The 121,896-nt window shown below is 43.1% G+C and overlaps 2 protein-coding genes across 4 annotated transcripts; one reads left to right on the forward strand and one right to left on the reverse strand.

Annotated features, from left to right (window-relative positions):
* Window positions 1-13,419: 13,419 nt before the first annotated feature.
* On the forward strand, window positions 13,420-55,353 carry LOC133345093 (POU domain, class 6, transcription factor 2-like). The gene is made up of 12 exons (XM_061555567.1): window positions 13,420-13,550; window positions 19,548-19,727; window positions 27,102-27,642; window positions 30,585-30,688; window positions 31,519-31,711; window positions 37,302-37,558; window positions 42,919-43,059; window positions 43,892-43,954; window positions 44,511-44,729; window positions 51,062-51,188; window positions 51,932-52,100; window positions 52,502-55,353. The coding sequence occupies exons 2-12, from the start codon at window positions 19,665-19,667 to the stop codon at window positions 52,971-52,973; spliced, it is 2,349 nt and encodes a 782-aa protein (XP_061411551.1). The 5' UTR covers window positions 13,420-13,550; window positions 19,548-19,664; the 3' UTR covers window positions 52,974-55,353.
* Window positions 55,354-58,147: 2,794 nt separating this feature from the next.
* On the reverse strand, window positions 58,148-112,333 carry LOC133345094 (collagen alpha-1(XVIII) chain-like). Of its 3 annotated transcripts, XM_061555570.1 has the most exons (45): window positions 112,211-112,333; window positions 111,949-112,095; window positions 111,632-111,708; window positions 85,495-85,847; window positions 83,957-84,145; window positions 82,280-82,357; window positions 81,664-81,768; window positions 80,019-80,214; window positions 79,725-79,787; window positions 78,536-78,678; window positions 77,709-77,735; window positions 76,812-77,018; window positions 76,431-76,457; window positions 76,254-76,316; window positions 75,981-76,076; window positions 75,416-75,475; window positions 74,898-75,035; window positions 74,698-74,751; window positions 74,537-74,581; window positions 74,120-74,248; window positions 73,302-73,364; window positions 73,154-73,189; window positions 72,666-72,737; window positions 72,534-72,569; window positions 71,994-72,080; window positions 71,815-71,868; window positions 71,437-71,472; window positions 70,022-70,084; window positions 69,522-69,611; window positions 68,646-68,681; window positions 68,465-68,518; window positions 68,202-68,255; window positions 67,993-68,082; window positions 67,791-67,827; window positions 67,589-67,678; window positions 67,369-67,418; window positions 67,136-67,273; window positions 66,605-66,743; window positions 66,406-66,476; window positions 65,100-65,228; window positions 64,578-64,619; window positions 64,011-64,373; window positions 63,028-63,225; window positions 62,045-62,160; window positions 58,148-61,814 (listed from the first exon to the last, which is right to left on the reverse strand). In XM_061555570.1, exons 2-45 carry the CDS (start codon window positions 111,957-111,959, stop codon window positions 61,595-61,597), a joined length of 4,425 nt encoding a protein of 1,474 aa, XP_061411554.1. In that variant the 5' UTR covers window positions 111,960-112,095; window positions 112,211-112,333; the 3' UTR covers window positions 58,148-61,594. The 3 variants fall into 3 exon arrangements, with proteins under 3 accessions (XP_061411554.1, XP_061411553.1, XP_061411555.1); XM_061555569.1 differs by lacking the exon at window positions 112,211-112,333 and having other exon boundaries at window positions 111,949-112,110; XM_061555571.1 differs by lacking the exons at window positions 111,632-111,708; window positions 111,949-112,095; window positions 112,211-112,333 and adding an exon at window positions 88,074-88,731.
* Window positions 112,334-121,896: the final 9,563 nt, after the last annotated feature.

The raw sequence follows: 121,896 nt of genomic DNA on the forward strand, positions 1-121,896 counted from the left end.
TTCCTGCTGGATTTAGCTATTTGAAGCACATGCACCGAAGGCTTTCCAGCTACGTCGTCGGGTTAGACAGTCATCTAGTTCCTAAGTGCCATACACAGTCTCTTTGATCTCAGGATTTAATTAGCAGAAGCCATGCATTTGATAAAATTGGTTTGACGAGACCCTCCTGGGGTCTTGATTAGTGTTGACCCCAAAGGCGCCACAACAAAGGGGTGCTCTTTGGTGAAATACAAAAACAAGGTCTTAATTCGAGGAATTCGTGCTTTGGAAGCACGTCGACAGGAAGTGTACACCCCCAGTAGGTTTTGGAGTTGAGCATGATAAAAAAAAATACTTTATATAGAAGGCTATATGAAGTATTAGCTTTACTACCCGGCTTCACCCGGGACTTGGATTCACTACGCCCGGCCGCCTTTGTCTCCCCAGTGGCAATGTTCACACACCACACCAGTTACTTGTTTGAGGCTGAGTCGACCGAGGGGAGGCCCAGGACCGGTTCAAATAATCGTCACCGGTGGTGGCCGTGAGCAGGAATCGAACTCGGGTCGCTGGATTTGTAGCGCAGCGCGATAACCACTGCACTACCGCTCCCCCCACACACATACACGCGCGCGTCCATAGGTACACATACACGCGCTTGCTGCAGACACACGCAACTTTCAGGGTGCGTACGGCAGTAAACGACTCAAATAATAAACCAATGCCGTGCGAAGAATGCCTTAGACCTGCATAACATTTGTATGGCACTTTACTCGTGAGGGTTGGGGGGGGGGATGCATGACATCAGCATACAACACTGCGTAACGCTTCTGCATGCGGCTGACATCACAGATGTGACGTCACAGCTCACTTGCCGTGCAAAATAGATCGCCATCTCCTGTATTATTGTGGGGCGTACATTGTTTATAAAGTTACGGTTTATCTACAGTAGGGATTATATCTGGGGTAAAAGTGATGGGGCGGATCCACCAGGGAAGCTTCCTGAACGTTCCTGAAGGTTCCAGGAGGGGCGTGGCCAGAGGCGGGGCTTTGTCGCCAGGGAGCGAATATAAGCCGGGGGCACAGCAACGTGCGGGGTCGGTGTGTGAAGATCAAGTGGAGCTCCCCGTCGCTGCTGCCCCGTCACCTCCACCTGCCACGTGGCGGCTCGACCTCCAGCCGCTCAGCCGCTCCCTAGCGTAGCGTGGGGCAGCGCATCCACCCGAGTGGTCAACATCCGCAGAGAGAGGAACCGAAGCTGTACCGAATAATTTATTAATAAATAAATGGAAGTTTTACCTGTCAGAGCCACTCATTACACATTATCCCCCCCCCCCCCCAAAAATACAAAAGTCTATATTTATACTTTTTGCATGGTGTACAGTCTGTAAACTACCCACATGCTCCCCCTTCTCACTAGTGATAGCCGACATGTTCATGGAAAAGTTTGAATCAGACGCCATCCAGACATCCACCCTGCATCCTTCCCTGTGGAAGAGGTATGTGGATGACACTTTCGTCATTTGGCCACATGGCCTCCCAGCATTGAACCACTTCTTGGACCACATCAATTCCAGACATCCATCCATCAGATTCACCATGGAAGTGGAGAAAGATGGTAAACTACCATTCTTAGATATTCTTGGATATTCTGTTTGAGAGGAGACCTGACGGATCCTTGGGACATTCTGTCTACAGGAAAGCCACCCACATAGATTCCTACTTGAAACCCGATTCCCACCACCACCCATCTCAAAATAATTATCTCATCAAAACGCTATACCACAGAGCTCATGGCATTTCTGACCAACACCACCTGGCCAGTGAATTAAGACATGTACATCGGGCCCTCAGGATGAACGGATACTCTGACCGCACCATCCGCCAAGCTGTTTCTCCCACCATACAGAAACAGCCACATGAAACTCCGATCAAAACTATCACGTTACCATACATAGCAGGCGTGACCAAAAAGATCTCCAAAATTCTAAACAAACATAAGATTCAAGTCCGATTCAGCACAGTACTTCAAATCCGTGATCTAATTCCATCTGTGAAAGATGTCATTCCTGACTTACAATACCCTGGAGTCTACAAACTGAGTTGCAGTTGTGGTGATTGCTACATTGGAGAAACGAAACGTCATATCTCTGATCGTGTCCGTGAGCACAAGTCAGATCTGAAACACGGTAAAACTGATTCTTCCGCCGTTGCCGATCATTGCTACAACGCTGTGGGCTCTCATGAAATTGTCTTTTCCGAGACTAAGGTGCTCTGCAAGCCTCCTGGCTACCATCAAAGGTTTGTACACGAGGCCATCCAAATATACAAACACAGACATAATTTCAACCGTGATGATGGGTACAAACTTAGTAATCATTGTAAAGATGTTATTAACCATGCAAAAAATATTTAACTACACATATTTGGAGCATTCCTGGCAGCGATTTCAGCCGCACCACCTCTACATAACAAGAGGCTCAGTCAACCATTTTACACAACAAAGACTCATTTCCTGGCAGCGATTTAAGCCGCACCACCTCTACATAATAATAGGCTCAACCAACCATTCTACACAACAAAGACTCATTTACTGGCAGCGATTTCAGCCGCATCATCTCTACATAACAAAAACGCTCAGTCCCCTTTACACACACCTTTACATCATCCGCACCTAGTTTACACAACAAAGGCTCATTCCTAACAGCGTGCTTCAGCCGCACCGAACCTCACAAAAATAATATTCAGGGCCTACCTTGGCTCCTCCCACCCTCAACCAGTATATATACAAATACTGTTTCTTGGAATTTCTCTCACTTGATACAGCTATCGTGCTGTGACGGTTCCACCTGAAGACGGAAGCTTGTGTTGCCTCCGAAACGTCGTGATTTTTATTTTATTTTTATTTTACTTTTATTAATTTAAATTTTTTACCTACGTGACTTTACCGAAAAAAATCTAAGAATATGAATCCTTGCAGTCACGAAAGCTTCAAATCTAGAGCCAAATTTCAAGTTTGTTGCATGTCGGGAAGTATGCTAAACATTTCGAACAGTCACACATATTTACAAATTTCCCTTTTATATATGTAGGGGTGTTAGAGAGAGGGCCGTTATGTATGGCAGTCTATGGGAAACAAACACAGTGGGCGGGGCTACGTGTGTGCACAGGGAGATGCCCTCTGCGACGTCCGAGCCAGACACCCTGGGGGGGGCTGGTTTGGCGTTATGATCCCCCGGGGCCCCACCCCTCAAGGAGGGTTGGGTATAAGAGGGGACGTTATATGGGCTCGAGTCAGTTATGTTATAGTTAACCAAGAAGGCTGAAGACGTCTTAGATAGAGCCCTGGACTCCCCTCGTTCGATGTCCTTATCAGGGCCGAACAGGACTGAGCCAGCGGCGTGGTCCCGAAAGCCAGAGCCGGTGCTCTTCTAAGAGCTGGTCTGGGACTCCGGGTACCGGCCCGACTTACCAGTGTCGGGCCAAGTAGCCTCCCCTAGCCCAGTAGTGGAGGACTGTGAGGCAGGCTAGGACTTAGCTAGGAAGTGTATCCTTAGCTAGTCGGGTGAGGTGGCCGATACCCCCTCCAGTGCTGTATGTCACATACGAGCTGTGTTGAATAAATATCCGTGTGCCTCCACCTCGGCGTCAAGTGTCTTCACCGGTACTTCAACTGGTGTCAGAAGTAAAACTCGAACATGGACACACGGAAGACAGCGCGGACCAAAGTACCGCAAGAGGAAGATACTGCCGAGATCGTCGAGCCCGAGACGGCTACACAAGCCATGGTGCAGCCGGGGCCTGATGTCTCCTTACCGGGGCATCTGAGTCAAGAAGGACCACAGTCAGACGCGTTGCGGCTGGCTCACGGGAGGCTGGCGGAGCTGTTATATGCCGCTGCCGCCACGCTGGAGACCATCACGCGGCTGGGGGCCGGTGATTCAGCACGGGGCGAGGCGGGCCAACGACCAGGGCGCCTTCCCGCCATTTCGGAGCAGCCCGAGTTTGAATCTCCCGCCATCGACGCTGCAGCTGTTCGGGGCGTGGCCAGCCTACACATCCACTCCGGCATCGCCGTCGCTGAAGCCGCGACGTCATCACCACCGCGACAGGCGATCCCATCGGCCGCTCGTACCGACGCACAGCCGAGTGGAGGTGACATCCGCCCGCGGGAATCAACAACGACAGCTGCACTCCATCAGAGGCTGCCCCCGCTGAAAGAGTTCGTCGGCGCGGAGGGGGACTGGGCCGGGTTCCGCAGACGATTCCTCGCCCATCAAGAGATGGCGAGGTGGACAGACGAGGAGGCTCTCTGCGCGCTGCCGGCGCTCCTCGACAGCGACGCGCTCGCAGCCCTCACATCGGCACCAAAAGAGAGGCGGGCGACGTTACCGATGGCGCTGCAGCTGCTGGGAGGGGTCTACGGACCATCGGCGGAATGCAGACAGGAGTTCTACGACCGCAAGCGGGGTGAAAAGGAGTCGCCCCTGGCGTACCGAACGAGCCTCCTGGCGATGGCCAAGTCGGCCTTCCCCCGTATGGATGACGACGGCATCGACGCTATGGTGACGGAGAAAATACTCCTCCTGGCTGACGACCTTGACATCGCTGTGGTCGCGCAGGAGGATGCAGAGATGACGTCGCTCCAGGCGGCAAGGCTCCTCCACGCCAACCTCCTGTCGCTCCGACGAAAAGCCAGCAGGGCGTCGGCGGGGCGTGCGGTGGCTGCAGCCACCCTTCCGACGGAGGAACTCTACGCCGTCGACCACCGACGGCAACAGGCGACGAGTGCACGGCCGGGCCAGGACGGGTCGGGCCGTTCCGACCATTCGTCACCTCCGACGCCGCTCCCACGGTGTTTTAACTGCGGCGTCCGGGGCCACGTCGCCTCGGGGTGCCGCTCTCCTCGTCAGCGCGGGACGACACCTCACCGGGACGACGGGCCTCATCCCAAGCTCCACCATCAAAAACCGGCGAGTCGCGGCACCCCACACGTTTGGCCCACACACACACCCGTCACGCACTCAAACACCGCAACGAGAGGGGGGCCGGTATCACGCACCATCGCACCATCACGCACCACTCCGGGTACCCATATCGAACCCGGCCAGTGGTCCGTGCTGGCCGATCGTGTGGTAGCCGCATCGTCGGGGTCGTCGGCCGTTGTGGGGTATATCGACGGGGTTGAAGTGCGCATCCTGGTCGATACGGGAGCATCGGCGACTATTATTTCGGAATTGATTTATAATATTCTCCCTGTCCGGAGTCGTCCCTTGATGCCTGTTGACATACCATTCTATGCGGCTAACGGGGGCTCACTTGGCATCATCGGACAAATTCGTGCCCAAATTTGTATCGGGGAAATAAAATTGTCTGGGCCGATTTTTGTTTCTTCCTCGCTGGCGGTTCCGTGCCTGCTGGGGACGGACTTCCTGGCCAAAATGCCGATTGTAATTTTGATCGACCAGGGTTGTATAGAGCTTCCGTCGGGCAGACGCATGGCGTTTCTGCCATCACCGGTTGCGACTCGGACGGCGTTCGCGACGGTGCCGGCGTTCGTGGAGAGAACGGTACGCGTCCCTCCGGGGACGCAAATGTTGGTACCCTTGAAACTTCGGCGGCCCCTCGTTAAGGGTACTGGGGCACAAGGGGTACTGTTGGGACCGTCTAGGGCCGGGGTTAGTGGACCTGACTTACTTCCGGCCCAGACCATAGTGAGAGGGGATGGTGAACCCTTCATCGCGGTCCTAAATGTGGGCTCGCGGACGGTGGTGGTCCCACAGGGGACCGTGCTTGCTCACGCAACGCCGGTGCCGTGTGAGGAACCCGCCGTAAATCGCGTCAAAACTGTCCCTGCGTCGCGACCGCATTCGGACAGCGATGAAGGGTGGCTCGAGGCGCTTTGTGCGGGATCGACGGACCTGTCCGATTCAGAGCGTCAACAACTTAAAACACTACTGCGAGAATTTTCCGACGTTTTTAGTCGAAATAAATATGATTTGGGTTGTACTCACTTGCTGCGTCACCATATTGACACGGGTGACAGCGCGCCAATTCGCCAAAATCCGTTTCGGTTGAGTCCCGCCGAAAAGGACCATGTCAAATCGGCTGTTGATGACATGTTGGCCGCAGACATCATTTCTCCTTCCACCAGCCCTTGGGGAGCGCCGATCGTCCTGGTTAAAAAGCAGGACGGTTCGTTGCGGTTTTGCGTTGACTTCCGGCGTCTTAACAAAATTTCGGTTGCCGACGCATACCCGCTCCCTCGGATGGATGAATCGCTTGACGCCTTGGCGGGAGCGCGATTCTTTTCCACACTCGATTTACTTTCGGGATTCTGGCAGCTTCCTCTGGACGATGAGTCAAAGCCTAAAACTGCTTTCCGTACACCGCACGGCTTGTTTCAATTCAACCGGTTGCCGATGGGCTTACACTCAGCGCCGGCAACTTTCCAGCGTTTAATGGAATTGGTTTTGGCTGGACTGCAATGGGAGTCGTGCCTCATTTATTTGGATGACATTATCGTCTTTGGTAAAACTTTTGATGAACATCTCCAGAGGTTGCGGGCGGTTTTCCTAAAGATGCGGGCTGCTAATTTGAAATTCAAGCCCCAAAAATGCCATTTGTTGCGTGATTCGGTGCGTTATTTGGGGCACATCGTGGGACGCTCAGGTATTGCTACCGATCCCGCCAAAACGCAGTGTGTCAGCTCCTGGCCGACTCCCACCTCGGTGGGAGAGGTCAGGAGTTTCATTGGGTTCGCGTCGTATTATCGACGGTTTGTTGCTGATTTTGCGACAATTGCTAAACCCCTGCACGCTTTAACATCTAAAGGGGTTCGGTTCCACTGGGGTCAAGAGGAGGAGGCTGCGTTCCGCTCCCTTCGGGACGCCCTGGTAAAAGCCCCTCCCTTGATTTACCCTGATTTTTCGAAGCCCTTTTTGCTCGACACCGATGCGAGCAACACAGGTATTGGGGGTGTGCTTTCCCAGGTGGTTGATGGCGTTGAACGGGTGGTCGCGTACGGTAGTCGGGTGTTGTCTCCTGCGGAGCAAAGATATTGTGTCACCCGTAGAGAACTGTTGGCAATTGTTTTTTTCATCCAACAGTATCGCCCATATCTGTACGGTCGGCATTTCACCGTCCGCACAGATCATGCGGCACTACAGTATGCCCTGCGAGTTCAACAACCATCGGGACAGTTGTCTCGATGGTTGGAGGTTCTCCAGGACTTTGATTTTGAGACCACCTACCGTAAGGGCGTTCGCCATACCAACGCGGACGCTCTGTCACGCATGCCAACCACCTCGGAATGTGCATGCCTCCTGGGGTCGGGACGTTGCAGACCTTCAGGGGACGCATCGGTTCCGATCCTGGCAGCCACCGACGACGACAAACCACTGCCTGATAATTCGATCGAACAACAGGGAAGAGATTCCCTGTTGGGGTTGCCCGTCACTGAGTGGGGGCGCCTCCAAATGGAGGATACCTCCCTCCTAGGGTGGCGTCGTCGCGTCGGGGGTGCTGGGCGGGTGAAAGGTGATTCAGGTGCATGGGAAATGGTGCAGGGTCTGCTCATGCATTGGGACGGCAAATCACAGCGACATCGGCTGGTCGTCCCTTCTGAGTTGCGAGGCAAGGTGGTGTGGGCCGCGCATGAGCGCCTGTTACACCTGGGGACCCTAAAGACCCTTGCACTGATACAACTGGATTTTTTCTGGCCTGGTATGACAAGGGATGTTGGGGATCTATTGAGTTCATGCCCGCGGTGTGCGCAACGGAAACCGCCGGCACGGGAGTCTAACCCGCCTTTACAATCGATCAAGGTGTCCAGAATAAATGAGCTTGTCGCGCTGGACATCTTGGGCCCATTTCCCGCCACCCCCAGGGGCAATAGGTATTTGTTGACAGGGGTCGAGTATTTTACGCGCTGGCCCATGGCCTGGCCCCTTGCCAACCAGTCGGCAGCAGCCATCGTGGACGCCTTTGTTCAGGGATACGTCCTGGACAAAGGTGCTCCGGAACGGCTGCTGACCGACCAGGGCAAAAATTTTTCCAGCAAATTACTTAAACAAGTCTGTGACCTCTTAGGCACAAAGAAAATTCGGACCTCCCCGTATCACCCGCAGACTGACGGAATGGTCGAGCGCCTGCATCGCACCATTTCGTCAATGATGGCACAGCAGGTCTCAGATTCACAGACTGATTGGGACCTGCATATTCAGGGGGTCTTGGTGGCATACCGGATGGCACCCCATGCAGCTACGGGATTTTCCCCCTTTTACCTTATGTACGGTCGCGAACCCGACCCGCCTGTTCGCGCCCAGCTGCAGATCCCCGACCCGCAAGGAAAAACTAAATTGGCTGACCACGTCAAATTTAATCTGGCTAAATTAACAGAGGCGCGGGATGCTGCGAGGTTGAACTCGGACCTCCGTCAAAAGGCGAACGAGCGCCTCAGGCTGGGTCGGGCGCATGTGATACAGTGGAAGCCGGGGGACAGGGCATGGTTGCACTGTCCCCAAGTGCCCCTGGCTACCTCCCCTAAGCTGGCGCGGCCGTGGCGGGGCCCTGTGGAAGTGGTCGAGGTCTTGCGACCACAGTGCGTGCGCATTCGATGGGGGAAGCGGCGATGGTTCGTGCACCCCTCTCGGTTGAAACCCTTCGTCGCGGTACACAAACCCACTTCACACATGCGTGGCCAGACGTGTGGGGGGTCGACCGACTCACTAGGTCCGTCTCCGCCGCGCTCACCTAATGCCTTGCCGGCCGTGCCACCTCCAGGTGCATCGAGACTGACGGGCTCACGCCCGACCACCCCTTCTGGGGATACCAACGGTCACGCGGCATCAGAGGAGGTCTCACTCCGGGACGGACGATTACCACCTGACGGTCCGCCACCCGGGGTTTCCCCGTGTGAGGGGCCCGCCGCAAGGACACGCGCAAAAATGCGCAGACTGTTGTGAGACCGCAAGATGTGTATATATGTTGTGTTCATTGTGTGTTGTGTGGGGGGGTGTGTTCCCTGTCCATTGAATTTACATACGTTGTGCTCACCTGCTGTTGTGTGTATGGTGGCTTCCCTGCAAATTGTATATAGCTTGTTTCTTACGGAATTCGTATTTATTCAAGGGGGGGTGCGTCGGGTTGTTTTCTCTTCTTGCTGTGCATTTTTTTGTTGCCGTTCTTGTTATTGTTGAAAATTAGTGAGGCACACGCGCGGTTACGGTAAAAATTCATTTTTATTGTCATTCTGTATGTTGGCAGCCGGGACGGCTGCAAGCTATGCGGGGGGGGGGTGATGTAGGGGTGTTAGAGAGAGGGCCGTTATGTATGGCAGTCTATGGGAAACAAACACAGTGGGCGGGGCTACGTGTGTGCACAGGGAGATGCCCTCTGCGACGTCCGAGCCAGACACCCTGGGGGGGGCTGGTTTGGCGTTATGATCCCCCGGGGCCCCACCCCTCAAGGAGGGTTGGGTATAAGAGGGGACGTTATATGGGCTCGAGTCAGTTATGTTATAGTTAACCAAGAAGGCTGAAGACGTCTTAGATAGAGCCCTGGACTCCCCTCGTTCGATGTCCTTATCAGGGCCGAACAGGACTGAGCCAGCGGCGTGGTCCCGAAAGCCAGAGCCGGTGCTCTTCTAAGAGCTGGTCTGGGACTCCGGGTACCGGCCCGACTTACCAGTGTCGGGCCAAGTAGCCTCCCCTAGCCCAGTAGTGGAGGACTGTGAGGCAGGCTAGGACTTAGCTAGGAAGTGTATCCTTAGCTAGTCGGGTGAGGTGGCCGATACCCCCTCCAGTGCTGTATGTCACATACGAGCTGTGTTGAATAAATATCCGTGTGCCTCCACCTCGGCGTCAAGTGTCTTCACCGGTACTTCATATATAGAGATTTATGAAGAAGCCACTAATTTTGTTATATTCTCCACAATGACTACATTATAATTTTGTCTTTATACATATTCATTTCATTGCTTATTTTTCCTTTAGAATCCCAGCGAAAATGTGATCTCTAGAATAACCCATAGGTGCCAGTGAAGAGTTTACTGAGTATGTAATGCGCGCTCGCGGCACGTGGCAGGCAGTGGCGCGTCAACCGGGTTTCCATGGGCACAGGTATGTTTGTGTAACTGGGGTGCTGTGTTGATTTGAAGCTTTCGTGACTGCAGAAATCCATACTCTTTGGTTCTTTTGGTAAAGTCACGTAGGTATAAAATACAATTAAAATAAATCACGACGTTTCGGGCGCAACACAAGCATCCATCATCAGGTGGGAAAGCATGGTCTGCTGCTGAGGCAGACTGTTTTAAAAGGTTTGAAATGGGTGTAGCTCAAGGGTCATAAAGAAGTGGTCGGGGCCAGTGATGTTAATGTGTGAAATTAGCATGTACAGTAACTGTAAGATAAGGGAGCGGCCTCCTCGACGAGGTGCACGGAAGTGGCCCTGTTATTAACCAGGTAAAGTCTTAACTGACTGTGTTTCCATCCAACCTGCCTATGTCAGCTGTTATTTCGACTCTCTGTCTCTCTCTCTATGCCTCTCTCTTAGACCTCTCATGCTCACATGTCCGTTGCATTGCACTCTCATGCATTTGGATTGCACTTTCATGCTCATGTCTTTTGGATTGCACTCTCAAACTCACAGGCCCTTTGGATTACACCACAGGTGTGGACTCGAGTCATGTGACTTGGACTCGAGTCAGACTCGAGTCATGAATTTGATGACTTCAGACTCGACTTGGACTTGCATAACAATGACTTTGTCCCACCTCTGAGGTGTGGACTCGAGTCATGTGACTTGGACTCGAGTCAGACTCGAGTCATGAATTTGATGACTTCAGACTCGACTTGGACTTGCATAACAATGACTTTGTCCCACCTCTGGATTACACCTGTTGGGTTGCACTCCCTCGTCGAGGAGGCCGCTCTTTATCTCCTTCTTTTCTACAGTTACATGCTAATCCCTCACATTAACATAGCCACTTCCGTGCCCTCGTCTAGGAGGCCGCTCTCCTATCTTACAGTTACATGCTAATTTCACACATTAACATCACTGGCCCCGACCACATATTTTTGACCCTTGAGCTACACCCATTTCAAACCTTTTAAAAGTCTGCCTCAGCAGCAGACCATGCTTTCCCACCTGATGTTGGACGCTTGTGTTGCGCCCGAAACGTCGTGATTTATTTGTATTTTATTTTATACCTACGTGACTTTACCAAAAAGAACCAAAGAGTATGAAGTTCAGTGGTTATGGTCACGATTGGAAAACAGCACAGACTGTTACATGTAAGTATTGTTTGAGATACATAGATACGCAATCAAAAATATACGTTTGCCAATACAGTATATATAGTATAACGCTATATTGTACTTATGCGCGGCAGGTTGACTGATGTTAATGTAACAATGTTCCCGATGGGTTGGAGCCATGAAATGTCCATTCGAGCGGTTTCGTGCTCTCTGAGAATAAAAATAAACCTGACATCTGAACCGCATCTCCTGGGTAAAATAAACGGTAACCAAAAGGTCATATCCTAAATATATACAATTCGGTTCCCTCAAGTTATTATAACCCCCGAAAAAACACCACTTGAAAATAACTTCATTGGGGTCAAATGCATGGTATGTTTTCGCTATTTCCGGAATGTGAAGTCTTAAACACGTTTTTAAACAACTGTCCGATCGGCTGGAATCGCAACAACGGCAAAGAATTTGGTCCGTGAAAACATCACGCATTTGTGATAGCTTTGCGCTATATAATATCACGAATACAGTACCAATAGTACACCTTATTATATTGTACTGCACCTCTGATTAGCACAGTTGGCTGCGTACGGTGCGAAAGAAGTTAAAAAGATACATTACTGTTTAACACGAAGGCTTTCGCGACCAATATCATCCATAATAGAGGGGGTTTTTTGGGTAAGATCGCGTAAATATGTCGTTAAAACCCGCCACAGCCAACTAGTAAGGGTTGTCACGTAAACAGAACATGCCAATTCGTCAATAGTACCGGTGTGTTGGAGAGCCAAGCCACAACATTTACAAACTGAGTACGACGTTTCGCCAGTAATTACAACTAGCTTCATCAGGCGACAGCCAGATTTGTGGAGAAGTCCACCTGTTTCGTTCCTTATATAGAGGCGTAGATATGTGAGTAAACGTACATTATGCATGCGCATTATGCGAGCCCTTTGATCTTGTCCTTCCTGTCTATTGTGTGTATTAAAATATCCGTACCAACGGTAATCCCTATTGCATCATCAAGACAGGAAGGACAAGATCAAAGGGCGCATAATGCGCATGCATAATGTACGTTGACTCATTAATCCCCCCTTCCCTCCACTTTGTGCAAGAGCGCAGAAGTGTGGTCATCACATCGACGCCTATATACTGTATAAGGAACGAAACAGGTGGACTTCTCCACAAATCTGGCTGTCGCCTGATGAGCTAGTTGTAATTACTGGCGAAACGTCGTGACAACCCTTACTAGTTGGCTGTGTCGGGTGGTGGCGGGTTTTAACGACACGTATATATTTACGTGATCTAACCCAAAAACCTCTATAATGGAGATACATTACTAACACCGGTTTTGAGTTCCAAGTATTTTGGCACGCAAAACTGTTTTTATGTGTCCGTTCTCTTAGAATTTAGAGTAGATAACATCCAAGTTTATGTGAGGAAAGAACATCGGGGTATCTATCATCTATCTTCATACTCTGGGAGACCTTGCGCGGTGCTCGTCTCGGTGGTTTTGATTTAGGCAGGACATGTCATGTCTGGGTTCCAATGCCGGGGTCTTGACCCTTTATTAACACAACCCACCTTTTGGCCAAGCGACGTAAGTCGAACCAAGTGGTGCTTATTTTATCTGCCGCAAACGGGACTATGATGACAATAAACTGTAATTGAACTGTCGGGATTTGAAATTACCACCTTGATTTTGATCATGGATTCCCACAATGTGCACCTGTATACATATACAGTCTACAATAGCTTTGTTTGTATTATACTGCATCGCCTACACACTATGACATACAATACCTATGTATGCTTCGAGGATGCCGACTTCATATAACGTCCGATTGCATGAAAAATTTGATGCCAGCGTTAATTAAGTCATTGTTAAAATATATATATACTGTTGGATATATACTGTGAAAGTAGGAAAGTAGTTTCTCCAGCGTAACCAGCCCGTGCATGGGCGCTGCGCGTCGAGGCGGATGAGCACGGGCCGGGATGAATCATGATGCCCGTGCGCGGTACAGAATGATGTGCTGATATAATTTAAAAGCGGGGGGGGGGGGGGGGCAGCCGTGGGAGGTAGTGGGGGGTGTGAATGCAGCACCGCCTTGAGCACCAGTAAAACCGAGCCATTGTGAAGTACTTTAATAGGCTGCCGAGGTTACGGTGGGGGCGAGCATTAAACTGTTTTCGCTTGAGCCGTCCGGGACGTTTGGTGCTGGGCGCGCATGTGGTCATGTCCGTGGGAGGATTCGTGCCGAGTTCTGCCCCACAAACACAAAAGTTAATCTTCTGCAGCACCGGACGTGCCAAAGAAGGGTGAGTTGAGGTTGGAGCCCAGGTTCTGCTGTTTGGGGAAGGTGAGGTCTGCTGTGTACGCACGCATGGACCTCTCATTGTGCTCCAGTGTGACTCGACGATTAATTCTGCTTGCGACGTGTGCAATAATATAATTGTCCACTCATTGAATACATTTCCCGTCTACGGTGTTATCATTATCTCGATACTACTGCGTAGGCTTTTATCGCGGGGTGTGCTGTATAGCTTATCCGATGCATTTTCGAGTTGTACCGCCTGTTGTTCGTCGGGATGTCCGATGTTTCGTTCCACGTGCTGGGGGGGGGGGGGGGCTTCTTCAGGAACTTGATAAACCGAACCAATTCATTTGCTAAAGAAGTTCCCACTAGCACGTGCAGAGAAACGTCGGATATCACGCTGATAAGAACACGCGGTACAATGCGAAAATAAATCGTAGAGTTTCTACTCCGTCGTCTTTAAACATCGCAGCGTCGTGCGCTATAGGGCTGTGCAACGAGACGCGGAAGAGATGCCCTGCTGTCTGACAACTCGACGTGAGAGAGTTGCCGAGTGAATCTCTCTCTCGTGTGAGACACGAATCGCCCTCGTACAAGCTCTGCTGGTGCGCATTTTTACAAGTCAAGGTTTTTGTCCCACTGCGGAAGTTTTTGTGGGGTTTCTATGCTGCACTTTGATGTGCTTTCACGTTGTTCCGTATGTTGTTTGGCACAGTGGACGACGTTTCGCTGCACATGCTGGGGAGATTCAACCTGAATAATAAATCAGGATAACTACATTTATCTTGTAGCCTAATGGTAGCATTTGCATACAATCCACAAATTGCACTGAAAGTAACTAATCAGATATTAGGTTTAAGTCGTCTTACAAAGTAGGGTCGCGTGGCAGGTAGGTGGTCAAGTCGTGTCGTCACTGATAATGTCGGCGGGTTAACGGAGATTATCCGCTCCTCATTCGGGGAATATATATGTTGAACTTAATTTCGCACCGTACGTAGCCAACCGTGCTAATCGGAGGTGCTGGGGAAGGGCAGCAAACTAAACACATATGCTGTGTGAACACCGAACCTTGTGTAATAAACGACTCTGTCAGGCTCTCTTGGTCTCCGTTGTCGTTTATTTAGGTTCTTCGTATCGCACCCTGCTGGTCCTCGGCCGGACCCGCGCCGCCTCCGCCGCGCGCCCCGCGCACGCTCCGTGTGGCCCGCACTCGCCACCAGCCACACCGCTCGCTCCGTGTGCCCCGCACACTCCGCTAGTCACTCACTAGCCACGTGTGCCCCGCACACTCTGCTAGCCCCTCACACACCGTTAGCCCCGTCTACCCCACGCACACCGCTGGCCGACGGTGTGCGTAGGTCTACGACCACGTGGCAGATGGCGCCGCTCCACCACGTGGCAGAAGGCGCCATCTTCCGCACTGCCCAGCGTGGCTTCCCCTATTCTCGCTCCGTTCCAACTCCTCGATCTCTTCCGGCTCTCTCCCTATATCCTCCCCCTCACGTGACCTTGACTCCTCCTTCCCGTACTGCCCCCGTCTCCGCCCCGCCGTTCACCTCGTCTCCCATTGGAGCCGAGGTGAGCAGTGGCTCCTCCCACACGCTCCGCCGACCAGGCTCCGCCCCCCAATGCTCCGGGCCGTGTGATTGGCGTGGAGGCCAGCAACTACCCCGTTAATGTTCGCATTACACTTGGAACACCAATACTTTAGTCGACCCCCACTTATTTCACCAGTACACCACTGCTGGTAGTAAGTCTAATTATACACAATTTTTATTCCTGGGTACTAAGTGTTATTTTTTTATTTCTTATGCCTAAAAAGTATAGAACATGTCTTATTATTCCCCACAAACTTTGCTTTTGTGACTAGGACTTTATGTGAGCGAAAGACAAATGCACACGTTTTCTCATTGAAAATAGGTATATTTCAAAATATCACTGTCCTAGTCACAAAAGCAAAGTTTGTGGGGAATAATAGCCATTTTCTGTACTTTTGAGGCATAAGCGATTAGGAAATAACACTTACTACCCAAGAACAATTTTTTTTTTACACTGTTATATACGGAGATGTGGTGCCAATGCTAGTCCACGCTGCGCTGCTGGGCGCGGATACATATGAGACTCCACTGGAGTAGTCACTATGGTGCGTGTTTCCCGGTTGTGCTGTACAACTCCCCGATGTGTTTTCGGGTTGTATCGCGAATTGTTTGACATGATGTCCGACGTTTTGTTCCGCATGCCGGGAGCTTCGAGAAGTGCAGAAGCGAAGAAGGCCCCAGTCGCCTGCGAAAGTCGTCTGGCAAATCGGATGCTTTCCGTGACAACTTTGTTCCTTTCCTTGACTAATTATATGACTAATTATTCGTCTCTGTCCCTGTGAGAGTCTGCGTGTCCGTGTCTACTCAGGCATGCCCACGCAGCGCTGATGTAAAGACAGTACAGGGCGATAGAGGGACAGTGGCTCCCCAGGACCATAGTTACTAGTTAACGTGCTAATGAGGATTGATGGGACGAACGTTGACAGGGTCACGTGAGGGGGAAGCGCGGGACCCAACGTCCGTGAAGTGTAATCAGGGCGGAGATTGACAGGGCCACGTGCGGTGAGCGAGAGTTCGGGAATAGGGGCGTGGCCGGGGCGTGCGAGGGATAAAAGCCGGCGCGAGCCGGAACTGGTGGCTGTTGTTGTGGAGAATCGCCGTCGTCTTTGAGTAGTCTTGATGGCTAGAGTTACATTGTCTCAGAATAGAGTCGTCTAATTACCCAAGTGTATATAGTCACTCGCGGTTACGTGTTAAGTTGTCAGCAGACTTTATTCATAATAAATATAAAATAAAGAACAAGACAATGTCTCTGAGAGCTACATTACACTACCATTAATCACGCCGAGTGGCTATTGAGAACAAAGGGGATCTGTGATAATGCGTGGGAAGTTGGGCACAAGGACAAAAAAACTAAAACTCACCATTCGATAACGCCCATCATTGTTTTTTCTGTAAAGGACCATTTCCTAAACTGTCGCACATTATTACTATTATCATTTCTTCGGGGAAGTGTTATTGACGGTTGTGTGGAGTGCATTTTTTAAACGGATGTTGTTGGTTTACGAGAACTTCGGGGGACTCTCCGTGTACTGCGACTGTTGCCCTTCCTCTGAGGTGGTGGATCTGTTAGCCGTGGATCCGGCTTGGACACCGTGCGCCGGGGCTATCGTTTCCGCGTGTGAACGCCGTTCTTAAACGTCTGCTATTTTAAATTATTTTCAAAATCATCAACGCTTGTGATCTATATACTGCTCAATGGATTGCCTTCCTACATTGTCGCTTAAGCATAACTTCTTGGAACGGGTGCTTGACCATACTTCATCACAATAGTCACTGTCGGTTTGAAGTCGCGCTACCTGACGATGGAACCCGGAATGAGATGTTAAACGATTACACATTTATTTCAACATTTGAATCGACGTATACCTACACACAAAACTAAATAAAAAGTACGTTGAATATAGCACTGCTTGTTTGACGCATGAGTAACAACACCTAGAAGTCCAAAACAGTATACACAGATGTATTTATTTAGGATATTTTTTTTATAAGTGCATTAATTAAGAGTGGCAACCATCGTGTGATATAAAAGTACTGTTACTTTTCAAATATCTATTCACATCGGCACAGACGCATACTCCAGCTGAATGATATAAAAGCGAATCGGCACCTTCGGAGACAACCCCTTCAGAGCATAGAGAAGTCTGGCTGAATGTTGCCAATTGGAGATATTATTTGTTCAAAGCGGTAAATTGGAAATAGATGACATTTCTAGGCAGTTGCTCAGCACACCACTTGTGTCTTAGCTGTCTCACATGATTTCCCAAACTGCAGTCCTTGCGACAAAGCACACCGCCACGTCTTTTTGCATTCACCAATTTACTTCCATTCAAATACAAGTTCAGCCGTTCCACGCTGCACTCGCCAGATGATTGTTAAGCACGTCCCACGTGACGCGCACAGCAATTGACGCTGTCTTTGTCGCAAACGCGCGTGCATACACACGGACACTGAGATTTCAATCTCAATTTGAATCGTCTCTCGATTTTAATTCTCAATTTTAATTCTTAAAATTTGTATTCTTAAAATGTATATCTGGGCGTCTGTGTACATGATTCCACGTTACACAGACAGCATTGAATGGCTAGGAATGTCACGTGTTAACAATTATTGGGTGCGTGGAAGTACGGAATATTTGGCGTAAATTTATAAACACAGGAAATCAGTGGCGTGATGGGTCTCCATGACCGCTTTATGCCAGTTCTTGGTATTTACTGTATAGGTGAAACGTGTGCTGCTGTTTCTTTGCTGCACCTTGACGTGCATCCCGCACGTGTAACAACATGCAGTATTGCTATCACTGTGAATGTTAAAGCATGGACTTTTAATTGCATAATGTATCGAGTTCCCACACTCACTCTGCCCCGCGCTGTGAGTTTACTTAAGTACTGATGTAACCTGTATGGAATAACCAGCATCGACAACAAGGGACATAACTATATAATAATACCATGATATTTAACAAAGTAATAATGTTGAATTGGACATGCTTTGATGTTAAACCATGATTAGATATGTGCTTTGTAAAATGTGGATGTGACAAGCATTAGATTTGGTCAAGTGAAAATGTTAGACGTTTATATTTTATATGTGGTTCAGCACTTGCCTAGATTTTATCATGTTGAAATGTTACATGAATTAGGTTAATGATCATAATTGCAATCCAAATTTAAATATTCATACCCAATGATCACATCTATGAAACCTACTTAAATCAGGAACAAACTTTTATTACGAGGAAAATGGCTAAATGTATCTGTAAATATTTCCATTCATCCCGTTCATCATAGTTATTTTCAATGTGCTCATCTCTTGTACACACCTTTTTATATGTGTAGAGTAATAGCGCTGGCTGCTGACAGAAAGTGGTACTGACAGCATAGGGCAGTATACACGTCAGCAGGGACAGTATATACGGGGGAGAAGATAACTAAGGGAAAGCTCAGGAAGGGGTCCATCTGGAAGCCCCGGGAACCTGCTAGTAGGTTCCAGAAGGGGGGCGTGGCAAGGGTGGAGCGAGGCCACGACGGGAAGATAAAAGGAAACCCTCGGCGAGAGCTCGGGGCTGTTGCTGGAAGTGGATCCCCTTGCTGTGTTGCTGTTCGTCACCTTCGTTGCCGTCGTCTTGACCATCACTGGGCACCGCTAGCTAGACAGCCTGTCAACTGTACTAGCTAGATAGTGCCGTCGAAATAGACGGATGTGCGATATATATATAATTCGTGTGTAACTACGTAGGGCGTTTGTAGTCCCCTTTGCATGCAAGAATAAAGAAGGTGCCTTAAACTATCACTGTCTCCGAACTGCATCATTACATAGGTTTAACCATTTAGTAATTCAGAATTAGATCAATAATTTATACAACAGTATGCCGACGTGTAATTCAAAGAAACCTTTTTATTAAAGACACGCTACAATAATCGTCAATATTTATATCAGCATTCCAGAATCAGAATTCAGCTGTTTATAAAAAAGAAAATGATCGACTTTATTGATTCATAATGATATTATATACATGGCATATTATAGTTTTTTTTTATTGTCAATTATTGAAATATTCATTTTAGGTACCATAACAATTCTTTAGATTCACCATACTATTGCTTTTCACCAAAATTTGGAGAAGATCAAGATACCATAGTGGCCAAAGCTGTTGATGCCACCAAACCTTGCGAACTCTTCCCACCCTCCGCTGGATCTCGCAGCAGCTGTATGATCCAGCGCGACCTCCATCGTAGACACGCGACCTCGCCAAAACACGTTAATTTAAACCCACGTAATTTGTCACGGCCCCTTTATATTTCCCCCATATTCCGCAGCCCACGTTTCTGTTAATGCGTGATATTTAAAAGTCCACGGCTGACAAAACTGTAATACCCATCCGGCATTCTCTCTGGCAGCACGGCGCACCGTGAAGGTCTGACCTCTCCCTTGACCACCGTGACTGATGGGGTTGGGGAAGTGTGGCAAGCCCCATGGAGCCGGGGCGGCCATTCCTCTGGTGACGTGATGCGAAGATGGACGCTCGCTGGCTGAGAGGTCCGCGGTTCGTGGGGACGCTGATGACATCCAATGGACAGGTAAGGCTGGTGGTGTCTCCAAGGCCGCCTCTATACTCCCTTCACCCTGCACGCAGCTCATTACTGACAGCGCCGTGCAGCTGAGGTATGCGGCAGCGCAACCAAAGCGTGATGCTCATGGTTCAAGGAGCTTCTCTTTGGGAGATGCTAACTCTCTACACCTCTTGTATGTATGCTCTCTGTGCTCCCATGTCAACGCCGCATTCATTTAAAGTGAATGCCATTATTACAAATGAGCTTTATTTATTAAAAGTGTTCAATGAACATCATTGTCATGGTATAAAATTATCAGCTCGTTTAGGAAGTTATGTCAATGATAGTACATTCGAAACCCAACTTGCTACTTGGATATAAGTTAAGGGTGGTGGTGGGGGGGTTAAGTAAGTATTTGGTAATTGTGTGATAAGATAAACAACTATTTCCCTGACTATTTTTAACGTTGTGTTTCTGGTGATAAATTATATATATAAAATGTAAGAGCCTTAAGCAATTACCGTATCCATACGGGTTGTAAATCAAGATCTTTCCCAAAGTCACCTTGTATCCAACCATTCGGAGTTTAAATGTTTAACGCATTCGTTTTATTGGGCCATACTGAATAACTATATCTGCAGAGGTGTTGTATTTTCCATCATCCGATACAATAGTCATATGCTTTCAGACTTTTTACTCCAGAAAAAAATATGAGGTATGAAGAACGGTCAAACTATGTAACATTCCATCTCATTAATTATGTTCTAAAATTGGAAACATTTGAACAATGTAAAAAATCATGAGCTAGCCTGCGTTGTTTTTTGTTCTTTTATTTTAGATTTATCTTGATGTGTCTTTGATTAATCCGACGAGAGCAGGTTGTGGGTTAGACTTGTGGGCTGGCTGACAAATCAGTGGCGGCAGAGCTGTCAGACAGGATCAGAGCGAGCTTTCATCAGTGAGATTCGATCCACCCGATTCCCTGTACGAGCTTGCTCCTGTGACCAACTGCAAGATCAGAGCATCATAATATTTTTCAACAAATCTTTAATTTCTTAGTCACCAGCTTGCGTCGTTATGTTTCATCAATGCGTTGCATTAAAGTAAGACACTATTAACCTTTTACTTTTATTATAAAAACATTTTCTTGTAAAAATATTCTATTAAACCTGATATTCGAAATTGTCTTTATGATCGCTGAAATTACATGGAGGGGAGTAGGGGTGTAATTTCGAGAGAAGAGAGGCAGCGAGTAATGCTACACTAGGTCAAAGGTCGCCCAGTGCCAGACCTCATCTGACATATGTCACATGTTTCCATGATAACGCTCTAAAAAGTGCCCCGTTTGCTGATATTGCTAGGACAACTGGACCTGATAGGTTGCGGCTATGATGGATGTCCTACACTGGAGGACTGACCAGCATGCATTAAAAGCAGGTGTTTTATTAAATCTATTTTGATCAAATATGCAAATGTAGTAGCGTAATGCACAGTTTCCATGCATGTTTGCATATTTTTATTCATTTATTTGCCAAATAAATATTTTAACCCTTGAGTATTTCACGAAATATCCTTTTCAATTGTAACGTCCACTGCAATGAAGTGTAATGTTTAATATGTTCCAATACTCGCATTATGTTTTCTACAATGGAATAAATACAATTAAGTATTATACTTTTAAAAATCTAGACGTGTTTCTATATACATCACAAAGTGCCGTAATCAGATGTGTGATGCTGTGTAAAAATAAATGCCCTTTGTTGACATATATCCATTGAAATACAGATTTACACAATCGGCTCACGGTCTGGTTTCTTCGTTCATAACTAGAATTTCAAGCCTAACATAAATGTAACTACGCTGTAATAATCACAAATGACAGATACTCAGTTAAATAGTGTACTGAGGTAATTTCTACGATATGTAACGCAAAATGGCTTCTGCTGTGAATTCAAGAGGCTTATGACTGGTAGCATAAGGTATGCAAAGAATGTAGTGGTTTTCATTAGAACCTGTTGTGCTTTGTGCTCTTTACCATAATAATAATAGTAATTGTCTTTAGTGAAGTCTCATTAAATATAATGTCCTTTATTTTGTGGTGTTATTAATACATTTTAAGAATACAAGTTGTGAAGAAGCAAAGTTTCCTCTTGTAATAAAGGTATGCTGGACAAATAATACAATTTCTAAAATAACCAGAAACATAATAACTATCTTAGACAGACATATCTCTTGACGATAATTACGGGCAGCTCCTTGTGGCATTGCGCTACGTTATCACTCTGATTGTCGATCGTATACAGAGAGCATCGTATATTTTGTTACGGCTTTTAATGTGAATTTAAAGGACTCGCATAATGCACATGCATAATGTACGTTGACTCAGTAATCCCTCCCCCACTTTACGCCACTTCCACGCCTATATATATACATCTGGATGTCGCCTGATGAAGCTAATTGTAATTACTGGCGAAACGTCGTACTCAGATTGTAAATGTTGTGGCTTGTCTTTCCAACACACCGGTGTGCTGTACTAGTGATGAATTGGCATGTTCTGATTACGTGACAACCCTTACTAGTTGGCTGTGTCGGGTGGTGGCAGGTTTTAACGACACATTTATATATTTACGCAATCTAACCCCCAAAAACTCTATTATGGATTAATTTTAACTGTGCACATCGAAAGGGATGTTTAAGAAAAGATGCATGTGCGATTGTAATTCGCAAAATTGTATTTCTCTGTTCCTCATTATACTGCCGCATTTGTGTGAAACATTTAATGTAGTAAATACATCAAAATGGTTGTGAAGTTAAGTGCCTCGCAAGCACACATCCCATAAATACATATGAATAATAAATAATGGATGAGTATTGATTTATTTTTTTATGACAAAAGGTGATATTAAGTATTAATTAGCTATCAGCAAGCGTTTCGGAAGGGCCATTTCCACGGATACCTTTTCTGTGCTTTTAAATTACCCCCAGCACAAAAGCTGTGCACACAATGTTCTCTTTAAAGAGAGGCATTTTGGCTGCATACAGCAATTGAATGGCGATACCTTTTGTCACTTCACAACAGTTGTTATTTTATTTCGACAGTCGTTCTCGGCAGAGTGCTGTCACAAACGAGTCCCTGATGGCCCGGGACATTGTTCATCACAAAAATTGCTATCGACTTTTCTGAGGCACATTTAACGACAGCTTAAACTATTTTTTATTGATTAACATTTTCATAGATTATATTCTGTCATGTCAAGTGGAGAATATGAGGTAGTAGGCTCTGTGTGAGCGCCCCCAGCACACGCGCCCTGCTTGTAATCCGAGGCTTGAGTTACCGTCGGGGTTCGCTCTGGTTGCGTGTGAACACGGTGGCACTCTGTGTGTGTGTGAACACGGTGGCACTCTGTGTGCGTATGCCTACACGGTGGCACTCTGTGTGCATGTGCACACGGTGGCACTCTGTGCGTGTGTATGTAATGACAGTAGATTCAGCCTGCAGTGCGAATAGACTAGTGGCCACGGGAGGTAATGACAGGGGAGTCAACTTGCAGTACCAGTGGACTGCTGGCTGCTGGAATGATCGAGAATAGGAGCGTGGCCAGGTGACGAAAGAGGACGGTAGAGTCTGCTGGTAGAGCGAGCGTCTAGAATCAGCGAGAAGGTTCGGGAATGGGGGCGTGGCCTTGGACCGTATATAAGGGAGATGCGCTGGAGACTCTGGGCTGTTGCAGTGTGGTCTCCGCCTGTTCGAGTGTGAGCATGTGGCGCCTTAATAAAAGAAACCATCTGAAGACAAGTGCGTCGAAGTAGTCTTTACATGTACATGGTGACACTCTGTGTGTGTGTGTCGCAGCGTGGTTCTCTATTATCCAAGAACCTTGATGCAGGATACATGTTAAACTGTGTGTACCTTTGGGGTGTGGTAAGGTAGCATTTAGTGCACTGCACTACGAACCCGGTTACTCGAGTTCAATTCCCACTCACGGCCAACACCAGTGACGAACTAGGTAAATATCACCACTGGGTAGACAAAGGTGGCCGGGCGTGGTGTTGGCCACTCACCCCTCATGTGCTGTGCCGGCTTTCATCGGTGTTCGCTAATAGCACTTTTTCTAAAACTTTGTCTTTGTACCCATGTCACAAATAAGAAACACATTCCTGCGGAAGGAGCTGGTCGGAATGTTGGGTTGCTCGGTCAATGGCCAGGGTCAACGGCGGCGTGGTGTATTTCGCAAATATGCCCGACTGTGGGGCAGGCACAAGCCGGCGTGAGTAGGTTAAATGTTGAGTTTTATAAGGGCACCACGGGGTGACCAGCCCCTCCCCACCCAGCCCCACCCCTCCCACCCCCCACCCAGCCCCTCCCCACCCAGCCCCTCCCCACCCTCCCCTCCCCACCCAGCCCCACCCTCCCCACCCAGCCCCTCCCCACCCTCCCCTCCCCACCCAGCCCCTTTCTCCCCACCCAGCCCCTCCCTGCATGACGGACGGACGGACACAATAATCCCCTGTGAGCTGGTGTAACCAGGAGGTTCCTATCAGTAAAAGCGAATTAAGCTTAAGCTTAAACAGTGAGTAAAAGTGTTATGTGCACGTTTATCAAATGTACGTATTTTTTTATTTTTCTATCTACGGGGCTTTACTGAAAGACCCAAAGAATATGACAATGTACGTTTTATTAACATATATTCTAAACAATTTAAACCAGATGTTTGAGTCAACCAGTCTAGACAGCAAATAAAACAATGTAAATTTAAAATTTTCATATTCTTTGGGTCTTTCGGTAAAGCCACGTAGATATAACAAATAATAAAATAATAAAAATAATAACAATATCACGACGTTTTGATCGCAACACAAGCAATTGTCATCAGGTGAAAAATATAGCGGGAGAGCTGCTGAGAATATATGGTGGGAGCGCTGCTAAGGAAGGGAGTTATGAAGGTTTGAGATTGGTGTAGCCCAAGGGTCAGTGGGCGGGTCTAGAGATAAAATTTGCATGTAAATGTAAAATCAGAGAAATCTTGACAAACGAAGCTGTGGGGGTGGCCATTGTATTGTGAGAGATTAGCATGTCAATGTAAGAAATTTGCTAGTAAATGTAAGCTCGGAGACAGCTCGGAAAGAGCCATCGCCACAAGCAAATTTCTTACATTGACATGCTAATCTCTCACAATACAATGGCCACCCCCATAGCTTCATTTATCAAGATTTCTCGGATCTTACATTACCATGCAAATTTCATCTCTCGCCCCGCCCACTGACCCTTGGGCTACATTAGTAAATGGCGGCTTGCCATCCTTTTCCACCTCCATGTGGCGATGGCTCTTTCCGAGCTCTCTCCGAGCTTACATTTACAAGCACATTTCTGACATTGACATGCTAATCTCTCTTACATTGACATGCTAATCTCTCACAATGCAATGGTCACCCCCACAGCTTCGTTTGTCAAGATTTATCTGATCTTACATTTACATGCAAATTTCATCTCTAGCCCCACCCACTGACCCTTGGGCTACATCCATCTCAATCCTTTATAACTCCCTGCCTTAGCAGCACTCCCACGATGTATTCTCAGCAGCTCTCCCGCTATATTTTTCACCTGATGAGGATTGCTTGTGTTGCGATCAAAACGTCGTGATATTGTTATTATTTTATAATTTGTTCTATCTACATGGCTTTACCGAAAGACCAAAAGAATATGAGTTCCTGCAGTCACGAAAGCTTTAAGTCATGATTTTAAAAAATCATTAAATAAAATGTAAACTTTGATTGAATTATACCCGCTATTTACATCAGCAAATATGTCTAACCTCGTGAGAAAGAGAAACGTGTTACACGTGTTCATCTTCATAAATGTGATTGATTCGTCATTCTACGTCTGTTGTCCCCATTATTAGGGCAGTGATAAGTCTGCATACATGTCGGATGTTTTTTCTTTCTCAAAGGCAAGTGTCTTGCTGCAGTTGGTCAATTGATTATACTAGCAGCTTTCAGCTGCCGCACCCATTTTAGCCCAGGCGAGGTGCATTAGCTAGAATATACTCGTCGTGTCTCACTGCATTCAAAGTGGAGGCTCAAAAATGAATGTTGAGCAGTGATAGAGGGGGCATAACTTATTCAGGCAAGGGATGATTATTTTATTTATTTTCCCTTACAGAAAAGTGCCATTGTCAGGTAGTGTTATACATAGAGAGGCTAAAGTCAGCTTTCATTAAAAGCCACAATAGTTATGTTAGAGAATCAACATATGGTATCAAACCATGTAAAGCCTGCATCTTCAACGCAATTACAACCATGAGGACAAATCTGATGAAAATCAACTGTTAAGTGGAAAGTGTTATTGGGTTTTCGCAGGTTTTTGAGACCGAGTTATGTATCTGTAAAATTTAATTTTTTACTTTGGTCACATTTAACATCTCATTGCTGTGTCTAAAATTGCACACCGTTTCTGGATCACAAAACATCCTTGCTATAACACAACATGTGTGTGAATTCTTCAAGTATATTATATAACACAGCATAAGATGACGATTGTGTACTTTCATTGCTGTAAAAAATAAACGCAGCAGATGATTGAATGGAAAATATAAACACAAATATGAAGTCACATTCCTCTGTCCAAGTTATTAAAGTCATGCCGTATTTGCTTAAAAAATATATATCAAAAGCTGTTATGATGAAAATGTAAATTCTCCTCGGCATATCGCGAGATAAACTGGATTAGTCCTAATACCCACTTCAGCGCTGGTTAAAGCCAGGTTGGGGTAGAAGCTTGGCCTTAAACAACTGTAAACACTCGATCACTGCTCAATCATTTTGGGGTCAGGTGCTATATTGTAATTTATTATTAAGTCAACTATTCATTCAGTCGGCTTAATTGGCTTCTGGTGACGTGAGCCCCTCAACCTCGGACTAATTTTGACCTGGGTTGTTTCAAATTTTATTTGTAGGTTACAAATGATGGAAATAGACTATATTAGGGCTTTTACATGTAAAAGACTAGCCAACATCACCGCATTTCTGATCAAGCTCGGCTACATTTAAAAGCATGAACATGCCACACAGGCCTACTTAAATGCAATATTATGACTTAGCAGTGTGAGTTAAAAGTAACGTGGCACCACAGTCCCAAATCTGACAAATTATATTTGATTTGTGTGACATCACCATTGATCAATGTAAGTATGGTTCGAGACATATCTGAATTTGGAAAATAATGTAAATACAACATACCACCTACATACGGCCACACGGCAATTTGACTGGTGTGAGATTATTGTCTGGCTCACTTTCACCTCCGATTATCACAGTTGGCTACGAACTGTGCAAAGGAAGTTCTACATACATACATGTAATAACTTAGCCACCCTTTTGTGTTGTTTTGTTATTTTGTGGTAGGATGCAATGATCTCTGAGCAGCATCGCCAGCTGAACAGGAAGGTTCCGCCTCTCAGTTCATCCCTGCTATTGAGTGGCAACTGTGAAAAGAGACGGCTGTTTGAAAGTTCAAAGGACACACAGAACATTGTTTTGGCCAACACAGAGAGACTGCCCACATTCGACACTCAGGCAAACGGCCGATACCAGTCGACAGTGTTCACGGACCAGAGACCGAGGCTGACGTGCCTGGTAGAAGAGACTCAAGACCCCTTGCTGGATTGCAGGCAGAGCATGGGAGCAACGAATAGCAGAGCCGAGCTGCAGGAGACGCGGCCGGCAGCGACTCGGGATGCAAACGAGCCGGGCAGCTGGGCTGGGACACAGACACCCGAGGACGGAATGTGCAACATTAGACCACCAGCAGAGAGCCAAAATGTGCAGCTGCACCTGGGCGTGCCGAATATGGTGGAGAACAGGAGTGCAGGGTTGAAAGAGCCCCTGATTATGGCCATGAGATCAACAGAGGGCCGACTGGAGGAAGAGACACACGGCAGCTTTGGTGAGTGTTGAAAACTCGTTTCCTATTTTGTTCATGAATTGCACTGACATATTGCAACATTAGAACTAAAACTTGATTTGGCGCTTTCGTGACTGCAGGAATTACTCTTTGGCTCTTTCGGTAAAGTCACGTAGAAAGAGAAAATAATAAATAATAGCATACGACGTTTCGATTGCAACACAAGCAATCATCATCAGGTACAAATGAAAGAGAAAACAAAACCTAGTAAACTTAGAAATATAATGTAATACAACACAGATAGTCGGCTAACATAACAGTCAGCACCCTACCTGGTTGATTAAGTTTTTCCAAAGATTGCTAAATTTAAGAGAGAGATTAAACACAGAACAGGAGACACATAGACAGACACCTAAGCAGAGAGAGAGATCACACAGAGACACACAGAAAGAGACAAACACATAGGCACACAGAGAAACGACGCCTCTGTGTCGAGAGAACATTGACATGCTAATTTCTCAACCCCCATCCCTCTCTGCCCCCCTCTTTCTCTATTTATGGCCTCGACACAGGGGCGTCGTTTCTCTGTGCCTATGTGTTTGTCTCTCTCTGTGTGTCTCTGTGTTATCTTTCTCTGCTTACGTGTCTGTCTATGTGTCTCCTGTTCTGTGTTTAATCTCTTTCTCTTAAATTTTGCAATCTTTGGATAAACGTAATCAACCAGGTAGGGTGCTGACTGTTACGTTAGCCGACTATCTGTGTTGTATTACATTATATTTCTAAGTTTACGAGGTTTTGTTTTCTCTTTAATTTGTACCTGATGATGATTGCTTGTGTTGCAATCAAAACGTCGTATGCTATTATTTATTATTTTATCTTTCTACGTGACTTTACCGAAAGAACCAAAGAGTAACATTAGAACTGACAACGTCCCCGCAAACTTTTTTTTAAGTACAGCAAAAACACATACTTTATGCACTTAATATCATCATCTAATAATAATAATTTATAGCTCTGTCAATCCGCTGCTGAATGAACGCCTCCTCACATTGTGTCGGTCGGGGGGTTATTTAAGCACGCTTCATGCTAGTCAGCATGGGTTCGTGAGAAAGGAGGTACCATGACTGATCTAGATAGCACTCTCCACTGATGTTAGCTGGGGCCAGTAATTGAGCTCAGTTTGCCAGGTTCGTCGCATAGTGTGCTAATCCATGCACGACTGCTGTTGAATGTCAGTTCCATAGAATGTAAGGTAATATTTGTAACTGGTTTTCAAGCTTTTATTTTATCAAAATAAGCATCGCTCGCAAAAATGTTTTGTGTTCTAGTAATGTACATCAATTGTGAATGTGTCATTTCCTGGCAGTGATTTTCAATTGTATGGTCGAATCTTGTATACATCGAGTTATGCTTCAAGCATTTAGCTTGGGTATTGTCTAAGACAAGTCATGCCGAGTTCCTTTAGCTCGAGAGACTAGCTGTATCGGGATCAAACTGATGTAAATCAATAGGCACTGATACAACATAATTCATTTATTTTGCTTCTGCCTTTATTTGCACACCTTAATTACTCTTATAACATTTTGTGTGTTTATAAATAAGCCTGTTGCGAGACATAGGATGCACAAATTAATGTTTAAAAATGCTACTAAACACATTCACATTGTTGACATGTCCTCAACTTATGATTAAAACTGTCCTGCATATTAGCCATAGCCATGATCAATTAATTGACTTTCAGAACAGTCCAATTGTGCCAAAGAGTTAAATGCCCAATGCATTATTTGTTTATGTAAATAACAGGCATTGTTTATAAAGTTAACACTTAAAACGTGTATTTTTCAGGAGGTGACAGTGGTGTAGCGTATTTATTTATTGTTCATGCGAGTGCTTGGGTTCGGGGAACACTTCATCAATCTGACATTGGGAGGTTGGGCAGTGGCAAGTTATATGACTGTGGAGTTGGTGTATTTTATAACCATTTTTCACTTGTCTCTCTGAGTTGGGGGAATTTCTGACAAAAGAACAGAGAGCTTCAGGGCCTCCTCCACAAGAAGTGTGTGCGTGAAGTTCATTAAGTAATAGATATTAGAAATGTGTACAACCATTGGTACGTTTAATTTATTATTCATTCTTACACCCATCGCACCTTTATTTGTGCACCTACAAAATAATAACGAATTGTGCATTGTAAATATAGTTTAAACTCTACATTATGCAGTAAACAAAACTCATACGTGCGTGTTTCACCGGAAAACATGTATACTCAAGCGCTGGTGTGCCAACAGAATGACTCATCTGCGACTAAGAGCGCGTTGGTAATTTGCTTCCTTTTCTTGCGCTGTCTTTGAGCCCCACGAGCCACGCAGCATCCTGTGATCCAATTAACGTTCTCACAAAGATGCACGGATCCAGGCTCAGCGCCAATGACTACTTTGTTGCAAGAGCTTTGCTAGTCAAGTCTATTTAGAATCTCAAATGCCGTGCAACTGCGTTCTAAAACGTGACCGAAAACAAGTGATGCACTTGTGTGGTAACAGGTTTGGACATTTTGCAACATGTTCTTTCTTTTTGGGAGAAAAGATAAAAGAAAGTCAGCTCTTGGTTGGACCAAATGGAGATTTATTCTGACCAATGGAGAGAAAATTAAGTGCACTTTTAAGTTGGCACGGCCCGATTCCGATTACCTGGGACACAATGCGTGCATGAATAATTTCAACCGACCCAGTAATGGGAAACCCTATTTCACGGTGCGCAAGGTTTTCCCCGCAAAACAGCCAAAAAAAGTTTACTCGTTTTAACGTTATTAATTTAACCAAGTTACGTGCCAGCGTTGATATGATGCTGCATCTGAAAACGTGCCACCCAATCGACCAGTTGCACTCTAGTGTCGTTCTTATTGTTTCATAATACGTCATCTGACAATAAATGTTGTCGGGTGAGGTTTGCTTAATTGTGCACCTGCCTTGTGGTCCGTGCTGAAGAGTCAACGGGAACGCCGTTCTTGCCGGCAATGGGGACGGCCGAACAGCGGGCATCGCCAGCCCTGCAGCACCTGGCCTGCCAGAGCGGGCCATCCCCCATACAGGTAAAGGTACAGCCCTGCAATTTCTTGCTAATGCCACTTCTTGCAAAAGGGACTCCACTACAGGGAGTTCTAGAGATCCTCCTCAAGATGGTATTTGGACTAAACTTTGATTCTATCCAGACATTTTTGAAGAGGTGGGAGTACCCACACTTTACCCCACCACACGCTACCTGCTGGTCAACTGTGGTTTACTCGTTTATTCTGCTGATTCGACAGAAGTGGTGAGATTCAAGAAACTTGTGCATTGTTTAAAATAACAAAAAAAATAGTTTTTGCTCTATTTTCTACATCAATGTACAAGTTTACAATCAATGTCACAATACAATATATAGACAACTGCAGAGTAATTGTTGCCACCGGATAACTGTCTGGCTGCCTTCCAGCGTATCTCTAGTTCCTCAGTGATTGTGAGATGCAGTTTGTATGAACGACGCGATATAAAATTAATCATCAGATTTTTCATTTTATTTCTTTCAACAGGGGAGTTGACAGGGGAGTTTATTTTGCATATGCTGTACGAACACAAACATATAATTGTACTTTTTTACGAGCATTTGTTAAATATTAAAGTTAACATAATGACTAGCATCGTTAGAAGTATTTTGCCACAATACTATTGGAATCGCATTCAAATACTGCTGCCTAGATGTTTTCCGGTCGTGCATGATGTCGACGTGGAGCAAAACATTGGACATCATACCGAACAACACTCGGTTCAACCAGGAAACATTGGAGAGGCTATCACATTCAAATATTTATGTGGAATACGGCATTCGAAAAAAAAAACAAGTTCACTCCCCTGCCGTCCCTGATGTTTTCTGTGTCGAAAGCTCATGACTCCGCTGCTGTTACCATTTGGAATGGCGGGGGTGGGAGCCGGTCTGGGTGGCGGTGCGACGAGCAGAGTGGGGCACCCTCAAGGCTTGGTTCTCACACTGCCCTCACCTCGGAGCCTCACTACCACAGCAGCAGCAACATCCAGTGGCCTCTTGGCGCTACCGCTACCGCTGCACAGCCTGCAAGGTACCAAAGCCGTCACCACGTCAAAGCGCCCTAAAACACTAAATCAATGTGAAGTACGGAAAATACGAAACGCAATATGGAGAAAAATAATATCTAGCAAAACCAGAAGAGGGGTGAACTACAAAGAAATGAATTGCGTTGAGTGGTGTATTATTACGCAACGAATATAAACCATGACTATTAAGACTTGGAGATATCCCAGGAGAGGAATCTGGAAAATTAGACAATGGAAAAACCAGGACAGGTGGTAACCCTAAATACCAGTGTCACTTGTTGTCAGTCTCACAACAAACGTAAACACCACCCTCACTAGTAATACCACTGCCATCCCTCATTAAACATTTAATATATTGCTGCCTTTGCTGGCCAATGGTATTTTGGTATTTTGGGCCTGTGCTGAGCAACCCCAATAAAAAAAACTGCCACCACCTCCGTCATTGCCGCAACAACGTGGTAGTAAATTCACAGTATCAGATTGTCAATTCATCTTATGATATATGGCTACCTCCATATGGAATGCAAATTGTTATGTGCTCAAACAAATTGAAGTACAGCTTTGACCGTGTGATGAGAGATGTTTTGAGCACTGGTCTCAAACAAAGCATGAGACAAACATTTCGTACAATCTCAGCCATGTTTACTGAAAGTAGCTCATACTATGCCAGTCCCTGTTTTTAAGCGTGGTTTCTTGCTTATTAGGTACTCATAATTACAGGGTTGTTTTATTTCGCTTACTGTACAATGGATTAATATTATACATAATAGGATTTAAATGTGTTGTGTGTATATTCTATGGTCTTAAATATTGTTGAATCGAACAGGAATAGCAACAAAAATGCATTAGTGTTTCCATCACAGTGATAACATTCTCATGCCAGCATACCCCATATGATGGGAACTGATTTATATATCATTCCTTGCTTGTTAAATCTGATCAATGGGTTCTCTGATCCAATTGCCTAACAACTAAATACAATCCAGTTCAGATGATGGGGATAAGATTTTAAGGCAAGTATGCAATACTGCATTACTCAAATAGTTGATGTATGTTGAACTTCAGATAATAGTAACAGAAACATGTGTAGCTAGCAGTCATGGACTATTTCAACAGACTTGTTAAGGACTTAGTTATTCATTAATGTATCAATTAAAATAGATTCTTACGCTCACAATCCTTGCATCAGATCAGACACATCAGAAGTTTTTATGTAGGATTTTATTGCTTTTTTATACCAATATAGACTCGATAGATGAATCCCACGTTATAGTTTATAGATTCATATTACTGTAGACTCAATCCAGTCACATTATAGATGCTTGTATTGATTCACATCACTATAGCTATATCACCTGTTTGTATTTTCTCCGATTAGCTGATGAGAATGTGACCTGATATTGGTCCGGTCAGATTGCAAACCCTGTGCTATTGGACCAATCATCCTTGAATTTAATTATTCCAAGAAAGTAGGTTTAATAATGGCTGTCGGTGACATATTTTCAAAGATAAAAAAAAAACATCTGAAATGCCACCTTAAGGCTTAAATATTGTTGAGTGACCTTTAATCACTAAAATCCAGCGACCACGTTGTAGTCCATTACTGTGCATTCTAGAGCAATTACATACGTGCACAAGTGACAGCAGAGAAGCAGCCCGTACAGTTGTATGCATCAACGCTAAAATTAATTGGCTGTTAAATGCCAGTTTTGATTGCCATATATACAGCAGCATGGTCACAGAATAACACATTGGACTGGTGCACATCCCTGGAGGGTTTTGTTCTGGAAATGGTCTTCAAGGACAATAACAGGTTTGTTTCTAAGATAATTATCCATGGTCATGCTGGAATGTAAGCGCATCGTCTATTTCTGTAATTTTTCAAAATAAAAAATCTTCATTTGCAAATTAAACTGTATAAACAATGGTCAATTAAGTATTCATAATATAACTTTTAATATAATTAATTAAGTAGTATTGATTTATAGACATTGCATGAAAGCACAATACCATTTAGGACATTTTAGTGAGTGATAATTCTAATGTGTGTGTATGACAAATGTACAAGTCTACAAGTTATATCATGGTAGAGGCATAATCTGTCAGACACACCGACACATTTAGTTTAAAACGTCGTACTCAGTTTGTAAATGTTGTGGCTTGGCTCTCCAACACACCGGTGTGCTGTACTCGTGACGAATTGGCATGTTATGTTTACATAACAACCCTTACTAGTTGGCTGTGTCGGGTGGTGGCGAGTTTTAACGACACATTTATATTTTTACTGCTATCTAACCCAAAAACCTCTATTATGGAGAGACACGTTTAGATTCAGCACAGGAGTGAACATGATACACAAAACGGACAATGAAAAACCAATACTGTGATACTAGAAGTGTCTGTGTATGATACAGCTTATAATCACAACCCATTACCTTTGTTGAAATGCCATCATATTCATGCAACATAATTGGGAGAAGATCCATGTTTTTTAATTAATTTGTTTACTTAAAGTCAAGATCTTCACTAGTGCTTGCGTTTGTGTTCCTTTAATATAATTTCTGATGTCACATGGAAAGATTTGGCTTTTGCTCTAGCTTCATCATAACGTGTGTTTCAAATCCACAAGGGAGTGCATTTAAGTACTGCTGCCAGCAGACTGCAATCAGAATCAATTATGATGCTTGATCAAAACTACACTACTTGAATGAACAAATCAGTTCAGGAGGTAGGTGTAGTGGGTGTGATTGAATGTTATGACCTAAATCTATTACTGCTATTCATGCTCCAATAACTTTGCTGTGAAATCGATTGAAAGCTCGTCTCGGGCACTGTACAGGTAAGAACCCTCTTAGAGGTTTTGTATTTAATTCTCAAGGGTCACCCTCGTATTCGAGACACAAAATTAGGTCATTTATGACAACCACTTAAATAAACAAATATTTAAACCAAAAAGTATACTTTTTCCAATTTAACATCATCTCTATGGGCCATCAGCTGGTAAAATATATTCCAATGAACTGAAATTAATGGACACAATCAAATTACCCCATACATACTTGAAATGAAAATCCTCACGCTGCAGGAACAGCAGTGTTCAGCATCAAATTGTGATTGTTGCTTGTGAATAAAGTCTGCAGAGTGGAAAGTATTGTTTTTTGTATGACTTTGATCTTGAATAAAAATTTGCTCCTGTGTATATCAACTCTTTTAAGCATGCTAGAGTTATTTCCATTAATTTGAAGCTGTCGGTCAGGGAGATAAGAGATGGCTTGCCATCCATCATTGACAATCCTGCTGTATGTGCCTGATGCTTTATAAGGCGGCCTGCTATCTAGGGCCAGTGAAAGGTACGTTTGATGCCTACAGTTCACATTTCCAACACATGCTGAAAAGAACCATATTACTACCATAATATTGAATGGATCGTGATTCACAACCGAGCCCCTCAACACTTTTGCTTCAAACAGGTGTACATCTACACGCAGAGCCGTGTGAAGAGATGCGATTGCTGTTTTAGTAATTTTTTTTAAACAACAAAAAAATATATTGAAGTGCAAATATTTTAAATGTATATCACGTGGGGCTTTTCTGCGTGAGTTCCGAGGAGGAAATAGAGCAATTCGAGAGGGGGGAGGCTAACAATGGGCAAACCCAAACATGTACACACGACGGCACGGCCTCCACATCCCACACGGCGCCTCGCGACCCTCTGCGTGCTGACCCCATCTGTCTCAAAAACCCATTTTACAGCAAGTGTGGCGGTATCGATTCTTTTTCCCCTCCAACCCCCTATTTTGTGGGTATAAAAAAAATCACCACGGGAATAAATTATGCATTGGGCTTTGGTGTGCGGTGCGAGGAGTGTGGTCCTGACAGGCGTGGGTGTGGCGGTTGGGTACGGCTGTAATCACACTGTCTCCTCCGCTCAACGTGACGGGACGATGGATCAATCCCGTCACACAAGCGCGATCGCCTCCATGACACGGGTCTCAGCCACAGCAATGACCGCCAAACACAAATAAGGGCTTCCTGTGGGATTTTTTTCCCACTGCCCACCTTTGGATGTCTGTCCCTAAAGGAGTTTCAAACAAAACTTTCGCGTCTCTAACTATAAACGCAATGCCTTGTACAAAAACGTTATGACGTTATTGTTTATATTTGAATTGTTTAACTTCATTCTGTTGTACCTTGACTATAATTGTACAATATTGTACGGTTTTATGAAATGTGCAGACGTAAAATGGGTTTTAATTGTACAGTTTATTTATTTTTGTTTACCAAATTTGGGGATTAGCGTAACGGTGATGGAAACTTTCTATAAGTTTCGTTGGCAGTGCAAGCACGAGGCAATATCTCGAGGCGATATCGGACCTTCCTTCTGCAGCCACTGTGCACTGAATGCTCATGCAGCGGCGCGTTTGCACATGATGAAATACGCAATGATCCCATTACGAGTGATGTGCTGACGATCTCGCCACCATTAAAATTGTATTTCGCTTCAGAACTATCGATTTCCCTTCACGTTTGGGGCAGCTTAAACAGCGACTGTCAAGCCGACATCATAAAGCAACCGTATATCATGGCCGCTGTAAGACTTGGGCAGAGTGCCTTTAATGGCTTTGCTCAAAATGCCACTTCTGCTGAATGCACTATAATGGTTGTAATTTTGATAAGGCGTTTTTGTCATTTCCGTTTTTTCCTGTTCAATTCTTTTCTTTTCTTCTCCTGAATATTGTATGGCTGCAATAAAAAAAAGTTTGCAGAATAACAGCCAAGGTAAAGGATGCAACTGAGATGCTGCACACTACGGAGATGGTGTGATGGGGTCATTTTAATGGAAAATGGTGTAACGAGGCCTTCATCCAGAAGTGGATAGACCATGGCTGATGATAAAGATGATATATTTTAGATGTTAACATGGAAATGCATATTTTGATGGGTATTAATATTATCTCTGAATTCAAAATCTCCATATCGACGAATGTTAACATCTTCATGTCTCAAGCACCAATGTATAGTTTATAGATTTTCGAGAGTCATCATCACGATCTATGGGCAGATAGGCCGCAGGTGTTTGCTGCATATTTCGTTATTTGTTTCCACTTTCCCTGAGAGACATAAGCCTTTTTATTAAAAAAAAAAAACTATTTCATACCAGATAAAATTAAGGAGATGCATATGAATGATTTGCCCATAAGCTTTTGTCATGAGGTCCATTTGCTGAAGAATTGAATATCTCCAAAACAAACATTATTGATAAACCATTTTGCTTTAAGTATTTTGAGAAATAATTAGCCACATAAGCAATAATTAAAACACCACAAAAGGGTTCTTGAAAGATGGATACACACACAGACGTCATCAACCATGATAAATACACTGCTGGATGAAGACCTGCCCACGCGGTCTCCATCGCTCACAATCCTGCAATGCAGCAATCCACATGCACTAATTTCATCACTCCATCTTCTTGATCGAATTACTCTCGGATGCGTTCCATACAAAGATAAGTGAATGATGATGTAAAGGAGTTAAATTATACACTGTTTAAACGTACCAATACAGGTAGTGTAACGACGTTTTCCATTGCAGCTACCTCCTCTCTCAGTACGCACCTCCAGCATCTGCACCAGCTGCAGATGCTGCACCAGCAGTCACAACAGAGCACCCCTCTGAGCTTCCATTCCACTGCGCCGCCTATCGTCGGTGCCCTTGGGCAGCCCTCTTGCAGCCAGGATGGCGTCCTGCCAGAGACCCACAGTCACTCGCTCAGTTGCATCAGCAGTGGCGGCGGCAGCGGAGGGACATGCCCAGTGGCCGCAGTGGAAGACAAGCTCAAGTACAACAGAGTAAGTTACCAAAACCCGCGTAACATTCACACAACTGGCATGGCTTGCCGTTGTGGTGAAGGAAATGCAAATTCTTATCATTAAAAAAAGGTAAAAGTGCAGCCCTGAAATATCTTGTTTATACCACTGATCATGGAAGGGCCTCCACTCGAGGGCATGTGATCTACTTTTCCACACTGACCAGAGGTCTTGGAAGAGATTGGAAACTCTATGCTTTAACCCCACCAGACGTGACCTGCCGCTTGACTGTTTTCTCTTAAGGCGATGTTGTTGTCTATTGTAGCACAGGAGAACAAAAGGCCCACAGCAATTTCCATTATTAAAGAAGGAGCTCTTAAAGGTAGTTTGTAATGTACTTCTCTAAACAAGGAGACATAAAGCAGAATGGACCATTTTAGATTTATCAGGAATATTGGGGATGACTTATGAGACTTAAAGGTTTATTTTTAAAACTATGAAAGAGCCAATTTCATGTGAGAAAATAAGGTTTGCATGAGAGTGATGACCATAAATGTTTGAATAAGAGCTACATACTTGCATAATATGTCTGCAGTGGTCTTACACAGTATAAAGTACTATAATAATCTTATTCACACTGTTGATGGGAATGGAGACTATGAGGACTATAGTGGCAGCACTTATTAAAACAAATGTTACGTAATTTCACTTCCTGCAAATGACATTTGAGAATGCAGGAGTGTTAATTTCTGAAATGTGATCACTTTGTATAGCTAAAAATCTTACAGCAATACTAAATTTGAAACTCGTTATTGTATATAAAAAATAATCAAAACTATTTTAATTTTAGCAGGTAAGCTCACTAAACTTTACATATTGTAGATCTTTTTCAGAAATGACCTGGCAACAAATGATAGCTCATCGATGTGGCTTATCATGTGAACATGAAGAGCAGCCAAATACCCGAAACGCATGTTTCTAAACGTGGAGGGAAAAACCGAGGGACCCCTGGAGAAAACCCCACGTGACCACAGGGAGAACATGCAAACTCAAAATCGAACCCACGACCTTCAGTATACCAGGCGAGATAGTTAACATTTCACCACCGTAGCACCCCCTTATATAAATAATATAAAAGGTAGGGCATAAAACTACAATGATAGAACCTGAAGAAATATTCTTAGGTTTTTTTCGGTAAAGTCACGTAGGTAAAACATTAAAATTAATAAAAGTAAAATAAAATAAAAATCACGACGTTTCGGAGGCAACACAAGCTTCCGTCTTCAAGTGGAACTGTCACAGCCACAACAGCTGTATCAAGTAAATGAGAGATTGCAGGAGCTACCACTCCGTTTATATAATGGTTGGAGAGGGGGGGGCCAAGTACAGCACACTTTTTATTCATATGGTAAGGTGAGGCTTAAGACTAAGAATAGACTGCATAACAAAGGCTGAGCCTTTGTTATGGAGAGGTACGGTTTGTGACTCAACTTGTGACAAGGAGAAAACAACTAAACATGGTAAACCTGTAATAGTTGTCTGTCAAATAAGATTGGCCAAATAAGTGTAGTTAAATCTTTTTTGCATGGTTGATCACATCTTTCCAATGATTACTCAGTTTGTAACCATCATCACGGTTGAAATGATGTCTGTGTTTGTATATTTGTATGGCTTCGTGTACAAACCTTTGATGGTAGCCAGGAGGTTTGCAGAGAACCTTGGTCTCGGAAAAGACAATTTCATGAGAGCCCACCGAGTTGTAGCAATGATCGGCAACGGCCGAAGAATCAGTTCTGCCGTGTTTCAGATCTGACTTGTGCTCGCGGACACGATCAGAAACATGACGTTTCGTTTCTCCAATGTAGCAATCACCACAAATGCAACTCAATTTGTAGACTCCAGGATACTGTAAGTCAGGAACGACATCCTTCACAGATGGAATCAGATCACGGATTTTATGCACTGTACTGAATCGGACTTGGATCTTATGTTTGTTTAGAATTTTGGAGATCTTTTTGGTCACGCCTGCTATGTATGGTAACGTGATAGTTTTGGTCGGAGTTTCATGTGGCTGTTTCTGTGTGGTGGGAGAAACAGCTTGGCGGATAGTGCGGTCAGAGTATTCGTTCATCCTGAGGGCCCGATGTACATGTCTTAATTCACTGGCCAGGTGGTGTTGGTCAGAAATGTCATGGGCTCTGTGGTATAGCGTTTTGATGAGAGAATTCTTTTGAGATGGGTGGTGGTGGGAATCCGGTTTCAAGTAGGAATCTGTGTGGGTGGCTTTCCTGTAGACAGAATGTCCCAAGGATCCGTCAGGCCTCCTCTCAAACAGAATATCAAAGAATGGTGGTTTACCGTCTTTCTCCACTTCCATGGTGAATCTGATGGATGGGTGTCTAGAATTGATGTGGTCTAAGAAGTGGTTCAATGCTGGGAGGCCATGTGGCCAGATGACGAAAGTGTCATCCACATACCTCTTCCACAGGGAAGGACGCAGGGTGGATGTCTGGATGGCGTCTGATTCAAACTTTTCCATGAACATGTTAGCTATAACTGGTGACAAGAGGGAGCCCATAGGGGTACCCTCATTCTGTTTGTAGAAGGTGCCATTCCAGGTAAAATAGGTGTTGGTGAGGCAATGCCTAACCAGCGCAGGTACATCAGAATTCAATCCATGTTGGACTAAGTCCTCAATTATTGTTAGGGTGTCCGGTACTGGGACTTTGGTGAACAAAGATACTACATCATGTTTAGTTGTTTTCTCCTTGTCACAGGTTGAGTCACAAACCGTACCTCTCCATAACAAAGGCTCAGCCTTTGTTATGCAGTCTATTCTTAGTCTTAAGCCTCACCTTACCATATGAATAAAAAGTGTGCTGTACTTGGCCCCCCCCTCTCCAACCATTATATAAACGGAGTGGTAGCTCCTGCAATCTCTCATTTACTTGATACAGCTGTTGTGGCTGTGACAGTTCCACTTGAAGACGGAAGCTTGTGTTGCCTCCGAAACGTCGTGATTTTTATTTTATTTTACTTTTATTAATTTTAGTGTTTTACCTACGTGACTTTACCGAAAAAACCTAAGAATATGAATCCTTGCAGTCACGAAAGCTTCAAATCTAGAACCTGAAGAAAGTTGAGAATGCAAGTTGGATCTTGAAATGCTTTTTAAAATACCCAAGCAGCCTAATGCACACTTCGACGTTGCTATCATATGTCAGCATACTGCCTTAGAACTGCAGTAATATTTCGTGCACTCTTCTCCTAACATGTATATAACTCCAAACCAGTGTAAATAAACCTTCTCCCTTGACACCCGTTCCTCCCCTGAACACTTCAGTTCCAGAAATCAACATGCCCAATGAGCAGTCAGGGGCAGCATTGAGTGTATGCATTTGTACCTGGCATGGGCCTTTCTAGTGGCTATTTTCCCTCGAATATATTTTATCAGCCAATGTAAGCAAAAAATCAAGGCCACTGCCAATACGCCCCAAATTCTGTTGACTGACTTGTACATTTGGTAAAATGTGTGCCGTCACAATTCGCTCTGAGAGTTCAGCACTGTGAAATTGCTACCAATGCTGCTTTGGACCCACTGTTTTGGAATAAGAAGCTTAAGAACTATATTTGCTCAGCAGTTTGTTCCAGATGAAGGCTCACTTTTTACAAATGCATCTCATGGCTGAAAATCCAAGTGTAATTTTGCTTGCATTAATTTAATATTGATATTACACTATAGCAAATGCTACGGTCAGGTAATGTTTCAACCAGGCCAATATTAAATGAATACAATCCGTACTCATATTCCCTCTGACCACTGGCGGAGCCAGTAGGGGGGGGGGTGGCACGTGCCTCCCCCCAATGATCCGATCGAAATGAGGGATTTCGATCGGATCATTGGGAGGCACGAGCCACCCCCCCCCCCCCCCCACTGGCTCCGCCAGTGGTCATAGAGGGAATACGAGAACAGATTGTATTTATTTAATATTGGCCTGAAAATACTGGCTCCGCCATTGTCTATGACCAATTTAATACTCGTGGGATAGAATAATTTTTTTTTTTGCAATTGTTCATAATTACTTAAAGTTGCCATGTTATCTATCTCATTAATAACAAAAAGGTATATGATTAATTGATCAAAGTGTGCTGAAGGGATGGTTAGGGTACCTATGCCTGATTAAAACCCTCTTTGAGCTTAATGACAACCAAAGGTATCTATTTAACTGTACCAGCATTCGCCAAAGTTCAGCTTATAAATTAAACAATACCAACTTTAAGAAGTACCGAATGTAAACGTCATAATGGATTTATGTAATATACATTTGTCTGGGTTAAGCACCGAAGCAGTCTGAATACATGAATATAGAAAATAATTAGTTACATTTAATGCTCATGTTTACACCTATTTGCCACGAAATAGAAGGTAGCCCAGAGGGAAAATTGTTCGTGGAATCTTTCAGTCTGAGAAGCAGAATGACTGCACTAATTCGTCACTATTGGCCCAAGTACCTCCTTAATCTTCATATCGTGACATTGTAATATGAAACATTTCTCAAAGGGTGCCGACTTTACTGTTGGTAAAAGTTGTTGTTGAACCGTGTTTAATTAAATCTGATTTAATTTACTGACAACATACATGATATATATCCTAGATGTTGTCTCTATTTAATTTAAAACTGCCATTAAGATGACTTTTGAGGTATTTTGGCATCCTGATCAACGAGATGTAATTCAACATTTGTTTATATTAATACCGTTATCAGCAGTGCTGCAATCTGTGCTTCTACTGGGTGAGATGGTTGACTTAAACAGATGCTTCATGGTTTTAAGAAAAAACCCAATTTTCACTCTTTCAAAACCAGCAATTCAGCAGTCTTGCGCCTTTGGAATTGCAAATCTATATCTAAACTAGACTGCAGACTGAGCGTTAGTCATACATTATACGTAAAAAAAACTGATAATTTTCCCATTGAAGTATATCTGCAGATTTTCAGTTGTGTCATGCCATCTGCACACAGGATCCCAACTGGCCAAGCCAGAAGCTTTGATGAATATTTCAGATACCGGTCACGAGAGTGGTTTAATGTGCCATTCTTTCGGACCATCATCTGATCAAAGTCAGCCGTAACACTTCTTCTACTTCTGCAATTTCTCTTCCCACTTGGGTGTTGCCGTTTTTGTTTGAAGCCAGAAGAGTAGCAGGTTTATAATCCATCACGCTTACAAAGGGAATTAAAAACAATGTCAGTTAAGAAAAGGGCAATGTTGAAAACACATCCTTGCCAGCCCACTAATTAGAAAGTTTGCAAATCCCAGAATCCATTGTGAGCAATGTATTTCACGTTAATACGAATATAATAGTATTATGACCTGTGTTTCATGGTAACACCATCTGTCAGTTGCTGGCCAGCCAGATAACACCGTCGGCTATTGCAGCGATGGCTGCCAGCTTCACTCCATCCTCCAGCCAAATACTGGCGAGCACCCTGCCCTGCCTGGCGGGGCTCACTGGACAACTGGTCACCACCGCTGAGGGCCAGGTGTGTGGAGCAGCAGCAGTGTCAACAGCACTCATCCCAGCCCAGACACATACTACCTCCCATACTCATCATCATCAGCCATGATCAATCCTCTGGTGGATAAAGACCTCTCCAAGCCATCACTATCTCTCAAAATTGCGCAATGTAATAGTCCACCTAACACCTGAATAGGGGTTGGTTTCCCTCTTGTACCTGACTAACAATAGCATAAGCATGGTTACAAACTTGTCACCTTTGTTTGATGATGCAAGTTATTTTATGATGCTGCATTGGTAGTGGTGCACGAGTACAATTGACAAAACATCTCCACACATACGTGAACAACAATGCCTTAAAATAATAAAATATAATCAGTGAAGTTTCTGGCAATGGCCTTTATAGCTCATTATTATAATGATCATCATGGTCATTCTCAAGATCATCAATCAATAATTATCATAATCAACTAATTGATCAAATACAGATATATTATGGACGTACCTGATTCTTATTCATATTCCTTAACTTTCGAGCTACAGCTGTAAACACATTCCCTCCTATGCTCAACTTAGATAACACTGCATAATGGCATACAACCACCAAGCTCAAGTGAGTGTCCCACTGGGAGAAACATCATAATACTTGACCATCACCAATACTGCACTTTCCAAACTGTTGGGTTTTTTCGTTTTCCAAAGTAATACTCTTATATAAGCGCGCAACTTTATCTATCTGTAATGAATGCTGTCTTTTCGTCGTTTTCATGCAGAGGGCGCTGCAAACCTACGCGCCCCCTGCATGAACGACGGAGGCACAGGGACAGACGTTTGATTATGTTGGAATCGATCTGCAGATGGCGGTCTTCTCGCACGGCCAGCTCTATGTCGCCTTATCTCGATCCCGCAATCCCAAACAGGTGAAAGTCCGAATCGAACCGAACCCCCAGCAAGGCCATCTACTTAATGACGAGAGAAAATTCACACGAAATGTCCTTTCAATTAAGTCTTCCAGATGTAAAATAATATAAGCTTGTAATGAAGAAATAAAATGATCTAATTCAAAACATAATACAATTCAAAGATGTTTCATTTTTCAACTTCAAAACAGGAGCATCGGATGCTTGCGTGAATGCGTCATTCGTGTGCAATTTTTTCGTGACTTTACTGGCCGAAGGCCGTAAATGGTTGTGAGGGGCGCCACAGGTGCCCCCGAACAACCCCTTGTATTTTAATAAACTTGCAAATGTACAGCACACTCCAAGAGCAAACACAAAAGCACACATTCATGCAAATTGTGCCATGTGTGAATGTAAGGTGAGCTAAGCAGGGGGGTGGGGGGGATGAGGCATAAAGGGAGATGGGGCGTGGGGGGGAATCTAAGGTAAGACTCCCTTGATAACAAATATCCTCTTTTGCTGTGTTTTTTTGTTAAGAAACATGTTTACTTACAAATGCCACCATTGTGAATTTCAGATCATCGGAGCCATCCCCCTGGTAGGAGGTGCAGCTGGCACTGCGGCTGGCTCAGCGGGGAGTGGGGTTATGGGCGGCCTGGCGGTGCAGTCCATGACCCCACAGATCCTGACCAATGGACAGGGCCAGGTGGTGGCCACCGTCATCGGCAACCAGATCCTGCCCGTGCTCAATCCACAGGGCATCATGCTGTCAGCCATCAAGGCCAGTCAGCAGCAGGTAGGCGTGGTTTCATGACTGAGAATGTGAATGGAGGAGTCACGGAAATTCCTCTGAAAAATATTTACTCTCATAATGTCATCATCCACAATCAGTTTTGTCAGGACAATAAATATTTAATATACACACACGCACCATGCATGCCTATTCAAGTATCATTTATGTATTTGGTAACATGTATCCTTTACAATATATACACCGTAGCGTATGCACATCTAGAGAAAATAAAACACTGCACTCACAAAGTTTCCGATATACGTACGTGTTTAGCAGTATTTATTATATAAAAATAATAACATGATACTGTTGCCAGTGGTGTACAAGTGAAACGACTCCAACAGGTTGGTTGTAGAAAAGGTGTGAGAAGATTTTATTATCTTCTGCAGCGTGCGTTCATGTAAATTTCCACCATCAAAGTGCCCCGAGCCTTCCCTGATCCTCTTCTAATCTCAGCTTGTTACCTGTATAAAAGACACCTGGGAGCCAGAAATCTTTCTGATTGAGAGGGGGTCAAATACTTATTTCCCTCTTTAAAATACAAATCAATTTATAAAAATTTTGACATGTGTTTTTCTGGATTTTGTTGTTGTTATTCTGTCTCTCACTGTTCAAATAAACCTACCATTAAAATTATAGACTGATCATTTCTTTGTCAGTGGGCAAACGTACAAAATCAGCAGGGGATCAAATACTTTTTCCCTCACTACATCTGACGTCATTCGTCTCCCTCTACCAAAAGCAAGTGAGCTTATTCGTAGGTGCACTCTTTCCGTCAATAGGGATCCATGTTGCTCGTTGGCCTGTTGTTACTGCCGCGCCTGAGGGAGGGGGCGGAATAGGTGAGAGAACTGGGGTCTACAACATTGACCCCAGATGTGGCGCCACATCCAGGCAGTGATGATGAAGTGGCAGCGAAGATGACATGTAATGTGGCTTAAGATGGCTCGGATGTACGAACCATCGACGATGTCCCAGTTGAATCCGCACACATTGAGGCTTTAGCACATCCACAATCCTAACAGGCCCTTGCCAAGAGCGATGCAACTTTGGCGATGTGCCTATCGGAACCTGAGGACAATGGAGCCATGCAAGGTCCCCCACCTTGAAGGGAACCGGAGTAGCACATGCCAACCTCCGACGCTCATTCGCACCCTTTTCCGCAGTCGATGACGTGAGAGCAGCTGTACGAGCCTCCTGCAGTCTCTACAAGGGCAGGCGAAGAGCAGCCGACCAAGAGACCAATGTGCTTGGAAGTTGGACTAATTGACTGTCAATGGGTGGCTCTGGTTCTCTGCTGTACATTAAGTAGAATGGTGAGAACCCGTGCATGCATGTGGAGCCAGGCAGTAAGCCGCCAGTATACCTCGTATATGCATGTCCCAATCTTTTTGGAAGTCTGAAACAACATGACATAACATATTGGACAATGTGCGATTCAGTCTTTCCACCATGCCATCCGTTTGAGGATGGTAGGGAGACATTTGGACCTTCTTGGTACCCAGTATGTTACAAATGTCCTGCAGTAGTTTGGAGGAAACTTTCTTTCCTTGGTTTGTAAGCAGCTGTTCTGCCGCTCGCTTGTTCAATGCATACCCCTGCAATGAAAGCAGCAGTCTGCTCGGGTAAGGGCCATGCCATGGGCCAGTGGGTAGCATATTCCAAACCCACCAACAAATATTTGTTCCCCTTTGTGGTGCGTGGAAACGGGCCAAAAATGTCCAATGCAATGAGCTCATTTACCCGTTTTACTGTAATGGACTGCAAGGGTGGTCATATGGGTTGAGTGGGTGGTTTCCGGCTAATGCACTCCAGGCATTCCGCTACCCATTTCTGCACATCTGCGCCATGCCCCACCAATAGTAATTCTGTTTCAAAGTGAAGTGTCTTTCGGTGACCCAGATGTACCAAGCGGTTAACGTGGATTTCGTGGAATAGTTGTTGATGCAGAGCTTCTGGAACTACAAGACGCCTCTGAGACTTGATATCCCAATACATAAGCAATCCGTTCCACACAATGAAGTGCAGCTCTGGTAACGCCTCCCCTTGCAGTGTGCTTGTCTCTGTCCGTTTTCATAGCACTCGCAAGGAGCCATCGGTCGATTATAGCATGATCCATTCAAGTGTAAGTGCCAGGTGACAGTATGTTGGAGCCATAGCGTGACCGTCCCCTGTAGACTGCACCGGCGCAAGTGGACAACTGCCAGTAGCTCCCTGCGGGTTACACAATAGCGTTACTCGGCCGGAGACAGCACGTGACTGAAGTAGGCTATGACCACCTCTACTCCATTCTGCAATTGTGACAAAACTCCCCCGATGCCTACATCAATCGCATCAGTGTCAAGAATGAATGGCAGAGAAACATCAGTGTATGCTAGAGGCGGAGCCTTTGGCAACTGTTCACGCAAGGTAGTAAAGGCCTTCTCTTCGGCCTCTCCTCAGTGAAACCTCTGTTTTTTGGCAGTCAGTGCATGCAGGGGCTTGGCAATGCTCGCAAACTGCAGCACAAAGCAGCGGTAATACGACACAAAGCCAACAAACCTCGTGACCTCGGCATATGAAGTTGGTGTCAGCCATTCCCTGATGCAAAGTGTTTTCTCTGGTTCTGTGGCAACTCCTGTGGCGCTAATGACATGTCCAAATAACGAACGGACGACTGCACTAAGTGACATGTGGATGGTTTGAGCATAAGCTGGGCAGCACACACTCTAAAGAAGACCTGTCTCAGTCTATCTTAGTGCTCCTCGAAGGAGAAGCCAAAAACAATCATCATCCAAATATATGGCATTTTCCCTTTTAAGTCCTGCAAGCACCAATTCCATGAGTCTCTGAAACATCACCGGCGCTGTAAGTAACCCCATGGGTAATCTGTTAAATTGGTAAAGTCCCTGGGGTGTTCTGAACGCTGTCTTTAATTGGCGTTCAAAGTCCAGTATATCCTGGTGGAAGCGCACGCCTTGCTCCTCCGAGTACGCTCCTATGTTCTCCTTGAATTTATAAAGATGACTATCAAGAATTTGGACTTTGAGGGACATCCTACAGCCCATTGTGCCATCATTCTTCACCAGAGTCTCAAATAGCTCCACATAGTTTTCAACCTTTTGATTGCCCAGGAAGCCACGAACCACTGTGGAAAAGCTGTTCCAAACCGCTTTCTCCTTACTAGTGAGCTTCTTGGGGAATTCATTGCACTCCAGGATCTTCTTTATCTGTGGTCCGATGAAGACCTTTGCCTAGACAGCTTAGGGAAGATGTCTTGAAGGGACTTCAAGGCTGCTGACTCCTTATCTACAGCTCTGATAAATTGTTTCATGAGGCCCAATTTGATGTGCAGTGGTGGAATCAGCACCTTCGGGGGTCCACCAGTGGCTCCCACTTGACGTTGTTCCTCCCCACAGAGAACTATGTCCGCTGTGGCCAGTCCTGCCTTGGTGTCCCTGCTGTCCCAAAGGCAGGGAAAGTTGGTAAAACCACCTTGGAGACCCATCAGGAATGCCACCATTTTGAAGTCTCCGATGACCTCCCAGCCGTACTCATCATACTTCAAGGCGTCCAGCAAGGTCTTGATACTGTTGTAATCCTCTTTGAGGTGCACCAAGTGAGCCAGGGAAAGAGACGGGTACATGTTACCATTATTGAGCAGCACGGCTTTGAGGCTTCTGGATGAGCTGTCAATGAAGAGGCACCACTCATTTTGGTTACAGGTGATTCCAATTGCCTCAAACAGACTGGTCACATTGTGGCAGAAGCAGAGCCCATCTTGACGGGTTAAGAAGCTGCAAAAAGGTTGGTGACACTTCCTCTGATCTGCGACTTGCACACTTTCATCCAACAAGTTCCACTGCTTGAGCCTAGCCATCAAAAGTGCGGCATTGGACTTGGTGAGACCAAGATCTCTGATCAAGTCGTTGAGATCTTTTTGGTTGTAGTATGGGTTCTCTCCTCAGCTCCACCTCTGAAATTGTCATCTGGATCTACAATGTCATCCTCGCTCTCTGAGTTGCTGCTCTCTGAGTTGCTGCTCTCCTCGAAAGACGGCTGCTCTCTCTCCAGAGGAGTGGGTACGGGGAGCTCATGGCAGTGTGGCACCGGGGCGATGGCTGAAGGAAGGTCCGGATACGTGATAGCAGGTGCATTCTTGCCAATCCGACGTTTGGAAGGGTCCACCATGCAGAAGAAGCAGTTGCTTGAGTGGTCAGTGGGTTCCCGCCAAGTTCTTGGGATAGCGAACTTCATGGCTCTCGTTTCCCCTCTGTACCATCCTACAAAAATACATTTATTTCACCCATGATTAATGTGTAAGAGATTCTCGAAACATTTTTCATATATATTTTTTCCAATAACATTGAAAATTGTAAAATATTTTGAAAGAAAAAACTTTTACAATTTTTTTTTTACAAATTGTGTAACATTAAATTCCGAGCAACAATTGTCCATCTTACCTTCCAGAGTTTTTTGCATTGCTTGCAAGTGAAATGAGGTGCCCAGAGTTTATCTTGATCCCCGACAGGCATGCCGAAATATTCCTTATAGGCCTCACACATCTTAGCAGATGCTTCCACAGAGTACTTTTTCGCTCTTGTTTTTGATAAATTGGCCGCAGACATAGCAAAATGCGTCTGCCAGATGCTTGCAGCCTCTTGATGCCATCTCAGAAAAATGCAGATATGTATCCACTTAGGCAGCTGGAACTAAACTGGTGGGCTTAAGGCCCCTGTAATTATACTACTGTAGTGAGTTCAACTGAGTTGCAGACGTACTCTTTGGAGGCAACACATTTATGAATACCAACACAAGGGGTAACTGCCCCTTAACAAGATAGCAACCTAAGGTGGTGGACCACCAGGCTAACTACACTAATTACACCGTAACTAGCTACAATGGACCGGACCACAGCTCGGGTCCCGGTCCATGTGTTGGTGACTCTGTAGGACGTAGAACGTAGATTCTTCAGGATGAACAACAGCAGTCGGTCCCTCTTGGGGACCTGGTTGATATCGTCTGTGGCATGGCTGGCCCCGCCACGACCACCTTCTGGAATCCTCGAGCAGGATCTTGACCTGACATGTGACCACCCCTAGCCCCCACTTGGGAGCCCTGTGTAGACTTAACCGGTCAAGTGTCCTCTGGGGTCAACCAGTGCCATGGCCTATAGTAACCCCATTCCCTTGGCCGGCACTCTCACACCCTATCCTGTAGGGCAGGGGTCCCCAACCCCCGGGCCACAGACCAGTACCAGTCCGTGGCCTGTTAGGAACCGGGCCACACAGCAGGTGGTGAGCGGTGAGTCCGCGCGTGGCCCGCCCATTATTTTATTTACCACTTCCATCCGCGCCTCTTTCCTGCACTGTGCACTTGTCTCAGTCACAGTTTTGGTAAGCCCACAAGCTAACCCTAGCAAAAATGAGTTAAAAACAAACGTCGCTGGAGAGCTTCTTTGAAAAGGGGGAAAGACCCAATGATGAACCCCCCCCCCCCCCCCCCCCGGTCAATGAAAACATTGTCTTCCACGAAACCGGTCCCTGGTGCCAAAAAGGTCGGCACTGCATGCAGAGCGTGGTGCCATCCAGCACTGTCAGTCAGCGCTCACCGAGCCCCTCTGGGGCTGGTACTGCACCTATATATATGTGGTGTCCGCGATATTTATACATCGCACGCCGTGCCTCTCTAAGGCCGGCATTACACAGTGACATCCGCAATGTCACTACACTGTTATTTATATTATTGTAAAGTTCTAGAATGTTCTAGAAGTTACTCCAAGTTTACTCAGCACTGAATCTATCTGGAATGTTCTGAAAAATAGGTAAATTTCAAAATATAACTGTCCTGGTCACTAAAGCAAAGTTGGTGGGGAATAATAGCCATTTTATGTACTTTTGAGGCATAAGCAATTAGGAAATAACATTTACAAAACATTTAACATGAAATTCAACTTCCGTCACGGTACCCCAATACCCCCCCTCTCCTGCATAATGAATAGATGTTATCAATCGTCTTAACTCAGCCTAGCATCCGCTCCCCCCCGATTCCACACGGCACCCCCCCCCCCCCCCACCTTGGCTCCTCCCCCCTCTTACCCTATATAGTCGCGTTTCTCTATTAGCTCTCTTCACTTACTACAGTGATTTTGGCTGTAACAGTTCCACCTGAAGACGGAAGCTTGTGTTGCCTCCGAAACGTCGTGATTTAATTTAGTTGTTTTCATTTATTTTAATTTATTTAAATTTTTTACCTACGTGACTTTACCGAAAAAACCTAAGAATATGAATCCTTGCAGTCACGAAAGCTTCAAATCTAGAAATGTATGTTCATGTTGGTGCTGCTGCTAATTCCAGCAACTCCAAGGGCAACACAGGAGCCAAGTTTCCCCGCAGCACACCCTGATGGTCGGACCGAGCCAAGGATCCCCAGTCCCACAGCCTCTCTCCCCAGCCTCGCCAAGCATTGGGCCGGCAGTCCACAGTGAGTTCTCATGCACTGTTCAATAAACTAACACGTTCCTTCAGAGTGGGCAGGTAGGAACTTGGTTGGACAGCGCATTCGTGCGATCCGTGTCACGCGGCGCAAGCTGCGTGGGGCGGCGTGTCACGTGGTGCTGAGCCCGCCCGAAGCGCTCTATGAAATACAAATCGAGGGCGTGGCTATGCACGACAGACAGACAAATAATTCCTGGTGGGCAGTGTGGAACTGTTGTTCCTACCTGTATCAAAACTGTTAAACTATGTATATGTGTTTTACCAGGTAAGGCCCACTGAGCTAGATAGTTATTATTCAGAAGCGACCTCGCCATAAATGATAGCCTAATGAAGTGGCTTATTTTGTGGAAATTTATAACAGCCAAATACTTTAAACGCATGTGTGTAAATGTGGAGGGAAAAACTGGGGGACCCGAAGAAAAATCCATGCGACCACGAGGAGAGAGACATGCAAACTTCAAATATACATGCGTCGAGGTCGGGATCGAACCTATGACCTCCTGTATACCAGGCGAGGTAGTTAACATCTCGCCACCGTGGCACCCACAAAGACGCACCCACTCCTGAAGGCTGCCGTTACACTACAGGAAATTGAATTAAGCAATCAAAAAGCACACGATAGAACAATAAACAATGATCTGTAAGAAGGAAACTTCAGAATCTGCAATATTAATAATATTTTACAGTAATGACATAATGCACAAATTACCTGTGTGTGTGCATGTTCAGACCCCCAGGGTGCTTGCAGCGATATCGACAACGTGAAGCTGGAGGAGATACGCGAGTTCGCTCGTGTGTTTAAGATCCGCCGTCTCTCGCTGGGGCTCACGCAAACACAGGTTGGACAGGCCATGAGCAGCACCGAGGCGCCCGCCTACAGCCAGTCTGCCATCTGCAGGTAACTGGCATGTAATCTTGCCAATTTGCACCATTCTCAGAGAAACGGTTCATTCGGTGATTTAATTGGTAAAACATCATGTGAAAGCTGCAGCAATGATGTGATATTTAACGCTACTACAATACATTTTTCTACATCGGATTCTTCCATATATCCTATTTACGTGAGTCTATTAAAATTGTTACAGTGCAAGCAGCCAAGTGAGACTCTCTTCTCTCTCCGACTCCCGGCAGAAACGCCCTCCTCATGCGAGCCGACGTGTTCCTGCCGGCCTTCGGAGCAAGAAGAGGAGAAGGGATTAGCGATGGCTGGCCTCTTGCTAGAGATAATGCTAGCACTACTAGCACAGCCAGTTCCACACCGCCCATCAAAATGAATCCCGGGCTTTTATGTCCCGCCAGGTTCGAGAAGTTGGACATCACACCTAAGAGCGCGCAGAAGATCAAGCCTGTGCTTGAGCGCTGGATGACGGAGGCTGAGGCTCGGCAGCGCACCGGCCTGCAGAGCCTGAGTGACTTTGTGGGGAGCGAGCCATCGCGGAAGCGCAAACGCCGCACCTCGTTCACGCCTCAAGCACTGGAGGCGCTCAACGCTTACTTTGAGCGCAATACGCACCCGTCTGGCCAGGAGATGACGGCCATCGCCGAACACCTGTGCTACGAGCGCGAGGTGGTGCGCGTGTGGTTCTGCAACAAGCGGCAGATGCTGAAGAACACCATCAAGAGGCTCAAGACTCACGAGCAAACGTTGCCCATGCCGGACAATACGTTGGTCGTGGCCCCCGTGGAGCCGACCATGGATGGGGGTGACTCCAAACCAAAGAAGGCATACACCTCTCGCCCGTCATCGAGACCACTTCCCCCCATGCTGTGAACAGAGGCGCGTGCGCAGCTTGAAGAACCGTCGAACGTGCACAGAAAGATACGCAGCACTCACACTCTCGGTGCTGTGTGCTGCATTGTGGTGTAGAGACCAACTTTAAAAAAGTAAATTTATAGACGGGGCATGCTTTATACCGTATTCTTCATATTCTAATAAACCTAGAGGCAATCAAATGATAAACACATTTTATAAGTTTCACGTACCATGTTCTTACAACACACATTAACTGAACAAAAGACATTAAACACATTTGTGTCATGTTGGCAGATACTAAAGGACAAAGCACCTATCGCTCTTAGCTACCAGAAATGGCATTGCATTATGCCATCAAGAGTGACCTATGCTTCTCATTTCTATGCATAGCTTTACCTGCAGCTAAGCATATTTTAGAGGAAAACATATGACATACACATTTTATCCCAGCGACTTAGATATTAAGGATATCCTCGTTTATTTAAGGAATAATTGACCATTATTGTGAAGCAGTATAAAATATATTTTTGGTCTTTTTTATATTGTATATATGGGAGGGTACCCTACTAAGATCTACCTGTGAGGTATATCTTCACTGTTGCAGTGTGCAAGCTTTAACATTACAATTGTGTTGGTGAGAAGTTTCGAGCCAAAGAAAAGTCTAAATAAACCAAAACCAACATCACAATGAGAAGCCACAGAACAATCTTAACTCGTTTACAAAGCGGTGTAATGATTCTTCACGAGAGGATGCTTGCGCACCATTTTGGTCAGTTAAACATGAGCTCAATATCGCAGAGGTTGTATTTGTATCAAAGGGAGACCCCGTGACATGAAGAGTGTAACATTCATGAGAGCTTTAACCAAAAGAGTTCGTGTAGTTTTGCACATGAAATGCTACCTCCGTAGCATTGAATTCATTTGGACTAAAGTGTTGTGCTCTGTGCAATCATTGACCACGCAAAACGAACTTCACGAGACTATGTAACAAAACATGTTTAGCTTTAATAAAATGTCTACAAGAAAAGCAAAACACAGGGCGTTAAATACCTCAATGCAGCCTGTCCTTCAATTACGTACTGTATCACCAAAAATATATTTATTTGCTCTTAAACATAGTGTATTTTTCCTGAACGGCAGGTGGCTCACTGCAAATTGACTGTTTATACCAAGGAGGAGATTGCCTTTAAGGAACCGAAAAGTAAACCAAAAACGGCCCGAACATTAATGCAACTGTGAAGGAGTACGATTATTGCCGTCCAGTACGTTTTGGGGCTGTACCGCGTGTTGTTTGGCACGGTGTCCAACGTTTCGCTCCTCGCTCAATTGAAAACTTCCTTTTAGTTTCTGAAATCAGAGCTGTACAGCCCAACCGTGAAAATGCACACAGAGGAGATTGTGAATATTGATCTGCTCTATGTGCTCAGTGCTAACATACAGCGGTGGGCTATATTTTGGAACAGCTATTTAGATATTACGTGTGTTACAGTATCGTATGACATTTGTAATCCTCTACAATTTCTAATTTGATCATTGTAATAATATTTATAAAGTTGTATAATATTTTGGAAGTATTTCCTTTGAAGTACCTAATTACCTAAATGTGTGTGTATATATGATGTGTTAATATAAACATAGGCAAATAAGAAATGTAATTGGAATTACTCTGAGCTGTGATTTTTAAAATGTTAATACCAAAGTGTTGCTCTGCATCCAGGAGATGTATACAAGTTAAAGCAACCATTTCAGTATGTTCTGTCTGAAGTAGTTTATGGCAAAGCTTGCATGCCAAAAAATAGGCAATTAATGACAAACAATTTCGACGTTTGCCCTTCTTACTACGGCACGCAAGCCAAAACAATGTTGTTTTTAAAGTAACGTAAATGTATATGTATGCTGAGTCACACGTACAAAACTTGTGAGTAAATTTATTGAATTAATGTGACCTGAAAGTATGTTGAACTTCTTTTGCACTGTACGAAGCCAACCACGCGAATCTGAGTTGCGGGGTAAGGACAACTAAACACAAAAAGTAGTTCTAATAATATATAATGTGTGGTGCCAACATTAGGATGATACGCGCGTTTTAAATGTCTCACGTTTTGTTCCCCGAGGTATGCTTGAGTATGGCGTGTGCGTGCGTGTGTCTGCGGTTGTGCACCTGTTCGCGTGTGAGAAGAGTATTGTATACGTGAGCATGTCGTACGGCATGGAATAATGTAAGGTCCCAACACTCCCCAAGTGTACAGAGTGCACATTGTTCACTGGGTTGAAAAGGAACCAAAGCAAATTGTAGATTAGATTTGTCATTTTACGTAATTACATGACTGTAATACTGTGTTTTCAATCTAGTGATTTTAACAAAAATACCATAGAGCATTTGTATAATAAATATACAATGGAGAACTCGTGTGTTCTTGGACAGTCTTGCTCATAGCGCTGCACTCTACATGTCAGATCTGAGTTTAGATATTTGTTGTTATGTCATTAGTGCTGTTTACTGCTGTTTTATAAGTAGCTTTAAATTTCCTTTTAAATTCAAGATATAGCAACGGCAGGAAAAAAATGTACTTGCACCTTAACATATTTCCCATATCCCATCGTCCACAACGCATGGCACACTATGTAACTAAAATCAATTCAAATTGGTGTTTTATTTTTTTTACAGATAAGACATTTAGATGTTTTTGGTTGATACTTAAAAAAAACCCTGATAATTGGTGTAAATGTATTTCCTACTTAAAAAAAACCCTGATAATTGGTGTAAATGTATTTCATACCCCAAGTGTTATATAGTTAGCAATTTTTGTATTGCTTTATCGAGACTTATCATTTGTGAACACTACATAACGATGCACACTTCTTGTTACGAGTGCTTGCTATTATAAGTTTTGTGGCACAGCTTATTATATGACAATTGACAACATGTAGCAGCCGTTTATAATGATAGCATTGATACTGAGGCACCAGACAAATACAAATTATCTCTGGCTGCAGTCCAGGCTGCAAGAAGGAACTCGGAGTAATCATTGAAAAGTCCCTACACCTTGCGCATCGCTCCTCACTGGTTTCCATGGGTACAAGCACGGCGTAACTTTTGTTCACAAGGCTCCTGTTATTTAATTGTTCCTTGTTAAGCCTGGCCACAGCATATCGTGCTACATTTATTGTAAAGGTAACATATGTTGGTGTGATGTGGCAAAACTTTGCGTCCCTGGTTAGGACATTGGTCAGTATCATACGGCACGGTATATATTATTATGGCATAATGCTGTCTTACAATATCATATACCATAGAGCAGAACATGAGGCCAGTGACATGCAATCATGCATGATGGCACTTACCCGGACCAGCCTGTATGAGGTTTCGAACACCTGGATCTTTGCCCTTTTTTAGGTGGGAATGCCTGGAACTGCCACTGCTGGTGGGAAGCTCCGTAAAGTCGACGAACGTATGACATGTATATATATATGCTGTTGTGGTTTATATACGCTTTCTGTGCCAATATATCACATCATAGCACAACCGCTGTTGTGACATGTGACCTCGTCACGTGCAAGTCCATTCCTTCACCCATCATAGCTTCCGATGCAAATGGCAAGCCATATTTGCACAAGAGATATACTCTTGCCATCCAGGTTGGCTTAACATGCACGGCCTGATAACATCTAATAAAACTGAAAACTCGAAGTATAATATAGGAAATTTTAAGTCTTATGAAAACTGGTCTTATCAGGTGCTAAACGTTAGGCCAAAAATATTGGGTCTGTTGAAGACCAAAAGGTGGGACATCATTGACTTCTGCTGCCCTTGCTATACCCTTTGTACGACTTGGCAGTATTAAAACGGTGCACATATTAAAGAATGAATAAAGAATTGAAAATACCTTTTAAAAAACTGACCTTGACTTTTAAATGGTTGAGCACACAGCATATATATTTTTCGTTCAAGATTAAATGGCAAGTACAATTCTTCTTCTCAATCAATTTACACTGCTCCTGGGGCAATTTATGACAACCCCTGAGATTGAATTCAAGAAGCAAACGAAGAGGAGGGCGTATGTGCAGATATCCGGCGGCTCTAATAGCACAATGCACGGGTTTGGGCACCAAGACAGCGTGTCCGTGCACATCTGCCACGGATCAAAGGCCGCCACGCCCATGCACGTCAATGCTCGTTACCTCGCATCAATACGGGGCTTGCGCAGTGGGGGGGGGGGGGAGACAGCTCGACTGCTGCCTCCTTTTATCTCGAATGCTCTGTGTTAAGGCAGCCCTCTCCAGGCCCCCAGTTTAGGAGTTTGAACTTGCATCAATGCTGCTAACCATTCACTAGATGCTCATGCATTTCTCGGATTCACAGCTTCTGGGTGGCATGACTTTGAGACCCCCCCCCCACCTCCTACGCATTCCACAAGTAGTGACTAATCCCATATCTGCATTTGCCATAAATATGCTAAATTCCTCTGTTGATATGCAAATTCCTTTGTCAAGGCGCCCTTCCTCCTCTAACCCAGCTTAAATATACGCTGCCTAGCTTGGTGGTGTTTATTCAGACGCTGTCTTTCCGACAGACATGCTCTTCACCTGAGGATGGCTGCTTGCGTTGTGGCCGAAACGTCGTGAGAATTGTATTTTATTATGTTCTATTTTTATTATTTTATTATTTCCCTTCTATGTGACTTTACCGAAACAACCAAGAAGAATGCATATATTATCAGAGTATGTTTTTTTTGTATTCTGACCACAAGTATTGTGGTTAATGCGGACATGATTCCTTGTAAAAGGTGTTTTTTTGTTGCCAGAAAAAAGGGGAAACCCCTTTTCTCATATTTTGGTATTGACAAAGGAGGTCCCCTGATGTAGATGCTCACCGAGCTCTCATTACTTTGATAGTGCATTGTCGTTGAGCTGTACGCCTTTTGGCATCCTCTGGTCTAACACCGTTTGAGACGAGGCTCAAAAGAAAGCTGTCTCTGGTGTGGACCAATCAGTTTCAAAGACAATGCATATATTATCAGTGGTTTTTTTTGCATTCTGACCACAAGTATTGTGGTTAATGCAGACATGATTCCTTGTAAAAGGTGTTTTTTTGTTTAAAAAGAAAAAGGGGACAAAAACTATTCTCAACAGGTAAGTCATTTATCATAATTTCAAATGCTAAACCCAAAAAATGTATGTTCTGTGCTTCATATTTTCCAATTCCTTTATTTAGTTCCAGTGTATACATTAATATGGGTCCTTTACAGTGACATAAAGCTTCAAGAATACAAAATATATCTTCAAAAGATACGTTTTTTAAAGAGTCTGTTATTAAATTAATATGCATTGCATGCAAGCTATGATGTTAAAACATGACACCAATTTCTTTTTAAAAAATCACAAACCATTCCTCTTGCTATTAAGAGATCTCACAATGGCAATTTTAAGCACAAGCAGTAATGATGGTTCACATGAAATGTTACTTTTAATCTCTACAGAAGTAACATCAGCATCAGTGGATTATTAAGGCCACTTAAATGTTACAAAATAAAGTAAACTACATGGTATTGCAATTTTTCATATAAAAACAAGTTAGTGGCTCATGAAATATTCCAGTTATACCGACCGATAAGTGTTGGATACAATGTTTGGTCACTGTTTTTCAGATTAATTTGGCTTTGCTGATCACTTTTGACGGATTATTTTTAATGGGTAAATATATTAATTTGCCACCTTACAGTAAGAGTATTTGGATACAATGCACCGGGCAATATATAGTAGGTTACTGTCAACTTTTGGTTTTACAGTCAGCCAGGGGTAATATTTTTCACACCAGCTTGCAGATTCTCGTAGTTGCAGATAATTATATAGTAAATCCATGCCAATCCGTGCTACAGGCATGTGGATTTCTGTTTGAAAATTGCACCACACTCTTTGTCACTTAGAATTATGACAAATGCACAACATAGCAGAGCATTGCAGTATGCTTCTACCAGTCAAAATGAGTACAATGTATATTCAGAGCGTAGCTTGAGCAGATGACACAATTATTTTTCTTGCAATTTTAAGCTTTTATGAGACTTGTACACTGTTTCACCAGCCTGTATACAGCTATGGAATTAGCTGTCATTTAAGGGACAGTTAAGATTGAATGCCACATGTTCTTATCAACATTACCAAATTATATATTTCGAGGAATTTATAGCGGAATCGTTTTTCTCCCGAAATTATCAACTTTTTCTGCTGTCATTCAGTTGCAATTTGCACGTTATTTTTTGCAATAAAAGATGGTCAACATAAAATAGACAATGTATGTCTCAACTGCTTTATTCAAAACCAGATGGGCATGTGTCCTTTATGATGGTACAGCCCGAATCTATTCCATAGCCACATTGACCTCTACAGACACAAGCTCCAAACTGAATATATTTACTATGGCTTGGAAATTCAGAACCCTGGGTACGTGCACATGTCTGGGATGTACAGCGTGTTTTTCAGCACAGTCTTACATATCATTGCACCTGCTGGGTGCTGCATCTGAAACTTCAATCGGCTACTGAAAAAGCTCTGAACAGGTGGAGCGATACGTTGGATACGTTGGACATCGAGCTGAACAACACGCTGCACAACAAGAAAACACACGAAAGAGCTGTACAGCACAATCGCGAAAACCTACCCAGTGGCGAAAAGTAGTCGTTAAAAAATCTGTATTTTAGCAATTTATTTTATGTACCACCGCTGATTTGTGTTCAGTATAATTTGTCAAACAGGCATGCTGCAACAACGTTTTGGGCAGGATCAGAAAAAACTGCCAAAAATCCCGAGCAGAACCCTCCAGAAAATGTCATTAGACTCATGAGTTTTCCTGGGATAAAACACGTTAGTACAAATGTAAAGTTTAATCCTACGTCAGTCTTTAGTCACCTAACTCACACTTGACCGGTAAGGGTAACTCCACAGCACTCACCTGATATTTTTTAATCTGCATTGAATTGTTTAATTTGTGCCCCAATATATATTTATAGACAAGGCAGTGCATGGTACCCTTGCTTAGATTCATTAAACGTATAGTCTCTTGCCTTGCTGTTGGCGCAAATTCGTGTGAGCCTGTGGGGATATTTAAGATAAAACTACCATTTTAGTGGGGCATAAATACAATAAACTGATGTACATTTACAAAAATATATATTCCTCACCGAAATCGTGTGTAATTTCTTTAAAATCAGACAAAATTTTCCAAATTATTTACGTAATTTAATTAGCAAAAACTAGTTGTACTCGTAATTTGTTGTACTTTACAAGATTTAAATATCACAAAGATGTTCAAGTATTCAGAGCCTGGCTCTGTGGGACCGACACACACATTTTAATTCTCATCAATTGCTGACCGAGGCATCACTGTTTAAGCCTAACAAAACAAAGTTTCCAATTCAGCCATTTCCCAACTGATGAATACTTGGATATTAAATTCAGTGTTTCCAATACATGTTGCATTGCATTCATTGTGGTTTCTCTGATCCACTACCCTCCCTCTAGCACAGTCACCCTCCCCACAAAGAGTTCAGATTCTGTGGGAATCTGCAATACCACAATGCCAATAAAAATTGGAATTCATTTTGAAAATAACATTGTAAGAAATAACGTGGAATTTCGGCTGGGTTATTTTTCTCTTCCCAGTGATGAGCAAACCGGATTGTCGGCTTTCTCTGCATTGCCAGTACATCAATGGTAGTTAGTTGTTTTTATTGGGTAAGGATTAGCAGATAAGATAAGCTCAGCTGAATCTTAAGCAGGGCTTTCTTAATGATTGCAATAAACAATCGTTATAATATGTTACAAGACTTTGGAGCCCACGCACTAATTATAACACAGTAATAATAATTATAATATATTTCAGCATCGCTTAGCAGAGTTATATGTTTTATCCTTGTCCACACACAAAAAAACGTGCCTTAGAAATTATTAAATTGCCCAATGAACATTCCATGATGATAAAGTGCATTAATAATGTATCTGCTAATCATTCTGTAAATTTTGTAGATTATTGATCTTTTGCACTTGAATATTTTTACTCTTTAACCAACTTGTGAATTAAATCACTTATTGCTCCATTATATGCAGTGTTGAGTCACGTAAAAGTATTTAATTGTAGCATTAATGATAACAATATATGATTATACATTATATTACTGCATTATTATTATCAGTCGTAAAAGTAGTAGTATTAGTAGTAGCAATAGCAGTGTCCATAAACGTATTGGCATGTAAAGCACCCATTTGTCGTTTGTGCTATATCCTATCTACTGTGCTGTTTCATACATGTAATGGACACTTCTTCGGGCGAGTTTGATTCTCTGTGAAAGCAGAGAGAGCGAAAGTCGACTCAAACTCTCCTCGTCAGTGAACGTCACTTGCTCACACCGACGCCACATTCTCACAGCCACGGTGCAGGGAAGGGACGCGGGAGGAGGGGATGCAGTGCGAGCGGCTCGACGTGCCCTCCGCAGGATGACGGCCACCGATAACAAAACGTAACCATTGCGGTGATCTCCGAGCAGTATCCACGTAAATACACGCGTGGGGGGGAAGTAGAAGAGGAAAACGGCAGGGGAGGGAAAAAACGCAGGGAGGGAATGCGGAGCTGTGGCTGTGCAGCCCTAGCGCCTGCGAATCTGCTCGTGTGCGCCACTGTTCTCGATGCACAGCACTGCCAGGACGGAGCTGCAGCCGAGGGGCTGCTGCTGCAGGAGGCGACGCGAGGCGAGTGGGGAGGCCTGCCCTGTTACGGCGTTGTCGCCCACACGCCACATCTCGCAGTACTGCGTGACAAGCCGGCGGCCGTGTGCGTCCGAGCCGTGCCATACGTGCTTCTGGGACCTGGGAATACCATGCGCCACACACACACACACACACGCGCACGCATCCACGTGCGTACGCGTGCAACATGATTGTTAAGCTGCCCTCTCCAGCAGCAAGCCATGGGATCACTTCAGTGCACAACAATCAACATGGACATGAATTGAATGTCACCGAGGTTATGCAAAAAAAATATGTAATCTTTGTAACCTATTCAGAGAGTATGAAAAAAAAAACAGCGACAACCTTACCATGCTGGATCCGTGAGGATATCTCGGCCGTCAAAGGAATAAATGGGAACATTATAGTTCAACTGCCCCTCCGAGCCCGAGAATATTTCATTCCAGTTCCTGTATAGAACTTCTCCCTAAAAATCACAACAACAAAAACACAGGAATGAAGTACAACGCCTCCTACTCCTTGCACTGGGTGACTGATAACGATTAACACGTGATTGTGCACAGCAGATAATTTGTGGGCCGATTAACAGCAGTTCTTCGTATGCCAAGGTGAAACCACAGCAACATGAAATCCATGTATAGCGAGGTTATTAAGCCATTCATTATCCCTTTGAAAGCTTGGTGGATATCGTGATACTTTCCACAAATCGGCAGTGCAGGGAGTGCTATATTATGTAATCCGTGTTCATTTGAAGCATTCGTGACTGCAGAAATCCATACTCTTTTGTTCTTTCAGTAAAATAAATATTTATTTTATTTTTCTACCTACGTGACTCTACCGAAAGAACCAAAGAGCATGTAATCCATGGTCTGGCTTTGGTGACAGCAGCAACATTGCAAACATTGCAAATTATTCTTCATTCTTAATTTTATTCTTTATTTTATCAACAGCAGGTGCTATCATCAATTCACCACAAAGTGGGATTAAATTGAACTCAAAACTGATTGTGTGGTCGCTAATTATGTCACAATAAATGTCGTTTCTGTTCATATGATGTTCAATTATAGGGCAGTGTTTGTTATGACAATGGCAGCAAAGCATATTAAGCTTAGCTCTCGAATGTGTTTGCAGGTTGGACCAGAAAGAACATCAGACCTATAGGGCACAACTGGAAAAACCCCACGTAGAAGCATTTCAAACCTGTTCTTGTGCTACACTACACATTGAGTATACATAATTTCTTCTCACAGAAAGTCCAAAACTGCTAGGTTGGAGCTGATTCGGAAGACCGGTGAGATGATGAAATGTCCGTGGCAGGAGTGTAGGCACTCACGCGGAGGTTGATGATGGGCATGGAGTCTCGGTCGGCGCGGCGCACGATGGAGACCAGGTCCTGCACCTTGGAGGAAAGGAAGGCACGGAAGGTACCGTGCAGGCCGATGGCGCGTGCCTGCTGGAAGCACTGGAAGTCGACGCCGCGGATCCCGTGCATGGCTCCGGGCTGCGGCTCATTCAGTGCTATCAGGTGCAGCTGTGCGCACACATCACGGCGATCGTTGAAGCGAGATTTATTGTATGCATGCACTTTGGTGACATGGCACAGCCCAGCTTGCGTATACAATTTTCACAGTTAATTTCACACTATTGTACATGTGACCTGAAAATATTTCGGCACCCGGCACACCACATCGAGTTTACCTGTTGCTATGGCTGTGGCTACTATTCACCTAGCTACTCCAGTCTACCAGTGATAAATCAATCCCTGCAATCAAGCGAAGGGAACAAGGACAGAACGAAAATAACCTTCACACAGTCTATTGGTTAAGTGTATTTGTTCCGGAAATGAAAACTATTGTCATCAAATTGAGGACATCCATGCAGCTTACCCCAAGGCTTATACTTTCACCATCAGACTTGGACGTGTATGTATGTTGAACTTCTTTCGTACCGTACATAGCCAACCATGCTAATCGGAGGTGCGGGGGAAGAACAAACTAAAGACCAAAAGCAGTTCAAAAGAAATGAGCTGTCAATCTAGATTTAAAAGTGCATAGCTTCAGTGGCTTCCTAATATCGGAAAGAAGAGGCATTCCAGACGGCCAGAGAAGCGCATCTGAAAGTGCATGACACAGTGACTGGTTTTGTTCTTCAACCGGGTTTTCAACTTTATTTGTCCTGCACTTCCGATTACCATAGTTGACGACGTACGGTGCGATTTAAGTTCAACATGCATACATACATACATTTGATGGCTAGCAGATACATTTATGTGCTGCCATACCCAACGACAAGAGGTAACGGGAAAACAGAACCCACCCCGGATTGGCCACTGCCGGGAAGTACTCGTGGCGGGCTGTTTTCGTGGTAGCTGATCTCGTGCGACCGGTGTCCCGAGCTGCTCGCCGCAGAGCCGTGCCGGTCGTCACGCCAGTCTCCGTGCCCCCCACCCCCGTGCGAGGGCTGTTGCACCCCCCCATGTGATGCGTGCTGCCCTCCGCTCCCGTGTGACGCACGTTCCACGTGGGAGGTGTGGTGCACATGCGAGCCGCGGTCGCCGTGTGGCTGGGGCAGATGGTTGTCTCCCCGGTTGCCACTCTCCCTCTGGTTGTTTGTGGGGATGCGATCCACTACGGGGAACCGTGGCAGAGGATTGACCACATTCACCACCCGTGAAGACACCTACGTGACAAACGGGCACCACAGAATGCCCCGTTACTCCGACGGAGGCGCGATTCAGATTTCAGTGTGCATCCCCGCTGCTGCTATGAAAGTAGTTTTTAACTGAATCATAAATATTTACACGTAATCAAACGAATATTTGACAAGAATTGGCATTACAATGAGAAGAAATAAAGAGTTTGAAATACCATATACAGTACTCACAGATTCATTATCTTCTCTGGGAATTGGAATGACTTCTCCCAGCTAAGGAAAGGAAACAAGATAAAGTTGATCATTTGAATACCGCTACTCCACATACACAATACACACTGCACACACTACAACATGGCCGCTCCACACACACACAACACTAAAAAACAGATCCTCCGTATAACCTTCAACAGACTGTTGGGGCAAGTGCTGTTAGCGAGCACCTATGATGGCCTGAACGGTACACGAGGGGGTGGATGGTCTGCACCATGCCCGATTTCCTTTTTCTCGCTAGTTGCGATGATTTTACACACTGCACCAGGTCCTCATTTAAGGCTAAGTCTAAATAGGGGTGGCCCAGGACCAGTTAAGATGATCATCACTGGTGTTGGCCGTGAGCAGGAATTGCTGGGTTCATAGTGCAACACGCTAACCGCTACAACACCGCTCCCCACACAACACCACGATTTCACACACACACGCGTACAACACCAGAGCTCTACACACTCAACGCTACTGCACTAAAGCACTTACACTGATCTGCCTCCAGCCATCTCGCACACGCATGTACACCTCGCTGCGCTCCATCACGTACACCAAGGAGCCCTCGACGGAGGAGGAAGCCACGCGGCCCAGCATTGCGATGCTCTGCACCGAACTCACCTGGCACGCACAACGGAAGTGTGGTCAGCAATCTACATCGGCATACCTGTCAACCCCGTATCAGTGCCTACCTTATTACAGACGAATTCAGACCTATTCGTCACCCCGTGCCCTTATAAACCTCAACGTGATCCTACAATGTCCCATCACAAGGGAGAAACACCAAGAAATATATAATTATATATATTTTGCCCGTATTTAAATAGCTGTACACCGTATGGACTTGAAAACTCAATTTCCTTGTACAAGAATACAGATAAACCATATGAGTTGACAGGTATACATCGGTCTAGTTGAAGATAGCTCTTATTCAGAGCCCCATTAAAATGCATAGTGTGTTCTGCCCTCTTGGGCAATATTTGTGTACACTTGATGAACTTTATACTAATAATTTTGGCTTTAAAATTTAAATCATCATTAGCCAAGATCAACCCGCTGCTGGATGAAGGCCTCCCCATATTGTCACCATCCCGCATGGGCCTGCGATGGCAAAACTTATCCCACTCTTGCACATTAATTAATCCCATTGCTCCATCTCTGCTGTGGCCATGATATCAGCTTTGTTTTTTCCTTTGTCTGTTCTTCCATCATCAGTCTCTTCCATTGGCTATCAGCCACTTCTCGCAACGTGTCCTGCCCAAGCCCAATTACTTTTCTCAAAAGTCAATGTGATATCTCTGACTCGCATATGTTCTACAACCAATGGTTCCATTATTTCCGGTCTCTCAGCGTGATCCCAAGCTTCCACCTTTCTATTTTCTTTGTCAATGTCCATGTTTCTGATACAAATGTTATAGCAGGTCATATACACCTATGCAAAGGTTCTTATTTAGGTAAATTAGTATGTTGGTTTTAAAATAGAAACTTCACCAGTTTTATCCTAGTCTGACATCAATAACTTCCCTAGGTATACATACTCTGATGTGTTTAACGGTTGATCCTCTCTGTCAGGTATTTTTGTTCATTGTATGTAAACTGTACATACGTAAGCAATTTTTCTCATACTTATTGAACTTCACTTCAGCTTTCTTTGACCCGTTTTTCAATACTTTTTAAATTATTTACTTTGCAAGAATCACAGTTCATTTTAGCTTGGTAATATAGCTGAAAATAAAATGTACGAATCTGTTATTCATTAGAATACGCGTAATAAAAGATTTTAGTTGAAATATCGTACCCCACTGGCTGGCCCAGGAGGCCCAGGGGCGCCAGGTGGCCCTGGGTACCCGGCTGCTCCCAACACACGATCTGCGCACAAAACCACCACACGTTCATTTGCACACGGTTTTGCAAAGCCAAACAACACTTGCACAAAGGATCAACCCCATCCTTGCTGGAAGACCCAGCTACTGGAAGAATAATACGGCTGCACTAACCACCGCCGGCAGCGTAGTCTGATGATCCGGGCAATCCGGGGGGTCCGGGGGGCCCAGGAGGTCCAGGATGGCCGTAACCAGTAGGGCCAGCAGGCCCCACAGGCCCAGGCAATCCCATGGGCCCGGGAATGGAGTCACCCTTAATGCACCAAACACACACGCACGCATCTTTGCATGAACTTTTGTCATATTTTATGCTTTTAATACACATACGTAACTGTATAAACATTGTAAGGGTAAAAGTGCTGCCCTGCAATTTATTGCTCATTTTTATGCCACTGCTGGTCCAAAGACCACCACTAGATGCAGCTCAAGAAAACTCCTCTAGATGGCATTTGGCTGACTGTTCCAGAATGGCCAGATGTATTAGTGCATACATATGTACAGTGCAATATACAAAAGTAACTGATTCAAACACATTCACAATTCACCGAGAGGTAGAGACTATATTGCCTCACTCGTTTACATGGCTGGACCTTTAATTTAGTAAACATAGAGGATATAAATGCATGGGTTCTGACTGTGACGTACAGGTGGCCCGGGCCTGCCAGGATCTCCGTCTCTTCCAGGTGGCCCGGCAGAACCTGGGCCTCCTCCTGACCAGTGACCATACCCTCCACCTCCGGGCTCCCCTTTCTGACCCTGGAGACCAACATCTCCCCTATCTCCCTGCGCAAGACACAAGGCAAAGTGCAGTGATGAAGACAACAATAAAACAATAACAGTACTGCAACGTTAAGATTAAGCACCCAGACGATCATTACCTTGGCTATGTTGCCTCCAAACTCGTTCAGGAAGTTGGAGTAATGGGGTCCTAGACAAAGACAACAACAAATGACAATCATGGCACAGAAAGGGGTCACAGCAAGATAATTGCTGTATCAGGTCATCTGTGATAAAGAGCGGTTGAGCTCATCAGATTCCTCCAGAATAAATAAATATTTTGATTCTGTGAGGCAGCGGTGGTGTGTGAGTGCGCAAGACCTGGGGGCCCGGGCTGTCCTGCCGTCCCCCTCTCTCCTTTAGTTCCCGGTGTCCCAGGAAGCCCGGGGAAGCCTCGCTCCCCTTTCACAACTGCGATGATGAAAAGTGTTTGTGAAGTTTTAGACGGAATGTATCAGGTATAGCCGTTTACTGAGATAAGGCATTTACTGCTTTAACATGGAGGAAATTGGATGCGACTTACTTAAATCTCTTCGAGAAAACTCGCCGTACGTTTCAACCTGAGGACAAATCAGGAGGCAGAGCTTTTTATTTCAAACTAATTACACCTTTCACAGCACTGAAAAAAACACGTGTGTATTCTCTACAGTTAGAAACAAGTTAAGTGACAAGTAGTTTAACAAATACATACACCACACAAAACGAGACATCAAAAAAGTGAGAACCTGGTTGGACGAGAATCCATGACCACTGGGCAATCCTGGGGGGCCGGGGGGGCCAGGAGGACCAGGAGGCCCAGCTGCGCCAGAGGATGACTGCAACGCAACACAATTCGGATTCACCTCTGCTGCATTGTCTTTCCCTATGTAACATGTGCTGTGTTGTACAAACCGAGCTGAAAATTACATTTGAAACAAGGTAGTGCGATGCTTACACCAAATCCAAATCCTCCTGGCTCTCCCTTGGGCCCATTGACACCAGGCCGACCCTGAAATTCACAGAGAATGACAAAAACACCACATCACAAACATTGCATTGTTCTTACGTTGAATTTATTGATGAATGCCTTCACTCTAATACTCAGTCATAATTATTGATAATGAATGGATTAAACCCATTGACCAATAGGTGTTATATTACTTTCGTATCGACAATTTGCTCATTTATTGGAAGGTAAGCTGACTATTCATTTCCTACCGGACGACCAGGCAGTCCTATTTCCCCTTTTGTCCCTTTTGGCCCTTCTGGTCCCTAAAGAGGAAAACAACATAAAATTACATGTTGACATGTGTTATATACAGTAATCACAGTATAAAGCATTGCATGAGAAAGTAGTGTAAATACAATTTAATTCTTGATAATAAAGTCTGAAAGGTACCATCAATCCTGACGACCCAGGTAATCCGATATCACCCTGTAAAAGAGAAAGAAAACTCTTTATGAACCTCTGAAAATAAACACTTAAAAAGTATTGTACATTATTATTGTTGTATTCTACTTATAAACTTTGCCAGATACCTTAAATTGTTGAGATAACTTGTATGTAATATTCTCTTTAACTTATATTTATCTTGAGGCCCACTTTGAAGATTTATTTATTTCAGTAATTCTATTATTTCCTGCAATTCATTTCAATTGGTTGTCATAATTAAATCATAATACATTTTGAGATGATCAATATTTATGTATTTTTATGTATGTTTATGCCGTGATTTATCCTATGCAATTTCTACAAGATATCTTCCCATGTCACTGCGAGTAACTTTGGTGAACACATACTTATTTGACCTGAGTCCCTTTTTCAAGTTTTTTTGTTACTTTCGGAGAACAAGGATCAGAGAACAAATGCAACTTAGGCACATCGTATTGACTGCTAAGGAACGTAAGTGGCCTCAGGCATGACACATCACGAGAAGGGATGATGGCCCATTGTTGAGACTGATGATAAAGCAGCAGTCAAAGAAGCGACCACGCGAAGAGAAAGACCACAGCGGATATATAACGATGAGATCCAGTCGTGTACAGAAGCCAGATTACTTGATGCATCTTTAGATTGTAAGGAATGGTTACAACTTGGGGATGCCTTCATTAGCAGTGGATACATTATAATTGACGATGTACTACCTTTTTTTTTTACCACAGACTCCCTTCCATGTTCCTTAAATGTTGTATTAACATTCGGTCTGGAAATAATTGCAAGCTATTTTTACATGCATTAAGTAACCATGACATACATACATACAAACACACATACCTTCTGTCCTTTGATTCCAGGTGGTCCTGTAATATCACCCCTGAATCCATCGTCGAGAGCAAAGTAACCTCCAGATTCCCCTTTCTCTCCCTAAAGAAAAAAACAATGTCATCAGTGTGAAAGCAAAACGATAAAAAAAAACATACACAATGAATACATAATCACAAGAATACCTGGAGAATTGCCCGATGATGCTGGATGCAATTACCAGCGAAACGTCGTACTCAAATTGTAAATGTTGTGGCTTCAACACACCGGTGGGCTAAAGCAGTGAACTATTTGTCTTTGTCAACGTGACACATTTTTACTGATTGGCCGTGTCGGGTGGTGGAGGGTTACGACACATTTATAAATAACGCGATCTAAACCCAAAAACGTTGATTATGGACCTATTTTCTATTCACTCAAACATTAGCTGCTCAATATGTGACATAAAAGGGATAGTTATCTGAAAATGAATAGGACATGAGCTGAGCTAAAAGGAGCAACGCTGTTCTCACCTTGATACCTGGCAGTCCGGAATGCCCAGTGTTTCCAAGTTCCCCCTTGGGACCGCGAGGCCCCTGCCATGTAACACGCACGTGCATTGTTAAACACAGGTCCCATCAATCTTGATTTGAAGCTTTCGTGACTGCAGGAGTTACTCTTTGGTTCTTTCGGTTAAGTCCCGTAGAAAAAAAATTTGATTACGATGTTTCGATTGCAACACAAGCAACCGTCATCAGGTGAGAACTGTATGTAAATGCAAGCTCAGAGAGAGACACATACACAGAGAGAGAGAGAGACACACACAGACATGGAGAGACACATACACAGAGAGAGAGAGAGACAAACAGAGAAAGACACACACAGAGGAGAAACACATAGATTGAACCACCTCTACGGGGAGGATTTCCACACAACTCATACTTAACTTCAAATTTAGCATTTTTGTAAGAACGTAATCAACTGGGTAAAGTGTTAACTGTTGTGTTAACCGACTCTCTGTGTTGCATTGCATTACATTTCTAAGTTTGCTAGGTTTGATTTCTCAAACTTCAAATTTCTCTCCCCCTGGCGCAGATCAAGTTCCCCCCTTGGCTCTGCATGCCCCCTGCTGCAGATCCCACCCTCCCCTTGTCTCTCATTGACATGCTAATTTATCTGCCCCAACCCCCACCTCTCTCTCCCCCATGCCGCTGACTTCTCCTGTTACTGCAGCCCCTTCTCCCCACCCCCGCTCCCTCCCCCTCTGGGATCTATATAATACCTCGTCACAGAGGCGTTGTTTCTCTGTGTGTCTCTGTGTGTCTCTCTCTATATGTGTCTTTCTCTGTGTGTGTTGTCTCTCTGTCTCTCCCTGTGTGTGTGTGTGTGTGTCTCTCTTGTGTTTGTCTCTCTGTGTGTGTCTCTCTCCGAGCTTGCATTTACATACAGTTCTTACCTGATGACGGTTGCTTGTGTTGCAATCGAAACGTCGTAATCTTTTATTTATTTATTTCTACGTGACTTTACCGAAAGAACCGAAGAGACAGGTCTCATGATTGCCTGGTACTGTTGCAGCATGGTCTTAGAGGAATAGGATGAATCAACAATGTGCACAAAATCCTTTATATGTCCGTGTATGGATGAGGCTTTTTTATTTACTGAGAGTAGTCAACTTTTTTAACCAGGAGATGAAAAACAAGCCAGTAAGTCGATTCCCAAATTGCACGTAAAATAAAGCAGCATCAATAAAACAACTAAAACCAAAGCAAATCTAAACACGACAGTGCTGATTGCACGTGAAATTCGGAATAAATAAGTAATAGTTCATAATTAAGTATAATGCTAAAAATTACAATGCTCATTCATAAATAATATAACATATTTAAGTTACGTACCCACTTAGTTTGCATAAACAAAACTTTGCTGTGATGTGTTGCGTTCAGCTTACCGGGAATCCAGCTTGACCGGGCATGCCTTCTGCTCCCTGCATGAGAAATTACAGTGTTAGTATTTATAGATGCATCGGAAAAACGCTCATGCAAACAACATAGACACCAATAGTTTTTCTGCAAATGATATACTCCATAATTAATCAAATATTGAGACGCTGAATAAGATAGCAGATGGTTTTATGCAATGGCAATTCTTAGGATTGAGCAATTGAGAATCTTTGTTAAATTTACAATCAACAAGATTACTAGAATAACAATTAGTTTGTCTATTTTTTTATCTGAATACTTTGACATGAAAAACATTGTCTGCAATTATTGGCTCTATATAAAAGAGCCATCATTCCATTCAAGGCAGTAAGCCTTGAAATTCATACCGGAGGTCCAGGGTTTCCTGGTCGTCCCAGAAGTTGCTCAATATCGTCCAGCCCCTGTAGACACAACATCACGGTGAGTAACTCTCCACAACGCAGGTTCATGGAAAAGGTGAGCATGCAATAACCGAGAGGATTGTTTTTGTGACTCCACTTTAGAGAGGGAAGGGCAGTAGGCTCACATCCAGGATATTTGTCAATGGTGGCCCAGGGGGGCCCGGTGGCCCAGGCAGCCCGGGCATGCCGATGCCATTCTGCCCTGGCTCTCCCTGCAAAAGCAGAAAATGCAGTGATTTGGAGGTGCAGCCCAACATTCGTGTTGACAAACTTAATCTACTGTTCTCTTTTTTTACATGGAATAATGCTGTTATTCTAGATTTGAAGTTTTAGTGACTGGTTTTTTCGGTAAAGTCAAATTTTAAAGATTGTCTTGTTAGATGTTTTATGTTTAATTGCACTTATTTCTTGGTCGATATGAATGCAAGTTCTTTTGAGCTATTCATTATACTTTACTTGAAATATATTTTACTGAAATATGAAGTTCCGTTTAAATGTTAATAATTATTATTGCTAAATGTTATTATATTTAGGGTTTTTGTAATAAATGTTATTACCACGTTTACTATATTTCTTTCTTTGGCCCACATCCTCCTTCACAGAGACAGTTCATAAAAACATTTGATTGAATACATTTGGAATTAACATTTATAATCTGTACATACCTCATGTCCCGTTTCCCCCTTTTCTCCTTTGATGCCCTAAAACACACCAAAATACAATTAAGAAAAAAAAACTTTCTTGTAAAATAAAGGCCCATTTAGAGCAGGACTCAGCGCAAAAGGGGGAAAACTTACTGTGGGACCTGGCAGGCCAGGACGGCCATCTTGTCCACTGGGTCCCATGGGTCCCGGTAGGCCGGCTGTGCCCTGGGTCACAGACACGAACGTCACACAAGGTGCCCGGCGTTCACCGCGCCGTGTCGTGCCACTTCTCAATACTCAGTACGCACATCATAAAGAGAGGCGACTTTAAAAGTGAAACATTTTTTATATGTATGTTGGACTTCTTTTGCAACGTACGTAGACAACCGTGCTAATCGGATGTGCGGGGGAAGGACAACAAACAAAACACAAAATCAGATTAAAAAAATGCGTTTATAAAATAGTTAAAAGTGCATAGCTCCGGTTGCTTCATAATATTGGAAGCAAGAGCATTCCAGACAGGTTTAGAAGTGCCTCTGAAAGCGCGCGATGCAGTGGCCATCTTTGTTGGATGGCTAGCCAAAATCCACTGCGATGATGCCTGGATTAAATTATGTGCTGTAGGAAAAACAATAACTCACATCAAATCCAGGTGTCCCTGGATCACCTTTTTCCCCCTGAAATCAGAAAAAAGTGAATATAGAAAGAGATGTCTCAGTGTCAAGCCTATGGTACAGTATGTGTTACCAGTGATGCGTGCGACATGAACGTGTGCTCTGCTACATTCACCATCAGCCCAGGAATGCCAGGCGATCCCTGAGGTCCAGCAATCCCATGAGCTCCCGGCTCTCCCTGCAACACCAGCAGCACAAACGCTGTTTTCTCAAACACCGGGGAGTAAACGTATATTTGAACTAAACTGAAACTGTTCAAAAATGCATTCAGGATATAAATAATCATACAGTTACTTGAGGACCCTAACCAAATGGCTGAGTGTCAATTCAACATGCAGTAAAACAAAACACGAATGTTCTGCTAAATCATGAGATCAATATAAAAAATTCCAAACAAGTTTGAACCAGCCCATCATTCCTTCAGGATCTGCAAATTCAACACCACAGAGTAGAGGTGGGAGAAGTCATGTTCATATGACTGATTTAACAGCATGATAAATTGAAGTAGTTAGTTATGAGAATATTTTTTCCCCTTTTTTTCTGGCAAAAAAAAAACACCTTTTACAAGGAATCATGTCTGTATTAACCACAATACTTGTGGTCAGAATGCAAACAAAAAACATACTCTGATAATATATGCATTGTCTTTGAAACTGATTGGTCGACACCAGAGACAGCTTTCTTTTGAGCCTCGTATCAAACGGTGTTAGACCAGAGGACGCCAAAAGGCATACAGCACAAAGACAATGCACTATCAGAGTAATGAGAGCTCGGGGTGAGTATCTACATCATGGGACCTCCTTTGCCAGTACCAAAACATGAGAATAGGTTTTTTTCCCCTTTTTACTGCCAAAAAAGTTAGTTACGCTTCAGAAAATGTGTTTTACATGTAACACCGTGAGATTGTAAAGCCGCCAGATACCCACGTCTCACCGGTTCATAAAAGCCAGCAGTGGAAGACGCAGCAGGACCTGGGGGGCCAGGGGGCCCAGGTGGCCCAGCGTTCCCAATCAACCCTTGGACCCCAGGGGGTCCCGCTGCTCCTGCCACACCAGCTTCTCCCTGTGCAAACGCACACAGATGCCACACGAGGATCATTTCTCCACTTGCTGAAATCGACTGAACATCTGCATTCATTCAGAATATTTAGCTCTCCATTCATTCAGAATATTTAGCTCTCCGATGTGTTTTGGGCCACACTGTGGTGTGTTTGCCAAAAACACATCAGAGAGCTTTACAGCAGAGGTGTTATACTATTTAGTTAATCATATCAACATTTTCAAAAAAATTGCGTAATATTTTTACGAATATTATTAAACACTCAGGTAAAATGTATATTTTCATTCTTACCTTGGGTCCAATAGGTCCAGGCGGCCCAGCTTGGCCTGGGTCACCCTGTTAAAATGACAGAGTCATTAAAATGCAAGACTTATGTAACATAAAATTACAACAAAAATTTAACTGCACACACGAATAATGTTATATTTGAGGATGAAAAAATATGTACTCACATGTTCTCCTTTTAAACCGTTTAGTCCAGGAGCACCATCACTCCCAGGAGGTCCCTGCAGAACACAATGCCAGTGTGATTCCAGTGCCACGTGAGGTTTACGTGGTATGAGAAAGAAAAAAAGAATTCTCGCAATGCAACTGTGGTCCTGTGGGATGGCTGCATGAAGACCGTTACCCTATTAGCATAGCAGTCACTTACTGGAATCCCAGATAGGCCTGAGGTTCCAAGTTTGGCAATTTCTGAGACGTTCATCCCAAATATGCCAGGCTTGCCGGGTAGGCCGGGCACTCCTGGGGGGCCTTGAGCACCGGGTAGTCCGCGGGGACCGGGGGGGCCCTGCAGTTTGGTGGACACAGGAACAAAATGGACAAGCAAGAGGGCAACATAAGTTTGATTGTAAGATAATGTTTTCATCATTCGAAATGCCAAAAACGTCACGCTGAACAACTTGTGCTGCAATCCAAAAAAGCCAAAACCACGAATCTTACGCAACAATTCGAAGATAATTTTTCCAATACATGTTCATAATTTGTGTCTATTGTGTGCTAACAATGCAAAACTGCAGAGAATAATGGAATTTGTCAAGAAAATGTCATTGCTTTCATCTTAAAGTGGTGTAATATTTAAATTCAAACATTACATCTATGAATTTGATATATTGAAGGCCGAGGATAAGCCAAAAAATAAACAAAATAAAAAAAAGATTCCGCACTCACTCGAACCATGTCCACATCATCGTCTTCTGAGTATCCTGAGCCTTCAACGTTCACCATGTTCTGCAAGCAGATTAGTGACAAAGCAAACTCCGTGTGGAGTGGTGGCATGACAGTAGCCATTCACGTACTTATCGAATGTAAAGTGTTATCTGGTTTGAAATAAATACGTATAAAAACACACACACTTGTGATTAACGAACTAAACAATATTTACAATACTGCATGTAAGAAATACACATGAAATGAAATGCTGTGTTTGGTGTGTGTTTACCTTTTTTGAGTGCAAGTGGCTGTAAAGACTTAAAACTCTTGGAGCACCCCCTGCCACCACCCTTTCCCCCCCGTACGTTTGTTCCTCTTTCCGTGCCTTCCCTTCCCCGTATAAAAACCTACGTTCCCACTCACAGTCCCTACACAAGTGGCGCAGTGAGCCCACTTTTCTCCCCTTCCCTCAACCCTTAAATATTGTGTTCAGGTTTCTGTCCGCGGAATTTCTGTGCCCCCTTCCCATGTTACGGTTTGTGCGCTGTATCGGGCTCTTGATAACCGGCATTGGAGCACATACCACTTTGCGTCCATGTCCTCCCAACCCGGGAGGGCCTGGAGGGCCTGGAAGGCCTGGTGGGCCTGGTGGGCCGGGTGCACCCACAGCAGTATCGCCCTGCACAACAGCCCCAATGGAGGCACGCATAAAGCATTACTCTACAGTGCTGCGTAAAATGATTCATTATTCATATGCCCATCGTGAGACAGCAGCCAAGGATTACAATGAAAAAATACGTTCCATTTTCAGAATAAACACGGCCTGCATATGTTATCTATCATGATCAAGTCTCACCTTGTCTCCTTTAGGGCCTTTGTCACCTTGCAGTCCTGGAAATCCCGGAGGACCTTTTTCCCCCTGCACACAAGTCAGTTAACAAGATACCTTCATTCATAATAGGACACAAAAACACACAGCATAGGCATAGATATAAAGATTATATGTGTATTATATATATGAGGCACAACTTACAGGGGATCCGTCTTCTCCTGGGTCACCCTGGAGAGGAACATAAAAATACACGCCAAGGTAAACAAACCTATATAAATATGTATTTTACTTACCCAGGAAATCTAACTCAGTCTCAAGAAAAATTAACAAGAGGGTTTTGTTTGGGATGTTTGGTCAACCCTTTACCAAGTATGCTTGAAGGAAAACCACATTTCCCTGACAAATCCCTCAAATACGAGAGAAGAACACTCAACATATCACACACCTCCGATTAGTACGGTTGGCTACATACGATTGAAAAGAAGTTCAACATACATACATACATACACCCAGAATGAGCCACCTCAAAATCATTAGATTTACATGCGCCACCACACACAACAAAACAGCTCTAAGACTTGCCGGTTCACCCTGTGACCCTGGTTGCCCTGGAGATCCCAATGGTCCTGCTTGGCCCGGTGGACCCTGAACCAGCTGTGTGACAGTGCCATCCTCCTGCTTGACCAGAGAGGCGGCTGGGCCTGGGAGGCCTACTGCGCCAGGAGGCCCTGGTGGGCCAATGTCGCCCTTGCTTCCTTTTGAGCCCGGATACCCGAACCCAGAGGAGCCCTTCATGTCAGACACAAGGCACACTTGGTTTGATCTGGTTTTGTAAACAGAATAAGATGTAGTCAGATAATGCATATGCGACTACTCAGTATCTCAGTTCGTCAGAGCACTTGATAATATATTTTTGTTGTTGCAGAACCTACAGTATTGAACAAGACACATGAATGACCTTTGTAAAAAAAAACACAGTGACATTGCTCATCGCAGCAATTGGTGCACCACTTAATATCATGTGACTTCCTTAAACAACCGGCGAATCTGTCAATCACAGGCACTTGACAAATTTTCACTTTCTGATCACTCATGTCATGCAGTGGGGTGGTGGTGGAAGGGCAGGGCCAATAATGAGGGGGAAGTGAAGCCGACATAAGGGTGGCGCTGATGAAGATAGTTGTGCAAAGGACATTTCTTGAAAAAGGGCCATTGTCTGAAACGTGACATATTTCTCCTTTTTAACGGCAGTGTTATAGACAGATCTGTCAAATTTATTTTTGACGTGGACATATGAAGAAGCATTTTCTGCTCATCTAATTAGTTATTTGTATTCTCCACAACAATTTGAATAGTTTTGATTAGAGTGGGGTTGAGTTCAATGCAATAGAGGGTGGGGCAGGGCTCACAGGGAAGATTGACCCCATCCACCGCATAGGTTGCTCTCTGCTGTGGCGTCTATTCAGTGGTGGTACGTACCTTCATTCCGTTTTCTCCTTTGTCACCCTACCAACGAAAACCACAAACTTTCTTTAAAAAAACAAAAACATTTTTTGTTTCACCAAAAACTCTCTCATTCATCAAAATTGCATCATGTCTAGAGTCATGTATATATGAGCATATATTCCAGATACGACATCGAATATCATCCCAGAGGTGGGACTATGAGGGTGAAAAAATGCAGCATGGTAGATATAATACATTCCATTATGACATACTTAACTCGTGATTTGTATTTATGAATAATGAATCTTATATATATACGTGTATACGGTGCATGAAGGACTAATGTCAAGGTGTTAGATGGAAAATAGGCTTTCAATTTCTGTTCACAATCAGGGTGGGGGTAATTTAAAATTTTTTATTTTTTTATTTTACCAGGTAAGGCCTACTGAGCTATAAAGCTATTTTTCAGAAGCAACCTACCCACAAATGATATCTCAACGAAGTGGCTTATCATGTGGACATTTATAGCAACCAAATACTTTAAATGCATGTTTCTGAATGTGGAGGGAAAAACGAGTGGACCTGGAGAAAAATCCATGCGATTATGGGGATAACATGTAATCTCCAAATATAAAGGGGCCAGGGTCGGGATTGAACCCACAACCTCTTTTATTCCAGGCAAGGTAGTAAACATCACATCACCGTAGCGCTCTAAATTTAAACTCTGCAGCTTCTTCAATGAGAAATCTGTTCCGAGTCTTGTATTTAAATGGCCACTTTTGTAATTGCTGGAAAGATTTGTTTTGAACAGCATCCGCTCACTGACACTGATAACACCAGCAGCAGCGACATATCCTCACCTTTTCCCCTACGGTGCCACCCTCACCGTTCGCCAAAACCAAGCCGCTGTTGCCCTTAAGGCCCGGAAGCCCTTGCAGTCCTGGTTCTCCTTTGAAGCCCATCTCACCCTTAGCGCCCTTACTCCCCACATCCCCTTTAGATCCTGGAGATTGGGTTGGGAGTAAATAAGCGGCACAGAGGAAATACTTTTGTGTTACAACAAAGAATGAAAAAGGCATACCTACGTATCCACGGTGTTTCCCTTCATGACTGAAACTTATGACGGGACCCTAGGGTCCCGAATAAACGGAAATAGAAATCGTTATTTATTTATTTATTTATTTTTGGCGACTCTGTCCCACTGCGCACATAAATGCTGCGACCCACCTGGCGCGGATCATTATGTTGTCATGTCGTCCAAGCGCAGCAGTGAGGACGAATGCGCAGAAGAGCTGAACAAGCGAATGCTGCACTCCATGCTCGGGTATGGGCAGGATCATAAGTCTTATCCAAAGCTGCTCAAACTGCCGACACGACTTAAGTCCATTATTTGTCATCACGGTATGCATAATACAGTGAAACTGCTCTGTTATCTTCATTATTATTTGTGACCTACCAATGTCTGCAGCCAGGATCAATCGATGACAATCCTATTATCTACAAATATTTAACAAATGAGATACGTTGCACCGTTAATTTATCCTGTTTGATAATACTTCTCTTATCCATATGCACCATGCATATAGTTTTTTTTTGCGATTAAGTCATAGTCCCCACATACCACTCTGTATCAATGCGGATAAGAGGAGCTGCGACCCACTATTCTGTAGAGTAACATTGGTATAAACCCTTGTAACGATATGAACAGCACATTCAAAACGCATACTATTTTATGTACTGTTTACAAAGTGTGTTCACAAATCCACACTGAGACACACGATGATTGACAGAGTGGTGTACATTATTTTTTCGATAGTGTATTTAAATAGAGGTACTGCAGGTAAGTAGTTTTCAGTTTTAAAGGCATAGTTTAACAAGACAACACTTGCCACCATCCTTCAAACACATTGTAGAAAAAGAGCAAAGTTTTTATTTACATTATAATATAATGTTTATTGCGAGAGCCGGGGGCTTATGGGACCCCGGGGTCCCGCCATGAGGTTCATGTGATGAGGAGAAGGGTCACGCCCATGCAAGGGGATGACTCACCAACAGGCCCAGGAGGGCCACGTGGGCCCAGAGGCCCCAAGCCACCTCCACTGCTGGGTTCGCCTGGAAAACAATGATCATCAAGAGCAGTCACCAGGGATCAGAAATAAGATGGAAATTACGATTACTATAAATAATGTCTGGAGCTAAATTATATTTTGAAATGTCATCTTGGACAAAAAACCCAGAGTTGTTGGGTTTTTATTCATTAACCTTCATAGAAATTCTGGATAATTTATATATACAACAATCCTATTTTATTAGTTATCGTATCAATATATTTGAACGTCTCACCTTTCTCTCCCTTGTGCCCGGGAACACCTGGAAAGCCATGGTCACCTTTGTCTCCCTTGACCACGTGGCTCTGAATGATGGGTGGATCCACGCGTCTGTCTTCAGCATCTGGCCTAGGTCGATAATTCACGTCTGGCTGAGGCCTAACTCTTGAATCTGGGGGTTGAAGTGGCCTTGGGGCTGGGGCAGCCGTCACCTGCACAGAACACAAGTGATGTGGGTTTTTTTGGAGCAAAGGTTTGGCGTTAGTTGTCGATGTCATAACGTCTCATGGTTTAAATCATAATTGAATGTAATATGTGCCAAGTGCACATTCCTATATATACACAGTAATTGTTTAGTTGAAAAAGGCTCTGCTCCAGGTATCGGCAACCTATGGCCCAGAGGCCGGATATGACTGAAGGCTTGGTTTTATGTGACCACGAGGGCTATCACTGCTATGCCCTCGAAACAACATTTATCTGTCACTGCAAACATCTGAGCCACACAAATCAGGCAGTCGAGGAGAGTATTTTTGACATTGTTCTCATTATTTTTCTCATTACTGTTGGATAATGCTAAATGGTGCATTAATGTGTGGTTTCTGTTTGGTGTTTTAACAACTTAACACCTCTTCTTGGTTCTTTCGGTAAAGTCACGTAGAAGGGAAGTAATAAAATAATAAAAATAAAACATAATAAAACAATTCTCACGACGTTTCGGCCACAACGGACGGCTGCTTGCGTTGTGGCCGAAACGTCGTGAGAATTGTTTTATTATGTTTTATTTTTATTATTTTATTACTTCCCTTCTACGTGACTTTACCGAAAGAACCAAGAAGATGAATCCCTGCAGTCACGAAAGCTTTAAATCGAAACTTAACACCTGTTTTGTTGTCAGATAAAAAGGTATAAAACCTCTTCTCATATTTTGGTACTGGCAAAGGAGGACCCATGATGTAGATGCTCACCCCGAGCTCTTATTACTCTGATAGTGCATTGTCTTTGTGCTGTACGCCTTTTGGAGTCCTCTGGTCTAACACCGTTTGAGACGAGGCTCAAAAGAAAGCTGCCTCTGGTGTGGACCAATCAATTTCAAAGACAATACATATATTATAAGAGTATGTTTTTTTTTTTGCATTTTTACCACAAGTATTGTGGTTAATGCAGACATGATTCCTTGTAAAAGGTTTCAGTTTGGTGTTTTAACAACTTAACACCTGTTTTGTTGCCAGATAAAAGGGGAAAAACCTATTCTCATAATGTGTGGTTGCCCACCAATGTTATATTGTAAATTGACCCTCGGTAAGAAAGGGTCCCTCCCCCGTTCTGCACCAGATGAATATAAACCACAGCTCATGTATCAACGCCAGAGAACATGCTACTGAAAACTGATGATGCGCACCAAGTCATCACTGTCACGTAAACTACTTATTTATGAGTTTCATTGGTATATATAACGAAGTACACATATTAAAGGAGTACTTCTATTGAGATGTAATATTTCGAAACTGAAATGAGCGCATGCTCCTGCATACGACGTTCTACAGTAATACATTTTTTGTAATGTCTGTCAATGCTACATCTGCTATACAGTACACTATTGCCTCATTACCGACGTCCGAGTGGCATAGCTTCGGAACAATTATAAAAGCTACAGGGCTCACCGATGGTGTATGGCCTCTAGAAGTGTCCTCATCCTCATCATCATCCTCATCCTCGTCCTCATCCTCCTCATCTTCAGACGCACCACTGATTCCATCCCCAGATACCTGCAGTCCACACAGATGGTTTTGATTCCAAGAACACAGGATGAGATGTTACTATCCTTTGTGCAAGCACTTCCAAGCGTTCATGAACAGTGAGCCTGGTGAAATTTGGGGAGCGCATCGTCAGTAGTGAACCTTTGGTTCCTAGGGTGTTTCGGCCTTTCATACTATACACCCTCCCCAAAGGCGGCCAGCGACAGGGAGATCAATCCTACGCTTGCGTCCCATTCCCAATTAGTCATAGGAGTTGCCTTGTTGTTGATAGCCAACATCCCATGGGACTATGCATGGCAGGGGCGTCCTCCTCCCTGAGTCAAGCATTGTTGACTGCATACCTCCTGGCCCTCTCACTTTGGGGCCCAGCTGGGGTCTTTCCTCTTCATCCAGAGCCACTGACTGCTGCCTTCTGCCGCCTCCGATACAGCTCTGATTGCCGAACGCTGGCTCTGGCCCTTACCCTCCTGCGATGAGGAGCTGTTCAGCGTTGTAAACTGAATGAGCGTGCGTGTTGCACCTGCTCTTGGTCTTCATTGTCGCACTGAGCAGAAGCTGCCTCTGGGTCCTCTTTGATAGACATCTCCTGGATGGCTCCCTGCAAGCACACACACACATAAGCATCTATGCACTTGCAACACTTTCACACATGGACTGTTTAAGCCACACACAATTGTAAATATTCCATATTTTAATTAATTCTTGTTTTTTCACACATCTTGCTATTGCACCTGAAAGCTTGCGATTACACTCGAATCTTAGCAGACTGCTCCTCTCTTCTTTCATATTGCTCCGGTCTCATGGCAAAGGAGATGAGTTGCCTTCAAGGACTTTGATGTGATAAGTAAAGAAGCGACTGATTGAACACTTACTTTAAATATTACTTTTTCTATTTTCCTCTTACAAGTGTTTCATCTTCCTTATACATAAAAAAAATATTGTGCCTACTTATGCTCGCAAATAAAAAAAATTTGTTGGTTGGCAGTTGGAGTTCAAAAATGCAAACTCACGAACATATGAATACTTTTGTTAGAAGGGGGTACAAAAAAAGTCCATTTAGGCATTTCAAGGGTATATTGTTAAATTTTACAATGTTTGTTATTGAACTGGAAAATCTTACAAAAGGCCAAGCCCCACTGACCTGACCTCACTGTCAAAAGGGGAATCACTACACTGAGACAGATGTTCTGAAGTTGAATAAGGACAGCCTCTTCTTTGTAGTGCTAATCTGCATTGGAACCTCGGTTTCAGTTTACACAATCTGTTGCAGTGTGATAAAATGTCAAACATCAAACAAATCTACAGCTTGGTCTTAATCCAGCTTTACTCCTGCTGGCTAAAGCAAAATCGTTATGTTCTTGTGGTGGCACTGTAATATGGAGCAAGACGATGTTCATCCATTGGTGCTGATGATAACATTTTCTCACAATTATCTGTTTGTTACATGAACATATAAATACGATATACATTCATGTAAGTTGTTTGTACTTCTTTTCACCCAATCATGGAATAAACAGGACTGGAGTAATTCAACTATTCCCATGAGTCACCTCCTTTGTTTGCCTCGTGCAGCAGAATAGATTTGTCAACGAGTCATTCAGTGATAAAATTAGCAATGTGTGGCTATTATGCTCCTCTAAATGCCATGAATATTGATTTTAAGAGAATCATTTCATGTTTGTCACAGACGGTGTTTTCATGGAATTTGTTTCCTTTGTTCAGCTGCCAACTGTCATATTTGAACTAATAGATGCTAAAATGCAAACAATAAAAACCTCACTTAGTAGCAGTTCCGAACGTTCTTTCGACTTTACATTAAGCATGTAATAATCAAAATAATAATTGCTGATCAATCCACTGCTGGATGAATGCCTCCCCATGCTGTGTCAGTCATGGGCATTTTTTGACCATACACTGATCAGCATAGATGGATCAAGGAAGTCCAGCACTGGATTTGATATCATTTGCCACTGATGTTAAACGTGGCTGGAAATTTACTCAGGTCATAACGTAGAGTGCTACACTACTGCTTCCCAAAATCATTAATGACACGTTATTATGATTATTATTTGATTGTTTATTATTGATTTATATTTAAAAAGTCATAATCTAATTGAAATTTATATATTTTTAATCCACAACCACCTAAGAAGGGCAACAGCAGTGCTCAAAGCTAGTTTTTGCTTGGGACACTTACAACAAACTTATCGGTGTCAGCTCCCCCGGCCTGAGCGATGAAGATTCCTCCATTCGGGTCAAAGCTCAGGGCATGGCTTGCACGTTGGATAGCGGCACGCTCCATGAGCTGGCAGCCCATGTAGAATGAGACTGTGTCCTCCGCCACAGACAGCGCCAGCCTCGTCCAGCGATTTGTCATTCGAGGTACCTGGTGTGCACAAAGACAAAGATCCCCCTTGTAGGCTTGACAGACTATTGGGGCAGGTACTGTGAGCGAGCACATATGAAGGCCAGTACAGCACATGAAGGGGTGACAATATTTACACACCGCACTAGGTACTCATATGAGGCTGAGTCGACCTAGGAGAGGCCCAGGACTGGTACAGATAATCGTCACTGGTATTGGCCATGAACAGGAATCAAACTCGGGTGGTTGGGTTTGTAGCTCAACACGCTAACCGTTACGCTACTACTCCCCACAGCCACACACGTGCACATGAGGCCACTCCACGTGAATGTAAATTGGGTGGAATATTAAAGACGTTAATTTTGCTCATTTGGCTTTTGTGGTAATACATGTGTAGTGTTTTGAGTAATACTGCGACAACAAGTAAGAGCACAACTACAAATATTTGTCACACAAGGATTTATGTGGAGCTACAGCAAACGGAAGGCATATATGCTGCCTTAATTTGCATCACCAAATTTTTTTTCATAAATAATATAATTAGATTATTCTGTTTATACAAATTTGCAAACAATGACTACATTGCTTCTTTCCTTGCACTGTTCACATTTGGAATTACCTCCCATCGCCACAATTAAATAAGGTAGAGAAGAAAACTAAAATTGTTCTTTAATTCAAGAAACGAATTGACTCATCTATTACACCATCAAGAGTCCTAACAATGATTTGGAGCTTTCGTGACTGCAAGAATTACTCTTTGGTTCTTTCGGTAAAGTCACGTATAAAGAGAAAATAATAAATTAAATAATAGCATATGACGTTTAGATTGCAACACAAGCAATCAAGAGATAACAGACCTAGTAAACTTATAAATATAATTTTTCGATTTAAAGCTTTCGTGACTGCAGGGATTCATCATCTTGGTTCTTTCGGTAAAGTAACGTAGAAGGGAAGTAATAAAATAATAAAAATAAAACATAATAAAATAATTCTCACGACGTTTCGGCCACAACGCAAGCAGCCGTCCTCAGGTGAAAACCAGGTCTGTCGAGGCGACAGACAACACAGAGAGTCGGCTAACATAACAGTTATGTTAGCCGACTCTCTGTATACTGTTATGTCAGCCGACTCTCTGTGTTGTATTGAATTATATTTATAAGTTTACTAGGTTTGTTTTCTCTTTCATTTGTACCTGATGATGATTGCTTGTGTTGCAATTGAAACGTCGGATGCTATTATTTAATTTATTATTTTCTCTTTCTACGTGACTTTACCGAAAGAACCAAAGAGTGCTAACAATATCTGAACTCTTTGGGCTTTTCTTGGTCTGTCCTTAGAAAACCGTGATAGATAAATAAATAAAGCCTTACGGGGAAGGCGGCGGCAACGCGGGTGTCGGCGCCGCTGGGCTCCGTGTAGAAGAGTACTATCGTCTGCTCGCCGTCCTCCACCGGCATCAGCTTGAGCCCCAGCTGTACCATCTGCTGGAAGGAGTCCGTGACGGCGAACAGCACACCGCCCTCATCCGTGGCTGGGCGCACTGTGGCCAGCAGCGAGAAGTCGCGGGACAGCGTCCGGGGGAGGTAGGTCCCTGCGGCGCGCCCCACGTTGGCATCCTCGGAGAACTCGTACGCTGGGAAGCCCTTGTAGCCGGCCGTGAAGGAGACCGGGGGAGGCAGCGGGACTCCGATCAGCTGCAGCAGGTCCACATTTTGGCCCTGGCCTAACGATTGCATATGGATAGAGAAGAAAACAATATTTCAAAGATATTTGAGATTAATTCAAGCCATTTGTTGGGCCTGCTATGCCTTATAATAACGTAAGTAGTAGTAGCAATAATATGACAAAACTGTCGGCAAGCCTAGCTGAGTAGCAGTGAGGATGCTGTGACATGCAAAATTATGCAGCTTCGCAAAGGCACGCGCTAAATATATACTCTTAAATCAGAATTTTAAAGCGTCACAGTGGCATTTTATAGTATGTTTGTCAAATCTAAGTAAGCTTTAGTTTGTTCACACGAATCTCTTTATATTTTTTAAGTTAATAAATTCATGAAGTATATTTTCACGAAGTATTTATTTCAAATTATTTATTCACAACAATATTATAAACAAATTCCTTAAAATGTTGTACAAACAATTTAGTAATATATAAATGAAGATAATGCTAGTACCTCATATTTGCTGATCACAAATCATTATAACAACCAAGTTAATTGACTACAGGAAATTGTTGAAAATCTTAATTATAAATATATATATATTTAAACAAATATAACAAGTTCACGAAACAACTGAAGGTATCCATGAGAGGCACTCATCTGGAAAGACACTCTGCTGGAAATCACAAGTACAGTATGTACACCTAAGGCAGTTATTTAGGGTAGACTGGGATCAAAATGATGAATTAAAGAGGCTGATGAGAAAACTAAAGTTGTCAATGGAACGCAGCATATCAATGTGGATCAGAAACATGAACACTGACAAAAAACGGAACAAAAGCTGGAAAATGTTCAAAAGAGTGTATGCATGTTTGGCATTACACTCAGTAGGACAGCTGAATCAGACGATATAAAGCAAGGTAGAGACATCACGCAGCAGTGCAAATGGGCTTGGAAAGGACACCACTCATGGTCAAGGCTAATGGTGGAGTGACAACCAACGGAGGGAACACTCAAGAGTGCGTACATCAATGAAATGGAGCGATCAATTCAGCTCCTGTGGAGATGTCTTGTTACATCACAGTTTTGTGAGAATTGGTGAAGGCTTTTGAAAGCTTTCATGCAGCAGTAGATATATCATAGCTAATGACAACGATTATATGTTTCACCACGTGTACAGGGAAATGTACCCTGCATTACGATGCCACAGGGTATATAGGGGAGGTCAGATGTGATTTCCAAAAACAGCTGGTGCCCGCATTGCCATGGAAGCATTAATCTTAAATCAGCAGTTGGTCAAACACGTGTCAGCAATTATATTTGTACAAAAGCCAAGAACAAGGTTTACATTTTTACAATGCTCCTGTAGTTAATCTTAAAAGAGCTGCTTATAAATATAACATGTGTGGACTTACGCATAGCAAATGTGACCATATTTTTCCATTAAAAGTAAACATTACATATAAAAGGTATCCATAATAAAGGTTTTTTTTGGGTTAGATCACGTAAATATAAATGTGTCTTAAACCCACCACCACCCAACACAGCCAATTAGTAAGGTTTGTCACAAAAACAAAACATGTCAATTCGTTACTAGTATAGCACACCGGTGTGTTGGAGAGTAAACCCACAACGTTTACAATTCGAGTACGACGTTTCGCCAGTAATTACAACTAGGTATCATAAAAAAGGTATCATGCATGTATATCAAAGGTGCAATCTTTAAACATGTGAAATAATGCTTTGGATGAATATACAAAATAAATTTCAGAAAACATAGAGAATATATGGCAAGGCTAACTATAATTGAAGTATTACACTTATTTTGCAATATCACCATTAACATTTTTTAAATCAGCTCCCAAGTGTTCCTGTGAAAACTGACATATTACTGAGTAGTAAACAAACCAAAAAATTACATGATAAAAAAACATCTATGTCATTCACATTTTTTACAAAAATTTGGTATTTAATTTTGTTCTCAAGATACCAAGGCCTATTGATAAATTTGCAATTCTCTCAGTGCGTTCTATCCATTAAAAGTGACACCATGGTGCAATACCAACCGCCATGTGTCTCTGTTAAGAGAAAATGCGTAACATTTTTATTAATTCAAATCAAAACTGATTTTTGTGTTTAGCTTTTTGTCCTTCCCCTGCACCTCCGATTAGCACAGGTGGCTATGTACGGTGCAAAAGAAGTTCAACACACATGCATATAATACAGGTGCACACACACTGACACACTCCCTAGGAGTCGGAGTGTAAATCACCCGAAATACCACCTTACCCTGCGGCCCGCGAATCTGCAGCTGTGCCGGGATAGCCATGGCTCTCAACATGGGTGCGAGGACTACGCTTTCCACTGCAGCCGAGGTGGAAAACACGACCCCACTTTCAGTCGTTCTTCTTGTCAAATTGCCTGCGCCACCAGTCCCTACTGTGATGCTTGTATTGGTCACGGCACCGGCTCGAACCATCTTGTCCTTCAGAGTTTCATCGACGGTGATGTCCAATGTGCTCTGCTCAAGTGGTTTCACTTCGAAGCTTGGGTTGGTTACAATGCTGACTTCTGAGTGCTCGCGAGTGCTTGAAGCAATAGTTGTCAGCTGCTCTCCTGCAGTACTTTCTTCCAAGTACCTTTGCTGTACATCAGAAGATTCTCCTTGTGTCATAAGAGCTGAGATGAATGTGTTACTGAAAGGTTTTGAATTGATGCCAGGTGCAATGCTGCTTTTATCCTTCTCCACTTCAGTTGTTGCAGTAGGGGATGCTTTTGTTGCACCAGTCGTCTTCACATCGGTGCCTCTAGCGAAAGGCCTTATGTGCCATTGTTTCCAAAACCACGTCAGCTGCTGAGCATTCCCTATGGGGCTTACCCACAGAAGTGTCACAATCCACATGAGGCGGAACCAAGTTAACCGGCAGCACATGGCGCTGTCTTAAGGCGAAATCTTTGCAAGGCACAGAGCAGTCTTTAAATGTCCCTTTGTTTCTTCAACAATGTCCGCTGCTTGTGACTATTATACCTCCTGCCTTCACACATGTGGCCTCCAAATTCCAAATGCTGCTAATTATGGACTGTGTATCATCAAAAATCTACCATAGTGGACACTAATAGATTCCATTCGTAAATAGCTATGGCTGACCGCACACACACACTGCATGACTCTCAGCAACAGCCTCAGTCACACCCTGCAAGTTATGCAAGGGCCATCACCTTGGCTCTAGCTGCTGTTCACCATCCCAACCTCCACAACAAAAGGAGTCAGGGCTGTCATCTGTGTGACTATTAAAACTGGTAACAAGACTCCTAACAATGGACTCTACCATTACTTGTGCACCATGGATTGTGGGAGGTTTCTTTTTGAACAGAATAAAAAACACATGTGTAACCAGACACGTTAAGACAATAAAAACCCCCATTGTCATGTTAATGTGGTTGCTGATAAGTAAAATAAAGTCATAGCAATAAAGTATCCTCAATTACTCTTGCCTGACTAAATTGTGTGGTAAGTTGCCATAACAACAGGCCAGCATTTGTCCCTAAGGATTGACCAGGGGGAGCCAGGCGATGTCCTAAAGACGGCATCGCACTTCCCAGGGATTCATTGTCTGCTTGTTGGTGAGGCTCTCCGATTCCAAAACAGCACAATGGCATCTCCCCCCAGCCAGCACCGCCAACCAGAATGGCGCAGAGGCAATGACAAGGGGCGGGCTGGTGCTGTAGAGAGAGAGACTGAGACAGCAGGCATACTGATGCGGATTAACTGTGGGCTGGCAAGTCTTTAGCAAGGTGTCCTCACACATTTGCTCGTGTAGCGTGTACAAGGATTTTAGCAAGGCTCGTAAACATGCAGAACTTCGTATTGCAAAACACATATTTCAGCAGATATACGTACATGAATATGAGCTATTTTTCCATTGGTTCAAAATAGAGGTACATGATGAAGATTCATCCCCTGGAAATTAAATGAACTAGAAATTCTAGCTCCTGCGGAGGGATTCTCAGCGCTACGAGCCTCACCCGTCACCCCCACTGATGTTCTCTCCCCCCCTCCCATGCGTGCAGATACTACTCACTGTATTGTATGTGGGTGTGTAGGCATATATGCCTACACCATTTTTTTGCGGGGGGGGGGGGGAGTGAAAAAAACGTTGGTGTGTCGACTAACTTGTTGGATCAACTTTTTACCCCCACATCTGGGGGGGGGGAGGTCCACTTTCTATAACGTTTTAATTCAGGCCTTCTGAAAGGCTCTTATAATTTAGTTGACAGACAAATTGACAAACAGAACGCCGGGCATTTATAATAGATTGTCAGGACTCACGGTCACAACCGGTTCAAGTATCATTTATTTAACATTGTGGTGAATGGAATGAAAACGAGTGGTTGCAGGGGTAGCGTGAATTAATGTGTGTATACAGTACATATACAGTATAATAATGGAAAACATACATTCTGCAACTATGGTGGGTTCAAAAATGGGGCACCACAGTGGCGAGATGTTAACTGCCTCGCCTGACCCTGACGCCTGCTGTATATTTGGAGTTTGCATGTTCTCCTCGAGGTTGCGTAGATTGTCTCCAGGTCCTCCGGTTTTCCCCTCCACATTTAGAAACATGCATTTTGAGTATTTGGCTGCTATAAACTTCCAAATAAGCCACTTCGTTGAGATATCATGTGTGGTCAGGTCTTACCTGGTAAAATATATTTTTTATATATATAGTTTTACAGTTTAAGAATTGATATTAATCAATCGATGCATCATTACAGTGTCAATACAAAAGCACTCTAATGTATAGTGCATGCAACATGCAGGAGAAAAAGAGAAGAGTATGCATAAGGCACTTGTCATGCAGGCATTGCTCAATGAACACTCAGCGGGGCACTTCTTGAGAACTCATGGTGGATCTGTTCGACATGTCTTGAAGGCATACGTTTCCGTGGCATGAGCGCACGTAGATGTACAACAATTTTGTCAATCCAATGCTGGATGAGAGCCTCTCGATACTGTGTGGGTCATGGGGTCATTTAGCCATACTTCACCACGCTGTATCCGTGTGTGCTGATGAACTCGGGGAACAAAGACATGGGAACAGAGTACAGCACAACACTGTTTCCCCGTAGGTCATGAACACACAAGATTAGGGTTGCCACCTGTCTGGGTTTGATGCAGATAATCCGGAAATTGGCAAAAATGTTAAATTGGAAGGAATGTATTTGTATGGAGATCTGGTAGCGGTATTGTGTTGCACATTATCGCAATGTCCTACACATGATAGACATAGGCTTATGCTATAACCTTTCTGTGCAGTCTGAGTGCTATCCCAATGTTTTTGCGAGTGTTCTTTGCCACTCTGTGGAAATAATATGACGTAATAAAAACCCACTTGAAAAAATTTAATATACTTGTACGAATGAAGCCCATGTTAACACAAAATCGTAATTATAATTATTACTGATTTAGCAAATAACATATTTGCCCATCTATGTCCAGTAAAGCGAACAGAAAAGTCAAAAAACAAGTATGTACTACACAGGACATTCGCATACTATTTAAGCGCAGTGTGATATGACATCAGCACACTGCGAAAGAAGCAAACGTGTTTTCTGACACTGCTTTTTGGCAGTGGTGTACAAACGCACCTTTGATTAGCACGGTGGGCTACGTCCAGTGTGAAAGAATTTCAACATACATACAAATAACTAAAAACTTCATGCACTTGTCAATAGAAGTTGTCTCAGGAGGGAGATGGGCCATTTCCCAAAACGTCACCTATCATATTTTCCCACTTCATGGCAGTGTTATTGGCGAATGTGTTGAATCTATTAGGACATTAGCACACTGGTAGGACATTAGCAGAATGTGATAGGCATCCTTTATCGCAAGTCCATTTGACCTGCGGTGCTCAATTTGCAACGCAGCTCCGCTACGTCGCTTCTGGCGCCACCTTGTGGACAAACAAAGGCGAGTCAAAGTTGAAAACTGTCAAAGGGGCTTATTGTAAAGGGGACGATGGAAGGTTACAAATCTATCGCACACAATATTCAATGCGCAGTCCGGGAATTGCCATCTGTGTTCGGGTGACCAGAATTGGTTTGAGCCTAGTTTTGGTACCGATATTGTGCTGAACTGTATTACAGTCCAGTGCGCAGTTTTTGATCGACCTCGACTGAGAAATGTGTCCGAATTTGGTTTAATGGAAAAGGTGGCAACCCTACTTACAATAAAGTACAGCAAGTATGTGCGGAGTTTCAGCGCTCTCGATACGTGCGTGTGAACTGTTCTCTCTGTCGCTCTAGTCTTTTTTGTTTTCTTTCACACTCAGAAAGTCAGAAACTCTAGACCCGGTACTCAATGAACGAGTCAACAGGAAGGACACTCCCATGACATAACGATCATTGGCGCTCAGCGGTCAGAGTATCTCCAGGTTAAGTCAAGAATGTAAACAATTGACAGTGTCATGTGAACACGTGAAAGAAAGAAGTGTGCACCTCGCAAACAGTGATTATTGAGAAAGAGTTTAGTGGTTACAAAGTGTAATGAATCAACGACCCTTCCCTCATTTAATCACGCAAAGGAAACAGGGGGGGGGTGGGAGTTGAGCGTGGTCACACGATCATTGAGCGTGGTCACTGGATCATTGAGCCTGAGATGGCAAATGGCAGTGGCCAATAGATGGCAGTGGACAATAGATGGCAGTGGACAATAGATGGCAGTGGACAATAGATGGCAGTGGACAATAGAGTGCAGTGGACAATATATGGCAGTGGACAATAGATGGCAGTGGCCAATAGATGGCAGTGGACAATAGATGGCAGTGGACAATAGATGGCAGTGGCCAATAGATGGCAGTGGACAATAGATGGCAGTGGCCAATAGATGGCAGTGGCCAATAGATGGCAGTGGACAATAGATGGCAGTGGCCAGTAGATGGCAGTGGACAATAGATGGCAGTGGCCAATAGATGGCAGTGGACAATAGATGGCAGTGGCCAGTAGATGGCAGTGGCCAATAGATGACAGTGGACAATAGATGGCAGTGGCCAATAGATGGCAGTGGCCAATAGATGGCAGTGGACAATAGATGGCAGTGGCCAATAGATGGAAGCAGCAGCACGCTGGCTTGCATCATGACCTGTGGGTATTTTTTTAACTGGCCCGCTGTCACAAACTGCCTTGCCAAATCTAATTAGAGTACGGGGTCCCAGCGAAATGTCATCACCCTGGGATAGACATTAAGTGTGACTATCATGCTGCTTTTAATGTGTAACTTTCAGAAAGTTCTAATCAACATTTTTCATTGTTTTATGTATGTGTAGTGCCTGAAAGTGCGCGCGCACGCGGCGTACAGTGGGAGCAAATAAGGACACGGGGCGCTGATTGGCTGGTTGTTGTTGTTGTCGAGATGTGGGGCTGCGCTGAGGATGGTAGCAGTGGAGAAGAGTAGGGTAGCAGTGGAGAAGAGTAGGGTAGCAGTGGAGAAGTGTACACTATGGGAACCTCATTTGCCAGTAAAAATATGATAATTGGTTTTTTACCCTTCTATATGGCAACAGTTTTGTTGCCATATAGAAGGGTAAAAAACACAATTATCAGTGGAGAAGTGTAGAGTAGGAGTGAGACGACGAAGCCAGTAGAAAGCGGCTAGAGTGTGGGAAGAGAAGCTGATGTAGTTACGACAGAGTGGGACGGCGGAGCTGATAAAGAGCAGCTGAACTGTGGCGGAGAGAGCGGAGAGGAGAGTCGACGGAGGAGTGATGCGGAGCGAGTGAGGCCGGCGGAGGAGAAACGTGGATCGGTGTTAGCTGGAGAAACGTTGAGCAATGTTGGATGGAGGAGTGTTGATCGGAATACGCGGAATAAAGTGAAAGAGGAAAGACAAGAAGCTGTCGTGTCGATTCGAGCACTACATATGTATAATGTGAAGTAAATTGTATTGGATTACAGCAGGACGTTTCTGGATACAAGTGAACACAATATAAGCAAAAGACACTTTAAAAACAGTGTTATTGAATAAAAGCTACTTCAAACGTAACATTTTGACAATAAAAAAACAATGTTCTTTGGGTCTTTAGGTAAAGTCACGTAGATAGAACAATAAAGTAATACAAATGAAAATAAAGATAATAAGCTTTAAGTAAAAAAAAAGAATGATTTACACCAAACGATTAACCTAAACCGACCTTACACTGTTGGCTTGCGTTTGGCCACGACGAGACAAGAATTAATAATTTCACCCCTCCAGCGAAAATACCACACTCTCCAACCAAGCAATTTCACTAGTACAACGACTTTGTAGCTCCACAAAAAGCCAGGAGAGAAGAATGAAGTTTAAAGCTGAGCTTCACGTACAAAACCAATACAGAAGGGGGGTAACTGCATGAAAAAGCAGCCACGAATGTAAACCGGTGCCCACAATGGCAGGAATGTATAAGTCCGAGAGCTTAAAGAGTGAGCTTGGCTATTCAAGGTATTCTCACACTGTTAAATGTGTATGTACACTCTGTGCATATTCACCTCAGTGTTAAGAGGTCTTTAAATTTTTAACCAATGTGCTGAGCTAATGATCGTAGAAAAACTCCTGCAACCTTGCCAGATGCTAAGAAATTTCATCAGCTTGATGAATACTGTCAAATGCACGGGTAAAAAAAAATCACATTAAAAAAAGAAGAGCCTTTTCAAATATCAGTGTTTTTTTCCAGCCCTCAAGACATTTTTACGAAATGTCAAACCCTAACTACTGTACAACATGAAACGGTGCAGGTTCACATTCAAGTTTTAGGACTGGCCTTAAGATGGTTATCTGCCTTCGGTGTTAAAATGTCACTTTCTATATACTGGAATGTAAATCCATGAACAGCATTGCCTTTCAACGTGAGCTTTAAGACTGGCAGATCTGACTTTTATAACACCTTGTAATAGCCATGTTGCAGTTTTACGCTTCTGAAAGCCGGTGTGGAATGGATGGCATGCTTTCTCAGTGTTTCTCAGATAACAACAACGTGCGTTGCGCATGAAACATATGACCCAAATTTAATTACCATGCCTCGTGCACTGTGATACCACTGACATTGAAGGCAGCTTAGCAAAATGTGTGTCGTAAATGCATGTTGGTGATCATTGGAGTTAAAAACGTGAGACCTAATAATTGGGAAGTTCATAAAGCATTCAGAAAAGTTGGACTTATTCTAAATTCTGATCTCAACACATAATAAAAAATTTGCCAAAATTTGTCAGGAAATGCTTAAAGTATATGTATAATATTACTTACTGTAAAGCATACACAGAAAATGTACATGGGCCCTTTTACATTACGCCAAATATAATCCACAGTGTCCTCTACGTAAAGTATGTTCACTGACGTCAATTCATCACACTTCAGCTAACTAATATCTCTGGGCAAAAACAAATGCCTTTTGTCTGACACCTCTCACAGTGATCAATGTAGGCAAAACTGGCAGTCTGAGCTTCACTAATGCTTTTTTGACTGGCGCTCAGGGCCAAAGCAATAAGACTTGCAACGCCATTTGTAATAGTCTGAGTGTTAAGTATTTTTAACACATTTGTCACCAATATAGCACCAGAAAAGAGCTACACTTTAATGACTGGCTGATGCATCTAGTTACAAACCATATTTATGGTACAATGGGAGAGCAAGACTCCAGACCGTGCGTTAAAAAGTTGAGCGCATCCTGTTTTTATTACAGTTTTAATAATAAGTGTGTGTGCTTACATTCTACAGTGACGTGTAGGAATTACATTTTCAAATCCCGTTTGCGTTAGTCAGTTGGGTATGAAACTAAAATGATAGTAGAGGATACGTATCCACAAATGTGTTATCTGCCCCAGACCTCGAGAATGTTGTCATGTAGTCATGCAGCAGTGCACACGCGTCTCGGGAGCGACCCCACGCCCCTGAGATTACAGGCATAGCGACAAGAGGTGCCCAACTCAGGACCTCTGACACCGCGCTTGCATCTCGTTTACATCACTTGCCTAACAACTTCTCGACATAGCAAATCACATGTTCTCCCACCAATGCCATCCAATATTTGAACATTGTAAGTAAAAGATTGGCCAATGTGCAGCGCATGCATATCGTGATATTAAAATATAGTGCAATGTTTTATTTATTCAACAGTATCGGGTCATCATGTTGGCCAGTTGGACATTATGAAATTTCAGTATTTAAATAAATACATTGGCAGAAAGTTTGGCATTTTTACTATTATACCAAAAATAATACGAAGGTGTAATATAAATACATATATTTTCACACCGGAAATGTATAGAATTATTGGAATTGCTGATGCTTCCATTACATGTTTCAGCATGCATGTCACTCTTCTGTCAGGCACATACGAGTCTTAACTCTAAAGGCAAAGAGAACAATCACCCCCCTTTATAATGTTGTTTATACATACACATTGAGCAAATGACAGGTGTAGATTGCCATGCAATTTTCAGTTTAAAAGGTCAAGAGTCAGAGGTCGAGGTATCCATTTTCTGGGCTTATTGAAATAAACTGCCCGAAAAAAAAACCTGTCCGCATACTCTTCTCTTAGAGAGAAACGAGGGTAATGACTCTGCTATCATCGCTGTTACCACCTTCACCATTAAATTCACTGTTTTTAAACCGCATACGTAGATTCAGGCAGTAACAAATTGGTGAAGGAAGCACATTTCGTCTTGCCCCCTTAATCAGTACCCGACTGGTATGGATGCCCCCACCACACGATCCAGTATCGCTGCTCAGGTACTCAAGCTTCTTCACCACGTCAAGGCAGTGTTCCATTTAAGAAGCCAGTGAATATATTTATATATTTATTGCACTTACATAATAATAAATGTATACACATTGGGAAAAGCAGTTTCTTTAATATGTGTATCTATGTAACAAAAAATTGTGGTCAAGTGGGGTAACAGTTTTGCTGTTTAAACTCGTGTATTTTTGTAGGAGGACCAATGCTTGAGTAGATTATAGACTCCTTCATGATGACAAGCCTAAATGTCTATGTTTAATTCTCATATTAAGCAGCTAAGCACCAGCAAAAAATAACAGCTTAATAAATCCTCTTAAGAATGAAACAATGAGCGAAGTGATAAAAAAAAACTTGACCATTGACATAGGCAAACGAGTTCCGATTTTAATGGCACTATCTTTACAAATGTAAACAGTTGGGCAAACACCCCGGTGATTTCCTTTGGCACCGCTGTACCTTTATGCAGCTGCTTTGATTGTTTCAGAGCTGTCGGGGGTTTAATAGTCGACAAATGTTTGCTCACTGTCAAAACACAAGCGCTGCCAGTCCTTGTGAATATAAATGGAAAATGTATGCTTCAGCAAAATAAACAGGTGTAACCAAAGTTATACAGCGTTAAATGGCCATAACGAATGAGAAAAAAGTAAAGTGGACAGAGAGACATCTCAACTTCAAACAGAATTCACAACATGATGCAATTACGTGTTAAAAATGTGCGTGTATATATTACTGTATGCGACGTGACATCGGAAAAAAATCTGACACAACTGCAGTACATATTTTCTAAGAAAAGTTAAATGTTTAATGGAATCGGTTGCTATTTAGTGTAATTAACTAAGTAAGTCATAATAGGTAATGATGGCAACTGCGTGGAGACTGAAACTTAATTTTAATAAGAAGTCAATTGTATCCCTAAAGGCCACGTGTGCCAATTTGTAACATGCCAAAAAAATGGTTTAATGTCATATACTATATTCATGTGCACACAACTGGGAAACTTTGATAAAGAGACACATGCAACCACATATTTAACAAAAAAAAACATTACGGTAATTGAAAGCAAAGTATTCACGTTTCACATATAATGTGCACAATATCTATGCACTCAGGGTGTCACCACCAGATCGGGTCATGAAATCGGATTTGCACAATCCTTCACCAATCTGATCTTGGCAGTACGGGAGATTGACCGAGCAAAGCTGTTGCTGAGTGAGCATCATGCGAAGATGCGCAAAAACACAGTGCCCCAACTTTAGTCTAATAGTCTCGAATGCACAGTACCCTCAATGTACATTATTGCTCTCCAATTGATTTATACGTTAATTAACCGTTGCATTTCTACAGTTCTTGTATTATTATTTCAGTAGTGTATGCGCGTGTAAGTATGTATCTGTTATTTTACTCATACAATATTATTATTACGGTATTCTATTTTTATATTATTTATTCATGGTATATTACTACAAGTCTGGGAAGGAGATGTCACATAGTGGTAAGCGCACTACGGTCTGAACAGATCCACATTTACCAGCATAGTAAAGTACGGTTAAACAAGCCTCATAAGTATCATGGCATGGGGAAGCCTTCATCCAGTAGTTGATTGCCAAGAGCTGTAAATTGAGTCTAAAATCCAATCAAATAATGACCGATTTTGAACCGATTACATGACATCTTGGATCAAATTGGATTTGTTTGGGTTTTAATTATTTTCAATAGAATCCGGGCCACTTAATCGCTCAAAAAACCCTAACTGTATACCTCTAATATTCAAGTTTTTGTTGAGTACTGCTATGATTACTCAAAGGCATAATTGAAAGCCTGCAATAAAATCAGACCGTACAAACTTTAGGCATGAATGACATTAGGCACATGTACACAATACAATGCATGAATAAATAAATTAATAAATGAGTGCCAAAGGTACATTTGTTTGCAAAGACGAAATCAAGTGCATACTGTGATTGTGCACAGCATTATCCCAATTTCATGGCAGCATCGCGGGTGCATGCGATGCTCTGTGGGAAAGCGTGGCCCGCGCCCGTGTTTAGAGAGGCAGAACTCTAGAGTGAGGCGGGTGCAGCTCCGGCTGCTCCTTTGTGCCACGATCTTTTGACACGGAGCCATTAAACAGCATCAGGCAGCTTCGGTACAGTTGTTTAGACAGCTGCCCCTAGTTACCATAGTCTGCATCTCACCAACAAATCGCGTGGCTTCATCCGAACAATCCTGGCCGATTTCAAAGCGAGTTTACATCCAGGTGACTGTTTTGATTTAAATTGTGACAATTAAAGCCTAAAAAATAGTGCAAAAGTAAAGCTCGAGACATGAGCTTTATTCTTTAACAGGTACGAGTCCATTTTCACCAGCACGCACTGACCAGCATGGTGAAATATGTTCAAACAACCCCCACGACCGACAGGGTGTGAGGAGGCCTTCATCCAGCAGTAGAATAACAAAGGGGTGTAGATTATTACACCATTATTATGAAGAGCCCATTGGGTCCGAATGTCTCTCTCTATTTCAATGCAGATCACTGCGACTATTGTATGCGTCACTATTGAACATTAACAATAGGAATAAACCCTGGTCATTGAGCGTTAATAGGGATTCCACATCAATGTGTTATAGCAGACATTACCCTCAACATATAACACTGTACATGAATGCAGCAATACCACAGAGGTAAACATGACATCATTCACATAATGTACTGTATATTAAACCTTCATAAAATTTCTTGACACAAATGAATGTTACTTTTTTCTGAATGGAACGTTTGTCTTACCATAAAGTTCCGCTTAGCGGGACTGCATGTTTCACTGCTTGACAGAGAAGAAGACCAATTCAACGTTTAACATTTCACAGACCCCCTTGGGTGGCATTACCCAGCTCTCCCTTGTGACCACAAATCAGCAGGTGGGGCTGGCAGGGAGGCTCATTCATCTGCTTTCCCAGTCTGCACTCGAGTTATTTCAAGCACAGCAGCAGAATCCAGCCAGGAGCACACATCCATGTCCATCGCCTATGTTTCCTTTACAAATGTTTAGACAATGCATGACAAAAAAACGCTGACAATGTTGTGCTAAGGTTATAATTAGAGCAGCTACGAACCTATTTTGAGGTAAAGAGTTTACACATGTTATTCATAAAGCATGATTCTAAATACGCATTATGTATACGGCACAAATGAATGCATTTATAATAATACAGGTTTCATTAGCCCCTCATTACCATATATTTAAATGGTTCGTGATGATTATCGAGAACAAAAATAATGGACAATTCAGAGGCCAACCAACCAATTGAGCAAGCTGGATTTTGGAGAGAAAAAATGTTATATAATTTATCACATACATACTAGAATCTAGAAAATAAAAATAAACATTAAATGCTATTATGCCTGGCTTTTGTATATAGCACTATAAAATTGTATTTGATTCACTACAAAAGCATGCAGTCATCCAGAGTCTTGCATAGCTAGGCCTAAATAAACATACAGTATATAGAAATGTTAAAAACCACAAAAATGAAACGACACTGATCTCTCGTGTCAAAATAACTTAATATGCATTAGAAGAGTAGTCAGGCAAGTAAATATACTTTTTCCAAGCCGGTTTATATGAGAAGATATTTCTTCTAATTTGATTGAAAATGTAACAGGTACAGGAAATTATTGAAGAACTTAAACAAGAAGGCTGGAAAGTTGTGCTCATGATGAATATCAGTATGCAAAACAAGTTGACTGAATAAAAGACGATTGTTGGAGGGACACAACTGCAAACCACTCCAGGGTATATATCAATGGGGATTTTTTAGAGTGGAATATCAAAATTATTAAATAAAGAAGTGAGCAAGAGCAGGATGGAGTTCCTAAAGAATGATTTATTTGGTCATGACAAGCCACGTACCAATCTGACTAAAAAGTAAAGTTTTCCATCGGATAATATTGCTCGCCATGACACATGTATTACACGCATGATTTATAAAACTTAAAAAATAAACTAAAACATTCACAAATAAGTTTGGAGACATGCATGCTGGGAATTACACGAAGAGACATGGATCAAATAACAAATGCTAATTTAAAACATCGTATAGACTGTTAAGGAAAGTCAGAGGGCTGGTGAAGGACACTGACTAGAGGAGATGATGACTGATAAAAGAGATTAGAGATGAAATGGCAGCCAAGAGGGGACATGGCCGAGAGGATGTCCACCCTGGAGTCTGTGGGGAGAACGTGGGAGACCTTATACAGCAGTGGATATATCATGACTGACGATGGATAGGATAGAGTGGCTTTGGGGAAGCAGCAGCCACTAAAATTGCAAAACGTAGAGTTCAAGTTCCAGTCGTGGTCAACACAGTCCATTGTTTCTCGGGGGTCAGGTAAAATAAGTACTGAGTGAGGATGGCTGTACCGATTGGTGAAAGGTCCACTGGCATCTTAAAGGTCAACTGGCCTCTGAAAAACAAAGGTGGAATTTCCACCACTTGCTCAATGCCACCTACAGAGATGATGATCACCAAAACTTTTAGTGATCTTAATCAATGTCTCCAATTAACTGTCCTGTATTAGTAATACGAAACATTACGAGAATATGTAAGCCACAACAAGGTGATTCTGCTTACACTGCCACTGCTGTTGGAGATGTTAACACATGAATCAATGACAGAAGAGGGCGAGATACTTTAGTTTTAGTTTTTATGTAAACACAGGTGAATTTGCATGTGAGTCAGCATTGCTGTATCATTGTGAAAAATGGAGAAAAGCATCAGTTCCAAGCCATTAAGATTAGACGTGGCAGTCCTAAATTGCACAGCCAGTGACAGGTTGGAATGGTAGACTTAACAGAAGAAATGTGTCTTAAACGTGACACTACTGGAAAGAAAAAAATATTTCAGCACATCCATCTAATTCAGTTGTCTCTGGAATGCATACAGTGCGGGAAAAAAGTATTTGATCCCCTGCTGATTTTTTACGTTTGCCCACTGACAAAGAAATGATCAGTCTATAATTTTAATGGTAGGTTTATTTGAACAGTGAGAGACAGAATAACAACAACAAAATCCAGAAAAACGCATGTCAAAAATGTTATAAATTGATTTGCATTTTAATGAGGGAAATAAGTATTTGACCCCCTCTCAATCAGAAAGATTTCTGGCTCCCAGGTATCTTTTATACAGGTAACGAGCTGAGATTAGGAGCACACTCTTAAAAGGAGTGCTCCTAATCTCAGCGTGTTACCTGTATAAAAGACACCTGTTCACAGAAGCAATCATTAATCAATCAAATTCCAAACTCTCCACCATGGCCATGACCAAAGAGCTCTCCAAGGATGTCAGGGACAAGATTGTAGACCTACACAAGGCTGGAATGGGCTACAAGACCATCGTCAAGCAGCTTGGTGAGAAGGTGACAACAGTTGGTGCGATTATTCGCAAATGGAAGAAACACAAAATAACTGTCAATCTCCCGTGGCCTGGGACTCCATGCAAGATCTCACCTCGTGGAGTTGCAATGATCATGAGAACGGTGAGGAATAAGCCCAGAACTACACGGGAGGATCTTGTCAATGATCTCAAGGCAGCTGGGACCATAGTCACCAAGAACACAGTTGGTAACACACTACGCCAGGATGGACTGAAATCCTGCAGCGCCCGCAAGGTCCCCCTGCTCAAGAAAGCACATATACATGCCCGTCTGAAGTTTGCCAATGGACATATGAATGATTCAGAGGACAACTGGGTGAAAGTGTTGTGGTCAGATGAGACCAAAATTGAGCTCTTTGGCATCAACTCAACTCGCCGTGTTTGGAGGAGGAGGAATGCTGCCTATGACCCCAAGAACACCATCCCCACCGTCAAACATGGAGGTGGAAACATGCTTTGGGGGTGTTTTTCTGCTAAGGGGACAGGACAACTCCACCGCATCAAAGGGACGATGAACGGGGCCATGTACCGTCAAATCTTGGGTGAGAACCTCCTTCTCTCAGCCAGGGCATTGAAAATGGGTCGTGGATGGGTATTCCAGCATGACAATGACCCAAAATACACGGCCAAGGCAACAAAGGAGTGGCTCAAGAAGAAGCACATTAAGGTCCTGGAGTGGCCTAGCCAGTCTCCAGACCTTAATCCCATAGAAAATCTGGGGAGGGAGCTTCGAGTTGTCAAACGTCAGCCATGAAACCTTAATGACTTGGAGAAAATCTGCAAAGAGGAGAGGGACAAAATCCCTCCTGAGATGTGTGCAAACCTGGTAGCCAACTATAAGAAACGTCTGACCTCTGTGATTGTCAACAAGGGTTTTGCCACCAAGTACTAAGTCATGTTTTGCAGAGGGGTCAAATACTTATTTCCCTCATTAAAATGCAAATCAATTTATAACATTTTTGATATGCGTTTTTCTGGAATTTTTTGTTGTTATTCTGTCTCTCACTGTTCAAATAAACCTACCATTAAAATTATAGACTGATACTTTCTTTGTCAGTGGGCAAACGTAAAAAATCAGCAGGGGATCAAATACTTTTTTTCCCTCACTGTACACTGCTCACTCATAATTCTATGGTAATCTAGCTTTCATGAAGCATCCGGTCAACTTGCGTATTAGCTTACCAATAAAGTAAAGGGGCATAATCGAATTTCACCAAATGTTGTGTAACATGTCGTTGAATCAAATTGAAAGGAACTCTAATCCTGCTCATATTGTGCCAAATTCCCTTTGCAAAATCAGCCAAATATGAGACTTTAGTGTGTGATCATGGCTAAGGTTAAGTATGTTTAACTTGCATCATGAACACTGTCACATACATTCACGATCCCACAGTAAATATCTCACAACATTCCAATGTGTTGAAATGGTGAACAATAATTACACGATGATGTTTTTTTTAATTTAACAGACATTTACAATGGCAGCATTGAAACTACATTTTCTCCAAAGATTCTTATAAATGTGACAGTTTTCCTCAGCTCAAATTATACAAAAATCACGTTTGCCTGAAATGTATTCACGAGATTTTAATCTTGTCACTTAGTGACCAATATAGCAACTCTTCACGCTATTGGCTACTTCCAACATACCACAGAGAAAGAATCGTGCACATGTCCTCTACTGCTACCTAGTTGTGCTGTAAGAATGTTAAGGTGTGCTAGCAGCTTTCCAATTCCATTTACAATTAAAAAGCAACGACTTTCACACCGCAGATGTAAAAAAATAATTAATATCCCTATGCTTGCTTCAGCATGCTCGCTGGAATGGGCTCTGGAATATGATAAAGCGCCAAAGGCTAAAATACCTAACACACCTTCGAATTATACTTATGTAGTCACTAATGTAAAGGATACCTATGTGTAATATAGCTTCATGTTACGGTCACAGAAAACACTAGATCGCGCATTGTGCCGACTCAACAAAGATATAACTTCCATTCCATGATGATAAAAATACATATTACGCAAGAAAAATTTTTACCTGTAAAATTATACTAACATCCTGGACTTCACAGACATATTAATATTTTCTTGACTACAGCATGAAACACATATAATTAAACCACTGTGATCAAAAAAATGTTGTCTCCGTAAAATTGGGTTTCTGAACAGCTCTGCAGTAAAGACTTCACATTTATTTATTTTCAGGTTTGACACATACAGTATACACAGTACTCTGTGCGAAACGAATGATGACATGGCAGCTGAAAAAGTGAATACCCGCAAGAAAGGGTGATCAAAGGTGAAATAAATCTCACAAATAAAGCCATGAGAGGTGGAAATATAAGTACAATACAATAATGTGCAGGTCCTCATCCAAAAGTGCAGAAAGAATGAATTTTGATGGCACTGTAATGTTATAATTACAAACACGCATACTATAATTACATATACACAACATGATCATTTTACTTAACTTCACTTTCTACCTTAATGTGGAAAAAGTGAGAATACTGTAAAGGGTCAGTGCACTTCAAACAAATCCAACCTCTGCACCTTCCAGAGTCGTTGTGATTACCAACCTCGGATCCCTGAATTAAAAGGCTACAGAGGTCACAATCCTTAGAACTCTCAAGAATTCTGTTCATTTCAAAAAGAGAAAAAATACGTCACAAATCTCAACCCGACCACAGTGACAGTGTTTAAACAAGTAACCTTTGTAAAGATTGCTTTTCAGACAACCTACAAAGCAAATTTACATCTACAGTGCCCAGCATTAACTATTGCATTATCTTACAATATAAACTTATTTGCAACTTTTGCTTAATTACAATGATTCTTGAAACTTGTTTCACATACATGCGTTCTTGTTTCACACAAATATGTCCACTGTGTCATTGTATAGTCCTGTAAATAATTTGATAGTCTCAGGAAATCCATGCCTAGCATCTGCATAAGCAACGTAAGCAATTAGACGTTGCTTATGAACAAACAAAGTTGAAACGTTCAAGATACAATTTAATTGGCAGATATCCACTTGAAGGTTTATTAAAGTTCACAAATGCAAGCACACACGAATTCTTAAAGCCACTTCAACTTGCAGGGTGGCCTTGCTATGTATCGCAAATTGGTATTTCACAGGCTTCACAGGTCAATGATCATTGATGGAAGCTCAGCATCGGAGACCATTAAAGTTTTCTTGATGAGCCCAATGAGGTTAACGTCTTAACTAGGTTTTATGTAGCCAACCGAGTGGCTTAATCATATGTGGAAACTAAAAATTGTAGGAGAAGTTTTTTTGAATGCTCTACATGTGTTTCTTAACACCTGAAGTTAAACTACATCTTATTGATGAATTAGATCTTGCCATTATATAAATCACCAGGTTTAACCTGGGTATAATTTGAAGACTGTGTTCCTTTGCAACAAAAAATGAGACAGCTGTTATTTTGCAAACACCCCCCACTTTACCCGAGTCTGGAGTCAACCACTGCTCTCCCAGAGATGTATTTAGTAGTTTTATGTTAATGTGAAAATGGGTTTCTTTGATGCCTCTCAGGTGGAGATTTTCTTTTAAAATGAGAACGTAATGAAAGGCAAGTGTCAACAAAGATAACAGACTTGAGTCTCCCACACTTATTTAGTAGTTTACAGCATTCCTGTTATTTCCTTTTATCAAGCAGAAAATGTGCAGGTTAACATCAGCCCTTTTATCTTTGAAATATGTATATATATATCAAACAAAGATATAATCTGAGGCATGCGCTAAGTTTTTACTTTTTTGCCTGACAAAAACTTTACGACAAACATTCCAAAAAACCCATACAAATAAGAAGATGAAGTACCATTCATTTTAGTACATTATTATCTATTCCAGCTGGGCAATCATCACAAATCCTAGCCTGAAAAAACGATTTCATTCTGGGAATCAAATGCCACAATACAGCAGGGCTGTATCGCTATGAAATAAAGATTAAGTGTCATTATATTACACTTACACAAACCATACAATTGCATTGACACAACGTAATTTGGAAAAACAATCTGTTTCGTAAAGCAAACCTGCATTCAAATGTAAAACATTGGGATGAATGCTGTTGGTTTGTTTACTCCTGTCATAAAGAACGCTTTTATTTAACATTTCCATTTTAAAGGACGCAGGTTTTGCCTTTCTAAGTACCTGAGACTGCACACCTGTTTCTGTAACCATAACTAACATATTGTCGTTGTTCCATGTGGTCCATTGAGAAGGAGCAGCAGAGGATGTCAGGTACAAATACAGGTCTCCTGGAAAGGTAGAAATAACTGTTGTATGTGATATAACGGTTGTCCCTTTGTATCGTATAATTATCATTCACAGTGCTTGGGCAGAGAAAGAGTACTATACTGCTAAACTTAAAGGTGTGTGATTTTAATGTTGAATATTGTATTCTACATTTAGTTTTATGGTCAGTACTTTGAGTGTCAAAAGAAATAAGACAAATATTATCCCTCATTGTCAGACATAATCTATCCACTGCTGGAGGAGGGCCTTCCCAAAGTCATCACACATCCTCATTGTCTCGCAATGTGACAATCCATCTATCTCCCGTACATTATCTGATTTCATTGCTCCATCACCGTGGAGTCTGTACACTCTGGCATGTTTCCTCCTTTGGCTGCCAATACCTTCACGAGTCTTGACCATCTGCCATTATCGCATATAGCAATATACCCTGCCCAAGTACCCTTCATTTTCTTAAGTTAGTAACTCAATGTCTTTCATTTGTTCTCAAATGCATGTGTTCCTCTGTCTGTCAGTGTATTTCCAAGTACTGTGTGCAATTCTCCACACATCTTCTTTGTGCATTTTTCAGCTTTTTTATTGATGTATTCGTCAATGTCCATATTTCAGATCAATATGTCATAGCAGGTAAAATGCAATGATGACAAACTTTGTTCTTGCAAAGGCACTCCAACCTACTGGTTCGCCTCTTTATTTTAATAATAACAAAGCCTAATGTTCCACAATTTTTTTTTGATTTCTCAAGACTGTAATCACATGATTCTAAATCTAAGCAAGCTGTAACATCGTGCCAAACCTAAGATGTAAAACATGCAAAAACATGATTTAATTGACATATTGTTTAGAACGGAGTTGAGCCAAAATTATTGTTTTTCTTACTGTTTTTGAAACGGCCAGGGCCCTTCCCTCACAGATCATTGGAGGGACCTGTTAAACCACCACCTGAAAAGGTAACAAAACTAAAATACACATTAAATTACCAAAGCTACATGTTCGTAGTCACATGGAGCCTACCAGTTGCACTACAAATACCCCAATGATGTAAAGTTACAATCATCCATCCCATGTATATTCTCAAGTACATATCATTAAATACGGTATAAGCATATTCTGCTGAGTAAGTACTCCATGAGAAGCCGATTCATTTTTGTTCGCTAAACAGTTGGCACACCACCTTGTGTTTACATGAACTAAGATCGCTCTCTGTTGAGCACCATCCATTTGTGGCACCAAACATTAAAGTCCAGTTCACACAGTGTATTGGGCAGTAAACACTTCTTGCGTTGTTGTGGCAATCCGCCTTAATATTCACCCAAGGCATTCAACCACGCATACAGAGCGAGCGCATCCAACAATACACCTCCAACTGGGCCAGCCTTCACACCAAATTAATTCATTAGTACTGGAACATAAACACATTTTATTACATGACCTAGCACTATTATAAAAAAAAAAACTAAGTATTCCGAGGCGCTGTTAGACATGCGGCAAATATGCACTAAGGTTAGTATATAAATGGGGACTATCATATTAATAAATTGAAACAAAAATTACTACTTTTCTTATTGCCATGGTAAAGTTACCATTAAATGACTTTCAACAGAGCTGCATAAATATTTGTCACAGCAAATGTATTTCACTTTATATATAGTACTGTACATGGTACTGGTTTATACTGTAGATGGCGTAATTGTTAGCACACTGCACCATTAATCCGGTGATCCGAGTTCGATGTCCAGCCACAGCTGACATCAGTGGCGATTGATGTGGTCCTGAACACTCCCACGTCACCATAATGCACTGACCAGCATGGTGAAGTATGGTAATACAACCATCATGACTGACAAACTAAAAAACGTAACTTTATTTTACTATAAAATATTGTTTTACCAGGTAAGGCCCACTGAGCTATATAGCTCTTTTTCAGAAACGTCCTGGTCACAAATGATAGATCAACAAAGTGGTTTGTCATGTATACATTTATAGCAGCCAAATACTCTAAACGCATGTTTCTAAATGTGGAGGGAAAAACCGGAGGAACCAGAGAAAAATACACATGACCACAAGGAGAACATGCAAACTCCAAATATATAAGCATCAGGGTTGGGATCGAACCCACAACCTCCTGTATACCATACAAGGTAGTTAACATTGCAGCTGCGGCGCCGATGACATGGGGGATGAAATTCATCCAGCAGTGGACTGACAAAGGGATGTAAAATTGCTGGTGGAGTGAAACTTTAAAATGCCATTTGGTTTCATTGTATATTCCTGTGTCACAGCATCAAAGTGCCTGAAATTGGTTCTCTTAATTGAAATGCATAACGTGCTATTCATTCCAAATATTTTGGCAAAATAAGTGTTCTTTGAAAATAAGAGTGATGAACTTGATGACAAGTCCACACAGTTTGTGTAACCTCAGCCCTGTCCCACAACTTTACTTTGAAAACGATCTTTTTCCCACTTGAGCACCTTGCTCATCGGCCTTGTCACGAGGCTCACGTGAGGTCAATGGCTCCTCTCGGGACTGCCATGGCCAAGGGGCCAATCAGACACAAGTAGCGAGCGGCATTCCATCGCTTTCGGACATGTGCCACAGGCGACAGCCAAAACAAAAGCAGCACAGTTTTACCCTTTGTGCACAGCCCCGAGGCTTACAGTACATGTGCTGGGCACGGATGAAAGGTGCTGGGGAAAGTTCTGCACAAAAAAGATCGTGGTATTTGCAAAGCATTTTAAACGGTTTACATTCCCCATGACAATCTTACACATTTGTTTAACCAACCATTTTTTGTTGCAACTGCATAGTTATGATTTGTGCAAAAAAGTTAATGTTACAGTGAATTACTGTTCATCATAAACTATATTTTTGTATAAACACAATATTTCGCGTTTTAAAATTTATTACAGCAATTACATTTGTGAATGTAAACATTTATAATATTTTACAATGCAGAATATTGGATGGTAGATTACCAGGTCAAACAAAAACTTGTTATGCCAGTGCCTCAAAAAGCAATCAAAAGATTTCTTACAGAGTTAAAGACGAGCAGCCAAGCAAGCGTTTTGTGAACTCTTGAAACCCCAGGTGTGTCTCATTCTCTGGCAGAGTTTCAACCATTTGAGTCTGTAGGCACTAACGGAGCATTCATACCTGGGCCAGCTTTCAGGTTCCACCCCTATACGAACAGCCGTTGGGCAAGTTAATCCAGCGTTATTCCTCGAAACAAACTCAGACATTCCTGTCTATGGTTTAGTAATCACGTTACCACATCTGTCCAACCTGACGGTGGTGAACATCATCAGACATTCCGCTCACTGTGCTGTGTGAAACTGCCCCCATTGAGTTTAGTTACACATGTATTCTTCTCATTTAAGTCTAGGTTTGATTACGTAGACAATAACAATTTACAGCATGGCATTTTGCTTTGGACATTTTAGGGAAGGTCCTTACCAATTGAAACCATATTCAGGCTAGAATAACTCAGATGCAAACTTTTTGCGATATAAAATCCCATCGCATCATTGGGCAATACAAGCAAATAAATGAATGCACCTCTTCCAACAGACTGCTCATTGTGAGCGCATAAAATGAAGAGCATTTGCCAATTTAGCGTGTGGAATTACTTCTGAAATGGGCACATCAGTGTTGCCCAAACTCCTGATTCAGCAGCAAGAAGGATGTGAAGAGGGTGGCCCGCTGAATGAATGCAGAGTCCAGGACGGGATTAGATGAAACCAAAGCGGTACCGGGACATGTGATGCCCTGCTGAACAGCAGCCAGAATGCATGGAGCTCACCCGCTCGCTCCGACCATACACATGCACTGAGGCATAATTGAGGCGCTTTACATTTAACACTTTTTACCCACGAGTTTCATTCGAGAGAAGAAAAGCTGTATGCTTTACCAAGCGCTGTTGACATTCTCACGAGTAACGGAAAATGAACAAAGGTTTATTATAAGAAAGTGAAAAAAACATTTGTTATTATTGTAAGAATCTCTTACGAAGTTTCAAATATCCAGGTGCATTTCAATTGGCATCTCAGAACAGGAGAAGGTCATATGTTTATTTACTTAAGGCATGAGAACAAAATGGGAGGTGGAGGGGATGGCGAGCTAGGGACTTGCGTTTTAAGCTGAAAACCTCTTAAACATTTTTACTCTCTTCAGTCTCTGGCTTATTAAAAGTGTAAACATTACTTTGCAGCGCCCGTGTAATGCAGACACCCAAAGGTAGGAAGGAGCCAAGACCACGTCCATTCACTCGAAATCCCGTAGACACAAGTGCACGTAAATTCATATCTGCATAGGCAGATTAGCGGGACTCTGGAATTGCACCCGTACGGAGATGACGACAGCACGAGGAGGCTTCATCCAGCAGTAGATAGAACACGGTTTACGATATATTATACGCGGGATTTACACACTGAAGTACTATCGACAATTTATGTTATCCAGTTCAATACTACGGTGCTAAACACTTAATAATAAGTGCGCAAAGGTCATGGGAAAACCAATATTGCCCAAACGTTTACACGTGCGACAATGAGATAAAATGTGGTGCATATACACTTGGCTGCAGTCACCAACAATCGTTGATTGGGCTGCACTCGCAGGTCGTTGAATTGGAAGTGTGATCGAGGGGGTGGCTGTGCAATTGGTTTGTGTACCGAGGTTGCGGGAGTTCGTGGGAGCCCGTGGTCTGGGGAGAGTGACTGACTGGGGACCCAACCTGGTGCGCAATGCTCGGAACAAAGGTGCATATGGTGCTGTGTATGTGTGTAGGGTGGTGGGTGCTCGTCAAAAGCACTTGCCCCAACAGTCTTTTAAGGCTATACAGGAGTTCTTTATCTTTGGGTGTAGAGTCCTAGGAGCTGCGTGTGCAGGGTGCTGGCCGTGTGTGCATGTAGGGTGGGGTGTGTGTGTGTAGGGTGGTGGGTGTGTGTGTAGGGTGGTGGGTGTGTGTGTAGGATTAGTGTGTGTGTGTAGGGTGGTGGGTGTAGGGACCTGTGGTGGTGTCTCGTGTTGAATGCATTATCCTTACATGGGGAGCGGTGGTGCAGCGGTTAGCGCGCTGCGCTATGAACCTGGCGACCCGGGTTCGATTCCGGCTCACGCCCAACACCAGTGACGATTATCTGAATGGGTCCTGCCCCCCTAGGTGACTCAACTTCAAATGAATACCTGGGGGATACAAAGACAGTCGGGCGTGGTGCTGGCCACCTACCCACACGTGTGATGTGCCGACATTCATAGGTGCTCGCTAACAGCATTTGCCCCCTACAGTCTGTTAAGGCTATACGGGGGATCTGTTTTTGTAGGGACATGTGGCGTTGTCTCGTGTTGGATGCCTTGTCCTTACCTGTGCGCTGTGTAGCTGCGTGTCGGACGAGGCACGCAGGGAGCAGCAGCAGCAGCAGCGGCCAGCAGCTCGGCCACCTGCGCAGCCAATACATTTTCACGGAGCGAGAAAAAACCACCCCGAGACACACTACCGTTCACAATCGCGCACGCAGTGCTAATTGAAAATCCCCATCCAACTTTACACCCGCACGCGATCTTGCAGAATAAATGGGGCGAATGCGGTTCTTCGGTGATTGTGACACTTGTAATGATACAAATGAAGATGGTGAATGGATGTATTGAGCAGTGGTGGTGAATGGTGATGATTATTCTCACCAGCGAGCCATGATGATCCAGCTCCGTGCAGGGTTGTTGCTCGGTGGTGCTGCTGCTGATGATGATGCTGATGATGCCTTTTGTGAAGCGGGGCGGCTTCTCCCCTCCCGCTTCGGGGTGGAGACTCAGCTCCGTACGTGCGCGCCCCTGTCCCAGCGTCCGAAATACGAACAATCACGCACACTCTCATACACACGCGCACAGACACGCACACACATAGACACCACCGCTCCCCACAACAAAGACCCACCCATAGCCTTACCAGACTGTTGGGGCAAGTGCCGTTAGCGAGCACCTATGAAGGCCGGCAGAGCACACGTGGGGGAAGCTGGCCAGCACAACGCCCGGCTCCATTTGTCTCTCTCGTGACAATGTACATACACCGCAACAGTTATTCATTTGATGTTGAGTCGACCTAGGGGGGGGGGGCAGGACCGGTTCAGATAATCGTCACTGATGTTGGCCGTGAGCGAGAATCGAACTCGGAGCACCCGGATTCGTAGTGCAGCGCGCTAACCGCATGTACGCACGCACACACAATGTATACACCTAGCACGCGTACACGCGTATGGATACGGAGTGCGTAAGACTATACTAATCACACGCACACATACCTTGTCCTCGCGTGGGTGTGCACACGCGCACGTGATGCTGTCCTCACCTGCACACGTATTGTGGGTGTGCGCGTGCATGCACAGCTGGACTGCAAACGCAAGTACTTCGGGGTCCATATTTTCCAAAATTCTAGAAGTAACCGCACATTATAAAATGACTCAATTCGAATGACACATAGCAATCATCGCCTCCTACTGGCAGACTAATGTCCGTTTGCAGGCCAGGTGATGAGCCACCTTGTGCCGCACAGGGACAGCTGCCGCTGGGGGTACCCTTTCAAATGTTTGAGATGAGATATTTGTGAACAGCACACTGAGACACCCCGGCGTAAAGGGTAGCGCTATGTAAAAAAAAAACCCTAATCGTTATTGTTTTCTACAATATATAGATACTCAGCTCACCTGTATGACACGGCACAATTTGTATACCCACATGCACTGTGCGGAACACAGTCACGAGCGTTCTGCTAACTCGCGCAGAGTGCAGTTCCCTTTCAAAGTTTTGAGACTAAACACAGGGTCGATGATAGCGTCACGTATTTTTGTCCGCTTTATCTAACAAACTTTATTATTGTCACGCATACGCCTTTCAAGAAATAGGTACAGTAGACAATTCCGTGGATTATTTACCAAGCACATTAAGCACAGGGGTGGCGTGTTGGCACAGTGGCTTGGAGAATGCACTTTGACCCTACTATCTAAGTTCAATTCCTAGCCATGGCTAATATTAGTGGTCAGTAATGATATCTGAACTGGCCCTGAACACTCCCTGTATCACCCAGCACTGCTCATTGTGGTGGGGTATGGTTAAACAAATCCCAGAACAAAAATGTGTGAGGTGACCTTCATGTAGACGTACATTACATTGCATAAGTACAAAGGCTGGTATTTTGCATACTTACTTGTACGTATGAACGATTACGTTTTGTCTTACATATCCTCTGCTGCAAGGTGCCCGCTAAAACAGTGAATTCCTTTCTTTAAATCATACGAGGGCCCATTGAGACACATGCTTTTACCACGGAGACCTGGGCAAATAAACCACACCTTTTCTCACAGGGCAATAATACTAATAATGCCGCTTGAGTGCTTAGTGCTCGTTGCAAGTGTTCGATGTTTAAAGCCCATAATGAAGAGACGAGCAAAGCCTTTAACATTTGTTGACAGGCTCTAGAATTACCTTTCCCTGCTGTATACTTACTACCTGTAGCTTGTACCTAATTTAGACTAGTCACTGTGCGCATGTGAGCATTACGTTTTGCCCAGGTTATCATCATCAGCCATACCCCACCAGCTGCTGGATGAAGGTCTGCCCAAACAACAGCAATCTCTCACGATCCTGTAATAATGTAATAATCCACCAAGCACATGCACACAAATGGGTTTCGTTGTTACTTCTCGGTGTATATTCTCTTGAATGCGTTATTATTCTTGACCATTTGCCATCACTCCTTCCAGCGACGAGTCCTGCGCAAGCCCACTATTCTTAATAGTTTGGATAATTTCATTAACCTGTGTATAGTGTGCACGGGTTATGCAATTAAAACTAGAAAAATGTCCCCTTTTTACACACTTTTATTATTATTACAAACTTTTATTATCATCACACACTTATATTGAAGTTGCCGTGTTGTCTGCTTATAGTCTTTGGATTCTTTGACGCTTCATAGATCCAGATCTGCGAAGCCTCACGAACTGAAATTTTGACTCGGCTCGCATGGCAATTCAAGTGGGTGGCTTGCATAAAGAAACTTAGACATATCGAAAAGATGCCACCCACTTTGATTCAGTACATCAAATGTGATTAATTCTGGGGTCAAAATAATTGAATTTTTACTTTAGAGTGCAAATAAAAGTGTGTACATTGAAAAGCTTGTTTTTACCTATTTTTTCAATTCCAAATTCATACAGGGTACCACGGGGTTTTTTTGGGGGAAGAAAATATGTTTTTACTGATAATATAATATGCAAATTTTTTTTGTATCTACGGAACCTCGATACTGGAACATATACATGGGGCCCGATTACACTGTGCAACAATTATGTATTTATTTATTGCTCCTGGGTAGTGTTATTTCCTAATTGCTTATGCCTCAAAAGTACAGAAAATGGCTATTATCCCCCACAAACTTTGCTTTTGTGACCAGGACAGTGATATTTTGAAATTTACCTATTTTCCAGAACATTATAATTATAGACATTGGTACAAGTACCAAAAAACGTCTTCTGCGAGTTCTGTGTAAAGGAGGACATGTAACACTGAAGCCCATTTTGGAGCTATGATGAGTATATGCTTAACAGATGCCAGAAACGGATGCAACTGCATGCCATGAGTTATCTTTAGTTGCTGCTTTGGGCAGTGTGTCATTTGTGCTCCTATTAGTCTCTTTTATCACTTTAACATACTATAGGATGCCTCGGGCCCTCAGCACATGCCCCGTTTACTGCACACTTGCAAATACTTTATTACAATATCGAAAACATTTGTATTTGCGGAATACAGAACAAATATGTAGCCTGTAGACATTTGCATTACTCTACTTTGTAAAAACAGCTACAGCTCCTATGCAAAGTCTATGCTACAGTTCCAATACAAAGTCAGTTTAGAATGTAAAGGTTGGGTTAAATATTCTGCAAACACAAATTACAGTATCAATTGAATTCCCTGTATTGTTGGCTTTTTAGTACTCATACAATAGCCCAAGATAGAAGAACAGCAAAGTTACGGTTTTCTGGATCCCCCAGGACTCGATTAGTCAATTAATTAAGTGAAAATAGTTCAAAAGAAGAAAAAATCCCTGACAAGGGTTCATTAACCGGTGGACCCACACACAAAAAAGGGGCTTTGTATAGTTTGCCTTGCAGTGCGAGGCTCCTTTCGTCATGATCTGCCCGCCTGGTCCTGTGAACTCACTGTCCCTGCGTGCCCTGAATTCAGGATTTGTGTGCAGCACCCTGAAGTTGGGTGGTGATGGAGGGAGGAGGGGCTGAGAAACGTGTTACGGATGGTTAACCTCATTCCCAGAGCTTCTCCAGCCCAGGAGGGCCTGTGACATTCTTTATCAGGCCTCTGTTTGACATGCTGCCTGCACACTCACACTTGTGCCACCTACTCATGCGTGGGTCAGCCATGACTTGTGATGGTCCAGGCTGAACTATGGCACTTTTTGACCACCGTTTTTTTCAATACACTGTTCCCTGTTACGTATAAATTCACCGTCACACAACTGTGGGTCATACACGTTTCTGTTGAGTGTCTATTTTTTTCGTCTTATATTCCTGTATTAGGGTTTGTTTAGACTTGTCCTTCTTTAATAGCAACACATAAAGTTTTGAGGGCGAATCCATAATGTCAGATATTAATGCCTGCTGATACTATACAAAGTTCTCATCGTTCGTCACAGAGCAAAGTCCTGTTTGTCAAAGCAGGACACGTGGTTTCGACAAAGAACTGCTGGGCTGTGCTGGCCCATTATGTAATAAAACGAGCCGGGCAAGCTAGGTCAAACGGACTACCTCTGTGTGCAAAAACAGCATGTGTCAGTCAGTCTATGGTGTTTGTAGATAAGCCGTTTTACATTCATGGACCTAGAAATTAGTGCACAGGAATATATAACCTCCAAGGTTCTATGGGCTGAAATAACGTGGTACTGCTCCTAATTTGTAAAAAGTTTATCCTGAAGGAGGCTGGTCATATTGGAAAAATCAACCCATGATTACTTTGTCATGCAAGTTCTACATCCCTTAAAATGTATGCTTCTTGAAACCTTTAGCAGTGAGCAACAGCGAGCAACATTTTACATATTTTTTTTCTACCTTCCAACTCATCTGCATGGTAATCAAGACCTCCGTGATAATGAAGCGAGTGAGTGGAAGATGATACTGCTGATTTTCAAAAGAAACACAAAGAGGCGTACATGATGATACTCGACGTTATCACACGAACCCCCCTAAAGGCATACATAACAACACAGATAATGGTATCACTAACTTTATAACCAACAGATTCTGAATGAAGATACAAAGTGTAGCTTTACAAAGCCGACCCTATGCGCTCTATGACATGTCCTGCATGCGTGACAGGCTCTACAAGGCTGTGTTTTTTACATTTTAAGCAATTTTATCCACAGTTGGATGAAGGTCTTCCCATACCGTGTTGATCATGGCTGTTATTTGATGAATGGCAGGGCAGGGCCAGTTCAGATATCACACACCGCTGATGTTATACATGGCCATAAATCAAACTCAGGTTGCCATGTGCATTGTGCCACTGCTCCACCCCAAATAAGTAAGTTCGTCGTGACGGATAATGTAAACAGTAAAATTAAACTGCTTTATATCAAAAGCAATTAGCACAGCATTTTCAAAGTGATACTTGTCAGGCATGCAGTTCTAAGACCCAGTCACATCTGTAGCAACCATAAAATATAAAGTTTCAGGAATGCTGATCAAAGTGTTGTTTCATTCAAATGAATTTAACCTGGCAACCACAAGGAATGCAACATTCAATATCAGCAACGCACACAAATTCTGGCTTTCCCAACTCATATTCTGTGTAGCCTATAAGAAGTGTGCATATGTAGTACACAATATTAAACGCACACAGGTGTATGATATAACGAGCAACAAAGTAATGCATGATATTGCTGGTACAAAGTTGGCAATTTCATCAAACATTTATGTGTGCATGCTTGTAAAGTGCACCCTTCCTGTGCATAAGCCTAGGAAGCGAGTACTATAAGTATCTCAGTAACTGAAATCACACACAGAGCTTGATACAAGCCAAGGAATGGTGACATGAAAACAATTGTTTATGTTTTATAGCTGTTACAAATGAAGTATGTAAACATAGCAGAAAGCAAGAAAAATATGGCGTAGAATTGTTCAAGGTAACCAATTAAACAATTCTACGCCATATTTGTTTTTTGTTCAAGGTAAACAATTAAACAAAAAACAACAACATACAATTATAAAAGATGGTTGTGTAAATAATTTTAATGTTTTCACATTAATGTCTTCATAAACTGTACTTTGAGCGGACATTGGAAATACAAATGTGTGATTTGTTGCCAATAGAGTTGTGATCAGGCAGCCGTGGACAAAGAACACCAACACTTTGTACACGATCAGTCAACCATCCCTTCATCCCCATCAGACATTTCAAGGGTTTCCTGAACAGACCCGCAGACAAAACATTCTGGTGCTCAACCAGCCATTGGGGCCAAGGCAAATGAAAGCAACTATAACTCTGAAAACAAAACACTGATTTTAATCACCATCTAGGCAACATAATAGCAATAATTTTGCCATCAAAAATAAGAAAAAAATGAAAATTTCCTTTGATAATTGTTTTGAATTTCAAAGCATTCCAAGCACACACACACACAAACATTGAGATTATGTGACTAGAATCCTGTGGTATTATTTTCTTTCGTTTTCTAAGAGATACCAGCATCGGGGCTTTAGAGATTGTCAGGCCAATATTAACTCCTATTTATGTGAAATTACTGTACAATTGTGATAGAATAGTGCCCCATATGGTGAGAAATACTCTCACCACAGAGTATCCACAGTATTCAATCTCCTGAGCAATCCATCAGGAAGCAATAAAAGAGGCAAATGACAGTGGAAAGAACCAAGCTTTAAGGCAACTTAAGAGCTACAATTATCCTTTTGTGGATAAGAGGTCAAACCAACAGGCTTTGATCCAGGCCAAGATAATGACAATGCATGGTAATGGTGGTTTATTGTTGTAAAGTATTAATTTCCGTTTTTTCCCCCACAGTATTATCCCAATTGTCCTATCAGCATCATGCAATTACACAAAGATGAATCCATTCATAACTCACACAGAGAAGTGCGTCTCCACATGTTAGAGAATGGTTTGTGGAAGGAGATATAACAGAACTAAGTAACCTATAAGTCACACTAGGGGGCAACTCTTTTGCACCCACCTGACCACAAAAATAAATGTTAGTGTAAAATTCTAACCAATATTTGTATTTCAATGAAGCTGAAATTTATCCAATTTAAGTGTAGAACCCAGGTTAACGTGATGGGTTATTGTGTGCTGTTATTGAAGACTGAGCTGAGACCATCAACTCACAACATTTGAGAACCCAGTTAAATTGAGAGCTGCCCGGATTCTAACCCACGGTCTCAGTGGTGTCAGTGCAGCGTTCTGACCTTGGAGCCACTAAGCCACCTCTATTGTTGTAAAATATTAATGACATTGCTTTGTAAAATATATATTTTTTACCTTTTCCAGAAGATAATATCGATATTTACTCATAGTATTATTCATAATTTGTTATGCAACTGTGCAATACAGTTCATGTATATCAATACAAATTAAATGTTGCCACAAGTATTAAAATGCCACATTTTAACAATGACCTGACATGGAATTATTTAAAAGATGAATACATGTTTAAAGTTCCAATAAGTAAATTCCCAAAGTTATGAAGTATTTGAAATACATAGCACCTGTATTTGTGCGTTTATCATGTGAAACTCAGTGTTCCTTGACAGTTTAGCTGCTCAACAATGTGTAAAATGTGAACGCTGTTGGAATTCCAGAATGACATTATCGGTGTCCTTGTCTATGTAAGACACATGGATTGCCCCCAGATATGATAGGAGCAGCCTTGGGCAGGCAGCGCATTAATGGCTAGCGACCTCCCAGTCCATCTGCAGCCATCAAGCAGACCCTGGAACAGTTGACCTGTATCGGCAAACAAACCTAATCCTCTCCTCAGGGGAGACCAAATAGCTCCCTTCTCTTGTAATAGTCAACTCAATGGCCTGAAGTGGCAACTCATTTTCTGTACTTAAAGAATAACTCACCCTCGAAAATGTATTTTATTGATGACATCATAGAATACGAACATTTGAGAAACCCTGCAATTATAATGATACTACTTTTCATATTATTTTAGCAATGGATACACCTGTGCTAAATTAACATGAACACTTGTAAATAAACACATCGCTGAGAAAATGTTAAACACACTACTGTTACGTGGACGGCTGTTTTGTACTTATTACGTGACAGCCAAGGAGGCAATGATTGAGAGGTTGCTGCATAAATAAAATTTGGAATGTACATAATAGCAGGGAGCAGCTATGTCTGTGTAACTCCTGGAAGACCAATCCACTTTTCTACTTTTATAGTCAACAAAGACACATTTGGCCACCCATTTCCAGATTATGAAATAACATCTATTGATAACAGTTTCCAGACACTGATCGCATGCATATCAAGGTTATTGGCATTGCCATCATATATCCAGGTCGGCCTGTGTATATAGGTTGACTGGGTTAATGGTGAAGGGGTAGGGGACAAAGCCTGGAGGAATGTAGTTCTGAGTGATCAATCATTGTGGAACTACCCTCTCCCTCCTTGAATAACCCCCATTTTCTAACCCAGTCTCCCCTCCCCACGAGTGGACAATCTGGTCTTGCCAGGTATGAGGCCTATTGGCCAATGCAGTTATTCATACTGTATGTCTAGTTGCTGCATCATCATTTCTCTTTACTCTCAGTAACTCGAAAATTGTGAATCCCTGTACTCTGTTAGAAATGCAATTGATAGCAACCTCTGTATGGCATTTTGATTCAATTGAACAGGGTGTCAATACTACATCAGTTGAGTTAGAGTATGTCTTCAAATAATACGAGTGAGTAAATAACGTGGTTTATGGTATTTTATGGGATAAATGTATCAGTGGAGTCAGAATGGGTAAAACTAATTTGAAAAGCGTAAACAGCGCAAGGGTGCGGTGCGACAGGATTGTGAAATATGTTATGCAGGTACGATTCTGCTGCTACACGTGCCAGCACTTTTTGGTGAAGTGAGTCACATTTTACATACATCCCATTTGGTTTATGGACAGAGTGCAATCTTGTAAGAGCCACACTTAAATGAGTACCTCTTGAGATTCTGCCTTTAATCTTTTGAAGGGCACAGGTCAAATATATTAAAACATTTTTGGTTGATCATACATATTTGCAAAACATATTTTGAAACATACATCTATGTTTCTCCTAAATAATCTAAACATACCTCGTAAAAGAATAAACAGAGCGTTACTTGTTTTTTAAAATCCAGATGCACGGTAAAATAATACATTCACTGCAGCAGGACTGTTATGGAGTGCATATGTAATTTGAACCAAGACTGAAAAAGGGCATGTATTCATCCAGGTGTATGTCTGTGTAGAGCTGCCAAGATGTCAAGGTTTCCATGCGATACACGCGCCAAGTAAAGTTAACAGTCACCACATCTCTTCATTTGCGTTAGCCCAAGCCCAAACTTTTTAGCATAAGTGCACGCATTGTGCAAATTGAAAATAACGGAACTGTACATTGTTGTTGTTGAATTCTCCAAGTTGACCCTTGGGTATAAAAATTACTGTCCATCCAGTTGAACACTATTTTAAAGCATTTCAAGTCAAAATAGTGGACGTTGGATGAGGGGAAGATTGTTCTTTATTGCTTCATGCACCCGGTCATTTTTTCAAAGGGATGTGATAAAAAGTTAGGCTTTGTTTTGGAAGTCCAGTCTTTCCAGATACGAGAGTTCAAATGCAGTGCTTTTCTCAAAACAAGTTTAGCACATGTCATTGCCAATGGGTTCCTTCATGTGGGTTGTGACATACATTTTCATTCTCTGAACAATAGTTGGAAGTCTTTTAAGAAGACACCAATCAATTCCAATTGTTAAGAAAAAGACTATCCACACATTATATAAATAGATTTACACTGCGTGACAGATCTGATATTTTACTTGTCGACAATGAAATGCCTCACAAGTGCAATGACTGCAATGAATCATTATGACTGCTTTAGAAGTTTTCAAATGTTAAAAAAATTACTTTTAATATGACATATGCTTTGTTGTTTCAAAATATACTCGTGCATCCAAAATGTCCATGCATTTTTTCTAGCAACAGGTACACCAAATAAAATATCGTTGAATACGAATAATACATATCTTAATGTCTGTCCATTTGCAGTTGGCAACTTAATGTAGTTATGCATTACCTGATAAAAGTATTACACAACAGAAACCCTTGTAATTATGTAGTGCAGGCTTAAACATGCACTGGCCGTGTGAGATGGAAAGGTAGCGAGACTTTTGGGCTGCAGGCAGTCGGCTGGAGTGTGTGCATGGAAAGGCATGTGTGGACATGCAGAGGTATTCGGTTAGGATTTTCTATTTTAAAAAACCTTGAAAAAAATAGTTTACATGTGGTTTCATTGATAACTGTACTTGCAATGTATGTACCATATGCTTTTTTCCCCAACCAGGATTAAATTATGGCCGTTTTGT

This window comes from Lethenteron reissneri, chromosome 21 (assembly GCF_015708825.2).
Source record: "Lethenteron reissneri isolate LAM-NWPU_2019-01 chromosome 21, ASM1570882v1, whole genome shotgun sequence".
NCBI lineage: Eukaryota > Metazoa > Chordata > Hyperoartia > Petromyzontiformes > Petromyzontidae > Lethenteron > Lethenteron reissneri.

Excerpts from the sequence above, each read along its gene's own strand:
- LOC133345093 (XM_061555567.1), top strand. The coding sequence starts at position 19,665 with ATGGACGCTCGCTGGCTGAGAGGTCCGCGGTTCGTGGGGACGCTGATG. Across the intron at positions 19,728-27,101 it reads TGATGACATCCAATGGACAG|GATGCAATGATCTCTGAGCA; the intron begins GTAAGGCTGGTG and ends ATTTTGTGGTAG. Across the intron at positions 31,712-37,301 it reads ACCGCTGCACAGCCTGCAAG|CTACCTCCTCTCTCAGTACG; the intron begins GTACCAAAGCCG and ends TTTCCATTGCAG.
- LOC133345094 (XM_061555571.1), bottom strand. The coding sequence starts at position 88,716 with ATGTGCTGCCGGTTAACTTGGTTCCGCCTCATGTGGATTGTGACACTT. Across the intron at positions 69,612-70,021 it reads CCGGACTGCCAGGTATCAAG|GGAGAGAAAGGGGAATCTGG; the intron begins GTGAGAACAGCG and ends TTTTTTCTTTAG. Across the intron at positions 64,620-65,099 it reads ATGGCTGGAGGCAGATCAGT|CTGGGAGAAGTCATTCCAAT; the intron begins GTAAGTGCTTTA and ends TCCTTTCCTTAG.